General features: G+C 39.2%; 1 protein-coding gene across 3 annotated transcripts; it reads right to left on the reverse strand.

The window, feature by feature from the left end:
* Positions 1–6,862: 6,862 nt before the first annotated feature.
* Positions 6,863–89,162, reverse strand: jade3 (jade family PHD finger 3). Of its 3 annotated transcripts, XM_028800018.2 has the most exons (11): positions 88,952–89,162; positions 59,408–59,467; positions 52,627–52,706; positions 47,367–47,524; positions 42,996–43,186; positions 34,349–34,560; positions 33,566–33,733; positions 33,341–33,457; positions 26,868–27,323; positions 26,164–26,281; positions 6,863–8,012 (listed from the first exon to the last, which is right to left on the reverse strand). In XM_028800018.2, the coding sequence occupies exons 2-11, from the start codon at positions 59,454–59,456 to the stop codon at positions 7,129–7,131; spliced, it is 2,433 nt and encodes an 810-aa protein (XP_028655851.2). In that variant the 5' UTR covers positions 59,457–59,467; positions 88,952–89,162; the 3' UTR covers positions 6,863–7,128. The 3 variants fall into 3 exon arrangements, with proteins under 3 accessions (XP_028655851.2, XP_051783052.1, XP_028655853.2); XM_051927092.1 differs by lacking the exon at positions 88,952–89,162 and having other exon boundaries at positions 59,408–59,555; XM_028800020.2 differs by lacking the exons at positions 59,408–59,467; positions 88,952–89,162 and adding an exon at positions 52,796–52,923.
* Between the last annotated feature and the right edge of the window lie 27,550 nt (positions 89,163–116,712).

Consider the following 116,712-nt stretch of genomic DNA (forward strand, 5'->3'; position numbering starts at 1 on the left):
GAGAGAGAGCGAGAGAGAGGGGGGGCTGGACGCATATGGCAGAGAAGGCAGTTAAAGAATGCACCAGGCATGATTTTGTTTTCACTTCTGTTTACAGAGATCGGTTCGTAGTGTGCATTGTTGCAATGTTACTTTTCTTGGTGGTTTATTAAATTACGGATTTTTCAAATGTTCATTTTTTTCCCTGTGCTTAAAACTCATTAAAAAAGTGTTTTTACCGAGCGGTTCGTAGCGCTATAGTGCAAAGTCTTGCAGTGTTAAGTTTTCTCTGTTATTCAATGTTTTTACATTTAGTTTACTATTACGCTATGCATTCTATGGTATAATCTTCTATCTATATATATTATTCACTAAGGCGGCCGACCATGGCAGGCAAGACACAAGACAGAGCCAGTTTTCAGTCACGGACAATTGTATGTTGCTCTCTCCAGAGTTACATCTTTTCATTCACTCACAGTCGTATCCTCAAACCCACCCCATTTGGACAACTGTGTCTTTCAGGAAGTGTTCACCCATCAATAAATAATTATGCGGTGTATGCTACGCCGCGGGTTGGCTAGTATAATATAATATTTATATTATATATATATATATATATATATATATATATATATATATATATATATATATATATATATATATATATATACACACAGTATATAAAAAAACATGCAGCAGGACTTGAAAGGAGCATTTCAACTTCTTTTAGCTGCTCCCGTTAGAAGTCACCACAGCAGATCATCTTCTTCCATATCTTTCTGTTCTCTGCATCTTGTTCTGTTACACCCATCACCTGCATGTCCTCTCTCACCACATCCATAAACCTCCTCTTAGGCCTTCCTCTTTTCCTCTTAACTGGCAGCTCTATCCTTAGCATCCTTCTCCCAATATACTCAGCATCTCTCCTCTGCAGATGTTTAAACCAACACAATCTCACCTCTCTGACTTTGTCTCCCAACCGTCCAACTTGAGCGGACCCTCTAATGTACTCGTTTCTAATCCTATCCATCCTCGTTACACGCAATTCAAATGTTAGCATCTTTAACTCAGCCATCTCTGGCTTTTAGTCAGTGCCACCATCTCCAACACATATAACATAACTGGTCTCACTACTATCCACTAAACCTTCCCCTTCACTCTCGCTGGTGCCCGTCTGTCACAAATCACTCCTGACATTCTCCTCCACCCATTCCACCCTGCCTGCACTCTCCTTCACCTCTCCTCCACCCTCTCTGTTACTCTGTACTGTTGATCCCAAGTATTTAAACTCATTCACCTTCGCCAACTCTACTCCCTGCATCCTCACCATTCCACTGACCTCCCTCTCATTCACACACATGTATTCTGTCTTGTTCCTACTGACCTTCATTCCTCTCCTATCTAGAGCATATCTCCACCTCTCCAGGGTCTCCTCAACCTGCTCCCTACGCTCGCTACAGATCACAATGTCATCAGTGACCATCATAGTCCACGAAGACTCCTGTCCATCACCATTGCAAATAAGAAAGGGCTCAGAGCTGATCCCTGTTGTAATCCCACCTCTACCTTGAATGCATCTGTTATCCTACCGCAGACCTCACCACGGTCACACTTCCCTCGTTCATATCCTGTACAACTCTTACATACTTCTCTGCCACTCCTGACTTCTTCATACAATACCACAGCTCCTCTCGAGGCACCCTGTCATATGCTTTCTCCAGGTCCACAAAGACGCAATGCAACTCCTTCTGGCCTTTTCTATACTTCTCCATCAATACACTCCGAGCAAACATTGCATCTGTGGTGTTTTCTTGCCATGAAAGCATACTGCTGCTCACTAATCATCACTCCTTCTTAACCTAGCTTCCACTACTCCTCTTTCCCATAACTTCATGCTGTGGCTCATCAATTGTATCCCCCTGTAGTTAGTGGAGTCCTGCACATCCCCCTTATTCTTAAATATCGGCACCAGTACACTTCTCCACTCCTCAGGCATCCTCTCACTTTCCAAGATTCCATTAAACCAGGGGTGTCGAACTCCAGTCCCGGAGGGCCGCAGTGGCTGCAGATTTTCATTCTAACCATCTTCTTAATTAGTGACCAGTTTTTGCTGCTAATTACTTCTTTTAATTAATTTGACTCAGGCCCCTTAGTTGTTTCTTTTTCCTTAATTAGCGGCCAAACAATAACGAGACATGAAACAAGCGGCCACATGACCAGCTCACCTGTGCCCATTACACAATATCTGAAAACAGAGAAAGGTGGAGGTCTCAGTAAGTCTGATCTCTCAGGTCATCAAAACATCTTGACAGTGTTCTTAGAAAAAAAACATAAAATCATCAGTTTTAGAAATGTCTGCTGTGGCAGAAAGAATAATTAAATGACGGGTTTAATTAACAGCAAGCATTGGCTTCTCATTAAGAAACTGGTTGGAGTTTGAAGCCCCAGTTTAGCTGGTCATCCGTTGGCTCGTTTCACATCTCACTTCTGTTTGGCTGTCATTTAATGAGGAAACGAATCTATTCAGAGCACTGAATCCTTAAAAACAAGGCTATTAAAATGAAGGGAAAAAAGTGAATTAGCAGTGAAAACTGGTCACTGATTGGGAAAAGGGGTTAGAATGAAAACCTGTAGCCACTGCGGCCCTCCAGGCCTGGAGTTTGACACCTGTGCATTAAACATTCTGGTTAAAAACTCCACTGCCATCTCTCCTAAACACCTCCATGCTTCCACAGGTATGTCATCTGGACCAATAGCCTTTCCATTCTTCATCCCCTTCATTACAATCCTTACTTCTTCCTTGCTAATCTGTTGCACTTCATTATTTTCACATCATCCAAACTTCTCTCTCATTCTCTTCATTCATCAGCCTCTCAAAGTACTCTTTCCATCTTCTCAGCACACCCTCATCACTTGTATGTTTCCATCTTTATCCTTTATTACCCTAACCTGCTGTACATCTTTCCTAGCTCGGACCCTCTCTCTAGCCAATTGGTCCAGGTCATTTTCTCCCTCCTTAGTGTCCAACCTCTCATACTACTCATCATACGCCTTTTCTTTAGCCTTCGCAACCTCTCTCTTCATCTTGTGCCTTATCTCCTTGTACTCGTCTACTTTCTGCATCTCTCTGTCTATCCCACTTCTTCTTTGCCATTCTCTTCCTCTGTATACTCTCCTGTATTTCCTCATTCCACCACCAGGTTTCCTTTTTCTCCTTCCGCTTTCCAGATGTCACACCAGGCACCCTTCTGTCACCCTTACTACTTCTGCTGTAGTTGTCCAGCTGCCTGGCAACTCTTCATTGCCACACAGTGCCTGCCTTACCTCTCCCCTAAACACTTTTTCATATCTACCACCATTTGATCATTGGCTCTCCAATCCACTTGCGACTTACTGCCCTTCCATTTAGTCTTTTGCACACATTAATATATCAACCTTCCTTCTCTGAATTATGTGAAAGCCAATTAGTTGCTTACAGACTACGAAGGATTAAAAGCTGACAAAGCTGTTTTGCTATAACAGAAGGTTATTCATGCAGACATCTGTTATAAGACAGGGTGCAGTAAGCTGACTTAGAACAACTTCCTCTTTAGAAATACATCAATGTTAGACACAGAAAAGATGACCTTCCTTCCTTCATAAAACAGAAATGGGTGGCCGATTTGCACAATATAAGATGAAATGCTTAGGAATACACATTATGCTTTCTGATAAGCTTGGGACTGGCGTGAAGAAACACACTGGACTGAACTTTATTTTTTCTTCAGTCATTCAGACATACAATTTTGTTTTGGCATCCAGATCACTGCCTTGCTACATAATATGCCCTAACAATATGTGTTTTAGCCTACCTACATATGACCTATTTCTGGTGCAGTTTCTTGTACTCCTGATGCAGCAAAGCTGCCCCAAGTCATTACACGATCTCTGTCAACCGTGACAGGTGGTATGAGATTTCCAAAGCACCAGGTAGCCCATATCAGTCAAAATGTTCGGCTTTTTACTCATCTGCCAACAGAGTATTACAGTAGATTTACGCATCCCATGATGTGCCTGTAAATTATGTGAGACGACCAATTCAAGCCTGTGGTTAAAGGTATAAATGTGTCACATTTACTGTATATTGGACTAGGCTGGTCATAACCATGTGTTATTTTCACCCAAGGATTAAAAACAGCTGACCCTTATGCGCTCAGTAACTAACCTGAGATCCCGGTGATGGGGAGGGCACAATTAACAAAAAAAAAAAGAAGTACTAAATTTAGATGTCCTCTCTTTTAGCTTTTCTCTACTTCAAATTTAAAAAAAAAACCCTGAATGATCTGAAAAAAGTCAGACGTGGTAAAATACTTTGTATAAAAATACATGCATATTTATTTTGTATATAAAATGTTTCAAACAATTATTTACTGTTTCTACCTACCACAACTTCTATCATATGACTGCTAATTTATGTGTACGTTAAAAAAAAAACTATTCTATTTGTTCTCATACAGAATATCTAGGTGCTTTAGACATTAGCTACAATGGCATCACAACTAGATTTTCTTGGGTATGTTAGCTCAAAACAATACCTCCTATGGTCACACAAACGTTGTGTAATGCAATACCACAGTAGAGTATCAACAGAATTGTATCAGTATAGAGACAAATAGATTCACCTTAGTGACTCTTTCCACTTTACAGCTGCTCAGATTAATATACAGTAATAATTCTGAGAAACATGGGGTATAACAGAACAGCTCCTGTTCTCCTTATTGCATGTGCCAATTGTAACCACAGTGCTCATCATAGTAACCTGCTCCATGCGTCTACATATATCTCTGCAAAGAAATGTTAGATCATCAGTCATTAGCGCACAATGTATTTCTAACCAGACTTCTCGGCTTCAGCCTCCTTGTTAAATTTACTTTTGAATTACAGCTGATAAAGTAGCAATGATTGTCAATATGGAAACAAACATCTTTGTATGAATTTACACTGGTTACAGGCTTTTAAGAATCACAAGAAATTTTAGAAATGACAGGAGACTTCTTAAGGGTTGTCAAGGTTTCTGCTTCAACTACATGTCTTGGTAGTTTATAATTATAGAGTGGTAGGAATCTGGAACAAAGAAGTGCTTCTAGGCTTCAGTCCTAAATGCACTTCCCCTTAATTTCCACTGGTATCCTTGAGTATGTGATTCATAGTTAACTTAAAAGAATTCTGCTGGATCTACTTTATCAATGCCTTTGAGAACTTGGAAGATCTGGATTATGCCCCCACGCATGTCTGAGACAAAAAAGGTTTCATTCTCCCAGTCTATTGGAGTAGGACACATCCTTAAGTTTCTGTGATGATGCTGTGTGGGGGTTTTAGCATTATATTTGCACTGTGATAGCCTGAGATAAAGGTCAATCTTGAAATCATTAACGTAAATATACTACTTCTTTGTCATTTCTCAAGATAACGAGACAGAAACACCTTGAAATGTGTATTAACTATTTATTTCAGAGTATACGTTCACGGTTTTAGTTCCCCATTTTACTATGGTATTATAGCAGCTGTCAGCGCCAGGGAGACTGCATGTGAAGATATGCAAGTGCTAGGCCAGAAGTTTCTCCACAAGAAGAGTATTTTACATGTCCTCTTTGATTTGGCACATGCTTTCTTTCATAGCCTAAACATACTGACAGGACCACTGGCTCCTACAACGATACAAGTCTGTATTAACTGGCACTTAATCCAAAGCAAACTCATGCTTTCATATACTCCTGCTAGGACAGACTATTTTCCTCTCTCTGAAATACGTCAAACCCCTCATGCTTTCACTGCTAAACCCATTTAATTCCAATAATGGCTGTGGATGGGGGAGCTTACCCTGCTAGCTGTATTCAGTGATGGAGTGCATCCACAAACATGCCTACACCCACACAGGGCTAATCTGGACTTGACCTCGAAGGTAACATGCGCACTTTTGGAATGTGAGAAGAATTAAATGATATCTTGATGGCTCTGCAGAAGTAGTACGTGAGCAGATTCCTTACATGTTATTTATCACTCCGTGAATAAACATAAAAACAGATTATTTTGAAGCATTCCTGTGGTTTTCAAATGTATATATCTTTGTATGTGTGATTGGGAGTCTCGGACAACCCTGCAAGCTTTCATATTTTCCACTTATTACATCAAACAAAGGCCCACTAACCCATGAACTACATAAAGCTACTTAAATTTTTCAAAAGTGCCACATCCTTCTACCTCCCTATGAATAGAGGGCAACTGCAAACATTACACATTTGTAATGGGGAGCTAGGATGATTTATAGAAACGTATTTTGTGATTCTAACTTGTAGTTTAATAACAAGCAAGAACATAAGACAAAAGACAGCGTAAAATCTACACAAGTCATATAAAAAGAAAAAAAAACTTTTAGGAAGGGATGGACATCACCTTACACGAATGTTTAAGGTTGGAAGGTGCTTCTGATAACTCCTCTAGCATTTCATTATATGTGGAAATGATATCAAATGTATACAGAAATTGGTTCATAATTCATTCTCAATTAAAAATAAATTTTTTTAATAAAAACACATTTTAAGTATAGTTTCTTTTCTTTTATGGGTTGTTGACTCATTATTTACATTTTAATGCTTAAAAGAAAGAACAAAAGAAAAAAGAAAAATAAACCGCGACTCAGTCACAGCAAAGGTCAAAAATGGCTTGACTTCAATGTGCATTTTCTATCTATCTATCTTCCCACCATTTTTGCAGAGGTAATCTTTTATCCTAGTCGGTGATCATCTTCATAATAATTGTATTATCATTTTAATGGATCTCTTTTTAATAGTGAAATCCCAAAAAAACCAGCTACATGAATTCAAGTCACATTTTCAGAACATACTTGTTTTTTTTAGCAGTGTAAAAAAATGTTTTTTTACACAGTGCACACCTCATGGCAGTAACGCTTTCTCCAAATCTCTTCTAACCGTAATTGTATAGCACCATAACACAACAGCTTAATGATCGGAGATCATTTCTGAGACAGAACAGTGATTCACAGTTGCTGTTGAGCAGTCAATGAAAAACTCTTGGCACATCATTTGTCTTAATCTCTGAAAGACTAATGTTCAAGACATGCAGCATTACAATCCCTTTCCAGTTTTGTCATCACCTTTGCACAGATGAGCGCTGAACTAATTTTAGTTTGTTGCAGCTGCTGCCTTTGCCAAAATTTCGACCAGGACTTTCACATTCTGAGCTACTGCGCTGTAGGAGTAGAAGCTTACGCTTGTCATTGATCTCAGGTTCAGAATCGCTCAGTTCAAGATCTGGACAGTAGCCATCGCTCTCCTGGTAATTGTGTTTGCTACCACTCTGTCTCTCAGGGACTGATTTGGCCCACAGGCGCTCCTTAGTGGCAGCTTTTCTTGAGGATTTTTCTGAACTCCTTAAGTCCTCAGTTGTTCTCATAAGGCTGTCTGTGACCTCTTTGAAAGAACGGCTGAAATGTTCCATAGCTGATTTTCGAAAAGTACCTCCTCCCTGAACAGAAAAATGGTTAGACAGACCTTGCTCATATGTCGTTTGACAGGAGCTGTCCCTGTGTTTCACTGCCTTGTCTACCACTCCATTGGATTTGCTGGGACAAGCTCTTTCTTGGTCAAGTTTACTGTCCCCATTTGAAGACTGGACATGCATACCAATGTGAAGTGCTGAAGGTTTCCCACGAGGAGTACTGGAAAAGACATCGCTAACTCCTACTGTCTCAGGCTGTGAACGCCCTGAGCTTGACAGCAAACCATTGCAATCATCACCTTTGTGGACTCGATGATGATGCGACCGAAGTTTCTCACTGGCTTTAAGGAGGCTGTGCATAGCAACAGTACTACTCTTGTAAACATTACCACTGTTATCAGGGCACAAGGGTCCATTTTTTGACTTGGAGACTGTTTTGCTGGTTCCTGAATTCACCTTTGGCATCTTTAACTTCAAAGTTATTCTGGGAGGAGTTCTGAACAGAACACTTTCTGGAGGGCACGACAAAGGAAGTCCTAAAAAATAAAATGTTCAAATAAAAATGTGGCTTTTAAAAATAGTGCATAAATGCAAAAATAAATTCTCATATCATCACTATTTGAAAATTATACAATGTACATTATCATTATGCACAAAGGTTAGTTAGTATTTAAAATAAAATCACCATTTGTATGTCAAAATATAATCAACAAGTGTCTGTTTATATAGTAATCATTTTGGAGACCTGTGGATAGGAGACAGACCTAAAACTTTGGTTGGATGGCCACTGTCTAAGATTATAATTAAAAGTAAAATATTACAAATATAATTTTTTAGAGACATTACACATTTAACTGTTCTAGAAAAAAAAACATTGAAAAGGAATACAAAAGAAAATTGAACACTTGCATAAAGCATTACAAGATGAAGATATCAACACCCATCGATCTAGTAAAACTATAAATCAGAAATGCACGGATTGACGACTCCCCCTTGAACAGGCCAGTTTTATATTTAAAAAATGTGAAACAAGCACTAATATACTGGAATAACCTAATTATAGCAAGTACATACAAGAAAATTGTATAATAATATAGTAATAAACAGGGATTAAAAAATGAAAACAAAACAAAACACAAAATTACTGCAGCTTCAATGAAAAAAAAATTATACTCAAGGTTGAATATTGCCACCTCTTCCTGCATATGGTTTTTAAAGACAGACTAAGAAGGTGTAGGCAACGTACTGAGAGTACCTACTTTAAGAATCTAAAGGATACATCTTGGCTTCAGTCTATGATCTTCATTGTGCAATGGAAAACTCAGAATAACAGCATGAAATAATTGTGATGAGAATTCCATCCTAGTAATCTCCTGGAAATAGTGGCTTGCAATTGTAGAAACTGAAGCGAAGTACTCAGATTAAATTGTCAGTTTACCAGTGATTCTACATTAACTAGGTCCTGGTGATTTCTGGAAGCTGCGTGTTGATTGCAGTTCTAGACATCATCTGATTTCAAAATGAAGTAAGCTTGATGTATTTCTCATTTGCTGCACTCCGTTTCCAAGACCAACCACTCCATTTTACAGTCCTCAACCTTGCCCATTTGTTTGCTGGTCTGGATTAGAGCTTGGAGAGCACAACTGTAAACACCTATCTGCTACAGACTTTCTGCCTGGCAGAGATGTTGAGGATGCAGAATTATCACTTGAGGCTATACTCACTCTTGCCATAGTGTAAGATTTTCATCTTTTTAGTGTGTTTGTCTCATCCCAGTTTTATTCCCTCTATATATCTGTTTCTGTTTCAGTTAATTACTTTTGTTCATATATTGGTGTGTATATATACAGTACTGTGCAAAAGTTTTAGGCAGGTGTGAAAAAATGCTGTAAACAAAGAATGCTTTCAAAAATGGAAGTGTTAATTATTTATTTTCAATCAATCAACAAAATGCAGTGAATGAACAAAAGAGAAATCTAAATCTCTGGGGGGGCCATACCATCACTTCCAGGACTACTTCTTGTTCTTTACGCTGAAGATAGTTCTTAATGACTTTGGCTGTATGTTTGGGGTGGTCGTCCTGCTGCAGAATAAATTTGGGGCCAATCATACGCCTCCCTGATGGTACTGCATGATGTATACATATCTGCCTTTATTTCTCGGCATTGAGAACACCATTAATCCTGACCAAATCTCCAACTCCATTTGCAGAAATGCAGCCCCAAACGTTCAAGGAACCTCCACACCATGCTTCACTGTTGCCTGCAGACACTCATTATTGTACCGCTCTCCAGCCCCTTGACGAACAAACTGCCTTCTGCTACAGCCAAATATTTCAAATTTTGACTCATCAGTCCAGAGCACCTGTTGCCATTTTTCTGCACCCCAGTTCCTATGTTTTCGTGCATACTTGAGTCGCTTGGCCTTGTTTCCATGCCGGAGGTATGGCTTTTTGGCTGCAACTCTTCCATGAAGACCACTTCTGGCCAGACTTCTCCGGACAGTAGATGGGTGTACCTGGGCCCCACTGGTTTCTGCCAGTTCTGAGCTGATGGCACTGCTGGACATCTTCCGATTTCGAAGGGTAATAAGCTTGATGTGTCTTTCATCTGCTGCACTAAGTTTCCTTGGCCAACCACTGCGTCTACGATCCTTAACGTTGCCCGTTTCTTTGTGCTTCTTCAAAAGAGCTTGAACAGCACATCTTGAAACCCCAGTCTGCTTTAAAATCTTTGTCTGGGAGAGACCTTGCTGATACAGTATACTACCTTGTGTCTTGTTGCTGTGCTCAATCTTGCCATGACATGAAACTGTCTTCCACAACCTCACCTTGGTAGCAGAGTTTGGCTGTTCCTCACCCAGTTTTAAGCCTCCTACACAGCTGTTTCTGTTTCAGTTAATGACTGTGTTTCAACCTACGTGTGACATTGATGATCATTAGTACCTGTTGGGTATAATTAGTTGATCATACACCTGACTATAATCCTACAAAATCCCTGACTTTGTGCAAGTGTACCTATAAGAATTGATGCTGGTTTGAAGGCAAAAGGTAGTAACACCAAATATTGATTTGATTTAGTTTTTTCTTTTGTTCGCTCACTTTGCATTTTGTAAATTGATAACAATAAATCATTTATATTTCTGAAAGCATTCTTTGTTTACAGCATTTTTTCACACCTGCCTAAAACTTTCGCACAGTACTGTACATACACATATATACATGTCTTTCAAAACTATTATCGCTGCATATACATCTGTCTTTCGAAACTATTATTGCTGACAATTCGTCACATGTTGTGACATGCTATATACGCAAGCGTGATCTTTCAGATTCATATAGAACTCCAAGAAAACTTATTCGTTCGTGTTTATCAGATAAATTTTGTGTAAAGTGCGATACTTTTGGTCGTATGGATTTGTATCCTGTCTCTATTTACCTGTCTCACCACTTCACCACCTAATAGTTAATGTATGGTGCGCATACTGGTGCAAAAATGGCTGCCATCATATCATCCAGGTGGATGCTACACATTAGTGGTGGTTGAGGTGGCTCTATGTCCTGGGCATAATGTTAAAAGTACATCCGGCCTTGCAAGCGGTCCTTCAGCTTACAGGGAAATCTTGGGGGTTAGTAGCAGGATTGGCACTCCAGCCACCATAAAAACTTCACGAAGCTCTGAAATGGCAGACAGGACTTCTCCGCGGGAGTAGCTCTGCTGCAGCTGCTCATAGGAAGGCTGCTCGCATTATGAAGGGGATGGGGGAAAGTTATCGGAAGCCTCCTCCCCAGGAAAACAGAACTTGTCATCCCTGTCTTGAAAGGGAAGCATGATTGCCTGGACTGCAGCAACTACAGGAGGATAACACTGCTTTTGTTGCCAAATAAGGTCCGTTCTAGGGTCATCCTCAATGGGATATGTGATCACTTGCTCACCTACAAGCGACCGGATCAATATGGCTTTACGCCAAAGAAGTCTACCATTGACTGCATCCTAGCACTGAGGGTTCTTATTGAGCACAAACGTGAATATCGTCAGAGTTTCTTTGCAGCTTTTATTGGTTTTTGTAAAGTGTTCGACTCAAGTTGATTGAGCTACCCTGTGGGACATGCCGAGACTTTGTGGGATCCCCCCGAAGTTGCTGGATTTCATGGTTGGCCTGTACACTGGTACTGTGAGTGCTGTGCAGAGAGGAGGCAGAAGCTGTGTGTTTTTCCCAGGTGATTTTGGAGTTCGTCAGGGGTGTGCCCTTGTTCATGCTTACATGGGCTGGGTATTGGGTAGGGTCGTGGGATCCAGCGACTGTGGGGCATCTGTTGGTGAAGAAAGATTCACTAATCTTGACTTTGCTGATGATGCTGTCATCTTTGCAGAGTCAATGGAAACTCTGATTGGGGCTTTTGAGAGAGACTGAGCAAGGGATCTGAGTATCTGGGCTTGCAAGTGTCCTTGATAAAGACCAAGATCTAGTCCTTGAAGGACCTCTTAGGCGCAGACATCGTCAGTGTGTCTGTCTGCGGAGAGGACATTGACCTTGTCGAGAGATTTACTTACCTCGGCAGCTACACATTCTTGTCTCTGATGACTCTTCCTACAAAGTCAGTAAAAGGATTGAGAGAGCTTTGGAGATTGCTGGAAAGGGGCATGTGGCACTCCCGATATTTTTGCAAAAGGATGAAGGTTCAAGTCTTTAGAGTCCTGGTGCTTCCTGTTTTGCAATATTATATTAATATTATATAGTATATTATCCAGTGACCTGAGACGATGACTGGACTCCTTCGGTACTGTCTCTCTTCGGAGAATCCTTGGGTTCTGCTGGGTTGACTGTGTCAAACAAGTGGTTGTTCACGGAGTCCCTGCCTGCATTGTAAGGGAGTGTCAGTTATGGTACTACGGCCATGTGGCGCAATTCCCCGAGTGTGATTCGGCTCACTGTTGAGGACCTTATCAGCTGGACCAGTCCAAGGGGTTCTCATGTAACCCCTGGCCACGGCAGACAGATGGCCACTTCTGGGGGGTGGGACTGGACTGTGTGTCTGCCTGGGGGGGTTGTCAACCAGGATCCCAAGCTATTTCATTGTGTGGTGGATGTGGCAAAGCGCTGTAAAAGTCCATGCTCCCAAACCTGACATAACCTGAAGTTGTTCCCCACTCACTATGAAAAGTGCTTTGAGTAGTGAGAAAAGCTCTGCATAAATGTAAACATTTATTATTATTATTATTATTATTATTGTTATTATTGTAGTCACTTGCCCATAGGAAATCAGCTGTACATTAAACACCTTTTAGTGCAGTGGACAGAATAACATGAAAATACATTTCCCTTTCCTTTAAGTACATTAAGTAAAAAAATGACTAACTATCTGTGAAGCTGCTTAAGAAAACTGTTAAAAGCTGGAAATGCTTAAAAATAATATCACACACTATTACTGACTAGAACTATATTGAGTCTGCTGCACAGGCTGCATCATGAGAGGGAAGCCAGTACCCAGTCACTGTCTATGTGGGGTTTACATGTTTTTTTCTGGCTGTGTTGGTTTTCCTCAAAAAACATGCAAGTTAACTAGAGATTATAAATTTCCCACATGTGTGTGTGTGTGCATGTAAGATGGCCCTGCAATGGACTGGCGTTCTGTCCAGGGCTGGTTCATGCCTTGTACCTAAAGCTGCTAGTATACACATTCGAATCTCCACATCTTTGAATTGGATTTAGGGTGTTGAGATTATTATTACCACAAACTGTTATGTGAAAATGACAGATCAGTCACTGGCACTTGTGTGGATGTATACCTGTGTGCCATGCAATGGACAGCTGCTCTATCCATGGCTTTTTCCATCCTTCCATGTGATCCTGAACTAGACATGTAGATGAGAAAATGAAGAGGTGTTTACAGTTTGCTTTAACCCACTAGTTTTTTGAGGTACTTCTATCTCTATACCTTGCCTGTTTACATACTGACTCAACCGTACTCTACAAAGTCCTATCATAGCTTGAACCAACTGCCTTTCAAAATAACATGTTTAACCAAAATAGTACACCCAGAAAATACTTAAGAGTGTGTCTGGTGGTATGCAAACAACATACAGAACCTTAACCAATACAAGCACAAATATAGAAATTAAATCAATAATGTGTGCATTATAACTACACATTTGTGACTATATGGGAGTTATTCTTCATTCTTAACTTGATTCCAACTGTTTGAAAATGATTTTAATATGTTTTGAATTGTGATATAGCGGGTCCGCAGCTCAAAAAAACAGGCCGTTTTAATATATAAATAGTGAACGCACTCACGCTGGGGATTGGGAGCAGGTGCAAGCAGTCTGCCATGACGACGCCTCCTCTGCAGGTTGGTGTGAGGTGGGCAGTCGTCCGTGCGTTGCCTTGACGGCATTTGTGCGGGAAGTCTGATTGCCTTATCAGCTCGGGGCAGCAATCAGGTGATCGCACCTGCAACAGTTCCCCAGCATATAAAGGGGAATACATGTTAAGAAAGAAAGGAAAGAAGAAGAGTTAAGAAAAGAGAAAGGAGGCTGAAAGACGAGAGAAGAAGCAGTCAGGAGAAAGAAAGAAAACAAGCCGGTGTAATGTACGGAAGCAGGTGGAGGGAATGAAGTCCTATGAGGAATGTGTGGCCATCGTCCAGAAAGGGGGCTGCGGGTTGCTCCTGTTGAGCATTTTGGGACTAGGAGCAACCATCATGCACAGGGGTACTTTCTCCGGGTGGAGCCAGGATTGGCAGTGGTTCAAGCGGAGCAGAGCTCAGTGGTTGTCTGCGGATGCCATGGGATTGGTGGCAGGGGACACGGGCTGGTTGAAATGGGAGTCTGCACCTGCCGGGTGACTTTTCCCTTTTCTGTGAGGCTTGAGACGGAGAGGCATCAGTTTTAAAGGAAGGCACCAGGGCATGCGTATTTTTAATGAGTTTCCTGCACTGCTGGGTGACTTTTCCCCTTCTGTGAGGCCTGAATAGGATAAGACGGAGAGGTGTCAGTTTTAAAGAAAGGCACCAGAGCATGCGTATTTTTAATGAGTTTCCTGCACTGTGCTGTTTTAACCTCGTTTTTATCTGTTTTTCTGTTTGATTTTAACCTCCACAGTTCACTTCCTTTAATGGATTATTGATTTATTGACAGTTTTGAGCACTGCACTTTGGGACACTATTTGGATTTTTTTTGTTGTTGTAATAAAAGCACTGATCACTTTTACGCCATCCCCTTGCTCCAAGTATGGTCTGTCCTTATCTGCCTAGCTCATCTCAGTTACTTTACTGAAGGTGTCGGGATTAAGAGGCTTCCATTATGGAAGAGGGAGCAAGGAACAGACCCACATCGTTGGATGAATGCATTTTGATTTTCTCTAGTTATTTGCTTATGTGAAGTGATCTGCGTGTCATGTGACGGTGGTCGCCACTCTCTCACGCAACTGGACTTCTGGTATAAATATTGCCACAGTTTCAATCAAGACTATTTCTTGGTTAGGTAAAAAAACTACTCTTCAATAACAGTTAGCCGTTTTTAAGTAGGACAATTATTAGGTATGTTTAGGTATTAAATTCCCATTTGACTTCGATTTTTGGTTTGCCCCTTTGTTTTGTTTGCTTGTACTCTTTTTTTTGATCTTTGAGTTTTTACCCTTGCCTGGCACTTAAGGTGATTTTTCTCCTGCATTTACATCTTCTGGTCTTCTAGTTACTCACAATAATTCCCTGAGACTCTGTCTCACAACAACATGCACATTAACCAGTATAGTTCAAATGCATAACAGTACTATAAAACACCTAACACACCAAACCAATTGGTTCATATACAAATATAAGTGTTGTTAATAAACAAACATTATATATAATTCTTCTTTAAGCTGCTCCCGTTAAGGGTTGCCACAGCGGATCATCTTCCATATATAGATCTATATATCTATATATTATAGATCTACTGTATATTACATACATATATACAGTGGAACCTCTAGATACGAGTTTAATTCGTTCCAGCACTGAGCTTGTATAGCGAATTTCTCGTATCTAGAACAAACTTCCCCATTGAAAATAATGGAAATCCAGTTAATTCATTCCGCACCCCAAATATATTAACATAAAAATCAATTTTCCTAACAAATAACACTGATAAATTATATATACCGTAGTCTACCTTTAATAAATAACACTGGTAAATAATATAACTGATTATTAAAAGAATCAAAACAGGTGTCCAAAGTGCAGTAGAGCATTCAATAAATCTTTAAATAAATAATCCTTAAAACAGTTGTGAAGTGGAGGTTTAAAATACACAAGAATAACAATCCTTTAACACGAGGTTAAAACGTCAAAAGGATGCAGTCTTTAAAAAACAGATGACAATCCCCGGTGCTTCTTCTCTGTTAGCGTCTCACCTGCGGGCTCTGCAACAGGCGAGACACTCTTAATGCAGCTGACCTTCTCTACACCGTCCTGCTTCAGCTGTTTGGCTCGCCTGTTCAGCTCACTGTTCAGCTACATGCGAGCCTGCGCTCGCTCGCTCTCCCGCACCAACTTCCTGATGCCTGCCTGCCTCTGCGCGCGCGCTCTCTCTCCTCTCTTTTCTTTTACTTCTTTTCCCCCTTAACCGCCTCGCGCTTCTCTATATATGCGGGGAGGACATGGCAGCTGCAGCCCATCAGCCACAGGAACAATCACAGATGTGGGCAGTTTCCCACCTGTGCACTTAAGTGAGAAACGCAGACACCGCAGATCGCGGCTCGCAACTGCTACCACGCCCCCTCACTAAGCTGCGAGCTATACCCACAGCCTGGCTCGTGGCTCGTTACGCGAGCCAATGCTCGCATTTAGATCTGAATTTTTCGCTCATACTTTCCTCGTATTTTGAATTTCTCGTATACAGAGGTGATCGTATCTCGAGGTTCCACTGTATATGTAAAATCCCGTTACAACGAATATCTTTACAATAAAAATTTCATTACAACTAAATATTTTTATGGTTCTGACAGTTTCCCCATATGACAACAGACCAAAGTCGTCTCATTACTACAAAGTACATTCAGCAGATACTTTCATTACAACGAAGTACCCAAAAGACCTTGAATGAATCATTCACTGAGCAGTTAGTTCTGTGGTCGCAGCTCAGTTGTGCACAACGATCCCCAAACAATTTTTTATTTTTTTTTTTTTTAAACAGTCTTTCTTCGAACTTTGCTTATACTGTTTTTTTTTGCTGTTTTTGGTGGTTTTCAGTGATACCTTTTGCTTATCGCTCGTCAACATTTAAAAAACATCCATTGGAATTTAACTCATTGTCACCCTCCTATACAAACGGCAGACACAAAAAAAATGATAACAGTTCGTATTAGAAAAAAAACTTTACACTTTTGCAGCTCTTGATTGTGGCAAAAAGAAAAAAGACGTTGCCAGTGAATTTGGAATTTCGCCATCGACACTGTCAACTTTCTTGAAAGACAGCAAAAAAAAAAGATAAAAAAATCTCAGGTTGCAAATGTATGCAAACTGCTGCATTTGAAGGCGTCGAAAAAGCTGTTTTTGTGTGGTTAAGTGATGCTCGTTCAAGAAACATACCTATTAATGCAGCACTCATTCAAGAAAATGTGAGGTTTCTAAACCCTCTTGGGTCCTTTCCCAACTGGACAACATGCCGAAGAGCATCCCGAAGTGCGTGGAAGACTGTTTATATGTTGCCGGGGCAACAGCAGACTCACAGCTCTGCTGCGCCTCTCTGCCAAAGCGAACTCAATGGGTGATGCAAGGAACATTGTAAATGCAGGGAACAGGATTACTTGGCCACTAACCTAGCCACAACCCTGCCTGACTGCTGTGTCTGTTTATAGGAGAGTGGCAGACCCTGCTACAATAAATAACCCTGCTGTTCCTGTTTCAAGCTGAATAAAGCTGGTTTTGCTAAAGTACTGACACTCAGCCTCGTGTTTTGGCACGTAAGACAGGGACTTCTAGCGCAACCCCGATTTTTTAGGATTCTCTTCTGTGGCGCCTCACTACACCACTGTGAGCCTGCTGTTGCCCTGCCCTGGCAACAGACAAACAGTCTTACACAGACGCGGCAATCACACTTCACGACACACTTCAGTGTGACGTTCCCATTGGGTGGGGGGAATCCCAAAAGAGCTCACAAACCTCACAATATGAAGAAGAAAAAAAAAAGGATGATTCGGCTTCTGATTGATAACTGTGCTGCCCACAACATGCTTCCACGTTTAGATAATGTTTGTGTTGAATTCCTCCCACCCAGCTGCACAGCAGTGCTTCAGCCATTGGATTTTGGCATCATTCGCAACCTGAAAGTGTATTATCGCAAGGAAATGCTGAGAAAAATTCTCATCAGCATAACTTGTAGACAAGAGAAGATTAAAATTAACGCGAAAGAAGCTATTGAAATGATTGCAGACGCCTGGACGCAAGTTAAAGAAAGCACTACAGCAGCAAATACAGAATGTCATTACAACAAAATTTTCATTACAACTAAATATTTTTTTGGTCCCTGGAAGTTCATTGTAACGGAATTTTACATGGATGGATAATTGGATGGATAGAGATAGATAAATAACCAATATTTTTAAATATGCAAATAAATATTAAACCCTTATAAGCCAATAATATGTACCTGTAAACTAATGGGTTAAAGCAGAAATAGGATCTTGTCTTCTGTACTTTTGTCAATATTAATGGTTTACATGTACTTAAGTCCCACTAGCTCACAGTAATGTACAAAGTGTATTTGGGTTTCACTGTTTTTTCTTTTTTGTTTGAAATGCAAGAATGTGGAAGTTTAATGCATAGGAGGCCATGGATACTGCCTATAACACAAAGTGAAAAGCTGACGCATGCCTGTTGTAACCAAAGTTACAGTTCTCCACAGTGAACAATCTCTGGCATGTTAGATCAATTTAGGTAAAGAAAGTGGGCAACTCAAATTCACGGCTATGGGATGAGGATCAGTTTGGCTTGGAAGTAAAATTAACTGACATTACACTGCATCTGGCCCTGTAAGCGGTCCTCTAGCTTACTGACCAGAAACTAAAGGAATTGTAATGTATTCACGCACACACACAACAGTTAAAATACAGCAATTAATTTCTAAAAAAAAAAAAAAATCACTAGACTCTAATAAAACTGTAACATGGACAAAGAATGAAGTATATCACTTAAAAATGTTACTTACTGAAATCTGCTTTTTTCACTTTGATTTTAGCACTACAACATTGCTGAAAATATTGACCGATTATCACAAGCACTATTTTAAACTTGTTATACATTTTAAATAAAATTTGAATTTATATTCACTATGCTACTGCTTAGTCCCACTAGCTTTTATGCAGCTAAAATTAGAGAACCAATGGAACTAGTCAGATGGTTAAGTGCATGGAACATTTTACTTGTACAATTCAGAAGTACAGCATGTACAGTAGACACCCGCAAAGTCGCGGTTGAGGGTTCGCGGATTTTTTCTATTTTTTTCTTTAACTATTAATTGTTAGCGGAAAGCGCAAATATCCTCTGCAATTTTTTATGGCTTTTTTCATGGCAATACTGTGCTGTAGAGAGAACCAGAAGCAACCGCTGAGGGAAATGCAGTTTGGGATGGTGTAAGTAGCCAATCTGAGAGCGTTATTCATTTCTCCTTGCTGATGATTGACTGCTGGTTTGTGACGCGTCTCCAGCTGAGTGTCCTCGTGTTTTCAATTTTGTTATTGTTTTGTTATTTTTAAACGCACACAAGGTCATTGAATCGCGCTGCACCTTCTAAGGCTTCTGAAACTGAGCCTAAGCGCCAGAAGAAGTTTAAAACATTCCAGGAGAAGTCTGAACTACTGGATTTGCTCCGGGAACTAAAAAGTTATGCGGCAGTAGCGCGCCACTATGGCATTAATGAAAGCACCGTATGCTACATAAAGAAGAACGAAACAGCGATCTGGAGTACCGTATCTGTAAGTTTCTGTGATAGTGCCAAAAAGGTAACAACCGTAAGGAATAAAAAATATCGCCAGGATGGAATCTGCCTTGGCACTGTGGATCACCGACTGCAGGAAGGATATCCCCTTGGACGGTAATATCATCCGTGAGAAAGCACAGAAATTGCACCAGCAGTTCGCTACAGCAGACAATGTAGCAACTTCCTATCACAATGTTCCTGAAACCTATAAAGAAAAGCCAGCACAAAACCCACCAGAAGAAGACCCGTACAAAGAAACGACTCCTCCTGAAGGGCCTGAAGAAGAGGCGCCACCGAAGGAGTTTTAAATCCTCTGCATCATACTGCACAGCTACTTCTTCATCATCATCATCATCAATATCATTCATCATTGGTGAGTACCCGTACATTTTACTGTATTTTAATTAAACGAAGTTATTATGTATTTACTCTACTTATAACAAAGAAAATGACAGCGCATACCAAAGAAAACGCGCTTGCATGAATTACAGTACATATAGCGGTAACATCGGTATTTTACATTCTAGCACCGTGGGAGACATAGCAGTACAGTAGACAGTTTACCTTTACATTCTGTTTTTAGGTAATGTATTTAAGTAATTTTTTTAGATAATGTATTAATGTATTAAGCCAAGTTTGCAACGAAATTAAAGTGCTTTGGGGGCATACTGTATTTAAGGTTGAAACTATAAAAATAAACATTTAAAAGGCATTTTTTAACCACATCCAAAAGTTGCGGTTTTTCACAATTCACGGGTGCTCTAGAAATGTAACCCTTGTGAATTTTGGGGGTGTACTGTACTGTGTTTGTGGAGCAGCCTGTGTGTTTGAGAGAAAGATGATGCTGGAACCTTCCAGAAGTTCCATTAACTGTTAGTTAAGGTAAAACCACCTAAGTACCATGAGACTTCTAGTATAATTATATAAGAAATGTGCATTTCTTGTGTCACACAACCAAAAAAGCCCACTAATGATAATTAATTCAGACTGTAAATATTCCACCTACACACCCGAATGGTATGTATATAACATACTGCTTACCAAAGCATTTCAAACAACTGTGACAGCATTCTAGATTTTGAAGACAGTTTCATCCTTTATTCTATATTATTATTTACATCTTTTTACATTTTCTGATATTGCTAGACTTCTGCAAATACATCCATGTATTAATAAAGTATGTGTATTAGGTAACAAATTTATGACATTTCTATAAAAGTATATGCTTCTGTATTTTCTACATCAATATTACATTATGTCATTTGTGTTCGGTATAGATATTTTGATTTGTTTCTATATTAAATATGTGCAGTGCTACTATCTTGTTAATGGAATGGTGCCAGATATGTAAAAAGGCAAAGAACTATGCTTTCAGTATAAATGGATAAATATACACTTGTTACTGAATATGAAACTGGAAGAAAGACTGCACAAAATCAAGACCATCAAAAGCTTCCAAATTATTAGTTTGCTTTGGCTTCTGACAAAAGTCTGATTTCTTTGCCTTCTTCCTTACTGGTTTATTTTCACACACATTTGTTTTAAACATTCATTTTTATTCCAGCGCAACTTAAGTGGCGATTACTTGTATTTTTGGGTTAGCAGTTTTATACACACTATTAACAGTAAATTTTCTACATTTGCTGCAACATTAATGTTAACATTCTGTAGATAATCTTAAGAGATCGTTCATTATATATCTTACCAACTGCCCACACAAAAGAAAAGCATCAAACCCATGAGCAGTTCATTTTGCTGAAATTACATTGCAGCAACTCAAAATTGTACTCCGCAGTTGTATGGACCCATGTGCTTGTATGCAATGCCTAACAACATCAGGGCATACTCTTAATGAGACGACAGATTGTGTCCTGGGGGATCTCCTCCCAGATCTGGATCAGGACATCACTGAGCTCCTGGAAAGTCTGAGGTGCAAGCTGGCGGCATCGGATGGACCGAAACAATGTCCCAGAGGTGTTCTACTGGATTTAGGTCAGGCAAACATGGGGAAAAGTCAATGGTATCAATTCCTTCATCCTCCAGGAACAGCCTGCATAGTCTCGCCACATGAGGCTGGACATTGTCGTGCACCAGGTGGAACCCAGGACCTACTGCACTAGCATAGAGTCTGACAATGGGTCCAAGGATTTCATCTGGATACCTAATGGCAGTCAAGGTGCCGTTGTCTAGCCTGTAGAGGTCTGTGTGTTCCTCCATGGGATATGCCTCCCCAGACCATCACTGACCCACCACCAAACCGGTCATGTTAAACGATGTTACAGGCAGCATAACGTTCTCCATGGCTTCTCCAGACCCTTTCACGTCTATCACACGTGCTCAGGGTGAACCTGCTCTCATCTGTGAAAAGCACAGGGTGCCAGTGGTGGACCTGCCAATTCTGGTATTCTATGGCAAATGCCAATCGAGCTCCACAGTGCCGGGCAGTGAGCACAGGTCCCACTAGAGGACGTCGGGCCCTCAGGCCACCCTCAAAGTCTGCTTCTGATTGTTTGGTCAGAGACATTCATACCAGTGACCTGCTGGAAATCATTTTGTAGTGTTCTGGCAGTGCTCATCCTGTTCCTCCTTGCCCAATGGAGCAGATACCGGTTCTGCTGATGGGTTAAGGACCTACTACTGCCTGTCTCCTGGAATCTCCTCCATGCCCTTGAGACTGTGCTGGGAGACACAGCAAACCTTCTGACAATGGAACATATTGATGTGCCATCCTGGAGATGTTGGACTACCTGTGCACCCCCTGTAGCGTCAAGGTACTGCCTCATGCTACCAGTAGTGACCCTGACCGTAGCCAAATGCAAAACTAGTGAAAACACAGTCAGAAAAGATGAGGAGGGAAAAATGTCAGTGGCCTCCACCTGTTAAACCATTCCTGTTTTGGGGATCGTCAAAACATTGTTCTCCCTCTAGTGCACCTGTTGTTAATTTCATTAATACCAAAGCAGCTGAAACTGATTAACAACCCCCTCTGCTACTTAACTGACCAGATCAATATCCCAGAATTTTCATGGACTTGATGCTATACTCTGATTAAAAAGTGATCCTTTAATTTTTTTGAGCAGTATTAAATTATATTATATATATATATATATATATATATATATATATATATATATATATACTGTATATGTGTGTATATGTGTGTGTGTGTGCGTGTGTGAATGTCAATTTATTTATATAGCACATTTAAAACAACATAGTAATGCTGTGGCCAAAGTGCTTTACAATAATAGAATAAAAGAAAAACAAAACAAATTAACATAAAACATAAATAGAAATTAAATATATGAACATAAAATAAAATACATAATATATAGATGTTATATAATCACAAAGAGGAAACCATCAGTATTACTGAAGGTCATGGAATGCAAGTGAATAGAAATGAGTCTTTAGTCTTGTTCAATTGTAGACGACTTCTTTATGTGATGAGGCAAAGCGTTCCACAGGCAAGACGCAGCAGCTGCAAAAGCCCTGTCCCCCTTAGTTTTACACTTGGTACGAGGGACAACCAGAGACAGCTGACCAGAAGATCTAAGCACTCTAGATGGCTGATGTAAAACACACAGTTCAGATAAATAGGCAGGAGCAAGCCCATGTAAAGATTTAAAAACTAGCAGCAAGATTTTAAAATCAATTCGAAAACTGACAGGCACCCAGTGTAATGAAGCTAAAATAGGAGAAACAGAGTCATACTTTCTTGCCCCAACCAGAAAGCAAGCGGCAGCATTGTGGACCAACTGTAACCTGTGTATCAGGGATTTGTTAATCCCAGAATACAGCGAGTTGCAGTAATCGAGGCGAGAAAAAATAAACGCATGAGTAGCTATCTCAAGATCCCTAGAAGATAAAAAAGGCTTTATCTTACCTAATAGACGAAGCTGGAAAAAGCAACTCTTGACTACAGAATTTACTTGTTTCTCAAAAGAGAGGTTACTATCAAAGGTAACACCAAGATTGCGGACTTGAGGTTTGGAAAAGACAGAGAAAGAGCCGAGAAGTCCAAGACTAATTTGGGCTTTAGCTGATGGACCCACTATAAGCACCTCGGTTTTATTTTGATTTAGATCAAGAAAATTATTAGCCATCCAGGATCTTAGTTCAGACAGAGAGTTGTGGAGTTGATTTATTGTAGAGTTGCAGACAGGAATATAAACCTGAGTATCATCAGCATAGCAGTGAAAAGAAATGTTAAAATTTCCTAAAAGGACAGTTTAACATCTGTGGCAGAGCAACGGGCACTCAGCAGGCTCCTATCAATTATGGAGAATCCACTGCATCCACTAAACAGTGTCATCTCCAGACAGAAGAGCAGCTTCAGCGACAGACTGCTGTCACTGTCCTGCTCCACTGACAGATTGAGGAGATCGTTCCTCCCCCAAACTATGCGACTCTTCAATTCCACCCGGGGGGGTAAACGTTAACATTTAACATTATACAAAGTTATTGTCTGTTTTTTACCTGCATTATTATCCATCTTTCATTTAATATTGTTTATTGTATCAGTATGCTGCTGCTGGAGAATGTGAATTTCCCATTGGGATTAATAAAGTATCTATCTATCTAAAAATAGCTCCAATAGGGTGAAGGTATATGGAGAATAAAATAGGACCCAAAATGGATCCCTGAGGAACACCATATTTAAGAGGAACAGTAGAAGAAGATGAATTAAAAGTCACTGAAAAGTGTCTATCAGTTAAATATGACCTATTATGTATCCTCTTTAATAAAATCCCTGTGTGCGTCCAGGTGTCCGTGTGTGTGTGTCTTCTGGTGAAGTGCGCATGCGTGGCGCATGGTGCGATGCGCAATATTACTGTCAGAGAAAGTTACAGGCGTTTTACGGAAATACAAACCAGTATTACTGCGAGAGGAAATTAAAGGTACACAATACAGTGACTCACATTACAGCCACATACAAGCCAGTGTTACTGTCAGAGGAGATTAAAGGCATATTACCGACACGCACGCCTGTATTACCGCCAGTGAAAATTAAAGGTATATTACGGACATACAAGCCAGCGGACGTACAAGACAGTATTACTATCACAGAAAATTAAAGACACACAATACACGGCGGCAGTCCACAAAGAACGGTCAGCTCAGCAAGTAAACTTCAACAAAAGAAGGGCTGAAAGAAAGAAAAATACGACCAACAAAAAGAATGAGGTCAAAGTCCCTTGCCATTTAATATAGACTGTTCCTACCAATGTTTATGCACTACTGTTCTAGCGCCCGTTATTGTAACAGGCTAAATGACTAGTGTATGTATGTATGTATGTATTATATTATATATATATATATATATATATATATATATACATACACACATACATATATACATACATATACACACACACACAGTACAAATATACACACACAGGGCTTTTCAAAATGAAAGAGCAGATTTCAAATGTTTATTTCAAAAAAACTGTATAAGACAGAAACACATTCTGCACTTCACTGGATACAGGAAAGTTCAAAGTTTGGTCCTATGCTCCTTGAGGTTGCATGCACTCAACAGGAGCACTATGTGTAGTGCAACAAACATCAAAATAGTAGACCATTTCTTGCCAGACAAGAGTCAACTGGTCCCTAGTTGCTCAATTCACAGCTTCCTCAATTCGATGTTGCAAATCTTGAAGATAGGCGGGCATAGGTAGAACAAACACTCTTTCCTTAATGTACCCCCATAGATAAAAATCGCAAGGGATAAGGTCTGGAGACCTGGGAGGCCATAGACAATGAGTAAGATCTTTTTGTCCACCTCTTTCAATCCATTTTCTGGAATGGTGTTGTTCAGGTAACGCCGGACCTCCAAGGGGAAACGAGGAGGGGCGCCATCTTACATGAAAATCTGGCGTTACCTAAACGACACCATTCTAGGATGATGGATTGGAAGGTTCCACCTATGGCCGCTGATCTTCACTGTCCATTCCTTTTACACCTTGGCATTTCTCAGAAATGTAAATGCAACGTGGTTAAATGGAAATGCAAGGTGGCTGAACACAACCCACGATAAGAAAGGAAAAAAACCCCCAAAAAACTCTTCAACAAAAGCTGCAACCCAAAAAGGAAATTAAATGGTTATTCAAAATGGATGAGAAAAAAAAAAAGAAACATCATAGCTATGCAAGTTTTTAAAACACTGGTAGCTACACACACATGTATTTATAAAGTAATTTTATAAAAAAAAAACCAAAAAAAAAAAAAAAACAAGCTTTACATTCAACAAAACTGCTGAGATATTGTTAGGGAAGGTCATGTGGCCAACACTTCATAAACACAACACTGAATAGGTAAGCACCCATGTGGAGTGGCTCTTATGTACAACTGTCAGACTAGGCTGCACGACACTCTTTAGAAACACCAAACCTATAACATTTATGGTGGAGGGGAAATTATCCTACTTTTCCACTGTGGTGGTGTTGGTATACCTCTGTGTTCTTGTAGTTTCTTACTGTTAATCCATCCTTGCCAAGTGTTAGAAAAAAATCAGTCAAAGTGGATTTGAGACCATTACGTCTTAATAAATAGGATCTTAATAAATAGGTGGAATTATGCTGCCATCTTTACTAGACCATTCTAGATATATTTAGTAAATTTGGGGTGGAAATTGTGGAAAAAAATAGCTTTCTTAAAAACTATAGGTAGCATATAACAATAGATAAGGCTGTAGGGCACAAACATGCATAACACACATGCCTACCTGTAGCCAGCTCCTGGTTGATAAGCTTCACCTGCATACTAAAGATCTGCTCCTGAGCTTTGCTGTGAGACAATTTTAGCTTCTCTCTCCGGCTTACCATGTAGCAGAGATTTCTTACCTACATTATCACAAATTTGAAAGAGGGAAAAAAAAGAAGAACAAAACAGACACATTAACTACCATAGCTCAAGATTTAAAAGACTCCACACAAGTTAAATGAATTGCCTTACTCATTCAGCAACCTAAGAATGATCATAAGACTCACAAAATAAACACACCCTCTGCAAAACAGTTCAATAAGCAAAAAAAAAAGGAATGACAGAATACAAAAAAACAGAAGAATGTTCAAATAATCTCAGTGAGAAATCAGTTTTTTTTAGTTACAATGGCCCTTTCCAAATTATAGCAGACTATCAATAACATTGAAATGGTGCCAGAATAAGTGTGTCAGTATCACCAACTCTGCTCTTCAGTTCAAGTAACTTACAAATCATTGTGCCCAAGTACAGAGGAAGAGTGGCGTTTGAAAAACCAAGATGGTCAGCCAAAAACATGGTGTTAGGTTACAGTGAACAACTGAACAAAATTGCTTAATTATGTAAGTATTATTTACTGTACTTCTAGTATTTATTTTCACTAATTACACAATTAGCTGTATATTTCGATGCTCAGCAAAATCCTATGCAGAGTGCTAATGAACATACCCGCTCAAGATCTTGGCGTAAATGCATAAACATTCTCATGCGTGTATGAATGCTATCTTCTTTAGGGTGCAAAAGTGCATTTTCTCCCGCATTGGGTGGTAACAAGGGCTTGTTAAAATTAGACTTTCGCTTAAGTTTCCAGTACTGGAAGATAAAGTCCAGGACATACTCAGGCAGGCCAAGTTCAACAGCAGTCTCTTCCACCCGCACCAGAGCAAAAAACTCCTCCTCCAATTCCTTCAGCTTCTGGGCCCTAAGACTAGTCTTCTCAGTCTCTGTAGCTGGTTTGGGGTGTGAAGGGCTTTGCCCAGGTTCTCCCGATTTAGGTTTGCTGTGCTTTAAACAGTAAGATTTGAATTTGACTTCATCCCCCTCATCCAAAATAGTCTTCATCTCCAAGTTGTATTCAAATGCACAAGTCACATGGAAAGCTGTGATACAACTTTTCACAGAGCACTGCAAGTACAAAAGGTACAATTAACATTTCAGCAAAATAAGACTTAAAGTTCTATATCTCACTTTTTTCTAATCAAACAAAATACACATATAGCAATATAATGTGAATAACAAGTTAAACATGCTACAGACACAATGCAAAAATACCCATTGTTTGTCTTATATACACTGAAAAGCCAAAACATTATGAACACCTGCCTAATATTCTGTTGCTCCAACCTGCCGAGGCATGGACTCTACAAGACCTCTAAATGTGTCCTCTGGTATAATTTACCAGACACTGTACCATTTCAATATACTTTACATGGATTTGAGTGTGAAAATGTGTATGCCAAAAAACAAGAAAATGCATATGCAAAAAAAAAAAAAAATCGGATTTATAAAACCTGGTGTACATACTGTACATTCCTAATCCAATCTACAAACTATACTCTATATGTTGCATGCTAATCAAACTCATACATATGCAATCGCAATCATGATGCTGCAGAACTTCAATTGTCTGGTATACCAGACTCCTCCCTGACATCTCCACTTAATCTGTCCATTTTCCACAAAGGAACGTGCAAAATCATGAAAAAACATTATAGCATCTATACTCTTCAGGAGCCTGGGAATGGAGTATGGCACTGGTGTCTGAAGAGGTACCAACTGGCACATGTAATGAAATGATTCATGTTACAATGAAAAGTAATGGCCACATGAAACACCGAGGGTTCAGCCAGTTTTACCTTACCAACATGCCAGTCACCATGTAAAGTATCGTCATGTCTGCCAAAGCTAATAAGCCTCAAAATAAATGAATCATGGGTTGAGACACAATGATTGGGAGCCACATCACGGCATCACATATGACTTGTGCATTAATGCAATGTAACTGTTCACATTTAACAAAAGCATTTTAATTCTCACTAGGTGCGGTTATTACAAAACGAGTGTAAATGGCTCAGATTATGTTAGTAGAACAGGACACTGCTGCTTTTATGTCAGTAAAATCATGTTTTATATATGTACACTCACACCATACAAAAACTGAATGTAATGCCTCAAAGGTCAGTTAATGGCTTTCAGCATAGCATATATTATGGAGTGAAGACTGGCTGTGATACTGTTGACCTATTGGCCAGATCAGGGGTCTCCAATCACAGTCCTGAAGGGCCGCAGTGGCTTCAGGTTTTTGTTCTAACCCGGTTGCTTAATTAGAAAGCAATTCTGCCAATAATTTAATTTCATGGCTTGTTAGTGCTATGTCAGGTCTGCTATGTCAGGTCATTCTCATATCCTAGACTTTCTTCCCCTATCTAAGGATATCATCCAAATGATTTGAAGGCTAAAATGGATGAGCAATTCTCAAATCATTCACTTTATTCTCTTTACTTTCCTTCCAAGTATTTAATTAAACCAAATAATGCAAGATAAATACACACTGGCGTAAATGGTAACAAGCCAAATGGAGAAATGCTGGTCTCTTTTGTCATTCACATGTTATTGCTAATTAGGATCCATTAAAAACTGAATGAATACAGCTGTTTAAGATGAAAATAAGCAATAAGCATTCAAAATCTTAATGAGCGACACAACTTAAGTGAAGCAGAAGTGTTATTTGAGCAATTAGTACTTCTTATTAAGCAACTAGGGGGCTTCGCTCGCCAACCCCTGGTGTTCTGAAATTACAAACAGCGTGATGTATGAATGAGATATAGCATAGTGTGAAGGTGTAGATGACGCATATAGGAAGCAAATAAAGTTGTGCATGTAGGGGAAATTAAGATGGTCATTGTCGTCATCAGAGTCAACTTTGTCAGAGCTTAGAAAGAGCTGTGCAACTCCAGGAAGTAATGAAATGACCTGGTTACTAATGTGATCAACATTAATATTTTTTGGACATAATATAGTTTGTTGTGTTAAAAGGGGTATTTGGTGTAATGAGATTGCTGTTCCAAATATCTCCGTAACTCTTTTGAAAGCAATGCCAATTGTCTGCGTATTTTAAGGTGGACTGCAGAATAGCCGAGCGCATGGAATGTGGAATAATAGCTAAGCACTGTGTAAAATCTCCTCCTAATAAAAGTACCTTTGCTCCAAAGGGAATATTATTATTTATCAACGTTTGTAGAAGTTTATCAATGGTGTTGAGTAAGTGACTGGATGGCATTAGATGCAAAAGCAAATGAACTATTGTAGGATCTAATGCAGTTCATAAAGTTTTCACTTTCAGGTACTTCGTCAGTTAGAAGCTTCTGTAGATATTCAGGATATGAATGTAAAGGAGGCAGTCTAATTTGACCCTTTTGACAATAACGTGTAAATTCATTACTTGTATTGCTAGTTGTTTCTTCAGGGAAGTTAAGTGAATGATAATGATTGCAAATGACATTCAGTAATCCCAATGAATTTTCATGAATTGCGTTTATTTATTTTGTCCCTTCGCTGCCGTTTTTGTATCTCTGAGACTCGAGGTGTTTCGTTTTGAACCCTTGCCCGTTTCGATGCAGCACTTTGAGACGCGTGCTGTATGCGTGTACGTTCATTGTGTCTGTCCATCTGCGCTCGTTTCTGTTAATGTGTTAGTTGAGCTTTGCGTTTTGGAGCCGAGACATTTTTTCTTCCGGGGTTTCAGAAGCGCGTTGTATGCGCTGACGTGTATTTTTTTTTTTCATGCGGGTTTGTGTGTTTGGTCCCGTCACTTGAGCCGTATCGTTTTGTACCTGTGATCGTGAATTCATTACTTGTTTGTTCTTCAGCGTTAGATATATGGATAAGTAATAAGGAGGATCGCACTCACTGTTAATATTTTGCCTTTTCTGTGGTTAAACGGTTAATAATGGATCAGTATAATGAGATCGACCTATGCTGCCTAATTTGAATGTGTTCAGATGACGTATGTTTAATACGGACGGTTCGTTTAGTAATGGGCAGGGATGCCACCCGTCCTGTAAAATACGGAATCGTCCCGTATTTGAGAATGAAATTGCGCGTCCCGTTTTAAATCAATACGGGATGGGTTTTGTCCCGTATTTTTTTTTATCCTTTTTTTTAAAGCAGCGTCTCATGCAAATCATCCCACACGCATTTTATGAAGATGCCTCCTTTCCTACTTTTGATTGGGTAATACTTGATGTCATCGTTATTTTGATTGGTCATTTTAACTGTCCAGTGAGGAGGGCGGGTCTTTTAAGTAGAGTCTGCAAACTGTTGGCACTCGGATGTGGCCCCCGCTGCAGTATGTGTCCCTTATTTTTTTGTATTAAAAGTGGTAACCCTAGGAAGGTTCTGTGGATATTCAGGATATGAATGTAAAGGAGGCAGTCTAATTTGACCCATTTGAGAACAACGTGTAAATTCATTACTTGTATTGCTAGTTGTTTCTTCAGGGAAGTTAAGTGAATGACAATGATTGCAAATGACATTCATTAATCCCAATGAATTTTCCTGAATACTGGACTCATTATTGAACGGGAGTGGCGATTATTTGTGGGGCGCCTGCGCAGTACGTCTTTTGCGGCCACGGCCCATTGCATTCTCGGTTAGTAATGTGGATTGGGTTGGAGCAAAAACCTGCAAGTAGGCAATATAAACTAATAAAACAAAATAAATGAAATAAACGAAAACCTAAAACGATTTTCAGTACAACACATAACACTGGCTTCTCTTAAAAGGGAATAAAATGCAGTCTGTTAATTATATTCATTTTTGAGGTGTACAGTAATCCCTCCTCCATCGCGGGGGTTGCGTTCCAGAGCCACCCGTGAAATAAGAAAATCCGCGAAGTAGAAACCATATGTTTATATGGTTATTTTTATATTGTCATGCTTGGGTCACAGATTTGCACAGAAACACAGGAGGTTGTAGAGAGACAGGAACGTTATTCAAACACTACAAACAAACATTTGTCTCTTTTTCAAAAGTTTAAACTGTGCTCCATGACAAGACAGAGATGACAGTTCAGTCTCACAATTAAAAGAATGCAAACATATCTTCCTCTTCAAAGGAGCAAACAAATCATTAGGGCTGTTTGGCTTGTAAGTATGCGAAGCACCGTGGCACAAAGCTGTTGAAGGCGGCAGCTCACACCCCCTCCGTCAGGGGGGAGAGAGAGAGAGAGAGAGAGAGAAATCAATACGTGCCCTTTGAGCTTTTAAGTATGCGAAGCACCGTGCAGCATACTTAAAAGCAGCTGCACAGAAGGTAGCAACGTGAAGATAATCTTTCAGCATTTTTAGACGAGCGTCCGTATCGTCTAGGTGTGCGAACAGCCCCCCTGCTCACACCCCCTACGTCAGGATCACAGATAGTCAGCGCAAGAGAGAGAGAAAGAAAAGTAAGCCGGGTAGCTTCTCAGCCATCTGCCAATAGCGTCCCTTGTATGAAATCAACTGGGCAAACCAACTGAGGAAGCATGTACCAGAAATTAAAAGACCCATTGTCCTCAGAAACCCGCGAAGCAGCGAAAAATCCGCGATATATATTTAAATATGCTTACATATAAAATCCGCGATGGAGTGAAGCAGCGAAAGGCGAAGCGCGATATATAGCGAGGGATTACTGTAATAATAATAATTCTTTGCATTTATATAGAGCTTTTCTCACCACTCAAAGCGCTCAGCAATTGCAGGTTAAGGGCCTTGCTCAGGGGACCAACAGAGCCGAGTCCCTTTTGGCATTTACAGGATTTGAACCGGCATCCTTCCGATTGCCAGTGCAGATCCCTAGCCTCAGAGCCACCACTCCGCCTGGAATATTTTTGTCACATCAACACACATTATAATGGCTCACTGATATTATTATATGTGTGAGTCGTCCCTTGCCTGGTTTACCTGTATTTCTCTACATTATCAAAACTGTTGTCATTTCCCAGTTCTCTGAAATGTTGTGTATGCCATGTGTCTCAGCTACCATAAAAATATACACATTTTTATATCAAGTTTTCTTTGATAAATCCTGACATTTGCATGGGAAGTTGCATAGATACATTTCAAGCCTCTTTATGTGTGCGTATGTCAGCTTTATAATTGAAGCTCTGGGACATTTGCAGTAGATCCACCAACTCTTTGGATACGATTCTGATCTGGGAAAACAAGACGCCAATGCAACACCTTGACCTCTTAAGCATGTTCCTCAAAACTATTTCCGAACAATCTGTGCTATGTGACAGGGTGCATTATCTTGTTGAAAAATGCCACTTCCTCTGGGGAATACTGTTACAATGAAGGAGTGTACCTGGACTGTAACAATGTTTAGGTAGGCTTTATGCCTTAAATTAATGCCCAAGTTTTCCCTGAAGAACACTGCTCAAAGCACCAGACTCACTCCACTGGCTTGTCTTCTTCCCATAGTGCATCCAAGTGCTATTCTTCCCCAGGTAAATGACAAACAGGCTTCCAAACAGTGCAACAAAAAAATGAGATTCACTGAACTACACAACTTTCTCCCATTGTTCAGTTCCAGGTTTGCATATCCATTTTAGGTACTTTCGACAGTGGACAGGGTTTAGCATGGACATACGGATTGGCCTGCAGCTACACAGCAGGAGGCACCTGGTGTCATGACACATTACTCCCATAACCATCATTAAAAGTATCTGAAATACATACCACAGTTGCCCTTCCATAGGTTCATACTAGACATTAGTCTTCATCAACCTCTTCCATTGAGGAATCTTGGCCACCAAATACCTTGTTGAGGATTCATAGTTTTTCCCTCCTCTAATCACGGTTGGTAGCTGCTTTGTCAGCTGCTGACCATAACCACCCCACAGGTCTTGCCATTTCAGAAAAACTCTGACCCAGTCATATGGCCATTAACAATTTAACAAAGTCACTCAGGTCATTCCATGTGCCTCTGTCTTCTGCATTTAAGTACATAATGTCAGTTTGCCATCTAATATTTCCCTGACCTTGGCATACATAGATGTTACGAGATAGTCAACATCATTTACTTCACATGAGGGTGTCATAATCTAAAACAGTGTATACTTTTACATTAGTATATTTTTACTTTTGAACAAAGACCCATACCTGAATGCAAGCACCTGTCTTCAGCTTACAAAGACTGCAGACCAGTGCCCAGCGACTTGGTGGTATATGAGAAACCTTGGTAATGGGCTCCATCCTTTCTGGACAGGCAATACTGACCTAACAAGTAAACAGTAATAAATAATTTATGTTGTTATTCAAAAACAGTTCTTACATAACTTGACTATTCTGTATTCAGTTGTGATTGCTGACAAGAATTTAAATTACCTCTGGTATCCACAAAGCACAGCTTACATGTGCCCACTTGGTCCCTGCCCTGGTTGCTTTCATGGCACCACCTCTCTTTGGGCACAAGACACATTGTGGATGGATGCTTAAGACACATGTCCGGCACAACCAACTACCTTGTGGAACTTTAACAATTCCATAGCAGGCCTAAAAGTAAAGTAAAAGCCCAATGCGTTATAATTTGAAGGAAAATATGCTGAACTTAAAGAAAACATTTTGGGTTAAAACAAATGCATAAAAAAAGAAAATATTTTATAGTGTACAGTATAAGATGGGGGGGGCATCTCTAGACCCATGACTATAAAAGAGTTTGATCACTTTTTTTTTTTTTTTTAATAAAACTCCAGTAGCACCACAAAATTATCTGAAGGGCCACAAGATTAAATTCAACACATTAACAAAAATTCATTAAGTCATGAAGTCTATTTAAAAAGGCAATTTATGAATGTCAGCTCCCACTAGACACTATGCACAATTAATAATGCGACTGTCTGATCAGTAATACTTTTGAGTTTGAACACATGGCCATCCATAAATGGTCAAGCTTCACATCTCGCTTTCACTGCAATTACATTCTTTACATTGCAATTGCTATTGTAATGTAACGTAATGTGACAGTTCTCTATTTAAATTTGCATATAATTAACTAAAAATAACTGACAAAGGCTTACACTTCTAATTTCTTATATACAGGTAACAGGCAATTCAAAATATTTATGTGGTAGTCAGAATTTTTTTTAAACCATTTACAAGTTCATCTACCTGATGTACACAGATGTTGCATTTGTCACAAAAAACCATTTCATTGCCCTCTTCACTATCTGGAGAGCGACATACATCACAAATGACATCTTCATCATACTCTATGCCCAGCCCTTCCTCTGTCTCAATTGCATGGTTCATCTTGTCATAGCACTGACGCTCCAGAGCCTCCATTACTTTCTCCATAGTATCTTCATTTACCAGATTATATCCTAAAATATAAAAAATAACACAGAAAGTCTATAGAGAGACTAAAGTGCTTTATTTACTTTATAGTTAATTGCACCCAATATGACAGCATATAGCACAGTGTAGTAATGTAGTAACTCTGTAATTTAAAGTGGAGTTTCATTTAACAGATATTCCATTGAAATATCATTATGAATTTTTTCACACACTGAATTCTTAATTGCTAAACTGAATGTTTATAATGCAGACCTGCATATTTAACAAGTGTGTTTCAAAGTTGGGACTAAGTCATAAACCATAATGTGCATCATATCCAGCTAAATAAAACACCTTATTGATTTTTTTTTTTTTAATAAAATTTGATTAAAAGCAACAGTGAAACTTTGATCAATATATTCACTTCTGGACTAAAATGAAAGCCCTGACAATTATTATTCCACAGTTACAAATCACAATGTACTCAAAGACTCCCTATCATCTGGGTAATTACTGAGCTAATTATGACCAGTATAAAAAGATTGTCATTTATTGTCATTTTTGGACAGTGTATTTAAAAAAAAGTATTTATTTATTTATTTTTTTTAATACAAGATAGGAAAATATTTTAGATTGCATTATTAAGAACTAGTGGAACCATGTTACTTCAAACAGGCAGCTGGAGCATATTCTGGCTCAACTAAGCTCAAGTTAGGAAACAACCCTAAATGTGGCACGAGACCACTGTAGAACACAATAGAGCTCCCGATGCACTCAAACACATGATTATGAAGGCATTTTCTCATATTTATATACATTATACAATTTCAGAAGAGATGCCAACAGCTGCTGCTACTTTGTGGTCATACATGGCTTTCTCAATTTTGTTAAGGCTTGAATAATACAAGTTTGTTTTGAAACTGTTGTTGTGAAATGGAACTTAAACCACACTCACTGACGGACAAACACGGTTAGTAGTATTATTCAAAATGTTGATAATGAAACATATTCACTTGCCTCTATTAAGGACTAAATCTTTTTGGCCAGATTTGGCGGTCCGATCCTCGGCTACAGAAACTGGCTCTTGGGACGTGGAATGTCACCTCTCTGAAGGGGAAGGAGCCTGAGCTAGTGCGCGAAGTTGAGAGGTTCCGGTTAGATATAGTCGGGCTCACCTCGACGCACAGCTTGGACTCTGGAACCAATCTCCTTGAGAGGGGCTGGACTCTACCACTCTGGAGTTGCCCCCGGTGAGAGGCGCCGAGCAGGTGTGGGTATACTTATTGCCCCCCAACTTGGAGCCTGTACATTGGGGTTTACCCCGGTGGACGAGAGGGTAGCCTCCCTTCGCCTTCGGGTGGGGGGACGGGTCCTAACTGTTGTTTGTGCGTATGCACCGAACAGCAGTTCGGAGTACCCACCCTTTTTGGAGTCCCTGGAGGGGGTGCTAGAGGGCATACCTTCTGGGGACTCCCTCGTTCTGCTGGGAGACTTCAATGCTCACGTGGGCAATGACAGTGAGACCTGGAAGGGCGTGATTGGGAGGAATGGCCCCCCTGATCTGAACCCGAGCGGTGTTTTGTTATTGGACTTCTGTGCTCGTCACGGATTGTCCATAACGAACACCATGTTCAAGCATAGGGGTGTTCATATGTGCACTTGGCACCAGGACACCCTAGGCCTCAGTTCGATGATCGACTTTGTGGTCGTGTCGTCGGACTTGCGGCCACATGTCTTGGACACTCGGGTGAAGAGAGGGGCGGAGCTGTCAACTGATCACCACCTGGTGGTGAGTTGGCTTCGATGGTGGGGGAGGATGCCGGTCAGGCGTGGTAGGCCCAAACGTGTTGTGAGGGTCTGCTGGGAACGTCTGGCAGAGCCCCGTCAGAAGTAGCTTCAACTCCCACCTCCGGCAGAACTTCGACCACATCCCGAGGGAGGTGGGGGACATTGAGTCCGAATGGGCCATGTTCCGTGCCTCTATTGTTGAGGCAGCTGACCGGAGCTGTGGCCGTAAGGTGGTCGGTGCCTGTCGTGGCGGCAATTCCCGAACCCGCTGGTGGACACTGGCGGTGAAGGATGCCGTCAAGCTGAAGAAGGAGTCCTACGGGACCCTTTTGTCCTGTGGGACCCCAGAGGCAGCTGATAGGTACCGGCAGGCCAAGCGGAATGCGGCTTTGGTGGTTGCTGAGGCAAAAACTTGGGCGTGGGAGGAGTTTGGGGAGGCCATGGAGAATGACTTTCGGACGGCTTCGAGGAGATTCTGGTCCACCATCCGGCGTCTCAGGAAGGGGAAGCAGTGCAGTGTCAACACTGTATATGGTGGGGATGGTGCGCTGCTGACCTCGACTCGGGACGTTGTGGGTCGGTGGGGGGAATACTTCGAAGACCTCCTCAATCCCATTAACATGCCTTCCAATGAGGAAGCAGAGCCTGGGGACTCAGAGGTGGGCTCCCCCATCTCTGGGACTGAGGTCACCGAGGTGGTCAAAAAACTCCTTGGTGGCAGGGCCCCGGGGGTGGATGAGATATGCCCGGAGTTCCTCAAGGCTCTGGATGTTGTAGGACTGTCTTGGCTGACACGCCTCTGCAACATCGCATGGACATCAGGGACAGTGCCTCTGGATTGGCAGACCGGGGTGGTGGTCCCCCTCTTTAAGAAGGGGGATCGGAGGGTGTGTTCCAACTACAGAGGGATCACACTCCTCAGCCTCCCTGGAAAAGTCTATTCAGGGGTCCTGGAGAGGAGGGTCCGTCAGATAGTCGAGCCTCGGATTCAGGAGGAACAGTGTGGTTTTCGTCCTGGTCGCGGAACAGTGGACCAGCTCTATACCCTTAGCAGGGTCCTGGAGGGTGCATGGGAGTTTGCCCAACCAGTCTACATGTGTTTTGTGGACTTAGAAAAGGCATTCGACCGTGTCCCTCGGGGAATCCTGTGGGGGGTACTCCGAGAGTATGGGGTACCGGTCCCCCTGATAAGGGCTGTTCAGTCCCTGTACGATCAGTGCCAGAGCTTGGTCCGCATTGCCGGCAGTAAGTCGAACCCGTTTCCAGTGAGAGTTGGACTCCGCCAGGGCTGCCCTTTGTCACCGATTCTGTTCATAACTTTTATGGACAGAATTTCTAGGCGCAGCCAGGGTGTTGAGGGGGTCCGGTTTGGTGGGCTCAGGATTGGGTCACTGCTTTTTGCAGATGATGTTGTCCTGTTTGCTTCATCAGGCCGTGATCTTCAGCTCTCTCTGGATCGGTTCGCAGCCGAGTGTGAAGCGGCTGGGATGAGAATCAGCACCTCCAAATCCGAGACCATGGTCCTCAACCGGAAAAGGGTGGAGTGCCCTCTCAGGGTTGGTGGCGAGATCCTGCCCCAAGTGGAGGAGTTCAAGTATCTCGGGGTCTTGTTCACGAGTGAGGGAAGAATGGAGCATGAGATCGACAGGCGGATCGGTGCGGCATCCGCAGTAATGCGGGCATTGCATCGGTCTGTCGTGGTGAAAAAGGAGCTGAGCCGCAAGGCGAAGCTCTCAATTTACCAGTCGATCTATGTTCCTACCCTCACCTATGGTCATGAGCTATGGGTAGTGACCGAAAGAACGAGATCGCGAATACAAGCGGCTGAAATGAGTTTCCTCCGCAGGGTGTCTGGGCTTTCCCTTAAAGATAGGGTGAGAAGCTCAGTCATCCGGGAGGGGCTCAGAGTAGAGCCGCTGCTCCTCCGCATCGAGAGGAGTCAGATGAGGTGGCTCGGGCATCTGATTAGGATGCCTCCTGGACGCCTCCCTGGTGAGGTGTTCCAGGCACGTCCAACCGGGAGGAGGCCCCGGGGAAGACCCAGGACACGCTGGAGGGACTATGTCTCTCGACTGGCCTGGAAACGCCTTGGGATTCTCCCGGAAGAGCTAGAAGAAGTGGCCGGGGAGAGGGAAGTCTGGGCATCTCTGCTCAAGCTGCTGCGCCCGCGACCCGACCTCGGATAAGCGGGAGACAATGGATGGATGGATGGACAGATTTGATTTGATTAGATTATTCTGGATGATTTTTTGGCTTTAGAACCTTCAAAAGGTTTATTTTCTCCAATATCTCAACAACTGGATTTTAAATTTTTCTGCCCTTGCATAACTCATAAGGCTTCAATATTCCCAAAGATGGCATACATCCAGCCTTATAATGCTATGGAGACTAAGATACAGAATACTTTGTCAATGTTTAAGACAAGAGTACATTAAGTGTTGGTATAAACCATTCATTTATAAAATGTTTAATATGAAAATCAAATTTTCTAGTATACCAGGATTCAAATGCCTGTCCTACTCTTATCACTATGGAGTCTGAATGATTTACTGGTTTTCTGGACTTAAACTTTTATGGAGTTTTATTCTATTTCAAACTGTACAATTTGCTCATAAAACTAAAAAAACCTCACAAATTTACAAACTAACATAACCTCAAACAAACCTGAAACTTTAATGAAACAGTGAATTAATGAGGTGAAATAAAATAGCTAAAACTAGAAAGTAGCCCTGGTATAATATATCTTCCAGATCCTCTAGTTATGTGAGAATCTGCACAAGACAATTGTTCGCCTTGCGCTTCCTGGTTAGACGATGTCTGATGACAAAGTGTGCAAATGTGAAACATAACATCTGTGATCTACTTTTGAACTACAGTGATCCCTCGCTATATCGCGCTTCGCCTTTCGCTGCTTCACTCTATCGTGGATTTTATATGTAAGCATATTTAAATATACATCGCGGATTTTTTGCTGGTTCGCGGATTTCTGAGGACAATGGGTCTTTTAATTTCTGGTACATGCTTCCTCAGTTGGTTTGCCCAGTTGATTTCATACAAGGGACGCTACTGGCAGATGGCTGAGAAGCTACCCAACTTACTTTTCTTTCTCTCTCTCTTGCGCTGACTATCTGTGATCCTGACGTAGGGGGTGTGAGCAGGGGGGCTGTTCGCACACCTAGACGATACGGACGCTCGTCTAAAAATGCTGAAAGATGATCTTCACGTTGCTACCTTCTGTGTGCAGCTTTCAAGTATGCTGCACAGTGCTTCGCATACTTAAAAGCTCAAAGGGCACGTATTGATTTTTGACTCTCTCTCTCTCTCTCTCTCTGCTCCTGACGGAGGGGGTGTGAGCTGCCGCCTTCAACAGCTTTGTACCGGCGGTGCTTCGCATACTTAAAAGCAGCCCTATTGATTTGTTTGCTTTACTCTCTGTTTCCTTTGAAGAGGAAGATATGTTTGCATTCTTTTAATTGTGAGACAGAACTGTCATCTCTGTCTTGTCATGGAGCACAGTTTAAACTTTTGAAAAAGAGACAAATGTTTGTTTGCGGTGTTTGAATAACGTTCCTGTCTCTCTACAACCTCCTGTGTTTCTGCGCAAATCTGTGACCCAAGCATGACAATATAAAAATAACCATATAAACATATGGTTTCTACTTCGCGGATTTTCTTATTTCGCGGGTGGCTCTGGAACGCAACCCCCGCGATGGAGGAGGGATTACTGTATACCTGACAATACAAGACTTAAGTCAATACTACAGGGCTGCAGAATAATGTACCTTTTAATAATTACTAGTCTTGTAGGTTGGATATTTGTAATATATAAAACTAAAACAAATAATGGCAAAATAAAATTCTCCAATTTTTCCTCAGTACAGTGGGCATGGTAAATTCAAGAAATATTGATAATAAACATGAACAGGAATGAACGAGAAAGAATTATTTTTCCACCAATTACACAGAAGAATAAATGCATCAGAATCAGAACTTTAAATGGTAAAAAGAACTGCAACAAAAGAATTTGTAATATAACTTGCATAAAACGGAAGAGTATAGTTTAATTTAGGCTAATTTAGGAAAAATTAACATAAGAAAAGTTGAGAGTGAGTGCGGAATCCATGATGAATGAAGAGTCTACTGAAAACGCAAATAGGCTTATGTGCAAATACTGAATAAGATTATAAATTAGCAATGAAAGCAGCAGAAAGTAAAGAAATAAGACATTTTAGAAGATGTTAACAAAAAAAAAAAAAAAGTGAGGAAGCAGCACAGATAAAATACTGATTAAATGAATATGGTTTGAGGACTAACAATGGGAAGGAAGCCCTGGTTCAGAAACACCGTAACTGAGAAATTTTCGTTCCAAAATATTTCTTAATAAAGAACTAGTTCTAGCGGTTATTGTTATATTTATATTCTACCGTGGCATGGCTGCATTTTATGGAATCAAAAACAAGGACTTGAGAAAAATTAACTGATTTTATGAGCAGGAAGGAAATACCACAAAAGTAAAAAAATCCTCATTACACACACAAAATTAGAAAATGGATGTCAAAAATTCATTTAAATGTTAAAATCTTTAAGTCCAAGGAGACACTGAATGAAGGCAAACCCAGACAATGGCCTTGGCACAACAAAAGTTAAAAATGAAGATAGTCTGCAATAAATCAATGAAGTGTTTTAAAGAGAAACATTTTAAATTTTTGATTGGAAACTTAAAATGCACCAAAAACAAAATATGCCAAAGGTTAGACAAGATAAGCATAATGTACCTAATTAAATTTGAGAAAAAAAAAGGCAAGGATAATGGTCTACTGCCTAATGCGCTACATCTACACATCTACAGCTACACAGGATAAAAAAAAAAAAAAACAAGCAGTACACTTTTTTCAAAAATGCATTCCATAAATGTAACTGCAGAAAAATAAAGTCCTCTGTATTATGATGAAACATAAGCTTTAAAAAGTCATGTTAATCAATTGTATTATATAGCACTTGAGTTGTGTAAAAATTGCACTTCAAAAATTTTTGTAAAAATGAGATAAAATGTTATTACATCATTTTTCTGTTGGGCTGGCTTACAATGATAATAAAAACACATTGTTTCATGATTTGCCAAAGCCAAATTGCTGTTTTCTTTAATTCAATGATAGTCTCACCTTCTACAGTACTACCATAAACAACAGAGTCTAGTTTCCTACTCTGCTAACAATAAGAGGAGAACCTAACTGATGTCTACAAATCTCAGTAAAACTCATCTTTTTAAAATGCAAAGAAATCAGTGAAGTATGTCATTTTCAGTACAATGTTAGTTCATATCAAATGCATAACAGCAGGTTATTTATAAGTTGCAAATTACTGAATGTCATACAAGTTATGTCTCACAATGAAACATTTTATATGTACCGAGTCAATCTTAAAAATGATGCTCTTATATTACACAGTGAGTGGGTGAATACAGACATATTGAGAGCAAGGTAAATGTAAGATGACTATAAGGCTCCCTTCTTTTGGGCAAAAGAAAGTTTTAACTTGTTTATTCTGTTAAATCTTAAACATGAAAATTTCTGTTAGTCTCTAATGCAGGAAGACAGCATTGTAATACAATGCTTATCAACTCATAAAACGAATTAACAGATTTTACAATAGAAATGTAACGTACTGGTGCATAATTTGAACACAGTCATTGCAAGTCTTAAATGCAATGGATATGGAATATTTGGAAGTGCTTCAAAAGAATTACAAAGCTTTCACTTATATTTAGTTGTTTTAAGTATAAAAATAATCACCATCCTGATATTTTGAAATAACTGTATTATACCTTTAAATCTACAAACATTTAAATGGAACATCTTTAGGCACAAATCTACACAAAAATCTAGTTATCTAAATTACTTGAAAACAAAAGGTTTTGTCTGCAGAGTTTGGGAATTTATCCTATTAGAAGATGAATCCTCCCACAAGTTTGTTGCAGACTACATTAGATTTTTAATTGAAGATTTTCCCCAACCTTCATTTTTTGTATATTTCAGGACCATATATAGAGAAGTAACTTGCAAAAATGGATTTCTGTAGAGGCAGTGATTAGCTTGTACAAAGCACAATGTTCACTTTAAGGCAGAAAAAAAACTGTTTAACAGAACATCTTCCAAAACTAAACACTAGTCTACTGAAAATGCAAAAAGATAGAATGCTAGTCAGATTTACAGCCCAGGTTTTTAAAATGTATTTTATACCTTAAATCTTTAAATATTTTCATTGTATTGACAACAACCTTTCCTTCAATCATATTTTCAATATGCTTACTCCCGATTTACTATGAATATTCATTTTTCCTTTCATTCAATTGTTAAAAGTTTCCTTCCAGAAATGGGTTTAAATTAAAAAATTCTAAAGCTGGCAATCAGAACTTACTTGGCTTGTTTGATCAAAGAGTGTGAATATTTCTCTATTCAGGATCTGCATAATTTTGTTTTCACTTTGACTTTTTTTATAAATAGCAAACAAACCAAATTAAAAAAATAAGATTTAATAAAATTAAAAGTGAATGGGTGAAGAACGGATTAATGACTTTACAGAAACTGTAGATGGAGCAAAAAAGTTAGTACAACAAGATACTTGTAGAGTTTGGATATTACATTAACTTATAACAATAGTTAAAAAAAAAGTAATAAAAACAAAACACATATACCCATCTCATCCAGTTCTACGTTAAGTTCTTGCAGCCAAAATAAATCCATGTCATCCAAGTCATAATGGCACACAGACTCGGCTAACTCTACAATGTTCACATAACCAGTATCAACAAGATCTGGAGCAGAACACTGAATATATTTTCTCTGACGTGTGAAGAGGTTCTCTTTTGACTTCTCTGCAATGAGCCTGTTTTTTTTGGGGGGGAAAAAAAAACAAAACAAACTTTTACATACCTCACACAAAGAGCAACACATTCTGCAGCACTGTTATAATTCCACTTAGAAAAATGTACAACTTTTAAGTAATGTAATTAGTATCATAAATGACATATCAATGAATACATCTTTTTCAAGATATCTATAATAATAATAATAATTCATTACATTTATATATCTATGTGAATCAGTGCTCCTAACAGATATCTGCATAAAGTGTTAAAAAAAAGACTAGAATAAATAACTGTTGAAAGAAGGCTACAATACTAAGGGCCGGTTTATACTTCACGCTCAGAACACAAACACGCACGCATCATGGCTGCATGTGTTCCCAGTGTTTATTTGACGCGTATTCTGAGCACATCCTCAGAAATAATAGCGACGTGTGTGCATGTTGCAGTACCAGTGTGTTCAAGTTGGAACGTGACGTCAGAGTCTCTGTTTACTATCAACATGTGACAGCAAGACGCTGTGCGTATCCTACAGGATCGATGTGTGTGCTTTGATGTTTGAGGAATGGTCTGATAGGGTGAAGCAAAATGCTGCCATACAAATATATTTGTGGTGCTTTACTTTTCAAGTGTCACAGATTCCCCATCATAATGATGTGACACATTTTAAAGGTCTCGCATACCATCTTCTGTGCAGTTTTTTTTTTTTGGCACCTTCACAACAGCATCAGAATGTAAGGAAGCACATTTGAGCCACAGAGGGAAAAAAAAATAATCACAAAATAGACCTCTTTATTTTGTCCCTAAAGTGGAAATTTTGGCTTTAAGCTTGAAATATCCAGTTTAATCTCATAGATTATTTTGTCATTAAAGTAGACCATTGTAAACGTCATCTTTAAACCAAACCAGCTGCTAACCACTATGTATTCTGGGGCTTCCTCCTGCTCTGACATCAGTAGCAGGCAGCATTTGCCACACTGAACACATTAAATGTACGATATTACAGCTCTCTGCACATTCACAATCCTTAGATTTATACCTGACATCACTTTCATGATGACATGTGTTAAAGCATGTATGTTACATTTCACAGACAAAATAATAATAATAAATAATAATGTTAATAATCACACATGTAGGGGCAGCACAGTGGCAGAGCAGTAGCGCTGCTGCCTCGCAATGAGTCATATCCCTGGTGTTCCCTGCCTGGAATGTTTTCCTGGTCGATTTTCACAGGGTGATCCATTTTCCTCCAAAGGACATGCAAGTTTGGGGATTTGGTGATGCTAAAATGACTAATGTTTGTGTGTGCTTGTATTCACCTTGTGATGAGCTGATGCCCCGTCCAGGTATTGTTTCTGCCTCATGCCCGATGCCTGCTGGAATGGACGTGTCCCTGAATTGACGGATGTAATCATTAAACATCCATTCTTTTCAGAGATAGTGTGGCAAAGTGTCCTGTATTTAACGGATGTTTCAGGCAGTTCACAACACAGCGAAGCAAGGTTATTTTAGTTTTGCCTTTTTATATTAGTTTTTATTTCTATATTATTTCTGATCTTACTTGGAAATTCAGTCTAGTTTTAGTTTTCCTTTATTATGTATTTTTTAAATTTCATTTTTATATAACAAAGACATTTCTACTTTATTTTAGTTTCAGTTTTAGAAATTATGGTATGGTTAAAGAGCTACTATGTAGTTTAGTTTTGTGTCACAGTCGGACAGAACTGTACACTTAACAGGTCTGGAAAGGAGTTTAATGTTAGTGGAAGCGTACTACACCACATGGTTTACTATCTGGTTTTGTTATTGTCCGATAAAAACAAGCATAAACAAAACCAGATATAAAATTGTTCATATTGGGTAATTTTTAAAATATTTTCTATGTCATTTGTGCTGAACAAATGTGCGCTGACTGTTAACATGTTTCATCTTTTCCTTTTCTTGCCCAGAACAGGCCAATTTGTGATGAAATTTAGGTGAATTTTAAAGTTTGAGGGTTTTTTTCCCTCCAAATGCCTACAAGCACACATGTCCTGCTCCAAGACAATGTGCTTACAATTAATGCCTTCAATATTGTATTTTAAAATCTCTCATACTGTTCTTTGTTATTTTCTACTAGCCATATTGATGTTTGATTCCATCTCAGGTACACACAATTTATTGACAGAATTTTGCCACCTGCAGGCCTGAAAAGTTTTTATTTATATATATATATATATATATATATATATAAATAAATATAATGGTACTGTGTTCTGAGAGGTGTGATCATGAAAATCATGGGGGCTTAGGAAGAAAAGGGCTCTTAGGCTTGAATCAGTGTGTAAACCCCACCTAGCTGTATTAAGGGAAACAAAGAAAATATATATATTTTCTAAACTCTCTTATCCAGAGCAAGATGAAACCTGGAGCCTATTCCTGCAGCTTTGGATGCAAGGCAGGAAAAATCCAAGGACATGGTGCTTGCCTACTGCTATAATACTATACAGTATATATGCAATGTGTGTGACACGGCTGATATTAAGAACAAAAAGAGTATGATATTTCAACTATCTTTTTTGAGAGACAGGGAAAGATTGAAAAGAGGGAGACAAATATTTTGAAACATAATTCTGCCACTGGATTATTTTCACAATATCAGGTACTTTGAGCTATGAATATAAAACTAAAAAAGTTAAATTAATAAATACAGAATAAATACAAAAACACATTATCAGGTTTAGTTTTTCACCAGTTGGCAGACTCTCTAATGATCTACAGGTAGGTAGATGAACAGACGTTGCCAGCTCAGGAGTTTTACAAGGTTCGTATCGCTTCATAAGTAAACGACTCTTTTAAAGCAAAAGTGATTGGTCAGCAACAATATGTTGATCTTGTATGTTGACCGTCAATCTCTCGATTAGTGCAGTTTTATTTCCAAGAGGCAGGTGAATTATTGTCAACAAAACATAGATGAGAAATAAACTGAACCGTTACACACTTGTGATTTTTCTGTCCATACAGTAAAGGTTATGTTGACCAGCACATTCCAACTTCGGCTTTTGAATTATATCTTGATATACAAGAAGTGCAAAGAAATATGGAAGCTCATTATTACAGATATCGGATTCATGCAGCCTGGAATTTCATTTAGTGTGTGCATCTTTATTAATTGCCTTGTACATACTGTATCATGGGCTCAGTCAGAATTACAATCTACCATGTAGTCATTTACAGTATGAACAGACTGAAAGTCTATAAGGGATTATCTGTATCTAATACTTGTCTCTTGAACTCTGGAGATTCAGTGAACGGTAGCTTTGAAAGTTGCTGAGCACATTCAAAGCAAAATCATCACCTTGGTATGCTTCACTAACACTTGGACCATAATTTATCATGTTGTTACTATCAGCCCCTGAAGAACTGCCACTATTCTCACACAGTAAATCGCTTTCTTTGTCACATGCTTTATGTGCCCGTATTCAACTTGCTCTGTCACCAGCCGCCGATCACTGGATGAATGTGTGTGTGGTGGATGACTTTCTGTTTTAGAGTTAAAAGTTACAAGGGTTAAAGACTAACGGCAGGAATATTTATCAAAAACCAAATATAAAATTCTTAATATATGTTGATTAATTTGTGACCCCTGCAGCTCAGTTTAGCTCGTGTAAGTCTGTCTATTACAAAACTAAAAATAATTTTAGAAAATTATTTTATTTCAGTTAGCCTTTTCAGCTACTTTAATAGTTTTATTTAGTTTAATTATTTTAGTTCAGTTCACAAATATGTTTTTCTTATTCATAGTTTCAGTTTTGATTTTAGTTTTCATTAACAATAATAACCTTGCAGCGAAGCCGAACGTTGTTTTCTCACCGTGATGATATCTTGCACTGCCATCTGGTGGAATCGTCCAGATTTACATAAAGTACATGCGCAAGTATAAACAGTACACCACTTGTGTAGCAGAAGCGTCCGCAGGAGCAAGTGTTGTGTTGTGCGAAGTATAAACCCAGCCTTAAAGTAGGCAATTTTTAAAATGGGCACAAACAAAAATTGCTTGAAATCTGCAAAAGGAAAAAAAGGCCAAAACATAATACCAAAAACATTCCCCCCACATATTGCTTTTACAGGATGATTATATACGATTTAAAACATACACACAAAACCACACTATCATAAAAATGTATTGTCTTTCAAACATTATAGAAAACAACATACCTGAGAGATGCCTGTGGAATAGTGTCTGGACTGGCAGGAACCTGCACCCCTTTCTCCCACTCCTCCTTCCAAGTGTCTGCCAAGAGGTAGTAATCATCAGGGTTAATGTAGTGAGAGTCCGGAAGCTTCATGGCACTAATTAGGTCTTTTCTAAACACCTGAGGCAACAAGAATAAAACAAAAAAGGGACATTCAATGAAAGTCCAGGTTGTGGCATATTTTCAAGCAAACACGTCCAAAGTGATTTGCTTGGGTAATGTGTGAGGATAGTTTTATTAAATTTTTTCAACCTTACTTTTCCTGATCTCGACTTTTAATGGATTAGATACTAATATTAGAGCACAACCAAGGTTAGGACTATTTCCCATCTGGGAAACTATAGACTCTAGTGGTTTATGGAGTAGTGGTTCAGGACAGAACATGATGCAGCCAGAAGAACAGGCACTTCCAAATGTACTAACTGCCCTCTTCCACACAAGGTCTCTGCAGAGGTGGACTTCAAGTATTTTGGGTTACTGATCAAGAAAGTGCGCAGGGAGGATTTGGAGACTGACCTAGAAATTAGATAATTGGTAGCACTTTTGTAAGCATACCATTGAACTTTATGAATTAATCACAAATTTTTAAAATACCCAAATTTACTTCTCCTTTCTCATATATGGTCACAAGTTTTGGATAGCATTTATAAACTAAATCAACATGGCTGCTTTGCTGAAAACTAAGACTTTTCTATCAAACTTAAAACTATCCAGTGATTTTAAAACATAAAAGTAACTATAGAAGGGTAGAAAGGAAATGTAGACTACCTAATTGTCATGTCTACAAGAAAAGTTTGCAAGCACTCAATAGGGAAATTAAGAAAACTAAGACAATCTTATTTCTAACTTTTCATAAGCATAACCCCTAGACATCTTTACTCCACTACTTACAGATTCATTAATCCTTCCATTTTAGCTTCTTGAGAAGTTCTTTCAAAGAAGAACTTTATTGAGTCTGCAGTCTTTATCAGTAATACTGTAATATTATTGGGATCTGTGACAACATTTTGAAGTTTCAATCTTATCGACCAGTTCACCCCAAAAATCATTCATCTAAGGCTGGGATAGGCAATGGAGGCCCACAGTAGTAGCAAGTTTTTGTTCCAACCTAGTTTCTTAATGAGAAGTCAATTATTGCTAATTAAGCACTTATTGCTCAAGTGATATTTTACTGCTTCATTTTAGTGGTCTCACTTGTTAAGGTTGCCCACCCTTAATTGCTTATTTCAGTCTTAAACAGCTGCAGTCAGTGTTTTCTACAGTTCCTTGTTAGTAATAACATGTAAATGACAAAGGAGCCAGCAGTTTTCCATCTAACTTGTTTTTATTTATACTTGTGTGGATTCAGAGAAAAATGACAGACTGAAAATTATACTTTTTAGGCTTCAAATCATTTTGATTTCATTAGAAGGGAAAAATCTATGATATAAGAACTTTATATTACAGACTAACATACCATAAAATTAAACAAGGTCTGAGACTGACAGCCACTGACTTCTAATTAAACAACTGGGTTGGAATGAAAACCTATAGCTGCTGTGGCCCTCCAGAACCAAATTGTCTCCTCCTGACCTAAGGATGTCTCAATTTTTTAATAAGAAATTCTTCACTTCTGTTTCAACAAATGTTCTTGATATTATAAAGCAATAATTTCTGTTGGGAATCTTCCCTATTTCTATGAAAACTATTGTTAAGCCTTTACAGAGGAAAAGCAGCCTTGAATAACTAAGTCTATTTCAAACCTCCCTTTTTTGGTTAAACAACTGAAAAAGCAGTGCCTATTCAGGCAAATACAGTATTAGTGGAAAATATCTGCTAGGATTTAGAAGTTATAGCATTGAAAGGTTATATTAGCACTGAAATGACTCAATGACACAAAATTAGCTTTTGCCGATTCATATTCAGCCATGAACTATGCTGCTTTGGTAGTCCTGCTTTTAGTGCTGGTCAAACCCCATATGTAGCCCTAGATGGTGGAGGGTACGCCCCTATTGGCGTCCTACATGACATCAGATTTATTAAAGTAATACAGAGCTTTGTTACAGAGTGTTGTCGAAACGGAATACCTTACATAAAATTATAGACTGAAAAGAAAAAAAAACAAAAACTGTGTGGACATTTTCTGCTTTTAAATCAAAAAGTCCATGTGCTTCAATCTAACTTTTCAGCTTGCAGTAGGTCAGATATTAGCAATATTCTTAATCATATCTTTAGTACGAGAATTTTGCACAAGAATCATGATTAGTTATATATGAAATAACAGGTACAACATGTCTCCTCTATAAATTTTCAGTTTATAGAAAAGCCAGTTTTCAAATATAGAGAAAGAAAAACAAAACAAAAAAAAAACTGCAGACTCAGCATTGTGAAGCCATAGAAGTCCTATTTGGCACATGTTAACAGAGATTAATGCTGTATAAAAAAAATTAACTTAGCAAAATCAGCTAAGATACATACCAGATCTGTGCAGAAACAAGGGAAGGGCTGATCCATTTGAAGTTTAAAATATGCCATTAATTACTCAGTTTCAAGTCATTTATTAATAGGAACATTAATCCAATTCACACTCAGCAACTAAATATAAAATATTATTGTAAATTTGTAATTGCCAGAAAGTGAAACATAATAAGCAAGCTGTGGCATGATTAACATCGACAAAACATAACAACTGATAATTTAAGACATTTTTTTTCTCTCTTTTATTTAAAAAAATCAAAAAGGTAATAATCTAAAAAATAAGTTATAGAATAAGATATCAGAGCAAAGAAAGCAGAATGTAAAGTTTACCCCACTCAGTTAACAAGTTACTATTAATACGGTTCCTGAAAGCTAAAAAACGCGACCTACCAAAAACACTTTATCAGGCATTCATTAGTGTTGTTAAGATACTGGTATATGTTTTAGCTAAAATAATAATGTTCCCTTCTATAGTATCTGTAAATCAATCTGTATTTATCAAAGACACCCCCACCCAGTATGAAATTTTTGAAAACTGTTTAAAATCTTTCCCTAAATCTGAGCCTCCAGAGGTTCTGTTAATGAACCGCTGGCTATTCATTTAATCTTCAGTTGCATCTAAAAATTAATCAAAAAGAAAAGGCCTGAAAATGAGGCACCCTTTACATGGACAATATAGTGTTCTATATCTCAGACCTAATCTCATAATTGCCATTTAGTCTACAAAGCACATTTTATACAAATTCTAGGTTCAAAATTAAATTACCATATCTACTTGCAGATAAGACAAGAATTTTACAGTGGAGAAATTACTCAAAACAGACCAAAAAAACGGTGTTCCGTGGACCTGAGCTCAATATATATATTTTTTTAATATTATTCACTTCAAGTGTATGAAAAGGCCCTAAATCCCTATATGAAAGTAATAATAAACACCTCATGCTTCCCTATAGAATAATTTGGAACTTCCCCAGGCAAATTAATGTATACCATGATTGATGAAAAATAATTTCAACTTGGAAAATGCCAAATGTACAGTGCACCCGGAAAGTATTCACAGCGCATCACTTTTTCCACATTTTGTTATGTTACAGCCTTATTCCAAAATGGATTAAATTCATTTTTTTCCTCAGAATTCTACACACAACACCCCATAATGACAACGTGAAAAAAGTTTACTTGAGGTTTTTGCAAATTTATTAAAAATAAAAAAAAATGAGAAATCACATGTACATAAGTATTCACAGCCTTTGCTCAATACTTTGTCGATGCACCTTTGGCAGCAATTACAGCCTCAAGTCTTTTTGAATATAATGCCACAAGCTTGGCACACCTATCCTTGGCCAGTTTCGCCCATTCCTCTTTGCAGCACCTCTCAAGCTCCATCAGGTTGAATGGGAAGCATCTGTGCACAGCCATTTTAAGATCTCTCCAGAGATGTTCAATCGGATTCAAGTCTGGGCTCTAGCTGGGCCACTCAAGGACATTCACAGAGTTGTCCTGAAGCAACTCATTTCATATCTTGGCTGTGTTCTTAGGGTCGTTGTCCTGCTGAAAGATGAACCGTGGCCCCAGTCTGAGGTCAAGTGCGCTCTGGAGCAGGTTTTATTCCAGGATTGTCTCTGTACATTGCTGCAGTCATCTTTCCCTTTATCCTGATTAGTCTCCCAGTCCCTGCCGCTGAAAAACATCCCCACAGTATGATGCTGCCACCACCATGCCTCACTGCAGGGATGGTATTTGCCTGGTGATGAGCGGTGCCTGTTTTCTCCAAACGTGATGCCTGGCATTCACACCAAAGGGTTCAATCTTTGTCTCATCAGACCAGAGAATTTTCTCTCTCATGGTTTGAGAGGCAAACTCCAGGCGGGCTGCCATGTGCCTTTTACTAAGGAGTGGCTTCCGTCTGGCCGCTCTACCATACAGGCCTGATTGGTGGATTGCTGCAGAGATGGTTGTCCTTCTGGAAGGTTCTTCTCTCTCCAGAGAGGACCTCTGGAGCCCTGACAGAGTGACCATCGGGTTCTTGGTCACCTCCCTGACTAAGGCCCTTCTCCCCTGATCGCTCAGTTTAGATGGCCGGCCAGCTCTAGGAAGAGTCCTGGTGGTTTTGAACTTCTTCCACTTACGGATGATGGAGGCCACTGTGCTCATTGGGACCTTCAAAGCAGCAGAAATTTTTCTGTAACCTTCCCCAGATTTGTGCCTCGAGACAATCCTGTCTTGGAGGTCTACAGACAATTCCTTAGACTTCATGCTTGGTTTGTGCTCCAAGTTGAACTGTCAAACTGTGGGACCTTATATAGAAAGGTGTGTGCCTTTCCAAATCATGTCCAATCAACTGAATTTACCACAGGTGGAATCCAATTAAGCTGCAGAAACATCTCAAGGATGATCAGGGGAAACAGGATGCACCTGAGCTTAATTTTGAGCTTCATGGCAAAGGCTGTGAATACTTATGTACATGCGCTTTCTCAATTTTTTTATTTTTAATAAATTTGCAAAAACCTCAAGTAAACTTTTTTCACGTAGTCATTATGGGGTGTTGTGTGTAGAATTCTGAGGAAAAAAATGAACTTAATCCATTTTGGAATAAGGCTGTAACATAACAAAATGTGGAAAAAGTGATGCGCTGTGAATACTTTCCAGATGCACTGTATCCTTTAAGTAGTTTTTTGAGTTTATATATTAAAGTGCGATAATTTTATAACATTTACATGCATTAAACAAGCTACATAGAAACATTAACCAAATCTATTCCTTACCTCAGCTGGTTTCTTTGGCTCTTTGATCGATGTACCCGTTTTGCCAACATATTTACCAGATGAGAAGGATGTGGAAGGGCCTACAAATGTAGAAGAAGAATTACTTTAAAAGGCAAGAAGAACAGTAAGATAGCTTACAGCATTTTATCTATTCATTTTACACACTCACTTCTTTTGGAATGCTGTTATTTCACAAACTAGGCTCATCACTTTCTGTTATGGCAATAATATATATCAGGGGTCTCCAAAACGTTACTCGCAAGCTACCGGTAGCTCACAACCCCTTTCCAAGTAGCTCACCAAAGGGTTAATGATAATGAATCCTACATAAATTTGAAAACTTGATTAGTCAAATTAGGACTGGGCGATCTTTCCAAAAAATCATATCATGATCCTTGTAACACAAAAATCACAATCCATAATCTGAATTGCAATTTATCTTTTCAATGTGGCATACACTTAAAAGAATATCCAGAATCAAACTCATCAAGACCTAAGTAACACTATATTTTAAATATCAAACAAAGTTGAATTCAATTGTTCTCTCATTCGCTAGCTAAGGTACATGCCCCGAGGCTGGCGAGTGAGTGAGGAAGGCCCCTCCCTTCGGCCTGCTGTGTGTTTCTCAGATTTGCACAAATAAATCGGTACTGCAAGCGAACTATGATACGTAGTGAAATGAAAGAAGTCGCAAAATCAACTAGGAATGTTCAAGCAAATTATAGAAAAAAACCTGATCTAAATCCGTTAAGTAGTTCTATCGTAAAAAGCGGACAGACATACAGACATTTTATATAATATATATTAGTAAACCTTCAAAATAATGCGCAGTTAAAGTCTCAACAGAATTTTCAGCATTTCTGGGGCTTAGTAGAGCCAGATAACTAAGAATCTTCACCAAGCAGCTCTGAAAATATCTGCTTTGTTTGGGTCTACATATCTCTGTGAGTCCAACTTTTCAGAACAAGACTGACAGATGAACATTTAAATGAGAGTGAACCTAAGTGGCTACACTCCACCATACACCTCTCAAGTTGACTGCATGCAATGCCAGTCATCTGACTAACTAAAAAAAACACATCACACATGCAACTGGACATATGAACACTCTTGTGAGTGAAACTGTGACATGTAACAAAATGACAAATAAGTAATATTTGTGTATTTGTAATTGCATTGTTTTGTTTCGACAGCACTCATGTTTTAATTCCAATAGTGTGAGATACACTAGAAATGCATACAGACATACAAAATGGACTTGCAGTTGAAATAAATATTTTTTGTGAAGTTTTAATGCAAAATGTGAGTTGTGGACACCAACATTTTGTAAAATGTTCAGGCAAAACAAGCTTATTCAGTTTGTTTGAGTTGAAGTAAGCTATGAGAATAAACGTTAGAAAACATGAGTAGCTCTTGGTCATTTTGTAAAAGTAGCTCTCAGGAGAAAAAAGGTTGGAGACCCCTGCTATATATATATATATATATATATATATTTAAAAACTTACTCAAAACTCAAGCAAAAATGGACAAACCCCCCCACCCAAAAAACCCAAAAGGTGCCACATATGTCTAGTATCACTGGACTGCAAAAAACTTGACTACCACTATGTGCCAGGAGCTACGTTGTTAAGTGATCACAAAAATGCAACTGTGGTAACTGTGATTATTGTGCCATGTAGTACATCATCACTAATTTGTTCTTATTCTATGTTATGTAGGAAATATTAAATATTAAAAAATAGTTATGGTTATTTGTGGCTTTATTTATACATTCTGTACAGTATGTATAGATGTTGGGTCCAGTGGTGTAGCAAAGGATTGTGCAGATTGTGCAAAGCACAAGGGCCTGCGAGCTTGGAAGGCCCACTCGAGGCTGTATAGATTTTTTTTTTTAATTTTTAATTACTTAACTGAAACAGCGGTTTCACAGTCTCGACAGGGACATTCGGTCGGGAGGCAGCTGTCATCATGAAAAGTAAAAAAACTAATAATGATAACATAAAATAAATTTGTCCACTGGTCTATGCTATAAATTTGTTTTCTGTGTGATTTCAATAATTTTTATCATTTTTGTAGTAAAAAAATTGACCCATTTCCTCAACTCAGACTACACTATCCCTCACAAACTGGGTCTATGCATGCAATTGTCAGGTGCCTGTTGCTGTCTTTCTGTATGTCACCAATATAATGTTTGCAGACATGTTTATTATACTCCCTGACTTTCCACAGTCTGGCTAACATCTTTAATGAATAGGTGTGACAGATTTAGTCTTGCTGATCGGACATAGAGTAAAACCTCTGTGAAAAGGCACAAGGTGAGGCAGACTGTACCGTGCTGCACTAGAGGGGGCGGATGTGACCCCAACAGGTGCTTGTTGCTGCTGTTCTTCTACGCATACGCTCTAGGCGCCAATAAGTTAGCGATATCAGAAAGTCAAGTGCACTGCAGCGGTTTGTTTATTTTTATTCCGACTCACTGACAAAATATAAGATTAACATTTTTAAAACTAAAGGAAAATAAGGAGGACTTTTACAAGTGACTGAGATTTTTGTGGAGAATGATAGGTGTATGCTCTTCATTTATAAATAAAGGTAAGACCATAAACCATTGTCAATTTTATAAAAAAATGGGATCAGACTAAGAAAAAAAAAATCAAATATTTAAATTTTGACCTTAAATAAAATATTCTTTTGTTTTTCTTATCCTTTTGTTGAACAGTGTATTTAAATTGATTAAAGCATCAGAATTAAAAGCTTTTAAAAACAACTAAATATTTCAATTAAGGTCAAAATTTAAATCCCATTTTTTTTGTACACCACTCAATACTTTCATTTGTATTGAATGAATAAGAATTGTGGAATTGCAACGGCAAATTTAAAACACATGGAGAGTGTAGAGCGAATGTTCTCTCGCTGCTCTAAATGCAACATTCTTTCTTAGCCAAATATGTACCTTACCTATGTGTGTGTAAAGAATTCTGAGGAGATATGAAACATAACCAGTAGTCAATGTGCATGCTGCCAAATGAATAGGAATAAGCTACTCCTTTGGGTTCATATATTTGTAAATCTGACTGAAGGAGTCAGTCCCTCGCCAGCCACGAACCTCACCGCACGTCAGAGTCTCGATGCAGTGGCTTCAACTTTCAATGTCTTGTTACCATAAACTCTGAAATTAATGGCTGAGGACAGATTGTATGCTGCTGCCAATCTTCTCTCAGTTGAACACTATACTGTTGCACAGACATTTCACCTGCGTTTTCCACTGAATTATTGTCATTTTGTGCATGTTTTAAATCTATCCTGTCAACCAAGTAGACTGTTGCTGATAGATCACTGTGCATGTTGTCTACTTCCAGTGACGCTTGTACAGCTTACATGTTACTGCTGTCGTACCAGTGACTGTCACTGCGTGTGAACGATCATTCTCCAGGTTAAAACTCATCAAAAATGACCTCAAACACCACGTAGCAAGACAAGCTTAGTGGCTTGATTGTACTTTCAATTGAAAACGAGCATGCCAGACAATTTGAGTTGTCAAACATTTTTAGGCTTTTGCGCAACAGAAGGCACACAAGCAAGTTTTTTAAGGTACCTGCGGTGGCAACCCCTGACGGGAGCAGCCGAAATATGATTTGTGACTTGTCAGTCAGTTCCATTTTTGTAAGCTTTAACAGTTTAACATATCTATAATCTGTTTTTTGTGTACCTTAGTATGGCTTACTGTGCATTAGTGTAATTGCCATGAGGATTTGTGAGCGTGGCCACATTATGATGTCCATTTTCTCAGAACTTGTGTAAAACGGGTTCATTGTGTACTAGTATCCTGTCAGCATGTCTTGTTTTAATTTGCTACAATTGTTTCATTTTATAGCACAGAACAGTTTCTACCTTCTAGCTTACATTTTAATCATCTTCCTTCACAAAGTTGTCTTGGAAACGTAAGCGGGTCCACATTTTACATATATTTATGTATGACTACTACTACCCGCACCTCCCACATTCCATTCTCACAATTTATTTATTTTTATTATGGTGGCTGTAATAAAGCGATTTAAATTTGGAGAGCCGGTTTGTTTGTCACCAACGTGACACCAATGCCCAGCCGGCCCCTAGGAACTAGTTGCGACATAATTTACCAACAGTTATGCTAGACAGGAGAGGCCCACCTCAGGGTGCTGCAAAGGGTCTTTCAGCAAGTTAGCTACGCCACCGGTCGGGTCACCAAAGACCCGAGGTATATGTATATAATAGTGTTTCCGGGAAGTGCCATTTAGAACTGGATTAAGAAAACTCCAAAAACCTGCAACCAGTGCCCCAAATGAAAGAGCATGTAGCACAGGTAGAAACATTAAGTGGCATAGCGTCACTCAAGCCCAACAGTCTAGATAAGCTGGTCTTTCTATCCCCAAATCTGTGACAGTTCTCAGAATACTGAGTTAATAAAAGTAACATGATCTCTATGTCTGCACTACAAGTAGTACTAAAGTATCTGTTTGAGTGAGGAGTTTTTGGTGGTTGGTCCAGAAAAAAATAGTTATGTTATTTCACAAAGATTGTTTATAGTTTATAATACATAAATAAAAGCAAATTCTCTTTCTGGAAATTGTTTATTTGTCTGGTTAAATTTTGAAATACAGTGTAAAGTTTCCAATACACCTTTTGTACTGGTGCTCTATAGGCAAAGTTGTATTATCTTTATTAACATATATTTAAATATCCAAACAGTAAACATCATAATATCATGATATACTGGATAACTAGGTTCACCCGCCTTTTAAGACGACCGACTTTTACCCTCAATTTGTGTGCGCTCCATGTGTACATCAGGCATGTAAGTGTAGGGAATGAGAACATCAAAGTGCCCATTCGTAACATCTCCAGAAAACCTATGTTTTTTTATCCCCTTGAGTGCCTGTCCAAACTTGGAATGTAGGACTCCATAATAATATACTTGAAACTCATAGGGGAACAACTCTCCCTCTGCCATTAGCTCAGAAATGGTACCATAAGTTTGAGACTTTGACATTTCAGTGAGATACTGAAGCTCATTTGTATAAGAGATTCCTGACGGCATCATTGTAAATGGCTAAAAACCTTGACCAATTACTTAAAACATGTCGTACAATGTCAGACCGAATCTGTACCGCTAAAGACGGAGTTTCATGCACTAAATAAGCTACAGATGAGAATAAGCAAGCACCATCTCCCCTGATATTTACTACGCGGTGAGGCATTTGTACTCCATCAACATTAATTATTTCCAGAGACATAATTTTGTCTATTTTTCCAGCGCATTGTGCACAAAAGCAAGGGAACGATGGGAGCACCAGACCTCTGCTCACATCGCATCGCTTCGTACTGCAAGCCGCAAGTATTAAGTCTGTGATAAGCGGAATACTGCTACGCTTTGCACTCACAGGACGGAAGGACAATCTCGACTGCTTTTATATAGTAGGATTATCGTGATATTGCATTTTGTCAATATTGCCCAGCACTAGTATCAACTCAAAACAATAGATGCTTAATGTGCGCAGAGAAGTACAAGCAGGCTAAGACAACTGTTGCCCTTTTACTCCACAGGAGATTTATTTCTTCAGCTCACCTTAGGACATCTGCATTATGGTATGACAGGTGTACCACACAGTCGAACTCCCCAGCACAGATTGCACTGTACCCGAGGGTACTTGACTCTAGAAGCGAGAGCCCCACAGGGTAGGGGGATGCTGGGTGAATGATCGGAAGACCGTGTAAATCACATGAAATGTTTTTGTGCATTGCTTCTTGAAATATCATTCAAAAGGTGCAGTTTTGGCATTGAGTCTTTATAATGGACAGTAGACAATTGTGAAAATTGCGAGACCTGAAAGTGATACAGCTTGTTCTACAGTATCAATCTGTTGTTATAACATTGTGGCTTATCATCATATTACCATTAATGTAATGTGATGGTTATTGTTATGCAGAGTGGTTTGTCGTGGTGAAATGGACTTTTGTCACAAACATAATGTATTAAAGGTGTACTTTAATTTATGTTGTTCTGAAATGTTTCTTGTTGTTTGCAATCACCAGGTATGAGTTAATACTGTATTTAGGTTTAATTTAGGTTGGTTGAGACTACCTTGTTTTTCATACAAGTTTAACATTGTTCCAAAAGAAACCACTAATTAATATAAACAAAAATCATTAATGCAGACATATGTTGTAGCCTGCAGGGACTACTAGAATCATCATATTGGTCTGACTGAATGAATCAAATTAAAAATGAAGCATTTATAAAGTGCTTTAGAAGAGATTTCATAATACGGAGATACAGTGAAACCTTAATTATTGGTTAGTCGATTAACCATCAGTGCCAAAAAAAAAAAAAAACAACATTGCACATACCAATGCCTACTTACTACTGCACTACTTATTAAGTCAAGCTTCAAACAGCTAAGATCCAAAATGTACTTTGCTTTATGCGTTTTCCCCTACATTAACATAAAATGAATGGAGCTTATGTACATCATCCAATATTGTGTGTGTACTACTAACCACCAAACATTTACATTTAAATATGGTAGTGGAGGAGAAGCACCAAACATATGAATGAATACAAGTTAGACAATAAAATTATGTTTAATAAATTAATTTCAGCAGCTGAAAATGTAACTGAATCATTTAGACCACTCACCATTAAAAGCTCTAATAGAGAACTGATTAAAACTAAGTTTGCTCAGTAAATTTAGGATGTAAAAAAATGAGATTTTTTTTTAAAATAGTGCTACTTGGTACTCACTTTCATTGTCGGAACTGTCACTGCTGGTTATTGTCCTTAGACGTTTCATCCTTGTACATCCTAAAAATATTTTTACAATAGATTAAAATCATAAAGTACACTTTACACAGATATACAACATTTTCAGTTTGCTTGACTTAAAAAATATTATATTAAAAAAGACTGACTTAAAAACACAAACAATAAAGATGAAAAAATACTCTCAATTGGTTTGATAACCCTAATTAGGCTAGTTAGTCATTTAACAACAAAGTGAAAAACCACCACAATCCCATTATGTATAGTACGTACAAGCATAGAAACATGCACAAGTAACTAACTTTAACCGCAAAATGAACCCGAGTGAAAGGAGACATACTCACTTTAAGGAAAAGGATAAACTTGTAAACTAATATTCGATATCACATTTTACATTTTTTTAGGATGAAGTTGGAGGTGTGACTATTAACTAAAAGTCTAACACTGGTTGTTTCCAAATGATAGACTGAGAAATGATGAGCAAATCATCCGAGGATGATATTGAGAGACTAGGTCACTGCACCACAGACAGTGTGGTACCCTCACAAATGGTGTGTTGCTTTCCAAACAAGTCCTGGATTACTAAAGAGTAAGAGGCTCAAGAGTCTCCTGAATGAGAAGAGAGCATTCAAATCTGATAACAAAGAGACTCTGAGGGGTGTCCAGCAAGTGCTCAAGTAAAAAGCTACAGTAAGTGAAAAAGGGGAGCTAGAATAGAATACAAACTTACTCAAAATAACAGGAAAGGTGAGCCGTGCATAATCACTAGACTCAAGCAGTCTAGGGTCCAAGTGTCAGAATGGGGCAAAGTTAATACCCTGAACTAATTTTTGATAGATTTTTCCCTCCCACTGTACCCCAACCCCCCCCCTAACCCCCCATCAACATCTACAACCACTCCATCTGCAGTGTCCAGTAATGAATCTGTCTTTCATCATTAGTATGGGCAGTTCATAACTTATGGCTAAGTGAGGAGACAACTGAAAAGGCTAGAAAAACGAAAAACTGTGGGACAAGATGGAGTCCGTTCTCAAGCTCTTAAAAGGCTGTTTTGACCAAGTTTGTGGTAGCCTCTTTTACCTGTTCAGTCTGTCATTAAGGCTGCAAATATAACACTGCAATGGAAACTATCCTGCATTGCTCCAGTTTTTGAATTCACCAGAGCTCATAAAACCATATAGCTATCCCTGTAAAAGGGTGAGCTCATAGATATGCCAGGATATGCCTATGGTGTCCTGGATAATGTACTGCAAGGGACATGCAGTTTGTGAGACTCAAGGACTGTGTATCTCATTACAGATATGAGCAAAACTGAAGCACCTTCCTCCTTCTCTTCACTCTGTACACCTCAGACTACAAATACAACACTAAGTCATTTCATTTGCAGAAATTATCTGATGATTCTGCACTGTATTGAGATGGGGGATGAGACCAAGGATATGAATCAGATTGAGAACTTGGTTTCTTGGTGTAGAAAGAACTATGCGCAACTTAACATCAGCAAAACCGATTATTCAGAGTTGATGTAGAGATGGTGCACTGCTACAAGTACTTTGGGTTCCACAATATTGACAGGCTGGACTGGTCTTTTAAAACAGAGGAACTATATAAGAAAGGGCAGAGCAGACTTTTTTCTTCATGACATACTCCCTTCACATATTTTACAACTCTATAAAGGTCTGTGTGCCTTATTTAAGCTGTGGTGAGCTGGACCAGTAACATCACTTCAACAGAGGCTCACTGAATCAATAAGCTAATTAAAAGGGCAGGCACAGGCAGTGGAAGAGAGAATGAAGACAAAAGTATGACCCATTATGAACAATGCTGCACAGTTTCAGCCAAAGAACTATTTAGCAGAAATGTGTCAAATACTGCAACACACTTGTATAATGCCTTACTGACACTGTAATTGCAAAGTCAGAAGTTTTTTCTTTTTAGTAATTATGATCTTTATTTGGTTGTTGTCATAAATAAATAAAATAAATAAATACATACATTTTATATTAATGAGCTTAAGTAAAATAAACAAAATTCCCCATTTTTACAATTATAATAAGCAAAAAACAATATCTTTCAATAAAATAATTGTTCCTACACAAAGGACAATGCAAAGAAAAACAAATTACAGACTTTAAAATTACCTCTGCACTAATTCTTTAGCCATTATCACTTTGAAAACACCACAGCCACCTATAGCATATTCCCTGTTGTTAGGAGAAAAGCCATCTGAGCTGCTACTAATGTATAAGGGTGTCTTACAGTATATTGCATACCACTTCCTTTTTTCCCCAGTGTATTTTTTTCCTCCCTCTTTTATTCCGCCCACATAAATCACATTAAGAAACTTTCTTATTTTCACCTCCGTAACATATCCCGTGTTCACTCCTTCCTCTCCTTCTCTAATGCAGAGAAACTTGTCCATGCTTTTATCACATCCCGCATCAATTATTGTAATTCCCTACTGGCAGGTGCCCCTTCTAATCTTATATCACAGCTACAGCTTATTCAAAACTCAGCTGCAAGAGTCCTTACTCGAACCAGCAGCAGCGAGCACATCATACCCATCCTGCTCCGTCTTCACTGGCTCCCTGTGTCTTACAGAATCGAATATAAAATCCTACCAATAACATACAAAGCCTTAAATAACCTCGCGCTAAACTACATCAGTGACCTTCTCCATCACTATGTGCCTGCCCATCCACTAAGGTCCTCTGATTCTGGCAATCTTGTTGTGCCCCACACTAATCTACACTCCATGGGTGACAGGGCCTTCAGCTGTATAGCGCCCAGACTCTGGAATGACCTACTGAAATTAATCAGGTCAGCTGACTCCATGAATTCTTTTAAAAAACAACTCAAAACTCATCTGTTCAGGAAGGCTTATAGCTCTACTTGACTTTATTACCCTTCTCTCAGTTTACTTCTCTGTCAAGATGCTCATGTAAAATGTATGTGTGTGCGCAAGACCATCAATTATGTTGTCTGTTAGGCTTTTTCTCTGAATTCACTGTCGTATTCTTCTTTATTTATTAATCTGGTTTGTACAACGCTATATACTGTATACCCTGCCGTTCTCTCTTATATTCTGTAAGTGCCTTGAGCATGGAAAAAGGCGCTATATAAATAAAATGTATTATTATTATTATTATTATTATAAGTCACATTATAGTTTAGTAAATCATATGCTGGTTAGTTTGTAAATTAGAGGTCAGGTGGGGTGTATCTATCCCTGAGGAAATTGGATATAGTACAGACAATCTATTTTGACAAGACAGATGTTTTTCACAACATACAGGGATACTTTTATGATTAAAGTTTTCAGGCAGAGCTTCCCATTATTAGAACGATTACCTGACCAATAAATAACATCATGGTATCCAAAAATCACACATGGAGCTACTGGCATAAAAGACATGCTGCCAGAGGTTGACAGGAATGGAGAGACACTTTCATCTGAAAAAATCCACCTGGCTGGAAACTAAGAATTGTGTTTAACACTAAATTTGAATGATAAAAAATGAATGTGTAGGGTATCTCAAAAACCCATACTGTCAAATATTTTTAATTGCATTTTTATACCCCAATTTAGATTTGTTCATCAACAAAAACTGCATATCAGGGATCATAACTTCTTACACCCATGGAGGCTTCATATGTCAGACAATACTCTTTTCTGTCAAAGAATCAGTTATTCACAAATCAACTTTTTGTTTTTGTGACAATTATTTGTATTCTGTCAAAAACTCATAAAATGATGTTTTCTCTGACCATGTTACTCTTAATACTCTGAATTAGAATATGAGAGTTCACCCAATGATGTAATACTCCTTAACTATGTTACTTATTTCTAAGTCTCTACATACACCGGCGTATAACTAAGTTAAGCACCAAACCATTGAACTCCTCAAGAAAATGAAGTTGCCACAGGCCGATGTCCTATTCATAGAAGAATTGTACAAGCCACTGAGGATCTTCAAAATATTTAAAAAGTGGGAAATCTGCAGATTTAGATAGCCATACAACAGAATTTTATAAAAAGCTATTTGTTACAAAGGTCTCGGTCGATGAAAATAATAGGTATTGCACTTTTAACAAAGGAACCGTTCTTAATTTTTTTGTACATTCCTATGATGAAGCCAGAAGCAATTCCTCAAAAACAGAAACTCTTTGCTTAATTGAGTTTGGATTTTATATACTGTACTCTGTATTTGAATTGAAGTCTCTGAGGCAAAGTTTTTTTTTTTTTTTTGTTTAAATCAAAATTCAGTTGTTTTACTGCACTTTTAAAAGAGAGCAACAAGTCAAGTTAAGCTGGGGAGCATGCACTGGTACAATGCGTTGCAGCACCCACCACACGTTTAAACAGCTCGGGATCCCAGTTGGCAACCCCCAAAGCATACACGCGGTCCAGTCCCACCCTCCGGAAATGACCTTCTATCTGCCGTAGTCAGGTGTTACGTGGGTGACCCCTTGGCCTAGTCTAGCCACTCAGGTCCCCAACAATGAGGATCCTACGTGCTGGATCACCCTCGGGGAATTGCGCCACATGGCCGTAGTGCCGTAATTGACGCTCCCTCACAATGCAGGTAATGTGCCTCATTTGGGACTCCATGAGCCAAACCAAAATGGTACCCAAGGATTTTCCGGAGAGACACAGTACCAAAGCAGTCCAATCTTCGTCTCAGGTCACTGGATAGCGTCCATGTCTCGCAACCATATAGCAAGACAGGAAGCACCAGGATTCTGAAGACTTGGACCTTCATCCTTTTGCATAGATATCTGGACGGCCACACACCCCTTTCCAGATACCTCATGACCCCCCCCAAGCCCCCCTGCTCTCCCAATCCATCTACTGACTTCATAGGAAGAGTCACCAGAGACATCAATGTCACTGCCAAGGTAAGTAAACTTCTCAACAAGGTTGACACTCTCTCTGCAGACAGATACACTGCTGATGACTGTGCCTAAGAGGTCATTAAAGGCCTGAACCTTGGTTTTTATCCGGGACACTCAAGACTCTCTTGAAAGCCCCGATCAGAGCCTCCATTGACTCTGCGAAGATCACAGCATCATCATCAAAGTCAAGAGCAGTCAATCTTTTTTCACCAACAGATGCCTCACAGCTGCTTGAGCCCATGACCTTGCCCAACACCCAGTCCATACAAGCATTGAACAGAGTAGGAGCAGGAACACACCCCTGACAAACCCCAGAATCAACTGGGAAAAACACAGAGGTTCTACCTCCACTCTGCACAGCACTCATGGAGAGCAACCACAAACAAAAAACAAACACCACCACATTTCTAGCACAGGCCAACCTTACTACTGAATAATAATGTAAATGTTGACAGGTTTTTAACAATAAAAAGACGAATACATCTTTATAATGTCACAAGATGAAACTGGATTTATTAAAAGCACACATCAAACCTACAATGATTATTTAATGTAGTATATACTCTTTCAGTAACAAGAACAAAAGATCCTGCTATTTTCCAATGAACAAAGGTTTATAAATATGTAAATGGGAGATATTTCTTTATTGTTCTATACAAATTTATTTTCAGACACAATATATATTCTTGGATCAAATAATTATATTCTATTCCAGAAGCCACTGATCAAATAAATATAAGCTCCAAAGATTTCATATTAGAATTAGAAACCAGACAGAGACCCAATTTTAAGACACTGCTTTCTGCAGTTGCTATGAAAATACACAAAGACAGGGGACTGAACAAGAATGAACTTTTTATTCAGTTGGTATACTACTTTTCATCAAAAGGACCAATCACATCATTGCCATCTGAGGTAAATCTGAATACCTTCATTCCTACACCAGAGAGGTTAGTAGTAATTCCAGCAATAGTTGTTTTAGACTCAATTGATCCTGTTCAAGCTATACCAGGTTGTTGGTCTGCTATTCTCAGATTCTGTGCAACGGTTCACATGTAATTATTTTCTTTTACAACACAAACTGCTTACATCTGTTTCATAGCTTTTTCAAGTATTCATGTTTGTTTAGTGATAGCTGAACGGCTTAAAACAATCAGAAGAACAATAAGCAAACCCAGGACTAAACGTTTACAATAATCGTGTGTGCAAAGGCAATGGAACAGGAAATTGTTAATAGAACAGGTGGTTGCAAGCAAAGTATTGTTCTCAGGGCTTAGTTAAATTTTAGAAATAAAACATAGGTTTCCCCCGAGGGTTAGAGAAAATATATATTTGATAAAAGTGAATGCTGAAAATGCAATACAACAGGTTATATAAGCAGTAAGAAATTGAATATATGGACTTCATAGTAATTCTGGAGAAACGTACAAAATACTCCATTAAGACAATCATACAAACATAGTATACTATGTAAAGGGACAAAGTATTTTTGATTGTCTTCCAATGTGCAATATGAACTTAAAATTAAACTTTTTAGAAAGAAAAAAAAAAAAAAAAACACTGAACATATGAGATTAAACTGCAACTAATGCAGTAACACTCTTGCTGTATTTAACACTCAACACACATAAAATTGCTAATGTAATTATAAAAGATGAAACTAAGAGAGGATGAGTGGAGAATGGTATCTGTCATCTTGCTAGATTAGATACTTTCTCTGTTCTGAATGGTCTTCTACTTTTATTCTACCTGACATTAATTGTACTCCGTGTGCCTTCATGTAAAGGTACCATCATTTGTTTAGAACTTTTTCAACTTTTTTCATTAGTTTCACTTTTATTTCAGAACTTCTGTAAAAACAATATTTGTAATCTTGCGAGTCCCAATATGCTGAATCTTTTTAATGAGGTCAGGATAGGTTTCTCTGTTTGGAATTTCAGCACAGACAAAACGATCTACATCATCAGCAGTCAATAATTTTTTTTTACAAAGTAAAAAAGTAAGTAGAGTTCTGCATTGGACTCCTGTCTGTAAAGTCGTGCTATTTTCCTCTACATTTCCAAAAGTACATGGGGTTACAAAGGTGATACCCCAGCTTTTGTCTAGGTTTTTGTACAAGGGCTAGACAGAACGATTTTGACTCCTGGGGTAAAGTTAGCTTTTAAAATAAGCAGACAAATAAATATATATACATTGTGGCATGCGGTTGGGGGTGGCACCCAGCCGGGACGCCCAGGAGGAGAGCTTGTGCCTCATCCAGACAACGAGGGGGCGACTGCCCTGGTTCCTTTGGGGGCCACGGGTACAGAGCTAGGGGAGCTCAACCCTATAGGGGCCCGTGGTCACCGCCAGGGGGCGCCCCAGTGCCTGGAGAGCCCTGGACCTCAGCACTTCTGCCACACCCGGAAGTGCTAGGGGGAAGAAGACTGGAGTCGGGCGGAGGTGGACCTAAGTCTTGGAGGCGAGGAGTGGAGGCGGCCTGAAGGAAGCAGGCACTGGAAGGAGAGACCTGGACTTTGGGGGATTGGTGCTGGAGGCATTGGGTTTGTGCACTGAACTGTAAATATTGTACATAATAAACGTGTGTTGGGTGACGTAACAATGTCCGTCTGTCTGTGTCCGGGCTGCTTCTCACAACATTAACAAAGTAACTAATAAATGCATGTGCAGTAAACTCCATTTTTGAAATTCTCAAGATTCTTTATTTGTCACATGCATAGTTATACAGGACAACACGCAGTGAAATGCATCCTGATCCGCTTATATAAAACTGTGAAAAGTTAGAAGAATATCAGTTAGATTAACAAAAAGTCATAGATTGAAAGATAACAGTATAGTAGAACATAATAAGTAAAATTATGTGAATAAAGTAGAATTATTTAAGTGTTAAAGTGCAATAGTGTAGTAATTATTGTGCAAAACCTAAGTTAAGACTGGTGCATAATTAAATGAGGCAGTTTGTTTGTTTGTGCCAATGCGATCTTTACTTTCTTTTTTTTTTAATATTTTTTAATTTCCCTACTTTCATATCCTTTAACTTTCTCCACATGTGTATAGCGCCAACGTTTTATTTTTTTGAGCATTTCTAATTTCACTGGTTTCATAGTCTCTAACCTGCTCTGCATGTGCTTAGCGCCAACGTCTGTAAACGTCTTTATGAAGTTCTACTTTGTCTTTTACTCATTGTCTTTTAATTCTGAGCCGGATTGGATGTGCTTTTTTTTCCAATTCTACTTGTTCCGGGCTGATAATTACTTTCCTTATTTTCTGAATTTACACCTCGATTATTCTTTTTTGCTCTTTCTTTTCTCCGAGCTGCTTTCTTCTTCGCTTAGATGCCGACATTTCATTTATAACGTACTCCTACGTACATAATCCTTCACAAGACTGCCTATTGTCCTATTTGATAGATTGTAATTAGGGCGTGTCTTTGGTCTCGCGGGTAGATTGTAAGTAGGGCATGTCTTTGGTCTCGCGGGTGTTTAAAATGTCTTCCGAGAAGATCACGTATCGTAGACTTGCTTTTCCATTCTAGGATTTTTTTATATATAGAGAGATTTCAATTTCCACTCATATTTGGCCAAAAAAAATAAAAAAAAAAAAACCACAAAGGAAAAATTGCACCAGTAGAACAACAAAAATGTATATATTATATAAAATATGCTATGAAAATACTTTTTCTAATCTACACTATCATGTTTCTTCATGTCAGTATACTTTTCTGCAGCTTTAGGGCAGTGAAAAGCAGTAAGCCTGAATGTTGTTAATTTAAGAATTTTGAGATATTTGTTAAAATATAGAAGGGATCCTCTGATTGATCGGCTGTCAATCGGAAAAATCGGAAAAAAAAAAAACGATCAGTGATCGGTTAATTGACAAAAGCTGATCTTTTTGTGCAGGTTGACAAATGGCAAGATAAGTCATTTGAATTCAGACATTTAGTTTGTTCTTTAATTTAAAATGGACACCGTTTCAGTTTTATGTGCAGCAGCTTATATTTTTAATTTGAAGATAGACAAATTTGAAATTGTTGCTTAGTAAACAATAGTCATGTTAGCTTAACAGCAAAATGTATGTATCTCTTACTTACAAATCTGTTGAGCATGTTAGTCTTGTGTCTCCTTGATAAACAATTCATGATCATTTGATACATTTGTACCTTTTTAAAGATTTGTATTGTGTGTATTACTTGTTGCGGTGTGTCATATAGCAGAAGTTTTGGAGAGAAACAAGTACTACATAATTGAAGTGGTAATCCATATTTCTAACAATGGATTTCTAACCGATACACTGAAGGAAAAAAAAACCCATACACATTTATAAATATATTAAATGTATATTTTAACAGAAAAAAATAGGGCTAGGTATTCACAATGTCCAGATTCAATTCAATATGGATTTTATCTTGACTAAGTTAGCATGCACGTATATATTTGATGTGCTGCCTTTTTTTTTTTTATATAAAATTACGTAACCATACATTGAGAACGTTAACATAATGTAAGAAATTTTAAGAACACTTTATTTGAATAGTGGCAATATAGTGACTTTATTACATATGCATAAACACGGAATGACATTTAAGAAGAAATACTTGATTAGTAATGAACACTTAACATGAGTATTTGGAAGATGTGGAACAAAATATCAATGCTCTTTATGTATATATATACATTTTATATATATAAAAAAAAACAAGAAAAAAAAAAGCCTACTTTTTGACAACACTGCACTCATTCAAAATTCACCATAATTTAACTAATGTATGAGTCTACACATATTATGAGTGGGGAGCTCCTTGTTTTAATACAATGCAATGGCTCCTGCTTTATAAAACATCAATATCATCTTAGAAAGAATATTATAAAGTATAATAATAAATATTGCTGCTTAAATAAAATGTTGAATAACCTATTTGTGGGTTATTAATCTCCATGTAGACACCCTTCAACTAAATCGTTATCCAAATTTATTCCCCTAGTGGACATTTATAATAGTCCTGAATTAGTGGAAATTAAACATGCAGCAGGAAGACTCGTGTCTTTCTATAATTCTACAGATTAGACCTATTTTTAATTGCTCACTTGCAGCAGTCATGTTAATTAATCTTGACTATGTATCCTTACATTCCGAAGACAAAAAGGAAGCATTTTAAAAAGAGGATCTATAGCTGATGCTTATTGACAGCAGCACTGAATGAATGGAACATAAAAGAAAAATAACCAGCCATCGTGACTGATAACACCAATATTACAGAGCAACTTCAAGTCAGTTTTGCACACACTTTCACTTTTGTATCATAGCCTGCTCTGAAAATTCCAACAATTGCCCGCTTGCACATTGTAAACTTCATCCACCATAGCAGTACAGCTACCCATGTCCTTATAGAAAAGCAACATTTATTGGACTTGTGATTGATGCATTCAAGCAAAAGAACAGCACATTGGAATTGCTAAAAAGGTTTTTGGAACAACAGTGAGTCATCTCATCAGTTCGGCAAATAGGCAGCGAGGCTGCACCTGGTGTGATTGGCAAGCAGCTAGTTTTTCTGCAACACATCTGCCACAGGTGCCCAGTCATTTTTAATATGCGACTTGTCACATAGGAATCTACTGCCCTAGATGTTCAGCTGTTGCAAGTTAGAGCTACTCTCTCTCTGCTGGCCTGAGAGACATGGCGATGTTTTGCTTAAGATTTTCATAAGGCCTAGGTACAATAACTTCACTCAATTGCTTTCTGGTTGGTATATCATACTGCAGTTTAAAAACCTGTATAATTTGTTGAAAGCCATGACTTTCAACAACAGTGTAGGGTCTCTTATTCACAGATAAAAACTGCTATAAATTCTGTTATGTTTTGGCCATGAGGCGAATTAAATAGAAGCTTGGAGCTACCAGCTGTCACCAGTGTATATTATTTAAGGTTTTCCTTGTTTTTGGATGTTGACTGAGATTGTGTTTATGGGTGACGTCAGGATAAATGATTTCTCTAATCTGTTGTGTTACAACAATAATTAATGTCCAAGTTGCACAGCTAAAATAGAGCTTTATTTTTATCCAGTTGATCTTTACTGATGCACCGTTTGAATCTGTAGTAAGTGCGCACATCTGATTTATGTGTTAAATGCTTATTTCAGTTAAAGAGGACACACAATTTTATGCAAAATAGTAAAGTGCTTTTTCTGTAGAAAGCCTTAACAGGCAACATCTACTGGATCAGACACCAAAAATGAAGAAGCAAAAATCTACATAAAGTAACTGAGCAGGACAGAGATTCGCAAGATCGACTTGAAATTTTAAGAATCAACATTAAATCATTTAAACGAAAAATAGATTCAGAAAATTTATATTTTTACCCAGGCCTAGCAAAAAAGCTGTAGTGCAATTAATGATTAAAAACTCTAAGTACATATGTATTTACAGTGATCCCTCGCTATATCGCGCTTTGCCTTTCGCGGCTTCATTCTATCGCGGATTTTATATGTAAGCATATTTAAATATATATCGCAGATTTTTTGCTGGTTCGCGGATTTCTGCGGACAATGGGTCTTTTAATTTCTGGTACATGCTTCCTCAGTTGGTTTGCCCAGTTGATTTCATACAAGGGACGCTATTGGCAGATGGCTGAGAAGCTACCCAACTTACTTTCTCTCTCTCTCTCTCTCTCTTGCGCTGACTTTCTCTGATCCTGACGTAGGGGGTGTGAGCAGGGGGGCTGTTCGCACACCTAGACGATACGGACGCTCGTCTAAAAATGCTGAAAGATTATCTTCACGTTGCTACCTTCTGTGTGCAGCTGCTTCGTGAAGCGACATGCTGCACGGTGCTTCGCATACTTAAAAGCTCAAAGGGCACATATTGATTTTTGACTTTTGTTTTTCTCTCTCTCTCTCTCTTGATTTGTTTGCTTTCCTCTGTTTCTTTTGAAGAGGAAGATATGTTTGCATTCTTTTAATTGTGAGACAGAACTGTCATCTCTGTCTTGTCATGCAGCACAGTTTAAACTTTTGAAAAAGAGACAAATGTTTGTTTGCAGTGTTTGAATAACGTTCCTGTCTCTCTACAACCTCCTGTGTTTCTGCGCAAATCTGTGACCCAAGCATGACAATATAAAAATAACCATATAAACATATGGTTTCTACTTTGCGGATTTTCTTATTTCGCGGGTGGCTCTGGAACGCAACCCCCACGATGGAGGAGGGATCACTGTATATTTAAGCAGTGTTTAATTACCAATATCAATTTATTCTGTGAGAATCTATATATATAATTCACTAAGCCGGAAGACAAGTAGCCAACCATGGAAAGTACGCCGGAAGGGGCGTGGATTCACTAAGCCGCCGACAAGTAAGACACCCGTGGCGCACGCAGGAAGGAGCCACGCCCACCAACTCTAAGACCATTGGATGCGACGACAACTCGCAGAGCCACGCCCACCAACTCGGACGCGACGACACAGAAAAAACGGCGTCATTTATATTCGTCTGTCGTAGAGGCCACATGCACCTCCGAGCCACGTTGACTGTTCATAGAGGCATGTTTCTCGCGGAGGTGAATCGCCATATGCAGCGTGTAAAACGGTTTGCGAGGGGTATCCCATGGGATCCTTAAAACAATCCTTTACAACTGAGGTTAAAACACAATGAAGTAAGCAGTCTTTAAAAACCAATACGCCCTGTGCCTCTGTTTCATTAGCGTCGGCGGTCCTCCAATTGTAAGTCACGGACAATTGTATGTTTCCCTCTCAAAACACAATGAAGGAAGCAGTCTTTAAAAATCAATAAGCCCTGTGCCTCTGTTTCATTAGCGTCTCACCTGCTTCATCCAATGGTCTTAAAGTTGGTGGCCAGGGCTCCGTGAGTTGCTCTTGCGAGCGGGCACATGACCAGGGGGTGTGTAAGCTTAGAAAACGAGGGTGGAGGACCAGGTAAAAAGAGGCATGTTTGTCGCGGAACTGAATCGCTGAATGACCGTGCGACGACGGTCGGCTGGCAAAAACTGGCCGACAAATTAAACGCGTATGCATTGTACTTACTGAAAGCAGCGTTACGGATTTTGCAAATGTTCATTTTTTTTCCCTCCTTTAAGACAACTGTGTCTTTCTGGAAGTGTTCAGCAATCAATATATTATTTTTGCGGCGTTTGCCTGAAGGACCACGTGCAGCGAGCGAGCGAGAGAGAGAGCGACAGCGTGTGACACACACATACAGGCACGAGAGAACGCGCTGGACACATAGGAATAATAATACTTCGTTACATTGATATAGCGGTGTTCTCAGTATTCAAAGCGCTATCCACACAGGAAGGAACCGGGAAGCGAACACACAATCTTCCAGAGTCTCCTTACTGCAAACCAGCAACACTACTACAGCCCCACAAGGCAGTTAAAAAATACACCGGGCTTGAATTTCTTTTCACTTCTGTGCATAGCATAGCATGTTACTTTTCTTGGTGGCTTATTACATTACGGATGTTTCACATGAACATTGTTTCCCCTGTGCTTAAAAAAGACATTAAAAAAGTGTTTCTCAACTACGCCATGGTCTTAATGTGGGTGGGCGGGTCTCCGTGAGTTGCTCTTGCAAGCGGGCACATGACCAGGGGGTGTGTAAGCTTAGAGAACGAAGGTGGACGGGGGAGGACCACGTAAGAAGAGGCATGTTTGTCTCGGAACTGAATCGCTGAATGACCGTGCGACGGCGGTCGGCTGGCAAAAACTGGTCGACAAATTAAACGCGAGTGCATTGTACTTACTGAAAGCACCGTTACGGATTTTGCAAATGTTCATTTTTTTCTCTCCTTTTAGACAACTGTCTTTCCGGAAGTGTTCAGCTATCAATATATTATTTTTGCGGCGTTTGCCTACAGGACCATGTGCAGCGAGAGCGTGTAACACACACACACACACACACACACACACATACAGACGAGAGCGCGCTGGACACATAGCAATAATAATACTTTGTTACATTGATATAGCGGTGTTCTCAGTATTCAAAGCACTATCCACACAGGAAGGAACCGGGAAGCCAACACACAATCTTCCAGAGTCTCCTTACCGCAAAGCAGCAACATACTACAGCCCCACAAGGCAGTTAAAAAAATACACGGGGCTCGAATTTGTTTTCACTTTTGTAGATAGCATTGTTGCAATTTTACTTTTCTTGGTGGCTTATTACATTACGGATGTTTCACATGTTCATTGGTTCCCCTGTGCTTAAAAGACATTAAAAAAGTGTTTCTCAACTGTGACTACAAGTACTGACAACTGTGTCGTTCAGGAAGTGGTCACCCATCAATACATAATTATGCGTTGGCTAGTAAATATATAATTGGTGAAAACAACTTCTTTTTAATTAGCCTTGCTTCAGATAGATACATCGCAGAAAAGAAAAAAAAATATGACAGCTTTGTAATTATAATGAGCATTTTATTTTCTTTTATGCCATAGGAATTATTGATACATATTTCTGTACATAATTTATTAAAGTATGCATTTTAAGGAAATTTTATTTATATTAGCACTTTATGGTCACCGAGAAATAAGCCTACAGAATTTCATTTTGTTAATAAAAAATAAACAGTTCACTCTTTCTCATCACAGACAACAATGGCCAAGACTGGCCACCTGAGCGTCTGTACATCTCAGCAATGGCTGAGGCTGGCTACCTCAGTGTCAATACCTCAGCAAGGGCCAGAAGTTGCTCCATTCACAAGCCACATTCTTGTTAGGTGACCCGAATCTCTACCCTTGAAAAGACTATTTTCAAACTACCTTGGTAAAGGTCAAAAGCTGTGCTATCCCAGGATTTCCCAGGTAAGTTACCTTTAAAAGGCCTTCACAAACCTAACAGAATGAGCACAGCTCACAATTGAACAAATGTGCAAGACAAACTCCAAAAAGGCCAGAGGTTCTCCTGTCAAGTTACCTTTATCCTTCAGTTTTCCTTGTCTCTACCTTTGAAAATGCTCAACAAATAATGAATCACTCCGACAGGCAGAGGGGGGCAGATGATATCAGTAAACAAGGCACAGTGAGGTAACATTTAAAGTAGTGATAAGCAGTACATCAGCAGAAACAAATCAATAGCGATTTGTCAACCAGGGAGAAAATTTCAGATATTTTTACTGTGGTAAAACTGTGGGGATGGAAAAAGAAGACAAAGAAAGAACACTGGGCTTTGGGTCAGCTCATGGAACCAGGGGATAGTGTGGTTTGTGAACTGCAGTCTCACTTTCCTCCAGACAACTATAAGATACAGAAAAAAATATCACTTATCATATTTTCAGTACATGTAATGAAGACCGCATGCTATTTTGAAAGTCTGTTCCAGATATTTATTTTATTGATTTTATTAAAATCAAATAACATTCCATATACAACTCAAGTTTTACAAAAAAAAAAAAAAAAGTTTGAAACAAATCAACCCCCACCCCTGACAGACATTTCAGTAAGCTTAAAAAAAACGTATATACTGTATAAACTCACCTAAAACTGCACTGCAATGTTTTTACATACTTGACTTGACTTGACATACTTGACAACCGCATCAATATGGTGAAAGTAGAACATTCAAGGTGGCACATTGTGGACAGAGTAAGCTGCATATACAAAACACAGAGGTGGGTCATTAGCAATGCTTACACAGACCAGACAATGAATGGAAATGTGAGAACAATGTGCTTTCTTTGTGAACATGGAAGGAGTGATGGAATATGGTACTTGGACACGAATGGGGTGCCTTTTAGAGAGAAAAAAAAAAAAACTAAGTACAGGCATATTGAAATGTTGGTACATGTATTAAACCACATTCTCACGCATGGTTTTACTGCAGATGCATACACAAGCAAAGAATGTCAACCGCTCATTTTAACTTTTGCATACTGGGTATGCTGTCTGTGCATTGCAATATTTTGACATGCCTTGGAATAGAAGGAAAACAGCCAGCATCAATTTCACGTGTGTTGTACTCGTCAGGGCTGCACTTTGTACACACAGCACACTCCATCCACAATATGCCACATCACATGTTCTCCTTTCCATTAATCAAACTGGTATTGGCAGAGTACTTCATATACTGACAACTTTGCTGCTCTCAGACACATGACACAGTTTGATATTGGCTGCATATTTTGTATTCCAAGTTGGGTGAAAACAGTACACGAGGCACTGCTGCCAGACAGGTTTCATTCTAAAACAGCACTTATCTTATTTGGCAAATGTGCTCTCCGATGGATTTGTTTAATTGCAGTTTACATGACTGTTCAAATAGAATAAAAAAAAAATCTTTGATCTCAAAATCTCCTTTGCCACTCCAGTAATCGTACTGATATGAATTAAATCAGAAAGACTTAATTTGAATATGAAATAACTTTGCTTATGGTGCCCACCCCTAATTCAGACTTATGTTTATTTGCAGAGAAACCAGGTATTAAATAATAGATGTCAAAAGTAGTAGAAAACTTACAACCTGAACAACTGATATCAATATTAGTAAAACCAAACTTCACTTCAGTATAACTGAGAGGGAGGTGTGCATGTAATTCTTAATTCAACTGAGCTGTTCTTTATAAGAATGTGCCATTATGTAGCCTTCCAAATTCTCTTCTTGGGGCACTTTATTTTAATTTTGTTGATGGTGCTCTATTGTTATCATCTCAGAGAAGGTATCAGTGTATCTTCAGAATTACCTATGCCCTCTTTCTCTCTCTCTCTCATATCAAATGCTTTGTTTTAAAGCTGCATGTCATCCTTCAATTAACACAAAATACATAAATAAAAAATATATATATTTTCACACACTAATTCAATTAATTGATATTACCAGTTAATCACTGCTTAAATGTAAATATACATGCACTTATTACTAATTGCACTACAGCTTTTTTGCTGTTAAAATACACATTTACAATATTTAAACAGGCACTTTATTTTTTAAGAGTATAACAATCCAGCCAATCCTAATTCTTCAGGTGTAATTATATACAGTATATGGATATGCAGTACTTACTTCTTACCAAAATCTATACTGTATGACATGAAAAAAACAGTCAAACCCCTTAAAATAAAAATAAAAAAAACTCATCAACATATCAAATATTACAAGATGTTAAGCAAAAAGACAAGGCTAACAAGAGTAACAAGTAAAACAGACAAATTTTGCTTTTAAGCCAACAAGCCTATTGTTTACTAAGAAACAATTTCAAAATCTTCTTTGTGTTTTCTTTTTCCAATTGAAAATGTTAGCTTCTCTACTTAGACAAGCTCACTCAACATCCAAACTCAGCTAAGCAGTGCGCATTTTAAATAAAGGACAAATTAAACAGGTCTCAAATCATTAAAGTAGTGTTTCGTGCAGCTGGTCTAATTGCACAAAATGAATTCTTCCATCCATCCATTATCCAACCCGCTGAATCCAAACCCAGGGTCACAGGGGTCTGCTGGAGCCAACCCCAGCCAACACAGGGCACAAGGCAGGAACCAATCCCTGGCAGGGTGCCAACCCACCGCAGAAAATGAATTCTTCACCTTCTCAATTCAATTCAACACCTCATTCTTTTATGTAAAGGCTGATATTCCAATCTTCTCCATCTCTGGTAAAATCTAACTTAGTGCTCTCTGTTTACAGGCCATTCACAGCTTTAAAAAAAAAAACAAAAAAAAAAAACACACACACACTTCCCTAGCTCAACTATGATACTAAATTACCATAAAGTGTAGACAATCAGGGACTGAAACAAAAATCATTTTTTGTGATCAGCCAATTTACTGATCTTTTGTAGTGAAAATCAGCCAAATTCAATTATTGGCCAATCAACTGGAGCATCACTAAAATAAAGTTAAGAATGTATGTCTGTCAGTCTGGGCATCACTTCAGAACAGCTTAACCGATTCACAGGAAATTGGGTTTGTACATTTGTCTTGGTCTGCATCACCGTTGACGCTATTATTTTCTGACTATTGTATGTTGGGGCTGTCAGTAGCTGCTTCAATGAGTAATCTTGCAATTTACAAAAAAACATCTTAAAGTGGTTTTGTAACACATTTTTAAAATTAGGATTGCCAAGAAGTCAGTGTCAGGTTGATATTTGTTGTTGTGACCTTTATCTTTACATAAGCAGAAAAAAAAAAAAAAAAAAAAAAACTTAATTTGACAATTTTATTAATTCCCAAAGGGAAATTGTCTTTTTGCATGACTTGCATGGTTTTTCAGAGTCTAAGATTTATATAATGATAAAACAGCAACAAATGAAAAGTACAACTTTTTGCTATATTTTATTTCATTGTCATAGTAATCAGTCCAAATGGCTGCATAAGTTAAGTGCAAAGTGATTTTTTTCCCCAAATTTGCAGTCATCCCTACGAAAATTCAGAACATTTATCTTTTGTGCTCTTAAATTTATTTCTATCACAAAGTAAAAAATGTACAAATATAAGCAACTTATTTCATTACTTTTATTCACTGTCATTGTCAGAGATGGGAAAAAATAAATAAATAAAACTTACTATGAGTTTAGGCTTACCCATCAACAACTGCTACAAAAAATGAAAAAGTTAAAATTTTAATTGTAAATAACCTTTCTTCTGTCTAAGCCAGTGATACTGAATGAACAGCTTAACATCTAAAATATTAATTCAAAGAGAGAAAGGAATTTTGTGTTTTTCACTTTTAACTGCTCCCTTGCACCATCCCAGTGTGAATTTTTAATCCATGTAGGAATCCATATACTTCTATTCCTATGAGATTGCCAAGGCGACCCTTTCAATCATGAATATCAATGAGTAGCTGTACAGAAAACAGGCCAATGTTCTGAAAATCTGTGTGAAACAGTTTTACTAATAATAACCCTTGTTATGACAGCTAGTTTACTCAGATGCTTTTTTCCCAGTTCTACTCTCATTTAATAAAACTAAAATAAAGTTTGGTTAGAACTTTGGACTGCTCCATCACAAAAATACAGAGTAAATCTGAACTAAGCTACCACTCCCCTGCCCCCTTTCTATGCCTCTTCTTTGCACTTTCTGAAGAGCAATCTTTCATGACTGCTTATGTGAAATGGGACTTTCACTTTACAGCTAGATGTTACATGAAACAACCTTCCTTTCATACTTCTGTTCAAGTGCACAGTGAAAAATGCACTTCATTTCAACAGCTTTCACTAAGCTCCTTGAAATATTTTAAATGGGAAAACATAGGAAAAAGGAAAAAAAACAGATAAACACCTCAACATGAACAAAGATTAATTTTAAAGGTTGGTCCTGTCAGACATGTAGCAGTTTATTAATTATGAATACTTAATATTATGTACATATGGTATAAATTAGACAATCTAAAGAATCTAAAGTGTATGGATTACATTTTTAAAATAAATTTTCCTTTTGTTATGCCTTCAGAGTCTCTTTCAGAATGCAATACTGTTCCAGTGGCCGCCTAAAGTACAATAACAAACCTCTGAATATTACTTTACTGTATCAACTCAAAAGACATAGTACATTTAAATGGTGAAATATGTTTATACATTACATGACTGAGGAAAAATGTTAAAAAAATCTTGCTTTGCTGTTATCAGTTCTGGTGCAGTGAACTTATGCCAAATAACACAAGGTCAACAGATTATACAGATAATAAAATAAAGCTAAGGTGTCTGTTAAAGTATGCAGAAGATCCAAAATATATTACTACAGCAGACACCTTAATGTTAACAAAACAAACAAAAAAAAATCACTATAGAGCTGGACATGATTTATACTTGACTAGACACAAACAAACACTGTTGCACTGTTAAGTGTCTAAATATTAGCCTTGCATACTAAAATATGCCAATTGCAAACTTCTGGCATTTTAGTTTAAAGTACATATCCTCATCAACATGGACAACAAAAACCTCAAAGTATCATACTATCACATAATTTCTAATGCTAGAGAACAATAAAGAAACAAAACATATTTCAAGGTGCATTTTTGCCCCCAGTGGCTTATATCCTAGAGCATTTCATAAGCAGTTAGGTGTATTTTGCTAAATATAGGGGAAGCAAACATTTTACCTTATCAAAATAATGGGTAATGACTCATTTAGTCTCATCAAAAGCAGAAAAAAATATTAGTCTAGTGAATATATTTCTTTCGTGTTTATATATGGAACATAGCAAAACATAAGCAATATATCACTCTGAACAAAACAAATGTTTCCTGTAAGTTTGTGTGATAGTTTAATTTAAATAGGGGAAGGTTTGATGTATTTCTTTATAGGCATAACAAAAGCATTACAAAAGTGAAAGCTTTTATTGTACTCTGTTAGGGATGCTCCAATCAGGTTTATTAAGGCTGATACCGATCACCGATTTCATGTTACTTGATCAGCCAATCCAGATGTTAATTCCTTTAAAAAACTTTTTCCACTAATATCCTGCATAACCAGACAAGTATAAGTCTGATGACCTATATTAAATTGTATTTTTATATTTAAACTACAGACCACAGGTGTTAAAGATTAATTTTTTATAAAAAAAAATTAAGTTCTATAAGCTTATTGTTCAGTGATCATAAAATACTAAAATAAAATTTCCGTAAAATACATGCTTTAACTAAAAATATGTAGAAAAGTATTTATCCATAATACTTATGGCATAAAAGAAAATAAAATGCTTTTCTTAATTACAAGCTGTCATATTGTTTAGTTTTTTTCTATAATGTACCTATCTGAAACAAGGCTTGTTTTTTTTTTTTTTATATATAAAAGTAGTTTTCACCATTTCTCTAACAACAAATACACATATTCTCACAATCAGTTAATTGATATTGGCAATTAAACACTGCTTAAATGTAAATATACATTTATTAATATGTTTCAAATGATGTTAAAATATACAATTACTATATTTACAGTATGCAGGTGTGTATCAAATAGACATTCTTAATTCTTGAAGTATATTTAAAAATATGGATAATAATTTTAATTATGCAGTACTTGTTTCATACCAAAAGTTATGCTGTATGACACAGAGCAACAAATAATCAGTACAAATCAAAAAAAAAAAAAAAAAAATCTGTTTACTAAGCAACAATTTCAAATTGATCTTTTTTTTTCTTTTTCCAATTAAAAGTGCCTTTCATTCACTGATAAAACAAGCTTCCAAAAATAATAATAATAAAAAAAAAAAAAACTGCAGGAAATTTGCTACAAAAATATTGGGCTTTGTGATCAGCCTTTTTTTACCAATCACCGATCAAGTCTTTTTTTAAGTGAAAAATCAGCCAGTTTCGTTCGGTGGCCAAATCGATCAGTGCATAGGGGGAAATCATCACGACACAATAAACACAAGTAAATTATCTTTATTACTGTGAGCAAGCCTGTTGTAACATTTAGCCATGATGAGCCAGTCTATTAGAGAAATAAATTAACCAATCATAAACGATTATTAAAGAACCCTAGGGGTATCATTTATAGTACCATGCGTAGAATTCACACTAAAGCATGGCATACAGACAAAACTGGAAATTTGCTTACACACAGAAAAATTCAGTTGCATGCACTTTCCTTTTATAAATCAAAATCAACATGAATTTTAACGCACATACAAACGCCTACAGCCCCACCCTGACTCCTCCCTGAATTTCACATATTTGAATATGAAAATCAATATAAAATCGCCCCTTCCATTCCGTGTTTTGTTAAAAGACAATGGCAAAAGTACGTGGAAAAAAATTTCACCGAATGTGAATTGAAGGCAAGGAAAAAACGTACTATTTGTTGGCTTGAGCAGTGGTATTAGCAGCAAAAGAAAACTGAAGGAGTAATACAGCATGGCGGAGACACTCGAAAGTTCAAACTCAGAAAGTCACACAATGCCTGAAACAAAAAAAGAAGTGGTCAGATATCAAAGTCAACGTGAAAAGGTGAGTCGCAGCCTGTTTATTCTATTTCAGACAGTATTATACAAGCTGACCCTCACGCCAAGGATGTGACTCCTAGTGGCGATGGTGCTGCTGTGCCCGGCACATCTTCGGGCTCTGGCTGCGCAAACACGTCTGCCTCGGAAAGCACTGGGCAATTATCTGGCTGTGTGCTGACAGACGCTGCTGGAGTCGCAAAATGCAATAGTGGCCAATGAACTAGGGAATATAAGGGCTGTACTATGTGATTCTTAAATGAACTGGTTAATAAAATAAATTCTGCATCTGGTTATCTGTTTGTACATTTTGCTAATTATATTCAAGAAAAGTTGTAACACTGTCCAATTTAGCTGGTCATTTGGTGGGTTAGCTTCATCATACCACATTTCTTCAGCTATAGGCAAGCCGCGATTGTGTGCCACATTATGCAGCATGCTACACACTTGCACAATGAAACACACTTTCTGTGGACTGTAGAGCTGCACATTAAAACAGTCAAAATGATTTCTATTTACATAAGCAAATTAATCCTCTGAAGGTGCCTTTATAGTGTAGCATTGGCACAGAGCGCCACAACGGATAAATTCTCTGCTCTTTACAACGCGCCCACTGAGGTGACTCTCCATCCTTAAAAGGACTGCTTGTCTTTTTTTCAATGAATGTGGTAAACACCTGCGACTGTGCTGAGTTGCTGTTTTCATAGGCTCTTCTGGTATAGATGATGTAATGCAAGTGCATTCCTTTGGAGATTTATCCCTTACCAGTACTTATGACTTCTTGTTAATACTGTAAAGGAAAGCTCAGAATGTTTTGCAGTACATTCAAGGTATTTTATTTGCACCAAATTAACATAAATTTTTTAGTGGATGCCTGTTGTGCTGGTGGTGATGTATCATCATCATCTGCTTATTGCTTTTCAATTGCTATTATAATTAGAATTATTCTAACTTGCTGCTTGCGGCAGGTTTCATGGTCAATAGTCACAGGGTTGGGCAATATGCGTAATTTAAATTTTGGGGAGTAATTTTAAGAGAACATGCTTTAAAATAAGTATGAGACTTGGATAGCAAGATTGTAACAGCTAGACTTGAATAACTGGTTTTTATTAACTTTTGATTTGCTATTGTGATCCTTCAGTAGTTTTGAAATTTCACATTGAACTGAAGCAGAAGTCAAAAACGATTTTTTTTTTTTTTTTTAAAGTGAAGAACTAAAACAATACTGAAACTTTTTTCTTGTTCAGATCACTGTAATAGAATCTACAGTTGTCTTCCTAAATGCCATCTACATAATAATTCATTACATTTATATAGCACTTTTCTCAGTACTCAAAGCGCTATCCACACAGGGAGGAACCAGGAAGCGAACCCACAATCTTCCACAGTCTCCTTACTGCAAAGCAGCAGCACTACCACTGCGCCACCTGTGAGGCATAAACTTTAGATGCCTCATAATACAGCAGTTCATTATTCTCACACATGCACGATCACATGAGAGTGAGAGAGAGTGCATTATTCCTGCCCCAGTATAATCTAGTTTGCACTGGCTCCTTATTGTTCAATGAAAGCAGACTAAAATTTTTGTAATGCTAACTTTTAAAGTTTTGCTAATTTACTTTCTTTATACTTTACACTTTGTTTATGCCCCTTTTATTTATTCCCTCCTGATGGTACAAAAGACACATTCCTTTGTTTTACTCCAAAACTTTGAAATTATTTGCTACTTTCAACTACACGAACTCAATCACTTGATTTCTTTAAATCTGGAATAAAGGCCTGCTTATTGGATCATGCATTTAACTGATCTTTCTAATGCATTTATGTGTATGTTTACACATGTGCTCATATATAACTATTTCAGGCTTCATCTTCTGCTCATTCTTGTTCTATGGCTATTATATTTCTTAGTTATCACCACAAATTTATGGATTTTAAAGGAACATACTTCTTATTTTATGTATTATCAAGGCAAATTGTCTTAAATACTTTACCATTTAAAATTCTTGAATCCTAAGTGTTTCTCGTTTGTTAAGTGGTACAGCTTTAATGTGTTTGTACTGCTCTATGTAGTAATACACATTTTTTTTCCCTTTAAATTCTCATGACTGTAGCACTTCACCAAGGGCCCATGCATGCATACTGTACCCATTTCATCCTGCACACTGTGCAAACAGTAAATAGACAGGATTGCTGACCAGTGAATGAGGAGAAGAAGCAGATTTTCAATGCAAAAGCTCTAGAAATTGGAACCATTCATTACACCTAAAATTGCCAGTTTAAATTATTATTACTCATATGGATCAATTCCAGCAATTCTAAAATCTAAGTCTTCTTTAGATAAACAAACTGCTCTTAGAAAATTTTCTTCTGCTGTTTTTTTCCTGTTCTTTGTATCATTTAGGAGGGAAAATGAGAAGCAAATTCACTAGAATTACGAAATTCTGTTTTTTTTTCCTTCGACACACTTCAGTTATATTTAATCAACTAGCAATCTGTAGAGTTTAGAGACAGAGTCAGAAACTAAATATACAAGAATGAAGTAGAATGCAATCATTCTAGTTGTGTGGCAGACTAGGGCAGTAGCACCGTTCAAGTCAAGCATATCTTGGTTTAAAACACAGAATAGTGAGGCTACCAGTCTTCAATGATGAGTCATTAATATCTACAGATACAGGATTAAATGAATTTTTTTTTTTTTTTTTTTTTTAATATAAAGGCACATTTTACATAAAAACACTATGAACTTCACCTCAGTATGCTACATGGAGTAAAAGAGTATCCTGTAAATTCAACTTGGACGAATAATGTAACTCTTATCTTTAAAGAAAGTGTGCAAACTGTAAACCACAGAGTCCATAAATCAGTCGCTTTAACAATGGTATTTACTCTAAGGAAACCTCAAACAATGACTTTTGAGCCATTCATATTTTACAAATTGGTGAGATGCAACATATAAAAGTTCCAGCTTTGCTGACATTGGAAATTATACTTAATTTTGCCAGAGATTGCTAAAGATGTCTGATGAAAATGCATTTTCATGTTAAAATGAGCAATAAAATCAAGCACGGCATTAACAAATTTCTCAAATAAAGCATTTTTCTTTCCTCTGAAAAAAATTGTTGCCCTATATATGCTAAAGTGATTGTTCACAGGGCTGACATCACAAAATCCTAAAAAAAATAAAAGTGAAAAAGTATTTGTAATTAATAAACCAAGCACATCCTCCAATTTGTTACTTGCATGTTTGGGTAATTAATAAAACACACCTCATAATAAAAACCCTCTTTCAAAAAAAGAAGACTCTTTTGCCCATTCTAGTTTGTTAGTCTGTAAATACACAGAATTACTGTTCAGGGCAAAGTATGACCTCTCCCAGTGAGAGCAGGAGCTCTTATTCAGTCCTAAAGTAAGGCTTTCACTTCACATCAGTGAGCCTGTTGTGAGGAGCAATAGTCAACTACTCAGCTGCACAGGGATTTGCAGCTCCCCTCAGAAGCATCAATAGTCTGCCTCAAAAAGCAGTGCAAAGGATGTTGGGTGGAAACTGGATATACAGGGCAGCTTCAAGGAAAGTGTCTTCCATGCACAAACCTCCAACAGTTAGCAAAACAAAGCATTATAAAGCAGTCTTATTACCTACTTGTAAATCCAGATAACGTGGCACTTAGCTTTAAGTAACCAAATGTGAAATTATTAGGCTAAGCACTAGGGTTAGAAAAAGAAAAAATAATTTTCTACTTTTCAAACAGTCTCTAAAGGAAAACATGTTTCAGTGTTGATGAATCTTACCATGGAATAACTGTCTGTACATACAACACCACGTAGAGAAAGTATTTAAACATATTGCAGCATTATCAGTATAGTACACGATAACTTTGTAGGACACACCAAATATGGGGGGGGGGGGGGGGGGAATCTAAACGGCTCTTTTTTTGCTATTTCCTAGTTTCACACAGAAAGGTTTATGAACAAGCATTCAATATATAATTGCAATTGGCACGATTCTGGCACTTCCTTGTTAAAAGTACTGTAGAAGGAAAAAATTTGTGAGGCAGTTGTCCACTTAATTGTGTGTGGCATTATGGCGAGTTTGCATTGACACTGTTCCTGGAAAAGTGCAGAACTTGGAACAAGGGTAAAAGAGGGTGTGTTTGGGGCACTCCTTGGGTTAAGTTACTGCTTACATAAGTATTTCTTATGATTACATTTTGATTATATGCAATAAGGGTTTAATCACAAAAATATTAAAATGCACAGGTTTATAATAGATAGTACTGTATACATACTATAATAATAGGCAATACTTCTCAATCTTTCCACAACTCAAACAACTGCAGGCTAAGTCTAAGGACAACTCCAGATTAGTCTGGTGTCAAGATGTGGACATCAAAGATGCCGAGAGTTGGAGTTACATCTCATCCAGGATTGAGACTTGCATCCTTCCATCACTGCTTACAAGTTCCAAGTAAATAATTAACAAACCAAACTTATGGTAATAATGAGCTGTTATGCGAGTATGAGGGCGGGAAGGCATAGTGAACTAGTAATAATAGAAAATAGTCATGTAAAACACAATCACACATGCCTTTTACCGATATGAGCTAAGGTTATAATTTATATATGAGGAAAACACTTAAACGTTCACTCTTAAATAAGTACATATATAAAGATCGTAGAGAATATGTGGTGGATGCAGTTTTTCATTATAACAAGTCTCTCTATGTGAGGCACAGTAGTGTTTATTAACTAAAACGATAGGCTATGCTAAAATTACAAATTTCTCTAAAACTAAATATTTCCCAAACAAGAAATTTACCTCTGAAAGACAGAAAGATGTAAATCTTGCAGACTGTTATGTTGTAGTATATGTAAAAATAAACAATGATACAAAATGAAGCCTCATAGTGTTACACTAACACAGTTCTTTTAACACTACATGTTGAGTCCAAATTCACCAAAAGGGAACAAGGCTCAAATTAAGCAGGAATTATTCCACTTTCTTTAGCTTTCAAGTTATCGTACAGTTGGGTCTTTTATTGCCTCATAGCAAATTATTTTCTTCTTGAATGACAAAAAAAATCCCAAAATCATAATTATCAACTGTTAACACACTCCATGAAAAGTCACTCCTACAGCAATAAGAGTTATCCAGTAATTTAACATTTTAAAAGTAAACAAAACCAAAGGATGTTATTTTATATACTCCTTTGCATACCTATGAAACCGAGTGATTTTCCAAAAGAAACGTTTAAGTCTCCCAAAACTGCTTTAATGAAAACTATCCATTAAAACTGTGTGTTACTTGTCACGTCACACACTCAAAATCACAAAGTGACAGCCTGCACATATTGCATTTAGTGCAGATCTTTAATAGATAACATATAGATTGTATTTTAATGAATTGAAAAAGTTAAAAAAAGCAATATAAAGAAAAATAAATAAATAGTAATCAAGTCCACTAAGAACCAGCACACACAAATCACTACAAAGTTAAGACACAGATAGAATGAGTCAAACAAGAAAAAACAAAAGCAACACAGCGGGCAAAAGGAAGAGGAGAGTTGTACAATGTGGAAGGCAAATTAATTAGTGCGGTTAGTGCATGAGTTAACAAGGATTATAGCTAAAAAGTCACAAACATTTTTGTGTAACAAAGCTACAGCATGACAACAAACTTATTGAAATATACTACACTGTATTCATTCTCATACTATCACCCCTTTTCACACATGACACAAAAAGCAGTGGAACTGCATAATTTTTGATAAGAAAAAAAACAACAGGCAGGGTGTGAATAAAATAACAAGCATATCCTATTAATAAATAGGTCAGAAAATAAATGGCCCAAGATAGAGAGGACAAAAATCATGAACACAAGAAATAGCTGATAAACTAAAACACACATTTTATTTGCCTATTTTGTAAACAAGCATAATCCAAGTCTAGTTTCATGGGAGGCTGAAGACTATTCTGGCTGCATTTGCTGAATGGAAGAAACCAGCCCTGCACAAGTCCTTTACAGGGCATGCTCTCATATACACACTCATACATACTGGGCTAATTAAGAATCACCACTTAGTGTACATATTTTTAGGATTTGGAAGAAACACCTAGAGTGCTTCCAAAAATAAAATAAAATTACATGTAGGCATGAGGTAGAACACCCCAAAACAACATAGCTGTGAAACAGAGTTCTAAGCCCTGTGCATAATTCATAAGAAAACTGTTTTAATAAAATTATGTTAACCCATACAGAACTAAATTCTATATTCATTGCAATAGTGAACATCGCTACTTCGGAAACTAGTGAAGTCATTGATTTTCTACTGCACTTTCAAGCAAAATGGTGGTGAACAGTTTATAAGTACTAACAACAAGTAGCCTCAAGACCCTTCTTTCAATTCCATCTATGGCACTGTGTAGAGTCTACATACTGTATTCTCCCAACATGTGAGTGCAGTCATACATATTAAAGTAAACTAACTTGGCATGGTAAGGTTGTGGGAAGGAGTGTGCCCAGTAAGGGACTGGTCACCTGTTCTGTTGTGCTCAATGCTGCAGGAATGAGTTTTGGCCTGTCACAATTCTATTAACATAAGTTTTGGTATGGCTTTCTATACACACTTGTGTGGGCCAAATATTGTGAGAAGCTAAATCCCAAAGCATTTTCAGAGGGTGCAAAGCAGGAAGCAACCCTGGACAGGATGGCGGCTCATCACATACCATGGACACACAACACCAATTTAAAGTCTAATAATAAGCCCTCAAAATCGTCTGTTGTAGTAGTGCTGTGAAAAAAATTTATAATTACATTCTTTAAGGGGCAAATATGTTGGAAAGCAATAAGCTGTTGGACTAAACTTTCTACAGCTATTACACTTCTCTCCATGTGTCAAAGCAGAATGAAAATGAAGACGAAAAGTAGATGCTTCAACAAAACTGACAAGATAATTTTCCCCTTTAGTGGCATGGGGACACTTGCTGAGGATTACTTTTACCAGTTTCTCAACACCATCGCAGCCCAAGATCGCAATGCTTGCATTCGATAAGATCTTCAAGATTCTTCCAATCAGTCCTACATCACTCTCAGTAGCTTCCTTCTTACCCTCCCACCCACTTCCATACATCCTTTGATCGCCCAATCAACGGCCCGCAACTGTCTTCATTTAACTACTGTCTACTCATTTTAGCTATGTTATTATACCACAGGTACTGCTGTGGTGTTGGCCACGGAAATTACAAACATATGGGTAAATATCACCGATTAACATGCTAATATTCAAGAAGTAAAACTGCCTGCACTATAATTGCACCTTTCACCATTTACCCAACCAGCATGTCTCACGCGTCTTGCTGCTACTCGGCACCCTATCCGTACTCCCGGCCTTCCCCGATCTCCAAAGGGCCTTGGCGCCAAACTCCGGGCGCTGAAGCATGCTGCTAAGAAGAGCTCACGCCAGTCGTAAAGAGAGAGCAGAAAGGCACTTCCTTCCTAACACGTCCGCACCATGAGCAACAGTCCGCTTTTAGTTTGTCGGTTTTCCGGCGCTAGGTTTTGTTACAATAGTCAACCCTTACTACGCTCGGACACAGAGGTTCACAAAAATGGTCCATGCACATAGAATGGAGGCCCCGCGCCCAACCCAAGCAGGCACCCTTTCACTCAGGCACACTATACACACGCGCACGCGCCAGGGCACAGCAGACCTATTGTCCACGAGAAGACAGCGCCTTTACCTTCAAACTATATACAACAACGGATTCGGCAGCTCAACGCGCAGTGTTCCGTTGACGGGACGGGCACAGGCATCAGTCGCTCCCTTTCATTCTTTCTCTCTTCATTGCAAAGCTCACTAGCTGGCGCGGATCCTTTCAGAAGCAGCACAACAGCCCTATTGTAACACAACCTGCACCGCGGGATCCTAGACTCCTCCTCTTTCATTAGCCGCTGCCCGCCAAACAAACTTTATTTAAAAAGCCACGCTGTGAGCGCGTAGCCTGTCAGCTGTGAGCGCAGAACGGGGAACCCTCCTGTTTTGTTTAGAAGCTACCTCAACGGAGTACGTAAGAAAATAATACTGTAATAAGCATTATGAAACATGTTAAATGTCCCGCTCATAAGTATGTTATTTTTTAATACTAACAGTAAATATTTGTACTTAAATAAAAAGTATGTGGCGGGGTTAGGGGCCATGTATGAAGTGAATTGGAATCGGAATTAGAATAGCATCCAGTTCAAGAATAGCATCCAGTTCAAGAAGAAAAGAATTGGAATGAAAGAAATCTGAATTTAATTCCAAAAAATTAGACACGATTCTATTTCTGAGAGAGTTAGTTTTGATTTGTTAAATATTATACTGTACACCAATTATCTTTCCCATAAAGCTTCTTCTCACCTGGACAAAGCTGACAGCACTGTGAGAGTTATGTTTTTTGATTTTTTTTTTCAGCGTCTTCAATACAATCCAGTCTTCCTTGTTAAAGGGTAAGCTCAGAAATATGCTGGTGGGTGAGCTTATGGTGCTTTGAAAAATAAACTACCTGTCCAGAAGACTTCAGTTGAGAGACTTGGGGATTCTGTTTCTAATATAGATGTGAGTGTAACACTGGAGCACTACAAGGTACAGTCCTGTCTCTTTTTCTCTTCTCTCTGTACACCTCAGACTATAAATATGACAGAAGGTCTTGTCACTTGCAGAAATTATCCGATGATTCTGCACTTATGTGGTGTATTGATAATTAATGCAGAAAGATGCAACTTAATATCAACAAATTCAAGTGACTGGTGATTGACTTTTGCCTTACAAAAGGGCCTCTAGGCCCGGTCACTACACAGGGAGTGGATATGGAGGTGGTGCACTGCTACAGGTACTTGGGGTTCCATATCAGTGGCAGACTGGTCTCTTAACACAAAGGGACTATCTGATTTGCTTTCTGTATACAATAGGTTTAATTTAGCCAAAGAGATTATGTGAAAGGAAAGCCACCAATGTTTAACAGGTTTTAAAGTTAATGATGCAGTTTTGTTTTTGGTTTACTAAACAGCTATTTCTGGTTGGACATGGCAAGAGAACTTTGGAAAAATGTGGAAGAAAAGACTGGTGAACATTTGTTGTAAATCTGGAGATGTTTTACTTAACAGGTATTGTTTGGAATCATTGTATGATTCTTTACTTCTCAGTGGGCTTTAAAAAATGGAAGCATGAAATACAACAGTGAAAAAGCTAGAATGTGAGTGGAGTATTACTGTGAAAAAAAAAATTACTTTGCGTTTCACTGTGAGGACACAACAGATTTAATTGCATGAAGAATGTTATGGTTAAAAGAGAATAAAATGTAATTTTTCTTGGCAAAATGCAAGTAGTTAGGCATGATAGAAATATGGCCTGATGTGAAACCATCCTTTCATTAATGACTGAGCTAATATCACGGTATGAGGGTATGTCTCTTTATCACAACTGGGAAGCATGCCAGGACTGAAGAAAAAAAATACCGTTTCTGAAAAAAAACTCGGTAGGACAACAGCCTGACATAAAGATGAGAAATTCCTGTCTATAATTCCAAGAATCTGTGGCACAAGTAGAAATTTGCAATCCGTAAACAATGCCCAAATTAGGTGAAAAGATTAGCTAAGAGAAATGGCCAAAACACCACTCAAAACAGTGTGCAGGTTTCATAGACATACAATAAAATATCTTCCCCAAATATTAATATAAAGTGCTGAAATATTTATGCATTTGGCAATTTTCTATCTTTCATTTTTCTTAAACTGATCATATATTATCAAACACATTATTCTTTTGTTTTCATATTTAACACTTGACTTGTGTTTTAACAAAAATACTACCCAAACAATATTGTGCATAAATGTCACTTATATTTCAGCAACATTTTGACTTATCATTTACTACTTTCTTTGGATGTCAGTGTATTACCAAACTCAGTTTGTAGAGTATTTTACATAATTTGTATTTTTGCGTATAATAAACTATTGTACCTGCATTATCTGAGTTAATGGATGCTTTCTTTTTAATAATTTTTTCCATCGTCATAGTGTGATTTCACATGTCTCAGACACTTGCACCACCTTAAAAAAAGTCTGTGTATCTGTGTGTCCATCCGGTTGCTATGTGTCTGTCATTCCAACAGATGGTGCAAAACAAACATTTGTAGTAATGCACATTTGTAGTAATGCATTTTATTACTATGGTGTGCTATCTGCTGGAATGACAAATGAAATGCATGTCTAAGTTATATGCCATGTTGTATGGGATTCATAAAAGCAGTGTTAATGTTAGTGATGTGCCATCTGTTGGAATGACAAATGCAATGCATTTTATTACTACACTAGTCATTTAGCCCGGTACAATAGTGGGCGCTAGAACAGTAGTGCATAAACATTAGTAGGAACAGTCTATATTAAATGGCAAGGGACTTTGACCTCATTCTTTTTGTTGGTCATATTTTTCTTTTTTTCAGAATTTCTTTTGTTGATATTTACTTGCTGAGCTGACCGTTCTTCGTGGGCTGCCGCTGTGTATTGTGTGTCTTTAATTTTCTGTGACAGTAATACTGTCTTGTACATCCGCTGGCTTGTACATCCGTAATATACCTTTAATTTTCTCTGGCAGTAATACAGGCGTGCGTGTCGGTAATATGCCTTTAATCTCCTCTGACAGTAATACTGGCTTGTATGTGGCTGTAATATGCGTCACTGTATTGTGTACCTTTAATTTCCTCTCGCAGTAATACTGGTTTGTATTTCCATAAAACGCCTCTAACTTTCTCTGACAGTAATATCGCGCGTCGCACCGTGCCCAGCGCATGCGCACTTCACCAGAAGACACACACACACACGGACACCTGGACACACACAGGGATTTTATTAAAGAGGATGCACTACAAAAATACATTCCATTAGATGATGCACTGCAAGCAATAATGCAGCGGTCTACAGTAATCCCTACTCCATCACGGGGGTTGCGTTCCAGAACCCCCCGCGAAAGGTGAAAATCCGCGAAGTAGAAACCATATGTTTATATGGTTATTTTTATATTGTCATGCTTGGGTCACAGATTTGCACAGAAACACAGGAAGTTGTAGAGAGACAGGAACTTTATTCAAACACTGCAAACAAACATTTGTCTCTTTTTCAAAAGTTTAAACTGTGCTCCATGACAAGACAGAGATGACAGTTCCGTCTCACAATTAAAAGAATGCAAACATATCTTCCTCTTCAAAGGAGTGCGCACCAGGAGCAGATAATGTCAGAGAGAGACAGAAAAGCAAACAAATCAATAGGGCTGTTTGGCTTTTAAGTATGCGAAGCACCGCGGCACAAAGCTGTTGAAGGCGGCAGCTCACACCCCCTCTGCCAGTAGCAGAGAAAGAGAGAGAGAGACAGATAAAAACAAACAATCAAAAATCAATACATGCCCTTCGTGCTTTTAAGTATGCGAAGCACCGTGCAGCATGTCGCTTCACGAAGCAGCTGCACAGAAGGGAGCAACGTGAAGATAATCTTTCAGCATTTTTAGACGAGCGTCCGTATCGTCTAGGTGTGCGAACAGCCCCCCTGCTCAATCCCCCTACGTCAGGATCAGAGAATGTCAACGCAAGAGAGAGAGAGAGAAAAAAGTAAGTTGGGTAGCTTCTCAGCCATCTGCCAGTAGCATCCCTTGTATGAAATCAACTGGGCAAACCAACTGAGGAAGCATGTACCAGAAATTAAAAGACCCATTGTCCGCAGAAATCCACGAACCAGCAAAAAATCCACGATATATATTTAAATATGCTTACATATAAAATCCGCAATAGAGTGAAGCCGCAAAAGGCGAAGCGCGATATAGCGAGGGATTACTGTATATTGATTACTGAACTTTCAACCCATCCTTGACATGTAGCACAGCTAGTTTTTAAATCAAGGCATAATTAATAATTTTATGAAAACCATGACTCCTTGAGCAGTTTATTAGTGCAGTCAATATGGTATGAATTTAAACATGAAACAAAAGCTGTGAAAATCGCCAAATACATCTATACAGGCTATAATAGTCTTAAAGTGTTAATTACTAAAGGTGTTGATTGGAATCATAGTCACAACCCACCTAGAGAATTTTGTTGTAGCAGTTAGTAGTATAGTCATGTGTAGAATATAGTGTAATTCTTACTTGCATGTCCAAGTGACATTCCACATTGTCATGGAATAACATGTTTATGTATTTTATTTTTAATTATGTTTTTGTATTATTGTTTTTCATATTTTTATGTTATTTTTGTTGATTTCACTTACTATTGGTTCAATTTGTACTGTGTATTTAAATGTGTTTATGTTCCTTGTTCCTTGTGGATGGAACCACAGGAGGCAGGGCCACCCTAATATCACAATTCCTGAGTCTTCTCTCTGGCTGTATTTGTGGGTTGAGAAGATCATTTGTTTGTAGTGGAGTTTGATGCAAGTATTGTATTCTGTTGGGATTTACTGGGTTTTTTTTAATTTATTTTTTTTGGACTAGTTTTTGCTTTGCTCTTGGATTATTCTTATGAATTGTGGTTTGGACTAGTTTGTTGTGGATTAATTTTTTGCCCTCGTCTTGCTCTGTTAAGAATTTTGGCCTTATCTTCTTTAAATCCTTATACATAAAGATGCTTTGTTTCTCCTTTTTATAAAAGTTGAGGGTTTATGGTCATTCCACCTCTTGTATGGCTTTTGTTATATTATTTGAGACATTTAAGTGTATTTTTAAGACTTTTTGAGCCTGTGGAGCTGGAATTAACCCCACTGTAGTGTGTATTTTTTCCAAGCAGGCACATGAGTCTCGGGCAGTGAAACCTTTTGCATGCCTCACACCACTTTCATTATGTGGAAGAGTGCACATTATAACACACTTTGCCACTCTCTGGCACCAAGGTAAGCAAAAATCCAATAAACCGCATAACTTCAGTTTATTTAATAGAATACAAAAACCAGGTTGATGCATTAACCTGTTTCCATACCACTTGCACAGTTATCTTTCCGGGTTCTGAAACATCTTGGAAGAAACCTTGAAAAACTGCAATCATGGAGAAAGAATTGTGGTGGTCAAAGATTAAAGCCAAAGGCAACAATGTATTGAACACATATTATTATTCCTTACCAGTTGATGTTGATTTTAGTGGGAGGGATTTATCTGTTGAATTATAAAAGTAGTAATCTCTAAAAGGATTTCATTCATAAATTTAATTGCGAAAAGATGTGATAAGTTACTTCCAGATTTTTTTTTTTGTTATAAATATTCTTCCAAAATGCAGACTATACACTTCATGAAACCTGGAGCTTTGTGATTTGAAATGGGTGCTTTTGAAACATTTTAAATCCTTTGTAATAAACTGCAAGAGGAGATGTGGTGTTTTTTTTTTGTTTGTTTTTTTATAAATACTGTATAACTATTAAATGCAGTTTTACTTAACAAAGCATGTGTCTGGAGCAGATGATGGCAGGCCAGTAATGTGAACAAATATATTTCACTTCAAAAGCAAAAATAAAACTTTAGTTTATGTAATACCTTTTGCAGTGGACTTAATTTCACTAATTTTTACCAGACAATTTACAATATTGGAATTTCATGAACTTTTAAATATTAGATCATTCATTAATTTTTTTAACTTGCTTATTTAAGTACCAAGTCATGCTGAATTTGGAGACAGTCTCACCATCATTAGGCATAAATAACCGACCCAGAGTATGGACACAATTTCATCACTAGGCATGCTTTTTATAGCTTCAGGCCAATGTAAATTTACCAGTAAGCCCAACCTACACATGTCTGCAATGTGGCAAAAACTGGAGCACCCAGAGAAAAAACACATACATAAAGAAAGCAGTATGTAGGCAGAACTGAGTCAACTATCTCAACGCAAGACTAGAGCTGCAATGCAGCAGCACTAACCACTATGTCACCCAAGAATCAAACAGTTTATTGATACAGAGGGTTATATAATATATTGTATGAGACAGCTTTTCATTTTAAATGCTTTATGTATGGGTCAAAATGCATTTTAATAGGCTGCTTACACAGTTGTGCATATTTAACAGTAGTTAACTGATTATTTCTGTTCTGTGAGTATGTGACAGTGTGGGTTCACTCCATAGTCCCTGGCAGCTTGAACCAGAAACCGTTGATAACTTGTCTGAGGTTGAGCCAGGCAAATAGGACACACACAGTCAGCAAGAGGTGGTTTAAAGTGCATCAGTGCTTTATTTACAAACAAAGCACAGTGCTCCAAGTAAATTCAATAAATAAATAATCCATAAATAAAACATGAAATATGGAGATTTAAAAAAATCCAAATAAATAATCCAGTAAATAGCAGTAAAACCAAGGTTATAAACAAGCCAAAAACTATTTTATTTCTCTTCCAGTGCTTCTCTCACTTTCACTCTTCTCCCTCCTCTCACCCAGCTCCTGGTGAGATCAGCAGAGGCAAGGTCCCAGCAACAGCACCCCACAAATAGCTCTTCTCCTGACTACCTCCGTCGGCATCTGCCAGAACACCCAGGGCAAGACTCCCACATCCTGCTGCCGCCATCAGCATCTGCAGGACTTCATGGAGCACATGATTGCTCCTGCTCCCAGCTGTCCACATCTGGATCGCCTCACACTCCGCTCTTTCACAGGGATTTCCCTGACTGCTTTGCTGCTTTTTCACTGAACTGGCTGTCGAGTGGTTCTTCACTCACCACCTCAACCTTACTTCCTCCCTACCTTTCATTTCTCTGTCCTCCTTTGTTTTCTGCACAGGCTTCTCTTATACATCTCGGGATGTAGGTGCACTGACACTAATTACAGACTCCATGGCCCCTTGCTAATGAGGCAGTTGATTGAACTACGTACGTCTGAACATGAATGTATGCTCAACTAATCACACCAATTCACACTTAGCAATTAAACTTAAATGGTAATCTCCCTACACTGGTCGTTTTTTTTTTTTTTTGTTTTGTAGTCCCAATCCTTTGGATTCATCAGATGTTAGCATAGTTGGAGAATATTCTGTTAGGCTATTTGGAGAATATTTTGTCTCTAAAGTTGATTACAGAAACTCAGGAAAGTAAATATATTGTAAAATTATCAAAAACAGACAAAAAAGAGTTAGGGCTCCAGGGGATACCTGGCTTAATGTCTGAGCAAGAAATATGGTAAAAACAAAAGGAAAAAGTATGTGCTGACTCCAGAATCAGTTAGTATGACACCCCGAGATTTTTTAAGCTTCTGAAGGAAGAGGTGCATCTTCACACAAAAGCTGCTCACAAATGAATGAGGACTTTTAGTGAACCTCAAGGTTTAAGTACCCATGGAAGTGGAAGAGTCAGGGTTAGTGAGACAGGAACTGGAAGTGAGGTTGGTTGTTATACAGAGTGTTCTCCTCCATTCTAAAGGGAATGGAAATAAAGTTAGTAGTTTTGTCACATTCCTATTAGTCCCCCATGTCCCCTTCTACCTATACCCAGGAAACATTCCTGATGCTTTGTGTGTGTGTGTGTGTGTGTGTGTGTGAGAGAGAGAGGGAGGGAGAGAGACAGGGCCCCTCCCCTTTTATTCAGTTTCTGAGGCAGGAACAATAGGATAGTGCGTCTGCGTTAGTGTGGAGTAGACCCTTGTCCATGGACTTCCCAGTGACTATACTTTGAGCTACTTTTTGTATGAAAATGTGCTATATAAATTAATGTTGTTGTATAACCCTGCAGGTTAAGGAACCAGTGAGTCATCCGAGGATTGCTATCCTTATAAGCTGTCATCCATTGGAGGGGGCTGTACTTCCTGATGAGGATAAACTCTTGATTCAACAGATAACACTTTAGCTTTAAGTTGGCCCATTTGATAGAAAGAACCTCCTGCTGAACCCCATCATACCTTGTGACGTGTGAGTCCCAGTCTTGCACCCTAAAACACAAGGCTGAGTCTCCGTACTTTAGCAAAACCAACTTTATTCAGCTTGAAACAGGAACAGCATGGTTATTTATTGTAGCGGGATCTACCACTCTCCTATACACAGACACAGCAATCAGGCAGAGTCGTGGCCAGGTTAGTGGCCAAGTAATACTGTTACCTGCATTTATAATGTTCCTTGCATCACCCATTGACGAGCTGCTGCAACTCTGGGAGCCTGCGGTCGCCCTGGTAACGAATTGCTGTCTTCCAAGGCCGTGGCGATTGCGCTTCGGGATGCTTTTTGGCGTGTCGTCCCGTTGGGGGGAGTCCCAAAAGAGTTTAGAAACCTTAAAATCTGGATTGCCAGTCCAGCAATTTCCAGCTCAGGTACAAAACAGGATGCTTCACACCATTTACTCAACACAGCACAAAGGCCGGTGTCAGAGGTGCTCATCTGGAGTAGGAAAGGAAGATGGAAGCAAGCCAATAAGCAATCAACATATTCAGAAGAGTTCGGGCCAAGGTTATTATAGTTAACGAAAACTAAAATCAAAGCTGAAACTATTATTAAAAAAACATTTTTGTAAACTGAAATAAAATAATTAACAAAACCAAAATAAAAAACTAAAACTAAACAAAACTATTAAAGTAGCTGGAAAGACTAACTGAAATAAAATAATAATTTACTAAAATATTTTTAGTTTTCGTTTTTGAATGAATATTCTTGCCATTAGTCTTTAACCCTTGTAAGTTTTCTCTAAAACAGAAAGTCATCCACCACGAGCCGCCCGCACATATTCATCCAGTGAACGGCGGCTGGTGATGGAGAGCGGCTGTTCACACAGCATTTGCAGTGACAGAGCAAGCTGAGTGTGGGTGCGTAAAGCGTGAGAAATAGAAAGCGATTTGCGTGCCACCTTTCTTTGTGCTTGTTGTATATCAAGATGTAATTTAAATGGCTGAAATCAAAATTTGCTGGTCAACAAAACGTTTACCATATGGACAAAAAAATCACGAGTGAGTAATGTTTCAGTTTATTTATCTGGTGTCTGGTTTTTGTTGACAGCAATTCACCTGCCACTTCGCACAGGAGAAATCGTTTTTACTTCCTCATATACGAAGTACTGGAGGTGGGGCTCAATGGCGAGCGCCTGGTGGCCGGGCCTGCACCCATGGGGCTCGGCCGGGCACAGCCCGAAGAGGCAACGTGGGTCCCCCTTCCCATGGGCTCACCACCTATGGGAGGGGCCAAGGAGGTCGGGTGCAGTGTGAGTTAGGTGGTGGCCGAAGGTGGGGACCTTGGCGGTCCGATCCTCGGCTACAGAAGCTGGCTCTTGGGACGTGGAATGTCACCTCTCTGAAGGGGAAGGAGCCTGAGCTAGTGCGCGAAGTTGAGAGGTTCGGCTAGATATAGTCGGACTCACCTCGACGCACAGCTTGGACTCTGGAACCAATCTCCTTGAGAGGGGCTGGACTCTGTACCACTCTGGAGTTGCCCCCGGTGAGAGGCGCAGAGCGGGTGTGGGTATACTTATTGCCCCCCAACTTGGAGCCTGTACATTGGGGTTTACCCCGGTGGATGAGAGGGTAGCCTCCCTTCGCCTTTGGGTGGGGGGACGGGTCCTAACTGTTGTTTGTGCGTATGCACCGAACAGTAGTTCAGAGTACCCACCCTTTTTGGAGTCCCTGGAGGGGGTGCTAGAGGGCATACCTTCTAGGGACTCCCTCGTTCTGCTGGGAGACTTCAATGCTCACGTGGGCAATGACAGTGAGACCTGGAAGGGCGTGATTGGAAGGAATGGCCCCCCCCCGATCTGAACCCGAGCGGTGTTTTGTCATTGGACTTCTGTGCTTGTCACGGATTGTCCATAACGAACACCATGTTCAAGCATAGGGGTGTTCATATGTGCACTTGGCACCAGGACACCCTAGGCCTCAGTTCGATGATCGACTTTGTGGTCGTGTCGTCGGACTTGCGGCCACATGTCTTGGACGCTCGGGTGAAGAGAGGGGCGGAGCTATCAACTGATCACCACCTGGTGGTGAGTTGGCTTCGATGGTGGGGGAGGATGCCGGTCAGGCGTGGTAGGCCCAAACGTGTTGTGAGGGTCTGCTGGGAACGTCTGACAGAGCCCCCTGTCAGAAGTAGCTTCAACTCCCACCTCCGGCAGAACTTCGACCACATCCCGAGGGAGGTGGGGGACATTGAATCCGAATGGGCCATGTTCCGTGCCTCTATTGTTGAGGCAGCTGACCGGAGCTGTGGCCGTAAGGTGGTCGGTGCCTGTCGTGGCGGCAATCCCCGAACCCGTTGGTGGACACCGGCGGTGAAGGATGCCGTCAAGCTGAAGAAGGAGTCCTACAGGACCCTTTTGTCCTGTGGGACCCTGGAGGCAGCTGATAGGTACCGGCAGGCCAAGCGGAATGCGGCTTTGGTGGTTGCTGAGGCAAAAACTCGGGCGTGGGAGGAGTTTGGGGAGGCTGTGGAGAACGACTTTCGGACGGCTTCGAGGAGATTCTGGTCCACCATCCGGCATCTCAGGAAGGGGAAGCAGTGCAGTGTCAACACTGTATATGGTGGGGATGGTGCGCTGCTGACCTCGACTCGGGACGTTGTGGGTCGGTGGGGGGAGTACTTCGAAGACCTCCTCAATCCCATTAACATGCCTTCCAATGAGGAAGCAGAGCCTGGGGACTCAGAGGTGGGCTCCCCCATCTCTGGGACTGAGGTCACCGAGGTGGTCAAAAAACTTCTTGGTGGCAGGGCCCTGGGGGTGGATGAGATACACCCGGAGTTCCTCAAGGCTCTGGATGTTGTAGGACTGTCTTGGTTGACACGCCTCTGCAACATCGCATGGACATCAGGGACAGTGCCTCTGGATTGGCAGACCGGGGTGGTAGTCCCCCTCTTTAAGAAGGGGGATCAGAGGGTGTGTTCCAACTACAGAGGGATTACACTCCTCAGCCTCCCTGGAAAAGTCTATTCAGGGGTCCTGGAGAGGAAGGTCCGTCGGATAGTCGAGCCTCGGATTCAGGAGGAACAGTGTGGTTTTCGTCCTGGTCGCGGAACAGTGGACCAGCTCTATACCCTTAGCAGGGTCCTGGAGGGTGCATGGGAGTTTGCCCAACCAGTCTACATGTGTTTTGTGGACTTGGAAAAGGTATTCGACCGTGTCCCTCGGGGAATCCTGTGGGGGGTACTCCGAGAGTATGGGGTACCGGCCCCCCTGATAAGGGCTGTTCGGTCCCTGTACGATCGGTGCCAGATCTTGGTCCGCATTGCTGGCAGTAAGTCGAACCCGTTTCCAGTGAGAGTTGGACTCTGCCAGGGCTGCCCTTTGTCACCGATTCTGTTCATAACTTTTATGGACAGAATTTCTAGGCGCAGCCAGGGCGTTGAGGGGGTCCGGTTTGGTGGGCTCAGGATTGGGTCACTGCTTTTTGCAGATGATGTTGTCCTGTTTGCTTCATCAGGCCGTGATCTTCAGCTCTCTCTGGATCGGTTCGCAGCCGAGTGTGAAGCGGCTGGGATGAGAATCAGCACCTCCAAATCCGAGACCATGGTCCTCAGCCTAAAAGGGTGGAGTGCCCTCTCAGGGTTGGTAGCGAGATCCTGCCCCAAGTGGAGGAGTTCAAGTATCTCGGGGTCTTGTTCACGAGTGAGGGAAGAATGGAGCGTGAGATCGACAGGCGGATCGGTGCGGCATCCGCAGTAATGCGGGCGCTGCATCGGTCTGTCGTGGTGAAAAAGGAGCTGAGCCGCAAGGCGAAGCTCTCAATTTACCAGTCGATCTATGTTCCTACCCTCACCTATGGTCATGAGCTATGGGTAGTGACCGAAAGAACGAGATCGCGAATACAAGCGGCTGAAATGAGTTTTCCTCCGCAGGGTGTCTGGGCTTTCCCTTAAAGATAGGGTGAGAAGCTCAGTCATCCGGGAGGGGCTCAGAGTAGAGCCGCTGCTCCTCCGCATCAAGAGGAGTCAGATGAGGTGGCTCGGGCATCTGATCAGGATGCCTCCTGGACGACTCCCTGGTGAGGTGTTCTGGGCACGTCTAACCGGGAGGAGGCCCCGGGGAAGACCCAGGGCACGTTGGAGGGACTATGTCTCTCGACTGGCCTGGGAACACCTTGGGATTCTCCCGGAAGAGCTAGAAGAAGTGGCCGGGGAGAGGGAAGTCTGGGCATCTCTGCTCAAGCTGCTGCCCCCGCGACCTGATCTCGGATAAGCGGGAGACAATGGATGGATGGATGGATGGATATACGAAGTATAGAGAAGGTATAGTAATCATGAAAAAATTTGATCACGATATTTTGATGAATCTTGATATTATAGACTAACCAGTGTCCAACAATACTGTTTTTTGGAATTGCATGTGTGTGCGCGCACACGTGTATGTGTGTGTCTGTGTGTAAACAAGATAACTAAAAAACACAACTAGAAAGATGGATGAAATTCGGCATGTGGTTGTTACACCACAATTATAGATCTGTATTAACTTTTGGGCCAAATCCATCACCCAGAAGTGGTACTTTACCTGAACACATACTCGATTTTTTTTTTTTTATTTATTTATACAGATGCAGAGTCCGATTTATTCAACTTTACTTTTATAATAATTGTTCAATATATTATTAATTTGATTTGTTGTTGATGGTTCCTTAATGTACATAATATAAAAATATAATCATTGTCTTGCGGTTTACTCCTCAAATATCTAACCCCATATCTGAGTATACAAGAAAGTCGAGGGGAGAGCACTCCTGGTTTTTGAAGATAAAACGGCACTGATCGAGAGACTGACTAGGTCATCATACAAGATCAGCATATTGTTGCTGACTAGTCACTTTTGCTTTAAAAACATCGTTTAACAACGAAATGATACAAAGGTAGAGAGTCTGACAAGTGATGGAAAAACTAAACATACTAATGGGTTTTTGTATTTATTCCATATTTATTAATTTATCTTTTTTAGTTCATATTCACAACTCAAAATACCTGATATTGTGAAAGTAATCCATGAGCAGAATTATATCTATACTAATAAAAGACAAAGCCCTCACTCACTCACTCACTCATCACTAATTCTCCAACTTCCCGTGTAGGTGGAAGGCTGAAATTTGGCAGGCTCATTCCTTACAGCTTACTTACAAAAGTTAGGCAGGTTTCATTTCGAAATTCAAAGCGTAACAGTCATAACTGGAACCTATTTTTTGTCCATATACTGTAATGGACTGTAGCTCGCTGGCCGTGGGAGGCGGGGTTGTGTATCGCGTCATCACACATCACACATAATCACGTGAACTGACTGTGAAGGAGAAAGGACGGCCTTATATGGCGTTTGTTTATAAAACAGCGGACAGGTTGTGTAAAGGCAGCTTCACAAAAAAACAGATCCTTAACAAATTGTTATTGGTATATTTTCCCTCAATTTAAAAAAGTTTTCTTTTATTCTTAATTAAAATTTAAAAGCAATACTTCACCGCTGCGAAGCCCCTCTAGCGCTGACGTCCGAGGTTCGATTCCCGTAAGGGAGTGCAGTGAGTGTGTACGCCTGATGAGCCAAGAATTAGGGCGAAACACGTGTCGCGTACTCTTTGCATTATTTGACAGTAAACTATTTTCAACCATTCTATGATCTGCTTCTCACAACTGAAGGCACCGTGGCTGATGTTAGCTGACTTGCTGGCCAACCATAAGTGTTACCTGGTAGGTAACCACCCATACAATCAGATTGTGATTCAGACTACGAATGGCGTGAAAATAAATATATATATATATATGTATATGTAGATATGTGTGTATATATATATATATATATATATATGTGTGTGTAGATATATACAAGTAGATATGTGTGTGTAGATTATATATAATGTGTATATGTATGTATATGTATATATATGTATATGTATATATTGTGACAGATTGAGGGTCTCCGTGACCCCTTGAACCCTCAGACTAGACGTCAGACACCAGGTAAAAGCCCAAATAATGATTTATTAATAATAATAATTGTGCACAAAGCACCCTCCTCTCCACAATACTCAATAATAATAACAACAATAATCCTCCACACTCCCAGACGCGTTGCCACCCTTCCTCCCAGCTCAGCTCCGTGTACTGGGCTTCCCAGAGTCCTTTTATACACCCTGACCCGGAGGTGTTCCCATTCAACAGTCCACAGTTCCTTTTCCCTTCCGGGTCAGGGTAAACAGTCCTTTTCTTCAACCCGGGAGCACATCGTTTCTTCCTGTCACATGACCGTGACGTACTCCCGGGTTATAGGGCACATGCGAGCCTACGAGCCCCCCTACAGCGACACCTGGTGGCCCCCAAGGTATCCAGCAGGGCTGTGTATAAAAACTACATAGTCCATGAGGCCCTGCTGGAACTCGGGGCATGTCCACGCTGCTGGGAGAGCTCCTCCTGGCGGCCTGGGGGTGAGGGCCGGAGTAGAAAGCCGGAAATCCTTCACAATACCCCCCCCCCCTTAGCGAAGCCAACTGGGGCGAAGCGACCAGCCCCGCGAGGGACGTCCTCCTCCAGGAGGACGCGTTAGCCGAACCTTGGCGACGTTGTCTAGGCTCCCCAGCGAACCTTGGGGGAACGGTGTATCTTCTGTCCCACCGCTCCCCTGTCCTCTGGGGACAACTTCGCCACAAATGGCCTGGCCGACGGCAGTTGTAGCACCGACGCTGCCCTCCTGGTAGTCTCTCTTCCCGAGACCTGAAACAGCTCCACCCTCTCCTCCGCTAAGGAGGGTTTTTCGGCCGCTTTGCTGCTCTCTGCCCGTTTCTTTACTTTGTCAGGAGACCCGCTTTTTATTTCGGGGATCTCCTGCTTACTCTGGGGCTTATGCACAGCGTGAGGCTGTCTATGGAGAAGAGAGAGCATCTTTGCTGTTTGCACGCCTGTTGTCCTATGTATTATAGGAGGCGGCTACTCATCCGGGCCGCTCCCCGGCCCCGTCTCGAACGGCCTTCTGCACCGGTCCGCCCCCACGAGGAAGGCGGCCTCCGGCTATCCCTTATCACTTTATCAGGAGACTCCCGTTTCTCTTTTAGGATCTCCTTTTTAATCTGGGGCTTGTCCGCAGTTTGGATCTCTTTATTAACAGAAAAGAGTCCTTTTACTGTCTGAACGCCCTTTGACTTTACATTAACCCGAGGCGGCGTCTTCAGCACCTTATCGCCCCGAGAGACAGTACCTTCCAACTTGATTGGCGCTTCCTCCGCCCCTTCTGTCCTTATCCCACACTCTCTTGTAGGGCTCGCAGTGGTTTGGCTCCCACTACTTATCAAATGCGGGCCCGTTTCAGACTGCGTCCCTATTTTATTATATACGGTACCGGCATTTCCTACTTGTACCGCCAAATCATATAACACGGGACGCTCCCGACCTAGTCGCCGCAGGTATTCCTCCACCTTTCTAAAAGGCGCCTCGGCCACTGCTCCCAGATACCCAACGATCTTCTTTATCGTCGCCACAACCTGTAAGAAACTGTGCACAGGCTGAAGCAACTTCTCCAGCTCATGCACGTCCAAAAAGTTATTTAATTCAGCCGGAGGTATGCTCAGGAGATCACTAGCCTTACCCTCCAGCTGGGAGCCAATGAGCACGTCCGCTGTCGGCACGTGCTCTGACGGGATTCGCGGAGGCTTCTGGGATTTGGAGTTTTCTTCGTCCGAGGGCCAGGTTGCCTTCTTTGGCAAACTGCCGTCTGTCTTTAATAATTTGTCGACAGATCGAACAGCTACATCCCAGCCCTCCTTACCTTCTTGCGGGTTGAGCGGTGCTTCGCTCTCCTCCCCCTTCCTTTTCGGAAAAACCAAGTCCGTCTTTTCCGGGTTGAAGACGTAAACAGCTGGACACGGACCTTCTCCTTCGGGGTGGGTCACGTGTCCGTTGCCAGCACCCGACATGCGGAAGTCTTTCTTGCTCGACTGCTCCACTGATGTGAGTGCACTACTGCCTTCTGCATTCTCTCCTGCCTCCCGCAGAACCTCCAGATGGACCCCTGGGAGGTATGCGCACGGGACAAAATGCGTTATTTTAAATAAGTTTTCAAATTCGCTCCCGGCACATACCTCATTTCCATCGTCCTCTTCCGGATGCTTCTCCCGAAGCACGTAGCCACTCCGTGGCTCATCTTGAGCGCAGGCAATGTTGAACCTTAGACCTCCACTGTTGCTGGCGCTCTGCTTTGTCTTCTTCTTTCCCATGCCGTCCTTGGTAAAGGTGAGGTTTGGCGATTTTTCTGCGTGTCTGGACGCTGCCTTCTCCGGGTTCTCTGCCCACAGTAATATTTATTTATGTACAGGTCCTCTGCCAAAATCGACGGCCAGAGAATCCTGCCGAGACTGCGCCAACTGTGACAGATTGAGGGTCTCCGTGACCACTTGAACCCTCAGACTAGACATCAGACACCTGGTAAAAGTCCAAATAATGATTTATTAATAATAATAATTGTGCACAAAGCACCCTCCTCTCCACAATACTCAATAATAATAACAACAATAACAATAATCCTCCACACTCCCAGACGCGTTGCCACCCTTCCTCCCAGCTCAGCTCCGTGTACTGGGCTTCCCAGAGTCCTTTTATACACCCTGACCCGGAGGTGTTCCCATTCAACAGTCCACAGTTCCTTTTCCCTTCCAGGTCAGGGTAAACAGTCCTTTTCTTCAACCCGGGAGCACATCGTTTCTTCCTGTCACGTGACCGTGACGTACTCCCGGGTTATAGGGCACATGCGAGCCTATGAGCCCCCCTACAGCGACGCCTGGTGGCCCCCAAGGTATCCAGCAGGGCTGTGTATAAAAACTACATAGTCCATGAGGCCCTGCTGGAACTCGGGGCATGTCCACGCTGCTGGGAGAGCTCCTCCTGGCGGCCTGGGGGTGAGGGCCGGAGTAGAAAGCCGGCAATCCTTCACAATATATATATATATATATATATATGTGCATATGTATATATATGTGTAGATATGTATATATTTATATGTAGATGTGTAAAATTACCTGCTCTTGCTCTGCTCATTATGGGTTTACTGTCCTTTATGGTGGTCTATTCATGACTCACCACCCCAAACCTTGACACTACATGCACGTTGTTCTTTGTTTCCCTCAATACAGCTAGGTGGGGTCTGCACACTCATTCAAGTGTAAGAGCCCTGTTCTTCCTAAGCCCCTGTGATTTTCATGAGAAAATATTTTAAAAATTATAAAATTGTGTAAAATTGTTCATATTCAGTGTCTAGTTTTATTTATGCTTGTTTTTATCAGACAAAAACAAAACCAGATAGTAAACCAAGCAGTGTAGTAAGCTTCCACTAACATTAAACTCCTATCCAAATCTGTTAAGTATACAGTTATGTCTGATTGTGACACAAAACTAACTCCGTAGGCGCTCCATGCCATAATTACTAAAACTGAAACTAATTATATATATATAAAAAATAGAAATGTCTTTGTGAAATAAAAACTAAACTAAAACTAAAAATACACAAAGAAGGAAAACTAAAACTAAACTGAATTTTCAAGTAAGGTCAGAAAAAAATGTAGAAATAAAAACTAACCTAAAAAGGCAAAAATATAATAACCTTGGTTCGGGCATTTATAAGGTCCACAAATGCAGCCTCTACTTTAGCATTCAATACCACATTAGCAGGAGCAATTTTGTGAATTAGGTCCATTTAAGGTGAAGCCCTCTTGGAAAAACAGGGAACAAACCTCCAATAGTGTCCTGCAAGACTTGGGAAAACTTCCTGTTTGCCTTTTCATATGTGGCTGGGGCCATCTCTGGATGGAATCTATTTTGGTCTATTATGGCTTGACTTGATCCTGTCCTACTACATAGCCTAAATATTTGGCTTCCATAATGCCAAAATAGCATTTTTTGTTTGGATTTTTATGCAGGTCTGAATCTAGGAAGGATTTCACTAGAGTCAAAACCTACTGTAAATATTCCTCTCATGTGCTGGAAAAGGTGACAATATCATCAAGATAGACAGCACTACAGTATTGGTATTATGAGGCTTGAGCAGTTTTCTCCAGAAAGATTACTGGAGATGCATGTAGACCAATGGGAATAACATAGTATTGCCAATGAAATCTAGGGGTGCTGCATGGTGTTGTTTCCTTTGATTTAAAGGGTTAGAGGAATCTAATGCCCTTTGATTATATCACACCGGAATATATAAGCAAGTGTTCATGATGTAATTGGTGGTGCCTCTTGGGATGTGTTCTGTAGCATCTTATTATCACACCACAAAGACTCTAAAATGTTAGTGTGACCCACTTAAAGATAAAACAGAAAAAAATTTAATCTTGCACCAGGGAGGAAATAAAATTAACACACATACTGTACATTAAAATAAATCTTAAAAATTCATCTTTCAAAATATCACAAACTGAAAAAATTGTCCAGGGCAAAAAAATTAACCAACCAGAACACAGTGCTTTTACAATTCTTAATACAGATTCCATTATTACTGTACAATAACGTTTATTTATATAACACTTTTTTTTTTGTTACTTTTATTGCCTAAACTTAATTGTATTTCCTTTCTTGTAACTTAGTCTTTGATGTCTTGTAAAGCACTTTGCTTCATTGTTTATATGAAAATGTAAGGTCAGATGGCTGTGGGGACAGAAAAAACAACAAAAGAAAAACTCCAGTTAGGCTGGAGAAAAAAAAATCTGCAGAGGTTCCAAGGCCAAAAGAACTCCCAGCCCCCACTTCTACATTCTACCTAACATAAATGTTCATAAATCAGTCCTCTTTGTTTTCAGACTTCACATGATAGGATTTGATGAAGTTGGTCTCATGGACAGTTGAGGCAGCCGCCCTTCATTCCAGCATCACAGGTGGCTGCATGGTGCCTTGGTCAGGTGGTGGTGGCGGCATAGATCGACACCACAGAAGAACCAGAAAAGACAGCAGAGAAAAGTAGGGATTATTAAAGATTGCAGATCCCTGAAGAATGTGATAATTCTATGGCTATATAGAATATTAGGAGTACGACACGTAGCTACTGCTGGGATGCCTCCATAATGGAAGGATGGGGGGAAAGAGCTTGCACAGGGCAATACCTCCCCCAGGATGACAGAGGGCAGGAGCTTGCTCGAGTGCCACAGGTTTGGAGCAGGGAAGCTCAACCCTGTTGGGGTCCGTGGCCACCACCAGAGGGGTGCATGGAGAACAGCTTAGCCCTCCGCTGCAAGGTTACCACCACACCGGGAAGTGCAGCCAGAAGAAGATTGTGGAACACCTGGAGCACTTCCAGGTGCTGTATAAAAGGTGCCAACTGCCACAACTTGAGGAGCTAGAGTTGGGAGGAGATGGATGAAGCCTGCAGAAGGAGGAGTGGAGAATTGAGAGAAAGCGTAAGTAAAAGGACTGGGTATTTAATATTTGGTGCTTTGTACCGTGTGCTACTGTGGGGAGCGAGACAAAAGCGTTTCCCACAACTCAATAAAAGTATGTTGTGTGCTGGACTTGGCCTCTGTGTCTGTTGGGTCCGGGGTTTGGGGAGCTGTATGCCCCTTGGTTACCACACTACGAAAAGCCAAATTAAAATAATGGGTTTTTAGCAGCTTTTTAAAATCTATCACCATATTAGCCTGGCAGATTTCTATTGGTAAAGTATTCCAGATAATAGGTGCATAACAGCAAACAGGATCCTCACCATTTCTTTTAAGCTTGGCTCTTGGAATTATAAGCAGACCTCCATTCAAAGACCTAAGGTTATGACTTGGAGTGCAGAGGAACAGGCATTCCAAAATCTAGGACAAAGCAAGATTGTTTAAGGCTTTATGAATGATTAGTGGTATTTTAAAATCAATTCTGAATGAAACAGATAACCAATGTAATAACACAAAAACTAGTGAGATCTGCTGAAATTTTCTTTTTCTAGTTAAGATTCTGGTTGCTGAATTCTGCAGTAACTGCAACCAATTGATGTCTTAGGTAGTCCCGTTTTGAGTGCATTACACTATTCTAGTCATCTAAAGCTGTGTGTCATCTGCATAGCTGTGGTTGCTAACCTTGTACTTTGAAATAATCTGCCCTAAAGGAAGCATGAAGATTGGACCTAGAATAGGTCCTTGTGGTACACCATATTCAACTTCATGGGGCATTGAAGTACAATCACCCAACTAACAAAGAATTTTCTCCCTGTTAAGTAAGACTGAAACCAATTTAAAATGCTGCTGGTGAAGCCCATGTATTGTCTAAGGGGATTTATCAGAATACTGAGGTCTATGATGTCAAATGCTGCACTCAAGTCTAAGAGAACAAGAATAAGATATACAGCCTCTGACCACATTAACCCACTAATCATTTACTACTTTAACCTGTTCAGTTTTTGTTTTGTTTTTCATTTTGAAATATGTCTCGATCCACCATATTAATTCCCTTCATAATTTTAAACACTTTAGTCATGGTTTCTTCTTTTGCTTAAACTGAAAAGGCTCAGTTCTTTTAATCTTTCCTCATAATTTATCCCCTGTAGGTCTGATCCTACTTGCTCTGCTATGGACTTTTTCTAGTGCTGCTATGTCTTGTTTGTAACCTGGAGACTAAAACTGCACATAGCACTCCAGATGAGGCCTCACTGGTGATTTATAAAGCTTGAGCATAACTTCACACATCGTGTTATATAACCTAACATTCTGTTAGCCTTCTTAATGGCTTCTGGACACTGTCTGGCCGTTGATAGTGTCAAGTCCACTGTGACTCCTAAATCCTTCTCATAAGGTGTACTTTCGATTTTCAGACCTCCCATTGTGTATTCAAACTTAACATTTTTACTTCCTACATGTACTACTTTACATTTACTTGCATTAAATTTCATCCGCTACAAATCTGCTCAAGCCTGTATGCTGTCCAAGTCCCTCTGTAATGATTCAAAGGATTCTAGATTATCTGCCAATCCACCTATCTTGGTACCATCTGCAAAATTAAGCAGCTTTTTCCTTAAATAGCAGCGGCCCTAGCACTAACTCCTGATGGACACTACTGATCATCAGTTAATTCTGATAGGGTTCCTCGCACCATAACCCTCTGCTTCCTGTGTCTGAGCGAGTTCTTCACCCATCTACACACTTGTATCCAGCAGAGAGTGGATAATTTCCTTGCTATAGCATTTCTAAAAATTTCACGTGTAATACTATTTTACCTGCAAGCTTCATGTCTAACTTTTGAATATAATCCCCTATTACTATCTGGGGTGTCCCCCACCCTTGGGATTGGCCTCACATTACTAGTCACATGACACACAAAGAAGCACATACTTTGGGCATCTGCTACCTCAAACCCTGAACAAGATTCTTTAATCTTCTTCAGACCCCTTTATCTGTCCACCAAAAAACTCTTCTTTTATTTATAACAAGATTTTATCCAAATTCGTTCCTAAGTAGCTTACTTGGCTAAGGTAGAAATATTCTATTTCATTAAAACAAGGCAACATTCAGCACACTGGAGAAAGCAACTTTTCACAAATGACAGCAACCACTGTCTCTTAACAGCAGCCTCCAATCTTTGCATTCAGTTGTACATACTTAGCAATTGCTTCATTCTTTCATACATTATCAAATACTATCATACATTTTAAATAAAATATTCTCATATTCACTTAAATTGCTTTTACAATTGCACTTTATTTACAGAGATCTCTATCACTTGCACTATACACTCAGTCGAGGTTGTGGTTTTTTTTTTTTTTTTTTTTTTTACATAACCTTTCACCATTTATCACACTCCTTGCCGTTCACACTTATATTTACTTATCAGGATAAAACAGCCACTTGGGAAACAGGCTAGTGTTACCTTTGGCAAATTGGGAACACATCCAGCTCAGCTTCATATGGTGCTGGTCTCCAGATCAAGGAGACTCTGTGGCGAACCTAGTCAGTGGCAATCAAGGAAAAAACTTCCTCAGAGATCCGATTCTGCATCAGCAGGGATTATATCCAACCATCAGGAAACCATACGGAACAATACCACAACAGGAAAGCATTCCCAGAAAAAGCTACGCAGTCATAGAGAATATACTAACTCAACAAGGAAAACATATAAGCTTAAACCTTTACTTCCCATTGCAGGCCAAGAGCGCCACCATATGCTCCACACACACAAATCAGACACATTCTGATTTTTTGCAATAAGTTGTCTCCCTTATCTTTTATTATTATCAAAAGGGCATTTTTCCTTAAACTTGATCAGAGTTTAAAGGAAAGATGTTTTGCATGTTTACAATCATTGTTTGCATGCTAGTTAAGACATCTTCATTTTAGACTTAGCCAATGGATACCTTCCTAAAGTATAGCCAGTACTTATAGGAAGGTAACTCAGAGACATGCTTCTCATTGCAAATTATAAAACCAATAATTACTTTTTGTTCTTTTTTCCAGTTTAAGTCAGAGCGCTTTATATTTTAGCATTATTTGTGTAAACAATCTGCTGGTTCCTTTTTTTACAATTGCTTATAAAGAGAGTGTTAATACAAGCTTGTAATTTAAGCAGTACTTACCAGATAACTTAAATAGCTTCTTAGTTTCTGTTTGTTTTTGATTTCCTTGAGGATGGCATATTAACATTTTAACACACATTTCATGGCACATATTTGGTTGGAGGAGCGATGTCATGGGTTAACCTTTTTTTCCTTTATACCCTGCTCGCAGCACCGTTTTGTATCCAGCAGACAGTGCTCTGCAGTGATGCAGAATTGACTAGAACCCAAATACTATACCTTTGTACCCAGGCAGAAAATAAATTAGAAGAGAGAAAAATATGGTTACAAAAAGAGACATATGTATTTAACTTGCTTTAACAGGTAACTTTCATTCCCAGAAATATAATGCATAACCCTGTATACATACATATTTAGGCTGGAGAGAAGCATTGGAATATCTCAGCTAAGTGGGAGAATGCTGACAAAATCAGAGGTTCCATCCAGTAGTTAGGAAGGTCCGTGGTATAGTGATGCCTTCTGGATCTTCGTCATTATAAACACTCACATAATTACATATTCATAGAATTCATGTCAGAACTGGCTGGTTATTAATACCTTCAGAAACACTGGGTTCTGTAATCATATTGGTTAAGCAGACATCAGCATTTCCCAAAACAACCTGCTTGTGTCCTATACATGTTTTCTGCCGATGTCCCTAACCTGACTTACAGCTGTCATTTGTCAATCTCCTTGGCTGTCCTCTCCCGCTCTCCTCACCTGAATTGCATGGATTTGTGAAATACATTGGCACAAATAATCTTCTTCCTACGACACCCCACCCTGAACTCCCACTTCTTTTAGTATGATGCCCAACCTCTCATGTGGCACCTTATCAAATGCTTACTGAAAGTCCAGGTAAATAATAATATATGCTCCACTTTGATCATATCCTTTTGTTGCTTCTTCATAGAATTCCAACATTTTGGTAAAACATGACCTCCCTCACTGAACTGATGCTGATTGTTCACTAAAACTCATGTTCTCACCATGTGTTTCTCAATCATACTGTATCCTTAATAATTACTTCCGTTAATTTCCCTTTGATGCACATTAAGCTTACTGGTCTGTAGTTGCTTGGATCTGCCTGATCACCCTTTTTATGTAATGAGATAATATTTACCATTTTCTATGTCCTTCAGAATTTCCTCCGTGCGCGGTGACTTCATAAAAATAGGAGTCAAGGAATTATATACAGTATGTACTCGCTAACCTCCTTGAGAACTCAATGATAAATATTATCTGGTCCTGGTGATTTGTTTGATTTCAGCCTATTTAATTTACTAAAATACTTCTACTTGAATATAAGGCCTTAAACAATCTCACCCCTACCTACATCTCAGAATGCCTGTTTCCTTATGTACCAAAATGCAGTCTTAGATCTGCAAATTCTGGTTTGCTCATTATTCCTAGATCTAAGCATAAAAGAACTAGTAAGGCAGTTTTCTGTTCTAATGCACATAAAATTTAGAAAAATTTACCATTCGAAATACACCAGGCTAAATCTGTGGAAGATTTAAAAAAAACTTAAACTTCTCAGTCTAATATAGTGATCTGTTTATACATTTAGTTCCTTGATGTGTTAATAAGTACCCAGCATTAATCTGTTGCTTTTTTATGTTTTTGTCTCCCATCCTGTGTGGTGGTGCTATGCGCCACCACACTTGCTCAGAGTGATCTATTCTGCAGTCACCTGGAGTATGGGAGGAAACAAGGAGGCATTAGAAAACTTATTATCCATAGTGCTAACTGCGCCCAGTGGAAGGAGAGCAACCAGCTGGCCTAGGTCATTCTGATTTTCATGATGCAGAAAGTGATTACCATCAGACCTAACTATTTGATTTGATCATTTCTGTCTTCTGACCATGGCACTCCAGAGGTTTATTCTTCTTCTGTGGCCCATCGTAGGAATTTTTTGTTTCCCTCTCCTCCGTGTGAGCTGGTCAAACAATCACAATTGGGAATCAAGAACTTCGTCTATATCCTAAATCAACGGAAATAGCTATGGACTGTTTTATTTGTTTTTTTTAATAGTATTAATTAATGATAATAAGTAAATGTGGTATATCTTTGTTTTTGTTGATCAATCTGTCGAAAGTACCTTGGGTAGCATGTAAATGCATAATAAGGTGCTATATAAATAAAGTTATTATTATTAATATGAGTAATACTTCTCCCTCTACAATTTCCAAATCACTCAATACCTATTTAGTTTTCCCTTTTAACTGTGGGGGGTTATCTACTTCCTCACACGTGAAGACGTCAGAAAAATGAGAGTTTAGAGCATCTGCTATTTCTTTGTATTTTTTAATTCCCCTTTAATATTTCTGATGCACTTCACCTCCTCCTTGACTGTTCTTTTACTGCTAAAATACTGAAAGAATCCCTTTGGGTCATCTTTTGCCTTACCTGCTATATTCCTCTCTAAATGCCTTTTAGCCTCCCTAACACCTTTCTTAATGGTTGCCTTGATGTTCATATACACCCTATTATTCAAATTGGAGTATGTCACACATGTACGAGTAGGAGGCATCTAAAGGGTTTGAGTAATTGTAATTCTACACCAGATCAGGGGGTGGCGAGGTGCGTTGACTGTCTCTCTCAGTTCCTTGCAGACCATTCTTGGGAAATTCCACCAGTTTCTGGTGCCTCTGAAGACGTCACTTCCGGTCCCAGCGCTTGTGATGATGGCACGCCCGGTCCCAAAGACGTCACTTCCTCCACCGGCATTTAAAGCCGCCATCTTACCTCCTCATAGTCACTTCTGTCTTGGACTCAAACCAGTGAACATCTCTGTGGAATAATATACAGGTGGCTGCCCCAAATCTTCATGATATCTGTGTCTCATCATTATCACAAGGTATTAGTCTTATACACCTTATACAGCTGTTTGTTTCCTTTACTGCTCTTTTTTAACTCTTTATTAACCCACTGCTGAGTTTTTTTTTTAAAGTTTTATACTAATTCCAAATTTAGGTATGTAGCTGTCCTGCATGTTAACTCATCCTACAGTCATGGAGAAATACAATTCTAAACTTCAAGCACACAATTCTTACCAGTTATGATTGCATTTATGAAAATACATACATTTTTGGGGTTCTTGTTTGTCCATTCTTTATAATCTTATATTTCTTTAACTGTGCATTGAACCGATAACTCAGCTTTCACCTAATCATTAAATTGAGCATTCTATAATGACTATATAATAATGACAGGAGTACGCCACTAATTATACACAAAGGTGGAAAACGATATGAATTACTTTAATTTTTGGAAATACCCACTTTGTAATTATATCATTTGTTCTATGATGATAATCCTTGGCATTTTTCTGAAAATGTATTCATTTTTTTTTTAAGCTCAAAGATGCTTATGAAATTTGCTTCAAAATATTTTTACAGTTAAGTCAAGTGTTATGTAAAAACACAAGCAGAAGGATAAATAGAAGAGTAGGGTAAATTGTGTCATAAAGTGTAAGCTTTATGATAAATTTGTTCATTAAAAATAATACCTGGGTAATTCCATGTGTGTTTTTGTAGTCAGTAATAACATCTTTCTTTCTGTCATAAGTACAGTTAGGTCCATAAATATTTGGACAGAGACAACCTTTTTCTAATTTTGGTTCTGTACATTACCACAATGAATTTTAAATGAAACAACTCAGGTGCAGTTGAAGTGCAGACTTTCAGCTTTAATTCAGTGGGGTGAACAAAACGATTGCATTAAAAATGTGAGGCAACTAAAGCATTTTTTTAACACAATCCCTTCATTTCAGGGGCTGAAAAGTAATTGGACAAATTAAATAACTGGAAATAAAATGTTCATTTTCTAATACTTGGTTGAAAACCCTTTGATGGCAATGACAGCCTGAAGTCTTGAACTCATGGACATCAGCAGATGCTGGGTTTCCTCCTTTTTAATGCTCTGCCAAGCCTTTATTGCAGCGGCTTTCAGTTGCTGTTTGTTTGTGGGCCTTTCTGTCTGAAGTTTAGTCTTCAACAAGTGAATATGCATGCTCAATTGGGTTAAGATCAGGTGACTGACTTGGCCATTCAAGAATTTTCCACTTCTTTGCTTTAATAAACTCCTGGGTTGCTTTGGCTGTATGTTTTGGTTCATTGTCCATCTGTATCATGAAACGCCACCCAATCAATTTGACTGCATTTAGTTGGATTTGAGCAAACAGTATGTCTCTGAACACCTCAGAATTCATTTGGCTGCTTCTGTCCTGTGTCACATCATCAATAAACACTAGTGTCCCAGTGCCACTGGCAGCCATGCATGCCCAAGCCATCACACTGCCTCCACCGTGTTTTACAGATGATGTTGTATGCTTTGGATAATGAGCTGTTCCATGCCTTCTCCATACTTTTTTCTTGCCATCATTCTGGTAGAGGTTGAGCTTGGTTTCATCTGTCCAAAGAATGTTTTTCAGAACTGTGCTGGCTTTTTTTAGATGTTCTTTAGCAAAGTCCAATCTAGCCTTTCTATTCTTGAGGCTTATGAGTGGCTTGCACCTTGCAGTGCACCCTCTGTTTTTACATTCATGCAGTCTTCTCTTTATGGTAGACTTGGATATCGATACGCCTACCCCCTGGATAGTGTTGTTCACTTGGTTGGCTGTTGTGAAGGGGTTTGTCTTCACCATGGAAATGATTCTGCGATCATCCACCACTGTTGTCTTCCGGTGGACGTCCAGGTCTTTTTGCGTTGCTGAGTTCACCAGTGCTTGCTTTCTTTCTCAGGATGTACCAAACTGTAGATTTTTGCCACTCGTAATATTGTAGTAATTTCTCGGATGGGTTTTTTCTGTTTTCGCAGCTTAAGGATGGTTTCTTTCACCCACATGGAGAGCTCCTTTGACCGCATGTTGTCTGTTCACAGCAAAATCTTCCACATACAAGCACCACACCTCAAATCAACTCCAGGCCTTTTATCTGCTTAATTGATATGACATAACGACGGACTTGCCCACACCTGCCCCATGAAATAGCCTTTGAGTCAATTGTCCAATACTTTTGAGCCCCTGAAATGAAGGGATTGTGTTAAAAAAAATGCTTTAGTTGGCTCACGT

The sequence above is a fragment of the Erpetoichthys calabaricus genome, chromosome 4 (assembly GCF_900747795.2).
Source record: "Erpetoichthys calabaricus chromosome 4, fErpCal1.3, whole genome shotgun sequence".
In the NCBI taxonomy this organism is placed as follows: domain Eukaryota; kingdom Metazoa; phylum Chordata; class Cladistia; order Polypteriformes; family Polypteridae; genus Erpetoichthys; species Erpetoichthys calabaricus.

Coding starts and splice junctions, on each gene's coding strand:
- jade3 (XM_028800018.2), bottom strand. CDS start 59,456: ATGAAACGTCTAAGGACAATAACCAGCAGTGACAGTTCCGACAATGAA. Junction 34,561..42,995: donor CGTAGAACTGGATGAGATGG/GTATATGTGTTT, acceptor TTTATATTTTAG/GATATAATCTGGTAAATGAA. Junction 8,013..26,163: donor CAACCAGGAGCTGGCTACAG/GTAGGCATGTGT, acceptor TTTATTTTTTAG/GACTTCCTTTGTCGTGCCCT.